Source organism: Corapipo altera, unplaced genomic scaffold (assembly GCF_003945725.1).
Source record: "Corapipo altera isolate COAL_440 unplaced genomic scaffold, ASM394572v1 326, whole genome shotgun sequence".
Classification (NCBI taxonomy): domain Eukaryota; kingdom Metazoa; phylum Chordata; class Aves; order Passeriformes; family Pipridae; genus Corapipo; species Corapipo altera.
Genome location: NW_020884945.1, coordinates 40010 through 168826, shown reverse-complemented (window position 1 = coordinate 168826; position 128817 = coordinate 40010). Strand labels below are relative to the sequence as shown.

The 128817-nt window shown below is 44.0% G+C and overlaps 2 protein-coding genes across 10 annotated transcripts in view; both read left to right on the top strand.

Moving 5' to 3' along the window:
* The first annotated feature begins 9315 nt into the window (after positions 1 to 9315).
* Positions 9316 to 101025, top strand: DCX (doublecortin). Of its 8 annotated transcripts, none has more exons than XM_027662305.1 (7): positions 9316 to 9422; positions 20724 to 21114; positions 31506 to 31846; positions 73852 to 73954; positions 77793 to 77915; positions 86753 to 86847; positions 89128 to 101025. In XM_027662305.1, the coding sequence occupies exons 2-7, from the start codon at positions 20751 to 20753 to the stop codon at positions 89182 to 89184; spliced, it is 1083 nt and encodes a 360-aa protein (XP_027518106.1). In that variant the 5' UTR covers positions 9316 to 9422; positions 20724 to 20750; the 3' UTR covers positions 89185 to 101025. The 8 variants fall into 8 exon arrangements, with proteins under 8 accessions (XP_027518106.1, XP_027518105.1, XP_027518103.1 ...); XM_027662304.1 differs by having other exon boundaries at positions 86753 to 86850; XM_027662302.1 differs by having other exon boundaries at positions 77793 to 77930.
* A 12377-nt stretch (positions 101026 to 113402) lies between these two features.
* The window catches only part of LOC113956154 (calpain-5-like), a 53303-nt gene continuing 37888 nt past the window's right edge, over positions 113403 to 128817 (top strand). The window contains exons 1-3 of one of the 2 annotated variants that reach the window (XM_027662391.1): positions 113403 to 113596; positions 121967 to 122047; positions 122868 to 123038. In XM_027662391.1, the coding sequence (XP_027518192.1) occupies positions 122874 to 123038 (165 nt within the window). In that variant the 5' untranslated portion in view covers positions 113403 to 113596; positions 121967 to 122047; positions 122868 to 122873. Of the gene's footprint in view, positions 113597 to 121966; positions 122048 to 122863; positions 123039 to 128817 lie in introns of both variants that reach the window. The other variant, XM_027662390.1, reaches the window with a different exon arrangement.

The window sequence follows — 128817 nt, the reverse complement described above, 5'->3', positions numbered from 1 at the left end:
TAGGGGGGCTCTGAGGGCCAAGGGGGCTGTTACAGCTATGGGGTCTGTGAGGTCTATGAGGGCTCTAAGGGCTATGAGGGCTCTGGGGGCTGTATCTCTCCTCAAACTTCTTTTTTCAAGGCTGAACAATCCCAGTTCTCTCAAGCCTTTTGTCATACAGCAAGCTTTGCTGCCCTTGGCTCATCTTTGTGGCCCTTCTCTGGACTGTCTCCAGCTTGCCTGTGTCTTTTTTTTTGTAATGGGGACCAGAACTGAATGCAGTATTCCAGGTGGGGCCTGACAAGCACTGAGCAAATTGGGATTTGGTGTGCTCTGGTCCCTTGGTTGTTTGCAAAAGCTGAATTGTTCAGCTGCTGGAGGCTAACAGGAGGCCTGCAGCACCCCAAGGTGCTGTGTTCTCTTGGGGGCTGAATTAGTCTACCTGAAGTCGTGTGGGTGACAGACCCTCTGGAATTCCCCATATCAGTGTTGGATGGTACCCCTGCCACAGCTCTGAGCCTGCAGCCAGTAGGGCATGGGAGTAACCCACTGACAAGTTCTTGTTGCTCAGCACAGAGCAGAAGTTGGCCTGCTGTGTTTCACAGGACCTGGTTTTGCAGCTTAAAACATAGCAGCTCAAGCTTGTGGTTCAAAATCTGCTGGTAGTCAAGATACATGTTCTTTAAAGAATGAAGAGACCTTCTACAAGGTCTTGAATTTGTTTAGTTCCTCAAGTCTGAGCTACCCCTCACTGCTTTAGCAGTATTCATTCCTGCAAAGAGTCCCCCGCCCAACCACTTTCAATTTCTTTCCTATTCCGTGTAACTCCTTCTGTACTCTGTCCATCCATGTCCTTCCCAAACCACTGTCACCACCTCCAGCCCACCTCAGGCTCACATAGAGTTTGTGGGAGCAAAGCCAATTCACTGTGATGTTCATATTTCAGTGAGTGGGTTACATTGGACAGGGCTGCAGCAGAAAAGCAGCAGTGGGCAGCTGTTTCCCATTATTCACATGTAACCTCCACAGCACTGTCAGCAGAATATTAAACAAGGTTTTAGCATCTGCTTTTTTGGTTGGTTGGGTGTCAGCCAACTGCTCCTGAATTCTGAGATTGACTAAGTGTCTGCATATCTCATTAGCAGGGTGAGCTAATCTTTATCACTCACTGCCACAGCAAACCTCAGCAGCTCTCAGGTCCTTTGCAGAACATAATTGTTGTCTACAGGTGTTTGATTCTGGCGACTTCTGTTGCCAAGGCACAGCTTGGGCTTTCCTCTGTTTCATAGGGATTGTAGGACATCTCCTGGCTGTACTAGACTGAAAAAAGCTGGTCACCATTAGGACAAACTGTCCAGCCCACAGCTGGATAAACATGTCATGAGGTGGGTGAGCAATCGGCTCATGGGTTCACCACAGAGGGTGACAGTGACTGGGGTGACATCAGACTGTCACGTGTCACCAGTGGGGTTCCACAGGGCTCCATCTTAGGCCCTGTGCTCTCCAACATCTTCATAAATTTCTTTGGAATGCAGGACTGGAAGGGACACTGAGCAAGCTTACCAATGATACAGAACTGAGAGGAGCTGTTGACTCCCTGGAAGGCAGGGAGGAGGCCCTGCAGAGAGACCTTGATAGATCCGAGGGCTGGGAATCACCAACCATGGGAAGTTCAATGAGGGGAAGTGCCGGATTCTGCCCTTGGGATGGGGCAACCCTAGATGAACAGACAGACTGGGAACGAGAGGCTGGAAAGCAGTGCCAGGAAAGGGACCTGTGGGTCCTGGTCAGTGGCCAGTTGGACAGTCAGCAGTGCCCTGGCAGCCAGGAGGGCCAACCCTGTCCTGGGGGCATCAGGCCCAGCATGGCCGGCCGGGCCAGGGAGGGGATTGTCCCGCTCTGCTCTGCCCTGGGGCGGCCTCACCTCAATGTTGGGGCAGTTTGGGGGGACACAATGGAAGGAAGGTATGAAATTCTTAGAAAGCATCCAAAGGAAGCAATGGAGATGGAGAAGGGCCTTGAGGGGAAGCCATGTCAGGACACTTGAGGGCACTTGGTGTCTTCAGCTGGAGGAGAGGGGAGACATCACTGCAGTTACAACTTCCTTGGGAGGGGCAGAGGAGGGGCAGGCCCTGAGCTCTGCTCTGTGGGGACCAGGGACAGGACCCAGGGAGTGGCCTGGAGTTGTGTCAGAGGAAGTATGGGTTGCATATTAGGAAAAGGTTCTTCCCCCAGGGGGTGGTTGGCACTGACCAGGCTCCCCAGGGCAATGGGCACAACACCAAGGCTGCCAGAGCTCCAGGAGGGTTTGGATGATCCTCTGGGGCACAGGGGGTGACTCTTGGGGGTGGTCCTGTGCAGGGCCAGGAGTTGGACTCGATAATCCTTGTGGGTCCCTTCCAACTCAGCAGATTCTGTGATCCTATGATTCTGTGAAAATGAATGGGCCTTTTCTCTGGTGAAAAAAACCCCAAAACATTTATCTTGCCTCTCTGCTGGGTTTTAAACCACAGTACAGGACTGAGGGCAGTATACTCTTGCTGGCCCAAGGTGACATCTAAGCAGTCATGTTTGTATTCCAGGTGAAACCCCAAAGACATTCTAAGAGGTCACCATTTGTGGTGGGCTGCAGCTTCTTGAGGCTTCCCCACACCAGTCAGTTCATTCTCAGCTCTTTCACCACTGGTGAGCAGAGGCTATTCCAAGAGATCACCCAGTAGTAAGGAAAAGGAAGTGGATAAAAACAGAAGGGCAAGATGCCATCTCACAAGCCCCACAACTAAACTGGCACCTTCTCTCTGCACCTGGTTCTGTGTCCACCCTACAGTGACCGGGGTGAACATACTCCTCACCAGCTGTTAGGAAAGAAAATATCTCTTCTCCATGTCACAGTGAAGGCTCTTACCTGCAGTACATTTATAAATACTTCACCCAGTCTACTTTTAAGTAATGAACTTTTCACTAATTAAGAGGAAATAGCATAGGTGAAGTGTATTTTCTGTGCTGACAGTGACTTTGCCTTTGGCAGGTTCCTCTGATCAGTCTGATTCTGTCCATTGAAGTGGCAGAGCTTAAATTCCACTGGGGACGAGTAAAGTCCAGTCACTGAAGAACAACATCAGAACACTCTGTAGTGTAATCAACTCTGCTAATTTAAATCTAAGTCCTCTGAAGGTAATTTAAATCTCAAAATCTTCCTGAATCAGCTGATCTCCTTTCAAGTAGCAGGAAGATTTGTACCACTACTTTTTCTACACATAAAATGCCTCTTGGCCATTCAGATTTTGAGATATTTCATTTTCAGTGGCTATAATTCCACAAGGTACTGTCATGTTTTGTGAAACGTACAGACACTTTGCAATGCATGACCTGTGATATAGAAGCTGTCTTCCCCCATCAAATATTTCCTGTAGGCAGGAAAACACTTTTAAAAAGAAATGAAGACAATACCAAATTCTTTCCTGCTCATTGTTCCAGAAAAGCACAATCTCAGACCTAATGGTAAGACAAGATCCACAAAAGAAGAGCTCTTTTCAAAGGAATCCCGTGTTAATAGAAGTTGGCACCTCAGTCTCTACATTCACACATTCCTGTATGTGGAAATCAGGACTGTCACCTTTGGACACACATCCTGTTCTTCCTGGTAGTGGGAGATTGAGCTCTTTCACAGATCTACTGACATGTAATGATTCTCTTGGTTGCCCTGCTTGTGACTGTCACAGCACATCAGATTCATTGCCAGCTGAGGTAAGACTTATGAGTCTGACAAGAAATGTTGAAGTGTCTGAGGTACTTTGGATAACTCATCTGAGAAAGAGGGTGAGTTCCTTGCACAGGAAACACGTTAATCTGCTGGAAAGAGCTACAGAAGTGCAGCTGAAGAGAGCACACGTGCAGAAGAATTCCAGTGCCATTCATCCAAGCAAGAGCAGCATTTTAGTTGTCCCTGTCAGATCATGCTCAGGCCTCAATACTTTGAAATACCTCCCGATATTCCGAGTGACCTGAGCACCATGTTCATTTCCTGATGTACTGTGGAAGCTTCCTTGTCTTCTGCTGCAAGTAAACCAGTGTGCCAGAGAGAATGAGGCAGTTAAAATAGTATCCCTGCTGGTAGTGCTTGGCAGTGTGACCAGGAGCCCGTTTAAATACCTTTGTCTGTGCCCAAAGTCAAAGGCTTTAGGTTAGCAATTATATGGTTTACACTGCTCTTGGCTTGCACCCACAATGCCTCAGCAGTGCAGTGGTGCAAGGCCAAGTCAAAGCCCTTTCAGAAGAAAGGGTCGTTTAAAATGATGCCATGACCTTCAACTCACTGGGGTAAAATGTAGATAAAGTGGGATTAAATTTAAGTGGTATGCTGATTATTGCCCCCTAAAGCTAATGATGGAGGAGATGGCTGCCACCTGGTTTGACTGGTACATAAATCTGAACTGAGCTCAGCTCCTGATATGGATTCCAGGCCTGGAGTTAGCTCCATTAGCAAGTAATAGCAATGGTAACAAATTCAGACAACAAATTCACAACTGAGATGCTTATGCCTGGGAACTATAACTGAGAGTTACTAGGTTTTTATGCAGTATAAAAAATACGAGGCCGAAAACCTCTGAGTGTGGGTGAGAGAATGTGACTGTCCCCAAAAGCACCATCAAGCTGGGCTCTTGGTATCAAAGTCTGGTTGATGGTTCATGATCCATTTCCCTGTGAAGGATGAGGGAGGCTGGGGCATAGGTCTGATATGCTAAAAGAGAATAGGTAGTATTGGTGTGTCCATTATTTTAATCTTTTATGTACTTAGCACTGCTGTTTCTCCCAGAGTCGATGGCACACCTCCAATTTTCACTCTGCAGTTTAAATATATTTTTTGTTCTCGCTGTTTTTGGACTCTGTCTTGCTACTAGGCTGGTGCAGACCAACTTGCCTACAAATGTCTTCAACATCCTTCATCTTCCCATGGTGCTTTAAACTGGAAATTCTGGATGCCTTCTAGCTAATCTTGCAGATACCCACTAATAACTTTTTTCCCTAGAAATGGTTGCCAGTACATGGTGGTGTGTTGAGGATGCAGTTCTGAGCACTGTCCTAGATTTCTCTCTGGGCACTTAGTTTTCTGTTACTCAGTTAACTGCTCATGAAACAAGCTTAATTCTTCCTTAAATAAGAATTAATTCTTAGTTTCTTAATTTCTTTTCTCTCCCACCTTTCTGTTTGATGCACTTTTAATATGCACAAGGGTGGCTCACCATGTTTGTTTTGGGGACAGAAGTGACCTTCAACACTCAAAGTATTCACTTGAATACTGTGATTTACACATTTATTACTCCATGGCAATACATACTCCGTGTCATAAAAAAGCTGATGCTTGGCAATGCAAACCATCACAAATGATTGCATTATGTCTCCTGCCTTTAATGACCTTGGCCTGACATACCCAGGTGAGGGATGCAACTGGCAAACTGACATTTCCTTCAGGAAATGCTCTGTCCCTCTTCTGGCTCCTCCCCTCCCTTCATTTGGAAAATATTTGATAATTAAATCACTGCAAAGGCAAATGACCTGTTGTTTTAATTCATTTGATAATTCAGCCTAAGCCCCACATTTCACTTGCATGGAATAAAATTGTCTCTGTTCACAAAAGATCAGCTCCCAACCTACCAGCTCACCCACACAACCCCTTTCCTAATTAGATGGCTGACACCTGCAAAGCACGGCCTTCTTCCCAGCACAGGGAAACAAAAGATGTGTTTCCATTAGAGAGGTCCTGGAGACACTGCTGTTAAGAAGAGAGAGGTATTAATTTCTGTTTTCTTACTCTTTTTTTCCCATCACTCAGCTATGCTTCCTTTTCTTTAGTGGGTTTTTCTGAAGGAACCGAGTGAAGTTTTAATAAATGCCTTTCTGAAGAAGAGCAGAATCCAGGTTTGGCCCGGAGAGCCCAGCCTTTTCCCTGGTTGCTGGAGGAGTTGCTCTGTGAGTGCCAGAAGACACTTTTTCCCACTGCATAGTCCAGTGACTCCAGAGGGATGCAGCAATGGCAGGCAGGGTGCCACTTGAAACAAAACCCATGGACATGCTTTCTCTTGCTGGTGTCTATGGATTAAGGTTGAATGTTTTTTTTCCAATAGAAATATGGTGGTGTAGTGGCTAATGGCTGTTATCTGAGGCAGGTGATACCAAACTGCATTATCCAACCATGAAACCCCAAATCTCTCTGGGATTACAGCAGATAAAAGCAATCATCTCTGTAATTAATATGTTTGATAAGTAATGGGCAACCAGAGATGCAAGTAATGACAGAAGTAGCTGAGGATGACAGTGAGAGAGTGGTGGAGAACAAGAGCCGAACAGGGAATAGGCTGGGACAGCAACTGCTCGTTGCTGCACTCACTGAGTGCAGATTCGCTTCCCTTGCTCTCCCTTCTCTCCATGCTGCACATGTGCTCCTTGCTCTACCTCACCCCTGCTCCCCAGCTCTTCCCCAGCACCAGAGCGATGCTGGCAACGGGCCACATCACACTCCAGATGGCTGGCACTTGCTGCTTCTGCCACAGGCTGAGGCAACGAGCTACTCGTTCCAGACACAAATCCAACGCTATTTACTTCAGGGAATAGTTATACTAGAGTGAATTACTGCCTGCTTCATTTCTGAAGGATGTGTTCACCACTAGTTAAGACATCTTTCTTTAGCATCATCTGAATCTACTCCAGGACTTCCTGACCGAGGCGTGGAGCAGACTGCTTTCTAACAAAGGTGTAGTAACACCTCTCCTCCTTGCGGGTGTTGGTCTGATGGTGACTGTCACTTTAGGACTGCTTACCCTTGTTTCTATTCATCCCATGGCAGTTTTTTTCCAGCTCATGTGCAGAACATGAAGGAACCAAAAGCTCTTTTTGCCAGCCAGTATAATGCAGGCTCTGCCAACATGTGAGGAGCTTGCTGGTGGTTGTTTGGAATGTTTGGTGTCACTTTACTCATGTTGTGTTCTTTGTTTCAGTGCTCTAGGAATGTCATTTCCTTGGACTTAGGGCGTTAGGGCTTGTATGTCACGATTTTGCTCATGGGTCCCATTGTATGCCCTGGGGAGACTTTGCAGCACCAGAGACTTTACTGTAGGGCAGCTGAGCCAATTAATACTTTGCTTCTGCTGTGGTTGAAACCAATATGGGCCAGTCACAGTGAAAATGTTATCTTGGAACCAGTTCTTATTGATAGGAAAGTGAGTGGAAGCATGTGGAAAGGTCAGTGCATGGGGAGAGTGTGTGTGGGGAGAGTCTAGAAAATTGTGTCCCTCCTGGGACATTTATATCCAGCTGGATTGTGGCTAAACTGGAGAGCAGAGTTTAGTTTGGGAGTAGCATGGATAAAACTGTGATGGCTGGTTGCTTCAAATTAACAAGTACAGTTTGGGTTAGAACTCTCTACAATCCTTTGGGGAAGAGAGATGTACAAAGTTGTTTGGGAAACACAAGACAGAGAACAGTTCTTATGCAAAGGAGAGGCTCAGAGAGCCCCTGAAGAAGCATAAGAAGAAGTTGAGTTCTACATCCTCTGTTAAGGAGCAGTAATTTGACGTTATTTTGAGAAGCCAGAAATATGAAAAGCCTGAGAGACTGGGAAAACTACTCTGTGTGTGGCAGCTGCCCATGAGACATCGTGTGTGCTTGTCCTGGGACTTGTCCAGCTCCTATCACTGTAGCAGAAATGCCACAGACATGCCACCATCCATGTCACACAGCTGTGAGCTGGCATCCAACCTGTCACAGCACAGGCTCACTCTGCTCCAACACCCACCTGACCCAACATGACCCCTGCTCTGTAACAAATCCAACGTGTGCGGTGACACATCTGACATCCACGTCCCACTAAATCCTGTAGTGGATTAGAAATATATTTATAGGAGCTGAGATGAATATTAATAAGCAGTTCCTCCCTGAAATCTAAATGTCTCCTAAAATCACCAGCTTTTCAGTCAACATAAATTAACATAGAACTACTGCTAATCTCTGTCCTGGGTGAGGGAGTGGAAAGCAGCCCTCCAGCACATCAACTCAGTGCCTAATTAAAAGCACCAGCTCAATCAGTAGTTCAGTGAATGGGACCTCCTGCCTTCTACCCTACTAATTAGCTGGATGTTGCTGTAATCTCATAGACAGGTCACTCATATCCCCTTTAATGACTCCAAATGGTCACTTGAAGTAGTCCTTCCATATGTGTGTTGCCCTGGTCTGTTAGTACCCTCTGGAGGGATATCATTCAATTTTTCATCCCTTCTCAAGAAAACTCATGTTGGTGAAGCATGTGCCTGGGTTTGAGGTCTGTTTGAGTGCTGAGGAGACTGAGTGGTCTCCTCAGTTTCAGATCCAGATTCTCCCCTTTGTAAATGTAGAAGCACAGGCTCAAGAACAGTCTGGACTTTAATCTGAGCAGGTATTTCTTGTGTGCTCTGTGTAGGCCGGGCTGGTAAGGCACAGCAGACATATTGTGCTGGGCTCTTTCTCTGTACAGAGCTGAACCAATGACAGAAACATGGAGGAAAAAGGTGTGGGTTTTGGCTTGTCTGAATTTGTGCTCTAGCTTCAGTCCTTGGGGTTCTGGTATGTCCCTAGGTACCCTGGTCCTGTGGCTCTGGGCAAGCCTTGCTCCTCCAAAAGAGGGAGTACATCAACTCTGCAAGGACCATCAGACTGGCTCTGTAACAGCCTTCAAAAATCCGGGAAGACTCTGAATGCTTAATGCAATATTGAGAATGTTTTCTGCATGTAAACCCTAATCACGAGTTGTTGGAGGAAGAGGGAAAGATGCCTGAACAGCAGCTCACTGCAATTCACTGCCTGAAGTAGGAGCTCTTCTGGAGCCAGCTGAAAGGAAGCCCTGGGCATGGGGACTTGAGAAAATGGGCTGTGTGCACGGGGGTTTGTGCTGCGCTTTGAACAGCACTGCTCAAAGGAAACCACTTGCATCAACCTTCAGCGAGGGTGTGGAAGTGAGCAGGGAGGCTCTGGCGCTGCTAAGGCACAGCAGTCAGTGACCACGTGCATCTGGTGTGAGCATCCCCCGTGTCAGCACTGAGAAGCGAGTTAGAATTTTATGGAATGAGTTAAAAGCTGCTGAAATGGGTATTTGGGGGAATACCACGAAGGTGTCTCTACTGCAGAGCTGCTGGTTAGAGACTAAAACACCCAGGTGTTCCCTATAGCCTCGGAGCTCCTCCAGAGCTCCTCATTTAATTGCAACGACGCAGAACTCATCGGATCCTCTTGCTGAGGCAGGAAAGCAGATGCCTGGGGCTACCCACGCTGCTGCCCCGCGTGGCTTTGGCAGCCGCGTGGCTCGGACAGTTGCTGGAAACCGAAACGCTTCTGGGGTTGCCATCTGCTGGTACCGCATTTAACTGCTGCCGACCGGGGTAGCAAAGGGAAAACCTACGAAAGGGGATCAAAAGGTAAAGTACCAGATAACCTGTTTTCTTCAAGTGTTTTATAAGACCTTCATCCAGTTGTCTGCAGAGCCTGCATTGAAGGGAAGAAAGCCGTGTTGTTGTTTAGGGAGACTGTTCCTCGTATCTGTTCTAATTTGAAATGGTGTCTTGCTATCACCCAGTGGGCCACATGAATAAAATTATAATTAGCTTTGCAAAGCCTTCAGTTGGTCTGACTTGACTCACATAAGCTGCTAATGTTTCAATGCAATATTGACTAAGCTAAAATTCCATCTCTGGAGCTTGTTTTCCCTGAAATAGTTCAAATGATAAGTTAGTATAGTTCAAGCAAGGGGTGTTCTGTTTCTGATGCTGTGAGGCAAAACTAAGAATATGTCTGTGTTCCTTTCCCCCTTTAGGGATGGTAAAACCCAGTGTACAAACAGAAAGGTGTGTATAGATCTATCTCCATCATTGCTGGGAAGCAGCAGTCCAGGCCCGACTAACCATTCAAAATGATTTGAGAGAAGCTGAGCAGGGGGAGAAAGATAAGATGAAAGGCTCATGTGTTGAGATAAGAACTGGGAGATCACTCAGCAACTACTGTCATGGGCAAACCAGATTTGTCCTGGGGAAATTAATTTATTACCAATCGAATCAGAGTAGAGTAGTGAGAAATAAAAGCAAATAATGAAATACCTTTCCCCCACGCCTCCCTTCTTCTTAGGTTCAGCTTCACTTGTGATTTTCTCCACCTCCTCCCCCTGAATGGTGCAGGGGGATAAAGAATGGGGCCTGTGGTCAGCTCATCACACATTGTCTCTGTTGCTCCTTCCTCTTCCCACTCTTTCCCTGTTCCAGTGTGGGGTCCATCCCATGAGACACAGTCCTCCATGAGCTTCTCTGTACCTCCTTTGGGCACATCCCCCTGCTTTAGTGTGGGATCCTCCACGGGCTGCAGGTGGATCTCTGCTCCTCCATGGACCTCCATGGACTGATGGGTCCCTTCCAGCTCAGGATATTCTATGATTTTATAATGATTCTGATTCCATGATTCTACAGCTCACAGGGTTGGGGGGCAGTGAACATCCTTCAGAGCTTGCACTGACCTTGCACATCACCAGCCCAAAAAGCCAGGATCTTTCCTGACTTCTTGCTGCCATGCCAAGGGGATGAAAGAAGAGGGGACTAATTTCTTTCTTGCCATAGAATTTTCTACACAGATGGACTAACTGTTGTTCCTGCAAGTCCTTCCTGGGGGATGTCATGGCTCACAGCTACAGCAGTGCTGCTTGTACAGCGCGGTGTTTGCTTCTCGTCCCCACTTGTCCTTCCTCCCGTGCCCGGGCACCCGGCAGCGCTGCCGTGAGCAGCTCCGAGCCGCTCAGCTGGGACCGCTGCTCCCAATCCTGCTGCTCGGTGTCACCACGAGGTGGCATCGCTGCCGCCTCGCAGACACCCTCGGCACAGGGAGGTGGCTCCCGGCATCAGCGGGGCAGCACCCGAGCTCACATGGGCACCCGCACGTCTGTGCTGCTTTGCGGGGCACGGGGGAGGAACCCTCCGGGCGCTGAACTCGCACGGCGTTGGTGCCTCGCAAATATTTCCTGCCACATCTGCCAGACTCAGAGGGAACCAACAGCGTGCAGTGATGCCACCGCATCTGTGGGAGTGTGTGTGACGTGATTTACACTGCAGGGAGCGCAACCAAACACCTCTCCGTGTCTCCTCGCTGTGGAAGGGACAAGGAAGGAAGCCTAACATGGGTATCCCACAGTGAAGAGAGGGAAGAGTACCATGAGAAAAGAGAATGAAAAGATCTCTGGTGTGAACCAGCCTGTTGATGACTGGTGTGGGCTAGAAGTGAGACAAGCACTGCCTTTCATAACTCCCTGTCAGGGTAATGTCTACAGCCTTAGCCCACAAACTGGCTATTTGGGCCAGTCAGCAGAGCTGAGGCCGGGATGGCTGCAGGGTGACCACAGTGAAACGAGTCATGACCATGCCCGGGGGGACATGCAGGCTCTTCATGCTGTGTGTGCCTTCAGTTAAACTGGAGAATGGGGTGATTGAGCAGAGTGCTCCCTGTGCTTTCAGGGTTAATAAACATAGGGATCAAACTGAAAATATTTGTTTGGTTGCCTAGACAGTGAAAGTCATCTAATCCAACAAACAGTTTGGATTTCTAATTGGAAACAGAATAAAACTTTAACTTGGAGCAGCAAAGCATTTAATGGGTACAAAGAACAGTATTTGTGGCTGTACTCTGTTCCTGTAGTGGGGCTGCAGTCAGCTGCTCTGCTTTTCTCTGGGAGAAAGTAGTGGCTGTAGCAATTGTATAATAATATACCATTATCCCGTGGTATAAAGGTGGGATGGGGACATTCTGCTGGGACTTCATATACACACAACATTGGGGGCTGAGGTCTGTTGCTGCAGAAAGGCCCTCACCTTTGTAGTTTAGCTGATGCTAATGGAAGAGAGGACTGTGGTTATAGCCCACAGGGCCCTTGGTCAAGTCAGTTTGCCACTTGATATCCTTTCTTCAATCCTAGCCAGGATTGAAACCGATCTCTGGGGGTTTTTTTTGCTACCACAGCATTTCATCAGTGGGTTTTCTGACTTGAGCCACTAGCCCTGTGCATCCCATGCAAGGACTGTCCTCAAATCCTCACAGAAGGGAGAGCAGGTCCCGTTTACACACTACACAGTGAGTGGTTCTAGGGCTTGTTTCTCTGGAGTTTGAAGTCACAGGAAACAGCCACAGTTCCTTGTGGCTTCCAAGCAGCTGCAGTAGCTGCCTTTTGGCTCCAGTTCAGAGGTGACTGATGATAGCTCAGAACTGAGTCTGAAATTGAAACCTGCTTTACCTGGTGCTTGAACATCTGTATCCTTGCTCAATATGAGTGTTTACATAGCTGATGTAGGGTAAACCTTTTGAGAGCTCATGGAATCAGAAATTTAGTTGATTACACCTTCAGACGAGGAGTTTCTCCTTGATCCAAACTTTGAGATACTAGTCCTGATGTTCTGATATGGTTCTCATTCTCCTGTTCAATTATAGTGTGGTTCACAAAGTTTTCCACGGTGGGAATTGCATCTAAAGAGGAAGAAGAGAAAATCTTGAGCAGTGTGTAATACCTTTTTACCTTGGGAAGGTTTTTTAATGAGCAGAACCTGCATAATCTGAGGATAAAATAACATCAGAATTAGTTTCTGATGTCAGCTTCTTGTCCAACAGCCTCTAAACTATGATCGAGTACTCCCCTGCAATGTTAAACAAGGACTTGTTTTCAACAAGTTTTCGTCCCTGCAGATGTTCAAAAGATAAAATGGTAATATTATTTTTCCTAGAAACGTGAGTATCAAAGCACTTATAGTCATTGTCTTCCTGCTGGATGATGCTTCTCTCGAATGAGTCTCTTCAGGGACATTAACGATGCCCCGTGCTTAATTTCTTGATGGTCACATCGAGGAGACAAAGAGGAAAACTGCCTGAAGCCATCTCTCACTTGTCAGCACAACTCTGGTATGCATGGAGGGAGCAAGGGAAGAGCTTCAGAAGTTCAGATCAGAGTTTCAGTACTTGAAATACAGCTATTTAGAAGTCAGAGTGTTTCAATACTGTGTTTCTATAAACTTTGCTTTAAAGATAAAACATATACTCAGAGCTCTTTGTAGGTTCCCAAGAAGTATCTAAGATCCCTGAATACCTCAATAGCTGCTGGGAACAGGGCTTTGCATGTCAGCACATGTTGGGAACGAGTATCCTTCCCATGCTCACCGTGCTCAAGGTGCCTTGTACTAGAAACAAGCAGGGTGTTGCTGGCTGCTGTGTGCAAGACCCAGCTTTACAAAGCCTGGCAGTAATCGTGGGAGAAGTATCAGTTTTGGTTTAGTTTGAGACAGAGGCTGCAGTGTGAGCTCCTTGCTGGAGAAAGGGGACTGAAGGTGTCAGTGCTGACCTTGTACATGACAGTGTTTTATTGTTCTGTCTGATGAGTCTGTGTCTCCCTGGAGTCAGAGACTGCAGCTATGCAGACAAGAGACCCCAGTTCATTGATGTTTAAACAATGGTCTTTCAGTGTGATCCTGATTTGCATGAGACCTTGAGCTGATAAGTTTTTCTTTTAAGGTAGCTAAATTAATTTTTTTCAATGTTTTAAACGCCAAGACAGATGCAAAGCAACGATTATCAATAGTTTATTGTAGGCAGGTGATATGTGTGCCTGAAGAACAATAGCAAAATAGCTAAGGAATATCCACTGCCATGGAAAAATCACCATCTATTAGTGTTCTCTGTGAATTTTTGGGATAAAACAGATTGGAACCATCCTCTGAAAACAGTAAAACACAGGCACAAAAACATTCTTTACCTACTCTCCCCTCTTCTGGAGAGTGCAGAAACCTTTGAGCTGCCTTTCTCTCTCAGCTGTTACTGCTGGGGGAAAGAGGTGAGCAAGCTGAATGACAATTACTCCTACCACGTAGCTGACAGCTCAAAGCTTCTACACAACAGCTGAGCTCAGCCAGAATCCACACTCTAAACACTGATTACTCATCTCCTGCCAAGAGACAGGTTTCCTTAGGGCCTTGCAGCTACCCTGGGAGTTTTCCAGCACCCGTGCTCTGCTGCCAGAAGCCAGATGTGCTGGCATAAACACAGGCTGTGCCGGAGTGTGAGCCTTCTCCAAGGAAGGGGTGTGTGCTCTGATTGAAACAAGACTGCTACTACTACGGGCAGTGTGTTGGGTTGTGTGAATCTCAGAAATATTTGTAATTTCAAAGTTCAAAATGAGTCCAAGATAGGCTGTGTGAACTCCGGGTTGGTGTAATTTGCCCTCCTTTGGCCTCTAGCCTTTGTCTGATTTCGTGCTGAATATCAGAGCTCAAAAGCTCTTATGTCTCCTAAGGCCACCAAAGGCATCTTTTGGCTTCTGTGGGGAATGCCTTCACTATTTGGTAATGAGAAGGTATTTTCCTGTGACACTGATGTGGCTAAACCCACAGCCTCTGCTGGGTTTGGTCTGGGATGACACTCACCAAGTGTACTGAGGGGAAGCCTCTCATGGAAAACAACATCTGAAATGGTTTGTTGTGGTTTCTAAGCTTGTAAGATGAGCTCTTTGGTTATCTTCTACAAATGTTCCCCCAGTGTCACCTGACTCCACTGTCACTGCCTTCGGAGTGACAGAAAGGATCTGTGTTTGAAAGGAAATATCTTGCATTTCCATCTTGAATGTGACATGATCCCCTGTGATGGCTTTGATGGGATTTTCCTTTCTATCACTTAATATTCCATCAGGAAAGTCCTTCAAGCCAATGTTACATTCAGCAGGCATTTTGAGAGAGGCTGGCAATCAGGTATTCAGTTAGAATTACTGTATAAAATGAAATTATCAAGAAGTTAAATTCTTGGTCAGGAATCTCCTAACTACTATGATGCAGCCCATGGACAACCTTAGAAAAAGGAAACAACTGGATTTTTTTGTTGTTCTATTTGTCATGACCTTGGCTAGGACTCACAGTCCATATATCATCCATGACTTGGTCAGCAAAAATGTACTGACAACCTCAATGAGGTTCTGCATGTCCCCAGGGTACAGGCAAGGCAAGTGGCAGCATTGCCATGGCTTTCTGCGAGCTTTGCAAATTGATGTGCCACTGTTCTGCCACCAAAATCTGACTCATGGAACTCACTGGGTCTGGCAGGGTTTACCCAAAATACCATGAGGTGGAGGTGCTTTGTTTTCTGCCATCAGGGACTTTGTTTTCAGCTGGGAAAGATTTATTGATTGTCATGGTTTGCTTGTAGTAGAGAGGAGATGGAGCCAGAAGAGATCTAGAGCAAAAGGTATTTTTCTTTTGAATGACTGTTGTGGGTCTTAATGCTTTCTGCTATCTGGATGTGTTGGGAATATCTTGGGTGAGTTCATTGAGCTGCATTGATTACAGATACTTAGCACAGGAAATGGCCTTTTCCCTTGCAGCTTGCTTCCCCATGATCCCTCAGGGGATGTAAAGGACTCCATCTCCCCAGTTTCAGCAGGAGCTTATCTGAGGTCATCTGCTCAGATTGAGGGCATCTGCCAGGGGTGTGGGGCTGCAGCACAAATGCTCTGACTCAGGGAGGAGTGCCAGGTCTCACCCAGGAGTCACTGGTGCTGTGGGACACAGAGTCCTGCATTGGCAGCTGCTGGAGGTGGCCTTGGAGCCCAGCTTCTCTTCCACCCTCTCCTCCTTCCCCAGACTGAAAACTTTGTCCCTTCTTCTCCCCGGGGTTTCTGGTGATTCAGGCTTTGAAAAGGGTCCAGTCCTCTGAGTTCAAGGTCTGAACAGCCTCTGCAGATGGCTACAAGGCTTGGAGTGGGAAACCTGTGCTCTGTAAGTGTTCCTCCACCCTTCTCTCCCCAGCAGCAGGGCTGACATTGGCTCTCAAGTATTGCTATATAAAAGACTTGCAGATGTGTGTGGTCCCTATAAAAATAAATCTCCAAAGGAAACAAATGTTATGTGGTGAAAGTTTGCCAAGTCCCCGTTGCTTATTAGCTCACAGTATTATGTAGGAGAAACTTAACTCTATAGTCTGATATAGGATAATTCTTCAATGAACTCTCAGCTCTTTTGAAGACTCAGATTTAAAGGCTGTTGCTCTATAGGGTCAAGACTGAGCCACTGGCTTTATGAGCTCTCAGTCATCAGTGCCTTGACACATTTGGCAGAGCCCTGAAACAGTAATTTGTCATTTCAGAGGGTTTCAGTGTGTAGGTTCACATCAAGCAAAGCTTTGAAAGCGGTGATTGGGGATGACAATTTCAAAGCAGTCCAGAAGAACAGAGGTTAAAATAAGAAATGTAGCTAAACATGTGCTTCTAAATAGACTGACTAGAAAATGTTGATCCAAGACTTCCTCCAAAAGCAGTGACCACTTGATTTTTCCATAGTTCTCATCTGTGATACAGCCAGGCCTTGGCTACCTATCACCCTAACTTATATCCTGTTCAGAAAATGTGCTGGGCTATCAGATACAATTTTTTATAGAAGTCAGGAAGCTGCATAGCAAAGTAACTGAGCATTGGCATGGAGTACTTGAGACTGCAACTTCTCATAGTGCTAGAAACTAGACTTTCTAGATGCATGTGAAGAAATTAGCACAAAGCATACCCTTTTTTACCTGTAGTCTGTCCCTTTCCAAAGTGTCACAGTTGCTCAGCAATGTCAACAAACATGTCTTTATACGGATTTGGTTACACAGGCTAAAGTCTAAATGTCAACGTTCTGGAGGAAAGATGATTCACTTGATTTAAAGCTGATTATTTAATCTGAAAGGCTAAATTTATTCTTTCCTTTACAGCTAGATGAAATTATTGATGGGGAGAAGAATTTTCTTTCCAGTTCTCCATCACTCATGCTGCCTAAAATTGTTTAGATTATGGTGTCTCAGAGGGTGAGTCTCTTCTGATGTAAATAGGTTTTGACTAGCATTAACTCCTTAAGGCCAGTGAAGGAGCTCTTGTGCCTGACCAACAGAAATGAAGCCAGGAGCAGGCCCTTGCATTTGTCAAGAAAGAGCTGCTTATTTCTGTGCCAGTGTCTGTAGCATGAGATGATCCTGTTCTCACTTCAAGAGAAGCAAGTGTGGTGTGATTTCAGTGAGAATATGTGAAATCAGTTTGGCTCTGAGGCTCTTCACCTCTGATGATGCTCTGACTGCTGAGATCCCTCTGGTCTTATGGGAGGATTAAAGAAGGACAATTGTACTGAAGGTGATTTGGGCACCATTTAGGAGTAACTCGAGGTTTTGACCAAGAGTATAACCATTCTTTGCTATAAAAACCTTATCCTTCAGCTGGGGACAAATACAAGTTCTCTTGCTAGAGTAATTCTACTTTCAAAAGGAAGTGCCTGTGCTTCAAAAAGCTTCTGAGAATGTCCTGAGCAGTTATGTCCATACAGACATGCTGCATCTCACCAGCAGGTATTGTCTTGGATGTAGAAAGAAGCCAAGAGCCATCTGTTAATGCTGTTTGACACTCATTGCTGTCCTCAGAACTTGTCAAACTTGGGAGATTAATACATTGTGGTACAATTCCACCGGGTTTACATCACCCTGCCAGGTAGTATCCATCACCCTGGGGTAGTATCCAGATCCTTAGGCATCATCTCAAACAGTGTGCTGCTTCTCTGTTGAAGCTCTGTGTGCCACTGAAGACTGAATTTGGTCTGCTTTTCTCTATTTTTCCCGTTGCTGTACTTGGCACATGCATAATGATTCATATCTTCGGCAAATTTTTAAAGCATGGATAAATTTATATTTACAGCAGTATTGTGGTAAAGGAAAGAATTGTTAATCCTGGACAGATAAAGCTCATGGTGATGAATGGCCAGGAATTATCTAATTTGGAATAGAGAAGGCTTGAAGTCCCACATACCTCTTGCAACTGGATCCAGAGACCTACAGAAATATGCCCTGGAGAGCACAGACCCTGTTCTTCCCCCTGTTCTCCTCTGTAGTGAGGGAGCAGCCAAGAGCTTTAGCAGAGGATGCATGGGAGCCTTTGAATAAAAGGGTGGTTTCATGGAATAAGAAACTTTTTCCAAATGTCATGTGTGAAAGCTGCTGGCAGACAAAGACAAGCTCTCAGTGGGTTTGTGTCAGTGTTGCCTGGACTATCATGTACAGGGCAGACAAAGCTGGAATAAATACCAACTTCTTCTGTGTAAATGTGATACTGCTGTGATGTGCCAAAATGACAACATCTGATGTTTTCACTAGAAACAGACACAGCGTTGTTAGGGAAGATTTCCTTCTACAGATGGGAAGATTCCCATTTCCAAATCCTATTCTTTTCTAAAATAAAGGTGGGGCCCAGCACCCATGGGGTTAGGAGCAGGGTTAGTTGTGCTGCTCTTCTAACTGCAGATAGAAATCTCCACCCAGAAAGCAGGTGAAAGATTTTGCTGTCAGAGGAAGAACCCAGCACAATTTTGTAACAGCTGGGCCCTCCTGCAGTGGAAATTGAAAAATAAACTTCTCATAATTTGAGATATGAACCACATTGGATCTGTTTGGTTAAGCTTGTGTCGAATGACTCCATCCTGAATCTCCCGGGAATTTGAATGAACTGGGATTCAGCGCTCTGGCTTTGGCTTGTATCCAATGTTAACAGAGAAAAAGAATTCAGGGGCACCTCATGCAGAACCAGCAAGTGAACCCTCCCTTTCTGCTTGCCAGTGTAAACCAGGAATGCTGTGTAAAACCAGTACAGGAGCAGGACTGTGCCCAGTTCCACCGGTCTATGCTTTTCTTAGTTGCCTTCCAAACGCACTGGAATCTTGTGCCAGCACTGTACCACACTGCAGGACTGTAGCCATGACCCTCCTGTACTGCTGATCCTGTAGTATTGGGGCATCAGTCCCATTATCTTTTCTTTTCTTTTTTTTTTTTTTTTTTGTGAGGCCAGATGCTTTCTTGGTGCAGTTGGATCCAAGGGGAAATTCTCATCTTTCCAAACATCACCCCCAAACTTGCCCCTTTAAACTTTTTATTTACCCATCTGTTAACCTATCCAGAGTTGGAATGAACACACCATTTTACCCTCAAACACAGACTACAGGCAGGCTACTGATGGTGAGAGTAAAAAATCACTGAGGCAAAGTTACCGCGAAGGGATGGAGCAAGGCACTAGGACCTAGGAGGCGTCTCATCCACCCTGGCAGGAATTTCTTGCTTGGAGCTCAGACAACAAAGGCAGAGTGAGCCTGGTTTTCTTTCTCTCAGCATCTCCACCCTGAGCGCTGAAAACCGGTGAGTAGAGCTTTTTTGAGTGACTTGCATGCAGGAAAGTAACAGAAAGGAGGAATCTTTTCTTAGTGCTTTACAGCATCTGCAGTTCATTTTAAAATCAAACCCCCTGCATCCTCTGATTCATTCCCGAAGTTGCTTGGATGTTTCATTGTTCAGTGCATGACACCAGACTGAACCTACCCTAACTGGCATCGTGGGGCAAATGTTCCCAGCTTGGGGTTTCTCTGCAGATGGGCTGTATTGTCATCTGCTTCACTGCAGAGTGGGCACAATGATTTTTTCCTGCACAGGTCGCGTTGACATTGTAAAATACAGGGAAGGAGCTTCGTTCTGGCAAATGTAAGGGGTGGGGAAGAGATAGCAACAGCTTTTCCTAGATTTATACCTGGCTGCCAAGTACTGGTGTAAATTTTCTTTCAGCCCCGTGTTAACATGCAAGCAACATACGTGAGTTGCACGTTCCTGATTGAGCTGAGGGAGTGGAAAGGTCTCTATTGCAGGGTTGGAGGGTTCCTTCTCCTTTTGTGTTGGGGTTTGGTGCGGGAGGAAGGTTGTTCTTGAGCATAAACTAGAGACTGTGCAAAATTCCTTCTTGCTGGGTGTCAGCTCCAGTCTAAGCTTTTCTGTGCTGAGAGCCCCCGTACTCAGAACAATGAAAGGTGAGGAGCCGGGGCGGCGTGTCCCTGGGGCACGGGCACTTCCAGCAATTAAATCACTTAGGGCTGGAAGGGGGAGGTGGAAATAGCCCCTTTATTTTCTCCTTCTCATTAAACGGGAGCAAAAATGCAATTCAGAGGAGAATAAGGCTGAAAAGAGCTTACCGAAGCTGCGTTTCAATGACAGATTTTTCTTTGCAGTCATTTTTTTCTCAGAGATGTAGGCTGGTCCTGGGAATTGATTGATGGGCTAGGAGGGGGCTGCGGATAGGGGGAAGGGTGGGCTGGATCTCATTGCTAACCCTTATTGAACAGGCTGTCACAAAGAAACTGCTTATTCCCCTGTGACCATTCTTTCATAAATGCCAGTTTATTCTAATGTTAAACATTCAAATGCTCTGGGTCCTTCCGTGATTCGACAGACTGAAGGGCTGACTTACTGGGATCTCCTTGTTTTCTGTTGCCAAAGGAAACCTCCCAGGGCTCAGAGGTTTAATTCATTGCCAACTGGTGTTCAGATGAGTTTTTGGGGCAGAGTTGTGATTGCCATGTGTCTCTTTGGCCCCAAGACCCAATTTACCGCACTTTGAAAACTCCCAGGTGCAGGAGCAGACAGCTCTCTAGAAACGTGCTCCCTGCCCCCAGTAGCTGGATCCCTTTCAAAATGAGAGGACCCCTCCTACTCTCAGTCCCCGGAATCGATACAAATCTGGGTCAGGGGAGGGGGCTCTTCCCAAATGCATCTGTCCTGCTCCACACACAGCCTTTGCATTAGTGTCAGTTTTCCCTGAAATCTGTGGCTCTGCTTGGTTTTAACCCCTCTCTTTGCACTCTTTCTCTCCCCATCTCCTTCCTGCCCAGCTTCAGATCTTTAGGGTTCACCAAACTATGGAACTTGATTTTGGACACTTTGACGAAAGAGACAAGGCGTCCAGAAACATGCGAGGCTCACGGATGAACGGGTTGCCCAGCCCCACTCACAGTGCTCACTGTAGCTTCTACAGAACCAGGACCTTACAGGCACTGAGTAACGAGAAAAAAGCCAAGAAGGTGCGTTTCTATCGCAACGGGGACCGCTACTTCAAAGGGATTGTATATGCCGTGTCCTCTGACCGCTTCCGAAGTTTTGATGCCCTCCTGGCCGACCTGACCCGGTCCCTGTCCGACAACATTAATCTGCCTCAGGGAGTCCGTTACATTTACACCATCGATGGCTCGCGGAAGATCGGGAGCATGGACGAGCTGGAGGAAGGTAATTAGCATCGCTGCCTGGTGCAGTGAGGAGGCGGGGTGGGAAGGGGGCTGCACCACTCGGGTCTGCCGATAAGGTCACATTTCCTCGGGCGAGAAGCGGGGATGCTTCTGCCCCGCTGTGCTGAACCTGCCCGCCCGCCTTCCCCTCCCGAGCGGTGCGGGAGAGGGCGGCGGTGACACCCCCGCGGTGTCCCCAGCGCGCTCGCTCGGCTGCGGATGTGCAGCCAGAGGGGTGTGTCTGCTCTCCGCTAGACATGGCTGTGTCCATGGCTCGGGGGCTGTCTGAGGGTGTCCCCACCTCTGCCCGGGCTGGGGGGCCGAGGGGTGGACCCCGACGGGTGCAGGGCGAGGCTGGGAAGGGATGTGGGTTTCCCGCCGGGGTGGATGGGGTTGACTGGAAAAGCAAGGGGTGCTGAGGCGTTCGTGTAGTGGGTGTGCAAATGGGCGTGGGAAGGATTTACTCACGTTGGGTATAGGGGTGTTTTGGGGGGTATTATGCACACAAGGTGTGTGTGCACAACCTACAGGGGTGTGGTCAGGGTTGTGCAGGGACTTGGGTGTGCGTGGAGAGGGGTGTTTGGGGTGCAGGCACTGTGTGGATGATGGATGTGTGGAAGGCGGGGTGTTGGGAGTTTTTAGTGCTTGGAGTGTGTGGAGGGGGGTGTTGGAAGTTCACAGCGCATGTTTAGGAAGGGGAGTTAATGAACAAGGCTTTTGTATGGAGAAGGGTGTTCTGAGCAGGTTGCACTTGGTGAAATTTGGGAGTTTGTCTGTGAAGGTTTGATTGCAGAGGAGGTGCTGGGATTTCTCCAGGGTGTTCATGCACAGGGTGTGCTCTGGGGTTTGTGCTCAGGGAGTGTATAGAGGTGTGTTGGGCTGTGTGTGTGTAAGGTGAGTGCTGGGGAGGTCTTGCAGAGCAATGTGTGTGGAGAGGGCGTTGGGAGCTCATGTGCTGTGTCTGAATATGGTCTGTGCAGGGTCTGTGTGGAAGGGAGGTGCCTTGAGATGTTCAAATGTGTGTGTGTGTGTGAGAGGGTGTATTTGAGGAGTGTTTGTGCAGGGACTGCGTGGTGGATGGTTGCTGTGGTAGGTCTGGGGGGCAGTGTGGGAAGGCATCCCCTGCATGGCAGGTTTGAGTGTGCCCCTGTATGCAGAGGGGGTGTCAGTGTGCCGGTTCCTCTGCGTGTCACTTGGACTGTGGGATGAAGAATAAGTCAAAAATCAAACCTTCTGCTCAGAAGGCGTGACCTGGGGGCAGGGTTGCTCCTGTGGAGCTCAGCTGCCAGCTGTGTCTGTGCCTGGGGTGCTCCCTCTGCAGCAGTGGGTGCTGTCTTTCCCATGGAGTCTCAGGAGGACCCCAGGAATGCAATGGCTTCAAGGCCAATCCTTCTTCCTTGCCCAAAACATGATTGTGGGCAAGCTCTGCTGGCAGCAGAGCCAAAGTGGGGTGCACAGAGGGCACCCACAGCCCCCCTGATTTTCTCTTCCTCAAGCAATTCAGGCATTCCATTCTTTGTTTGGACCTGGAGTATCCTGAGTATTCTTTGCAAGAGGGGAATTGCTCTTCACTATTCCTTGATGTTTTGCTCCAAGCAGATGACCTGGTTGATTTGGTAACTATTGAAAATCCAGAAGGCTTTTGCCTTTAGTAAAAGACAATGGATGTGAGTGTGTGAGGCATGAACTGCAGGGGCAGCCTCAGCAGTGAGTCATTGTGTGACCTTGACTAAAGCATCTCTCCCTAGAATTCCTTGTCTGTCAAGTGGGATACTCATTTCCCCAAAACACTTCGTGGGGGACAAGCACACAGAAGAGATATTGTTTTCCACAGAGGAGTTTTCCTGGGAAGAAATCACTGCCTTTCAGAGTGATGATGTATCCTAGTGGAGTTATTCTCAGCACAGTTACAGCTGCCAAATGGAGGTGTGGCCTCCCTTAATTTTAGAGATTCTGCCATGTTTCATTCTGGTCTCTTAATATGGCCACAGCCTTTCTCTAATGGCAGCTCTCAGCCCTGCCTATCCTCGATTTAATGTAAATCTTCAGATATAACTCCATGAGAAAATGCAGTTCTTTATTCTCTTTTTATACTCTTCCTCTTCTGTCAGTGAAGTTAAAAAACCTTTGTTATACCTGCTTTACACTGGGTTTTGCTGTAGCTAAGAAGGTACCTAGTTAATGAAAATATTTTTTGTTGGTTAAGGTACAGATGGGAGATGCTGGCATTCGGATTCTGGCTTTGTTCTGCCAAAATGGTATCTGGAAACAGCACTGAAAGAGGCATTAAAGCCATATCAGAATTGTCTGTGTTGCTGTGTCCTCAGCAGAGCAACAGCTAGGAAAATATAACATGAGCAGAGCGAAAACAAAGGAACCCAGTGTTTGAAAATGCCAAAGTTGGTCTGTATGCTGTTATTGACAGTTTAACAATAACAATATTCCATATTTCTAGGGATGACCTATGCATCTATTGCAGAAAAGAAATTTACAATATTGTGGTTGTAAAAAACCTGTGGTAAATTCTGCTGTTAGTTTGGGTGTTTGTATAACTGTGTACTAGATATATGCATGGAAAGACAGAACTTGGGAGTTACACTTGGCTGTGACATACAAGAACAGTGCACATGCAGTGTATGTCTGCCATATAAATTAGCTTTCTGCTTGGAGACTATGGGTAACTAAACTAGTTCTAGTTGACTAATTTATTATAGTAATTTCCAATAAACAAGTAGAGCATAGGAAAAATCATCAAAGAGGCTAATCTCAGTGGTTTTACTGCAAAAGCTGGTGAATTACTGATAATATTTCACATCATGTTCTAAGTACTTGATTACTTCTGCATGGTTTAAAAACGTGCTTATATAATGTAATCTGAATATAATCCTGGAGGGTAGAGAATGATATTGCACAGTACCAATATCCTAGAGACAGACATCTCTGGTGAACAAAACCCACATGGTGTGCTGCTAATTAACTGGGGCTTGGCAACATCCCTTTTGTTCTCCAGACCCAGAGCTGGTAATCTTCTTCCCTGGCATTCAGGGTTGTTCTCCTAAGGTTCTGGATGGTTGTTTTACGTCTCAGCTTGTCCAAGATGTAATAAGGGAAGTCTGCTCACATAGTTGCCAGTTGGGATGTGCCTCTTGGTCTTTTCCTGTACTGAACCCTAACGCTGGTTAGGAAGTCCATTTTGGAAGCCCACAGGGCTCTCTCACATAGGTGCTTTTTTGCTGCCTGCTGAGTTCTTCCTCAGCTGTCACAGGCTGCTTTTTCCATGCTGTACTAGTGAGCTGTCTGGTCTCCCAATGACCTTCTCTCAAAATCCACTTGCCTGATCATTTTTTCTCCCTCCTTTCACTCCTAGTGGCCATCTTCCATCATGCCTTAAACCTGACTCCCTGTTTTCAGCATTCAGGTTTAATGTACTTGTAAATAATGCACATGCTGCCATTGATTAGGACTGTATTCCTCCTTAACCTATATGGTGGTTAAGTGCAATACAGCCTCCTGTTACTGCACTGTTACAGCTGATCCTGGTGACAGGTAACCTGCTGACAGCATCTCCCACTTGTGTGCTATCTTGGCTGAGTCAGGACTGGATGTTGGGCCCAAGTGCTGCTGTTCATCATGGCTGGTTTAGGCAGTAAGTGAATCTTTTGGAAAAGAGCACCAGGTGATCTTTATTCCCATTCATATTATAATTGGTTCCAGTGACCAAGGCTTCAGGAGGTATAGGAAGCTGCATTTATTGGTGAGTCACTGTTGTAACAGATCATTCTGTGCCTTGTGCTGTGATAAAACCTGCATATGAAAGATGCTAAAAAAATCATGTGCCATCATTTCCAGCTGTTCTCAAGCTGATTGCAGAGCAGCTCACACTGTCATCCAAGTTTCTGCTAAAATTTAGTTCTTTTGACATCTGCGCAGGGTGGTTTGTTCTTCGGTTCCTTTTGAGCCTCTATGTTCCTGTAGACTCAATGTGATGAGATGGAAATTCTCCCACCACCTCAGCTCTGATTGCTCCTTGTCTTGGAATGAAGGGCTGGGTAAAGGTGGAAGCTGATGTTCTACGGACTTCAGCAGTAAAGATGGCTTAAGAAAAGCTGCTCTTGGCCACATGTTCTAGGCCCCATTGTCCCACAAATGAATTCTTTGTGGGACAATAGATTTTTTTATCCCTCTCCATAATTTTGCTGCTTTCCCATGTGGCCCAATAGCAGCTTCTTGACATAATGAGAGGGACAGTGAGGCACAGCCCGAGAGTGAGAGAAAGGCACAAGTCAGACTCCTGACTGCTGAAGCCACTGCAGCTCCCAGTTAACCTCAGTACTGGTTTGTTTCCCCTGTGAGGAGGGACTGACACTTCCTCAAAAGCCAAATTTCTCACTTGTAAAGCTTGGACATCCATCACCATGTATTTAGAGGCACCGACCGACTGGAGCATCCTACTGTTCAAGGCACTGGTTCAGAGTGTAATGACAGATAACTCCTGCCCAGGGAGGTTCTGATGTGAACATGTGGGGGTGGAAGAAGGTGTTATCACTGGTGAGGAACTGAAATGCAGAAAAACAATTCTATCTGTTTGTCCAAAGCCCATCAATGACACCAAGATAGAAGTCAGAGCTCTAAGCTTCCTTGTTCAAGTGCTTTCATTCCCCTCCTGAGCCTTTTCCAGGGTTTGGTCAGTGGTTTGCAAGTACTTACATCTTATAGGTTTTTTGTTATAAGTGGAATTGTGACCTGCTTTTAGTCAGTGGCTCATTTCCTGTGAATTAAGTGCCCTTTGCTGTGCATGGCCAGGGTCAGAAACACATGTGCAAATAAGCCCATTAAATACAAGTATAGCATGTATTAGACATGGCCAACAAAGGCAGAAATGCAGACATGGATTAAAACCAAAATTTGAGACTCAGCATTTAGTTCAAGCTGTAGTGCTTTTCCCTCCTGAGCTCCTGGGATGCTCAGGCTGGGAAGGGCACAACCCCCCTTGCATTGTGGTCAGAGGGCCCATCCAAAGGTGGATTTATGCCCTGTCCTGTGCTACATGGTTGAAATTTGCTCTTGCTTCAGATAAAGCACTAAAAAAAGCTGAATAGGGTTTTGTTTTACTCAATGTACAAATATTCTTGGGTTGTGTGAGATATTCCAGAAAGTGTTTCCAAGCTTTTTGTATCCTGTCATGCCCTTGGGAATATTTTCCAAAATCTTGTCCAGGAGTATTTAAAGTAATCACAGGAGGGGCTCCACCCTGGAGCTGTGCTGTGTGCTGGGACTGAGGGATTTATAGGAAGTATATTGGAATCTCCACCCAGTGTGTGTGTGTGTTCCAGTTTGCCTGGAAAAGTGAAATTCATGTAGTCCAATACTGAAACCTTGGTAACCTGTGGAATTGTTTTCTGTGGCTGTTGTCCTAATAGCTCAGCTAATAGCATCCTACACAACAAAATTTATCCTTGAAGTTCTGTTTTATTTGCTTGCTCATCCTGGCTGCCACATTAGGACCAACGTGGCCCCAAAATTCTTTACAGGCATCGTGTGCTTTTGAAGGTAATTTCTAATCACACATTTCTTTCAGCTCTTCAACAGAACAAGAGGTGCTTCTCTTCATGGGAGAGATCCCTGTGGAAGAGCCAAAGGAAGGAAGCTCTCCCAGAGTTCATTTTGCCATGGTGGAGCAGGTCTTTTTAATGCATAAAGCAGCAGAAAGTTCATGCATTTGAAACCAAAGGTCCACTTCAACACCATGTGGAATGAACTCTGCAAGGTGTTAAGTCCACTTAATTCCTGTTGCAGTGGTAGTAAATTCCATGAAACATTAAAACTGAGCACAGTAGCAGAATCTCAACTTTGCAACAGCAGAGCTAACAGCCAAAATAATTGACTGCAGCCCAGAGGGACTGGTTTTGGAATAAGTGTTAACAGTTACACTTTCAAAATGGCCTCACTTCAGCTTTCCTGGTTTTTCTCATACGACTTCTGACTGCATTTCATTATCCTTGGAAACTTGCTGGTGTGTGCTGAGGAAGGATAACTTTTTCTGAAAGCACAGCCTGTCATTTCTGGTATTGTCACAAGGAGCTGCTTGTAAGAGGGTTGAAGGATTAGCACTACTCTGGAGCTTAGGGTTTTTCTGAGGAACCTTCTCTAAGGCAAACCTTATCTTTACTGAGATCATCCCTTCTTTAGGAGCTGAATAATCGCCTTGTGCTTCTGTCAGATTGGTAGCACAGGAATGTGTCATGCACTTGTAGCCAGAGTAATTTGGTGTGATACAAGCCATGGCTTCAAATGGCAAATATGATGATCATGACTTAAGGTCAAAGGTCTGCAGTCAGTCCATCTATTGCTAAAGGCAGGACAGGAGTAAATAAATGCCTTGGCTGGTTTGGTGGCATGATAGGAATTGTGACACCTCGGGAACACACTGGCATGATGACAAGTGTGTCATCCTGCAGCATCCTGCAACATCATCCTGCAGGGCTTTGACTCCCCAGTGCAGAAGGGGCATCGTGCACTGACCCGGCCCTGCACTAAACAAATGCTGTCCTTGCTACCATAGCTGGTGTTCAGCAGCAGATTGGATCTTGTCAGGATGATGTTTCCCACCCTCACTGCATGAGTGTGTCTCTTTGGGGCTCCCATTTGGGGTTTTGTTTGGAAGTACTGACGTGGCTGTTCATCACACCTTCTCATGGTTTACAGCTGGATTGCTGCACATGTGCACAGCTGCTTGCTGGCTCAAGACGTGTTCCTTCAAATATTTGTACACAGATTTTTGTGCTTATATATTCTTCTTGGAGTTGTTTCTTTTGCATTTCACAAAATCTCATGTTCACTTCCCATCCTTCTGTTATGCTGTGCACGTCTTCTGCAACCACGCTGTGCCAATCACTTACAAACTCTGACTGGCACAGTGGTACACCTTGACTTCTCATTATAGGCTTAGCACAGACAGATATGGCAGAGAAACCAGGAAACCACTCCTCCCTCTAAGGTAGCAGTATTCCCCATAGGATATCGCTTTTTTTTTTATGATCTCCTGGCCACAGAATGCTTGTTCAAAGCTGGAAAGTTCACAGGTCTTCTGCCCACACTTGCTCAATCCTGCTACTACCACGGTAAGGTTTGGGTAAAACTCCACTGTGGGAAGTGGGACAGCACATGTTCCTGGCTGGCAAATGAATGTGCCTCACTGAGGAACCTGAATGATAATTTTACTACTATTTGAGGGTCATAAACTGAGTTTGGGAAGACATCAGCTGAAGTGATTTTTAAATTAAGTTAAAGCTTCAGGTTACATCTTTGGGTAAGGGAAGAAGGAAAGAAAAGCTGCTCTTCCCTGGAGCTATACAGCCATAACTTCAAAAATGACACTGAGAAGAGCTGCTACTCTGAACTGCTATCCTGAATTATCACTCCAAACAAATTTCTTTCCTGTTTTAGAACCAAATAAAATATTTGCTAGGGTTTGGGCTAAATGAAACAAAGTGAGAAAGGGCAGATTCTATTTTCTGCTTGTGACTGTGAGTACAACTTGAAAGGCCAGTGTGTAGATCTGTACAACTATCTTAGAGCACATCTGAGGGAAAAAAAAGCCTACAAGAGTATTACCTTCATGCCACTGTTGCCTTTGGTGTACACTGGTGTAAATACACAGCTGTGGCGCACAGCAAGGAATTTAAAAGGATTCAGCTGGAAATAAGAGTAATACTACTGTACTAAACAGACCAAGAATCTCTTCCGCTTGCTTTAAAACATGGAACTTATTAATGGAAAATATGCTGCACCACGTCTTGTGTTTGTAGAACACAGTGCAAATATACACTTTCTTTTGTTGTGGCGTCTTCTATCCGAAAGTATTAGACAAATATGGGTGAAAGTCAAGCCTTGCCACACTTCAGTGGCTGGTATTGCTACTTCTGTTTTTCAGGTAGGGAAGCAGAGGTGCAGGTGAGGTCAGGAGCTTCCACAGGGAAGCCTGGGGCAGGGGTGACAGCAGTGTTCAAATCACTTACTCTCAGTGTTGCGTTCAAAGAGAGAAATCCATTTTCTCAAAGGATAATGCACGGTTCTGTTCTGAACACACTTATAAAGGCTCTACCACCCAGGGATTATGAGCTTGGGAGGGCTCAGGTTCTTAGGACAGGGATAATTCCCTGTGAGCATTCCAAACTCCCCCCTCTGCCCTTTACACTCCGCTGTGAAACTGGAGAGAAGCCTTGGCCTGCTCCACACCAGGTGTTACTTGGCTGAAGCAGATGAATAAACCACAGCTTATCACTTATTAATCAGGAAGATCTGAAGTACTCAGTGCTTCTGGAAAATGATATGTCCAGTGGGAATTCTTTATAATGTGTGGTACTCTGTGGAGTATATTTAAGTTTCTATTGAGTCAGATTCACAAAATATGAGGAATTAAGGAGCTTCAGCTATGGGTACTACTACATGGTCAGTTTAATGAGGTTTTTTTCTGACAGCAAATACAAATTTTTACTGTTTGGTCAAGCCAACAGAACCTCCAGGTGGGATTATTGCATTAGTTTGGGTAAACTAGCTGACCAAGTGCCCAACTGACAGTGTTCATCATGAACCTTGTCAGCTCTCTTCTCCCTTCTGTATTTTTATTCCATCTTTAGAAGGGAAAACAGAATATCTGCTTCCTGTTGATAAAAGATTTTGGTCATTTTTATGCAACTGATGGAGAAGAGCTGCAGTTAGAGATGTAAGCACCACAAGTGTGCATTATTTTGTGGCAAACTGGGTACAAAGGGTTAAAATAAGTGAGCATCCTGCATCTTTTCTATGGCTGCTTGTGACATCAAACCCTTAGCAGTAATAGGGGCATAAAGACTACACAGACCATTGTTATAAGCCTGTAAAGTCTTCTGTTTATTGTTTATTGCCTGTTAGTGGTCTCACCATGTGTTCTAGGGAGGGACCTTCTAGGTGCCTCCACCAAAAATGCAGTTTAGTCAGCAGAAGGACGACTGTATGAACACTATAATGTGCCTGGGCTGTGCAGAAACCAATGGACTCTTTGGCAATCCATATTTATACCTCTGCCAATTGGATGTCAAATCCTGCCCTAGAGGTCCTGGAATGGAAAGCCAGACTCAGCTGTCAGGTAGGCTTTTCAAAGATATCCAGGTCCTGGATTTGGCATGGCCAGATAAGGAAATGCAGCCAGTCTGGTTGTGCGAAGAAGGAATTCTTTTTTTTTTTCTTATTCAGTACAGTTAAATTTGTATTTTGATTTCAAATCTATTGTAATACGTGAAAAACTTAATTCTATTAGATCAGCCCGAGAAAACACCAGAAGAAACTCTAAAATCCTACAGGTTATGCCCTCAGTTCCTATTAAAATTTTATCTAATGGCGAGACAAAAGCTTTTTCCTCTAGCATTGACTGACTTTTTTTCAGTGTGTCTTCAAGTGCTCAGCAGCCTGAGTCATTTCAGACTAGACAGCCACATTCCCTTAGGGATACTGGTTTACAGTCTCATTCTAGTAATAACTCTTCTAACATCCATCAGATTTGCAGGCCCAAAAGAAGATCCTACAAATCCTTTAAGGTGCTTTTAAAACCCTAGATAGATAGGATCCTGTAAATTACAGACAAAGCTTGAAACTAATTTTGGGTGGGATAGGGAAGGGCTTTTTGTGAATTACTAACAAGACCATGTAACCCTTCTCTACCATGTCTAAATTTGGATTTAGTATATTTTTGGTTGGTACCAACCATATAAAAGCAAGCAGTGGCATTTGGTGTAGTGCTTAATCTCAGCTGCCATTAGGTCTGTTCTCTAATAAACCACTGATGATTTAGAAAAGCACATTTGTTATGCTTGCTAGATTTATCAATGCTACTTTTAGTAGAGACAATTCAGTACAAGATTTTTGTTATTTTTCAAGCATGATGCAAAGGCACTTTGTGGATGAATGTTGATGTCCTTCTGGCAGAGAATGACACACTGAAGTAGTAGCTAGGTCTGTAAAGACGGAGAGGAAGCTGGCAAAGTTACAGTTTAATGAAGGTGGTCAAATGAATTTGGTGTTTTGGAGCTCTTAGGCAGCTTAGTTGCATCTTCCAGTACCTAACTACCTTTGTAATTCAACCTTTTTTAACCCCTGGTTCATGTGACTGAGTGCTTGTATATATTTGTTCATGCGAGCTAAGGCTGACTAGCCTAGTTTGTGGAAATACTAGTCATATTTTAAATAATCATAAATATAAAATTAAAATAAGGCAAAATGTTTTGATAACAAACTGTCGTGGAAGTGCTGATGAAAACATTTATCAATGCTTTGCCTGATTAATCAGGGAAAGTATATTGTCTGTTTTCCAGCAGCCTTTTTGTAGTAACTGTAGAATTTCACTTCTTTCAAAAGGGGAGAGTTACGTCTGCTCATCTGACAACTTCTTCAAGAAGGTGGAATACACCAAGAACGTCAACCCCAACTGGTCTGTCAACGTGAAGACATCTGCCAACCAGAAAGCACCTCAGTCTCTGGCCAGCAGCAACAGCGCCCAGGCGAAGGAGAACAAAGATTTTGTGCGTCCCAAGCTGGTGACCATCATCCGCAGCGGGGTGAAGCCCCGGAAGGCAGTGCGTGTGCTCTTGAACAAGAAGACTGCCCATTCATTTGAGCAAGTTCTCACTGACATCACCGAAGCTATAAAACTGGAGACAGGAGTGGTCAAAAAGCTGTATACCTTGGATGGGAAACAGGTAAGAGGTTTTACAGATGTTGCGCCTTTTCCTTTCTCTTCCCTTGAGGCTCTGCTGACTCAGAACAATTTTTGAAGCCTAAAATTAAGCCAAGATGATCACTGCCATCTGTTCTCTTAGAAGTATGACTTCTCATGCCAGTGGTTAAGTTACTAAATTTTCCCTGGTATTAATATCAAGCAAAGAATGTAGCCAAAGGTCTGAGTGGAACAGATGCTCGTCCTGCACACCGGCGTGCGGTGCGTGTCTTCTGGACCAGCTAAATAAATAACGTGGCTCACAGCCACCAGCTCATTTGGCTCTGGAGTAACTGCAGGAACTCTCAAACTTTGGCTTCACTCAGTGAAAATGTGTTGCTTGACTTTTCTTGCCCTCTGATGAAGGCTTGCTAAGATCAAGCAATTGCTCCAAGCATGCTGTTCTGGTCAGCTCTGTGGTTATCAGGAAAAGCACGGAATTGTGTTGCATTTTCTTGACTAAATGCATGAAGAGATAACATGCAGAAAGAGTCAGAAGTATTTAGTGGGTCATCATAATGCACTTCATGTCTACATGTTCCTGGAACTGAAGGAAACATCTGTCTCTTGTTAGCAGCTACACAGCAATGAGCGATTTCATATTGCTGTATCTATGAAAACCCTCAAAGGAATGTGGGGTTGATTTTAGAACTGGGAAGAGCTAGATTCTTCAAGGACAATTCTGAGCTTCATTTAACAGTTCTGTCTTCTGTAATTGAGGAATGATCTTATTTTTGTCACTGTTTTCCTTGCTCCAGATTCTGGAGTGAGGCAGCACAGCTCTTGTGTGGGTTTAGACTCTGGCTATTCTAGGGATTGATGCTACTGCTTTAAATTAACTCTTTGCTGTCTCTGGAGAAAATTATTCAAGTACTAGCTCTGTCCAATGAACATTCAGACTTTACATATGAAAATATTCATCCTTCCAGCCCCAAAGACAGGTTCATAAACTGTCCTGCACAGCCCAGGTGTAGTGCCTCAGAGCTGAAAGTAGCATGTCCCTCTACTCTGTCTGATGTTTTGATGTCCCTGCCCATGACAGTGAGCTTGGAACTAGATGATCTTTAAGATCCCTTCCAACCCAATCCATTTTGTGATTCTATGATTCTTGCTTTATCCCAGCCTCTGTATCCTGCATATTAGTTTGTGGCTGGTTCTAGCTTCAGATATACCAAAATCTCACCTGCCTGTCACAGCTTACCTTTCCACTTGTCTTCTCCCAGTGCTTTTCCTTCCTAAGACCTATAGTTTTAACATGAGTAGATGATTCTCCAGCTACACTACCCTTAGATACAGTAGCATGCTGTAAATAAGCTGTGATACAGGGAGTGATGTACTGGAAACCTTGGAAGAGACTGGGGAGTGAGGAAGGAGAGAATCAAATGACCTGTCCCCACTGAGGAAATAATATATGGGCACAGGATCATGCCTGTTGGATAACAGCAGATTTACAAAGGGTTTAATAAACAGATCTGATCTGAGAGCAGCTGCCTGCTCGTCCTGACACAACAAGTACCTTTGCTGTCATAGTTGTGAATGAGGATCTTCATCTGAACCTGTGAATGGCCTCAGTTCTTTGAGAACAACTGGCATTTGGGAGGTGAGATGTTACTTTGGATGGTGTGCAGAAATAGGGATGTCCCATAAGCTTCCATCAAACTGTTCTCTTCTCCCCCTTTCAGTTACAGGAGTAAGTGGTGATTCCCCCTCACCTCTGTCCAGAGAGCCAGACAAGATCAGCCCATAGCCTGACCTGAGCCTGTGGCCTGGTGACCAGCCTGTGTGATGGTGTTAACTCCCAAGTGGGGATCTGGGAGATGCTGCTTGCTTTCAAGTTACAGATTGCCTGGAGTAGTGCTGCTGTGGGTTAGCAGGGGGTTAGTGCTGTAATCTCTTTTGGGAGATACTGCTTTGAACAGGGCTACAGCTGAGCACGGGACACAAAGATCTCTGTAACCTGGCAATTCTTACTGCCAACTGCTCTCCATAGCAGGCACCACACCACACATGACTCTTCTTGAATCAGATACTAAAAGGAAACCTGGTCTTCCTCCTGTCACACTCTGACAGCTGTATGGTGAACGGGGCCTTAATTCAACACTGGTCTGACTGGGGCAACCCGACAACATCAGTTTTTGTTGCAGAAATGTAATTTCAGTAAAGTCTTGATCACAGATATCACATTTAACTTCTTTTGCTGGCTTTATAATTCACCGTTTTATGAAATGTGATATTTCATTGCGTGTTGGAGGCACTACTGGGAGTTTCACTATATGTAAATGTACACCCAGTATTGCAGTTATTGAAAAGAGAGAGATTTTGTGATTTGACAATAAGGGGATGTGTGATATTTGTTTGTAGCAGCAATTAATGTCGAAGCTTCTTGAAGGGCAAACCTCTTTCACCAAGGCTTTATTTTTATTGGAAAGTTTCCTTCAGTGTTTGTTTTTTATTATATCTAAGCTTATTTGGAATTTTCTACCTATGTATATTCTTAGTGTTGAAGTTAGAACCAGAGACTTCTGCTGTGGGTGCAGTGCTTGCTGTTGGGGTTTCCATGACATACTGCTCCATAAAATCTGACCTCTTGACATGACATTAGGGGTTTTTGCATGTCTGATTCTGACATTAGAAAGGGATTACTGAATGCATAATTCTGACAAACAGCATTTTATTTTCAGGAGAAAATATTCATGAAAAACCACAAGCTGCTCGAAGCTGAAATACTGACAAGAATTCTGACAGTCTGTCTCTTTGAGTGTCATCAGAGGCACGTTGCTCCCTCTGTTGTGAAGTGATAGAATTTACAAAAGGAACATACAAAGGAAAATCATCCTTCCTCAGTCCATGAGCTGGAACTTAATGAGGGGAGATGATTATTTTATTTATAGGCATTTCCATGGTGCTCATCAGCAGAGTAATCAAGACGCTTTAGAAGTACAGGCAGTGGTGGCAACGACAGAGTGGTGTGTGAATAATTACATTGCTATGCACTGCAGATCTGCTGCAGTTGGAGTGAGAAAGCAGATAATTGAGGGCTGGATGGGCTGTATTTGAATAAATGCAACGCTCAAAGCAACAGTGAGGTTACGTTATTCCAATGAAATTTTGGTTCTTTTTATGTCTTGGGTTGGCTGTAAAAATACGGCTCTTGAAACTGCTAAATTAGCATCTTGTGTTTAAGTAGTTTATTTAAGTTGGTTTTGCACATATTTCTACTGCCTTGTGCCTGTCTGTACTCAAGATCCTTCCCTTCTTGGAGCATATTATCACCTCTTGATGGACACCCCTGAGCTCAAAAGGATTTTCAAATATTTGACCAAAAATGAGAGGGAATCACAATAGGGATTTATCTTTGGAACTTCCATGGACATGTAGGAAATAGTCAAAGAATTCAGTGCTTTAAAGAAATGCTATAATGGGCCAAATTAGTGGTTGGTTCCATAACTACAACTGCTGTTGTGCTGAGATGGGTGATACATATGATTAAAATACACATATGCAGGATTTAATTTGGTCAGGTCTATGGATCATGCTGGAAAATAGTTGTTTTGGTACATTCTGTCTCCTTTTTTAAACTCTTAGTTATATCCAGTGTCTCAAATGAGTCTGGATTCCTGAGAGCACTGGGTACTTTATAAACACATGGTGACAGTTTCTGCCTGGTGTCGTCAATATTAGAACAACATTTCTAATAAATTAGAAAACAGAATTTGAGACTATGGATGAAGTTGCATTTGGATATTTTGAATGCATTAGTTTGAAGTAGACTTTGCAAAGGTCATATAGATTTACTGTCCTGCTTGTGCCTGAGCTTCTTTCTCACCATGGTGTACAATAAGTTGGTGTTCCCTGGAAAAGAGGAGGCTGTTTGATCACTGACAGCCCAGTGCCCATCTGCTTTATGCACCTTACTTTGCAAGTGGAGTCTGTCTGCATTCATTCCTGCTTTTAAGAAGTGACCCGTAAAAGCTGATGTCTTCTGTACACACTGAACTTCTCTTTTTCTGCACTGTATTTTATTCCAAGATCTATGAGTTGTTCAGCAAGTGTGTGAAGAGATGTAGGGACAAAAATCCCTTTTTTTGGCCATTGGCTGAGTCAGTGGTAGTCTGGAGTGATAGAAATTCATTGGACGTGCTCAGTTGTACTTTGGTATTAAAATTTTTTTTGTGGTATGGAATTCCAGCTTTTTCTCCATCTGATGTATTTCCATTTCTTAATTAACTAAATACCCCATCCTGTGACCCATCAATTAACATCACCAAATAAGCAGAATAAGGAGTTGTTCAGAGCAGGGAGAGCTTGTATTGTTCAGTTCCACTTGAATATAGATATTCTGGTTGACAAGCAGGGAACAGACTGTGTTTTTAGCCATAATAGCATGCAATGATCTCTTCTGGCCTTTGAAATCATCAAGCACAGGGAGAAGTCACACATGCACTATTCATTCGGTGTTACCTGTTCCAGACAGAGTGTTGCTGTTCCATCTGAGTGTTAGCTGTCTCATCAGATGAAATTACATACATTTCCATATGTCAGGGCACGTGTGACTGTTCTCCCCAAAGAATTTCTAGCCTTAATAAAATGGTCCCCTCTAGCAGCCTTTGCTTTGATAAGGATATCAAATGGCAGGTAATGAGTGAAGTTCATTCTCTGTTTGCAAAGCTGATGCCAGTGCCTTGGGGGCCAGCCCACCCCTCCTGGCCAGGGAAGAAGTTGCCATTTCATTTTAGATTTTTTGCATCTTCTGCCTTCTTGAGGAAGGGCAGCAACCACAGAGGGAGAAGTAGGATTAGTAAGCTCACAACAAGTTAAGGGTTGGGACTTTTTTTGATAAAACATCTCCTAAGTACTGTGCTACTAGTAAAAATATTCCTTAGAGGCATCCGTACAAATTACAGTGAAGAAACCAACCAAACTTTGGAACTTCTGCACTGAATTTAAGCTGGTATTTTGAAACAAACTATTAAAAAATTCAAGTCTAGATACCAGCAGTGGACCAAACTCTGTCAAGACAGTGTAGCTGTATTGATTGTATTAATGAAATTGTGTCAATGAGACATAGAACAAGCACAATATAAAAAATACCTCTAACATCTGTAATCTGTAATTGGTGTTCAAGAAGGTGAATACCTCCTTGATGTACCTAAATATCATTTGCATTGCTGAAAGGTCAGAGGGAAACTATTCCTGCTAGAACTCTAGGGATAGTTAACTTACACCCTGAGGCATGAGGTTCAAGGTTACAAAGCAAGCAAATTGGTTTGTGTTATTACACATGTTGAGGGAAAGGGTGTCAGAATTCCTCATCCTTTTAAGACTGGATAGTTGACCTTTGGGATATTGAAAATCTGCATTGGAATAACTTCAGGACAAAGCGGTTTCATGCATGTGTGGAAAGCTGGGATCTAGCCCCAAAGCAAACAGTAGGGAAGAGCAGGAGATGGGTGCAAGTGTGTTTGGTGTCCCACCTTCTGCAAAAGTTTCTGTAGCAGCCAGTGCTAACAGGGGAGCAGAGTCCCACCTTCCCTCCCTGCTGCACAAAGCTGTAACAACAAAATTTTATCTGGTTTGCATCTCCTTCTCAGTCTTTTCCTCTCTTGTTAACTGCTGAGATTTGCCAGGCCTCGCATAAATCTCCCCTTTGGATACCAAGAGGACAGATCTGGATCTCAAGCTCTGGCAGGGGAACGGTGCAGGCAGGATCTTTGCCCACAGTTGCCTCCCCCCCGGCAGATCACTCAGAATGGGGATTAACTCCCAGCTTCACTCCTGCTCAGTGCTGCTTCAGACTGCTCTGACTTGGAGTGTTTGCGTGAGATTACTCCTCCCTAGCAGCCATGTGTCATGCAAGGAGGATTAGTAATAATGTATGGACTGAAGAACTCCTGAACCCAAGTCACTTACAGCGCCAGACAACACAGCCTAGTTCTCTATCTTTAGGGAGCTCTTAGTCTAAGCTGGAAGTTCAGCACTGATTCATGCAGTGACTAGACACTAACACAGACAAAACCAATTAGTCCACAGGTATCCCTCAAGGATTTTAGCATTCGCTAGAATGAATAAGCCGAGCTTCCATGAATGTATGCCTAAGTACTTATGATAAAATATTCAGAAGACTTTCGGAGATTTTATTCAGAAACCTCATGCTTATTAATTTCTGTTTCCTGAGGTCTGTGGGCCACAGAATCTGGGTGAAAAGGGGCCTCTCTGGAGCACTGTGAATCTTAACCCCCGTACTTCTTAAAGCAGAAGCAGGCTGATCTCAGCAGCTAAAGTCTTGATCAAACCTGTTCTCCTGTGAGCATTGAGACTGAGTTGGTTGACATCAGTGTGGTCTCCAACCAGCTCCCCAAGGCATGGAGTGACAGGACAAGGGGCAATGGCTTTAAACTATTAGAGAGTGGGTTTAAATTAGGTATTGGGAAGAAATTCTTTACCATGAGACACTGGCACAAGTTGCCCTGAGAAGCTGTGGCTGCCCTGTCCCTGGAAGTGTTCAAGGCCAGGCTGGATGGGGCTTGGAGAAACCTTGTCTAGCAAAACGTGTCCCTGACCATGGCAGGGGAGTGGAACTAGATAATCTCTAAGATCCCTATCAACACAAACCATTCCATAATTCTATGTGTGGAGCAAGGAGGACAGAAGAGGAGACCATGATCTTGCAGGCTTTGCTGGCTGTTTTGCTTGCTTTGCCTCAGCCTCAGGTTCTGGTTGAGGTATCGTGCTCCTGCCTGTCACCCACAGGGCTTTGGTGCTGTGCATTTGTTGGCATTTTGCTGTTATGCAGATACTGGCTGTGGTGAATCTGTTGTCCTCTGAAGGCAACAGGGCTCCCAGTCCACAGGCAGGCTCCAGAGCTGTGCTGCTGCTCGCTGGAAATGGTTGATTTTCTGGTAACATGAGTGTTGGTAGCAGCCACGTACTGACCAAGCCCCACACAAACACCTGCTACTTGTGTCACAGATGGTAGGCTGTCAAAATTATTGAAAGATGCAGTCAGATCCGACCTGGTGACCTCTAAGTATGTGGCCCTTATTACTGCATCCTGGTGCTATTCACACCCCGAAAGAGACGTATGCTAAAAATTCAGTCCTCACTGGCATCTTTATTTTAGCAGCTCTTTCTGTCATACAGAGTGACATGTTCCCTTTTCACCCTGAATCCCAAGAGAGAAGAGGATTATTCACTGTAGTGCCAGAGGGTTTATCTAGGAATAAATGGGCTGAAAATGAGCAAGGGAAATAAGGCTGAATGTCTGGAGCTGAGGACAGTCCCAAAATCCCTGTAGTTTGGTTTTTTTTTTTTTTTCATTGCTAGTTTGTATCATCTTGAGAAACTAAGTTTCTGTTCCTTTTTTGATGCTCCAGTGGTAGTCCCACCACTGTGAATGGGAGTCCCTCCTGCTCTGAGAGAGACCAGGTTACACTGAAAGGACTGTGAGCAAGTGTCTGTCTCAAGGTGTGGGCTCTTATTTCTTTTGATCACCTAAAATAAACAAATATTTGTATTTTCCCTGTTTGTAATGGGAGAATGTCTTTCTTATTCTGGTGTGTCTGTAAGTCTTAGTCTTAGGCTGTGAGTGGCATCATGTATAGTATGTTTGCTCACCTCTCCCTCCCTGCAGTAGCTCACAGAGTGAGTGAATACCCCCCCTTAATTCACCTTGTGTGAGACACCTCGAGATTCTCATGGTGGTTGGTGCCATATTCCACATCTTGTTGCAAGTTCTGCCTGTTCTTCTCATCTGCCTGAAACCACTTCTTTTTCCTTCTCAGCTCTTACTGGCCTTCAACCAAAAGGCTGTTTCCACTCAGTAGCGGGTAAGTTATGACACAGCTCTAGGAAGAGCCTGCACTAAGTGTAGGTAAAGGCAAACAGCCAGGTAACAGAGTCTGGCAAGAAATGGTGTGAAGAGCTGTCATCCAGCACAACAGTATTTCCTTCTTTCTTGTCCCTGAAACTGCCCGTGGAACTGAACCAGTGATTATCCATTTTTGTATGTGGTATCTGTGTCTTGATGGAGCTTAAATATCAAGGAAAGGAATCCATGTTGCAAAGGGCCCAGACTGAGTGTGAGAGGTTGTCAAAAGCCTTCTCATTTTGTCTTTTAAACGTGATGCTAATGTCAGTCAAAGGTCTCTGTATGGGACAGCAAGGGAAGGAGTGATAGCTCTGCTCATGTGCAGAGGAGAACAGCCTCCATCCACCCTCAGCTCTGCTAAGGATGACAAAATATCCTGGCACAGAACTGTGTGTCTAAAGGAGTTGAGGAGAAAAAAATCTGGATCCAGTTCAACCACATTTTTGGAGCTGGCTAAGGTAGCCCTGCATATGTGGGGAGGTGCAGAGAGAAGCCACAAAAGCTGAGGGCTATTCCAGTGTTCAGGGCTCCTCAGGCTGCGCCAAATCAATTATCATACAGAGCTGGAATTGCAGCCCTGCTCCTGGAGATTTGTTCAGGCTGAATACGGAAAAATTAGCAGGGCTGATAACCAGAGCATTCACTGCTCCAAGCCATCAGACAACACCCTCTCCCCTGTGAACATGCAGCCAGGACTTGCTGAATGTTGGTAGATGTATAGTAGATATATATTAATAGTCTGTACTAACAGACATAGTTCTGGTTCCCTGGTTAAAGCAAGCAATGTGTGTATGAGTACACACATGTACTTCTATCTGTATAAATACATTTAACTAGGTGCTGTAGAACACAGCTCTGCATCTCAACTTGCTGTGTAAGCAATCTAAACTCTCCCTTTAGTTAAAGGATCCCAGGGACTATATTGATCTGACAGAGATATCCTTGAGTCATGTTATTGTTTTTTCTTCCCTCATCCTAATAAACCAGAACAAAAGGCAGTCCTTACTGCTTTTACTACTGCAGTTTTTAACTGCACTTTGAAAATGTTTGCTTACTTTTAAATTATTCTTTGAGATAAAGGCAAACCTCATTGTTATTAACAGTTTAAATGTTATCCACATAATCTAAAATAAATAGTATGTATTAGATCATGGTGCTTTTTTCTCATTTTTTATCTTGAAAAGTACTCCAGATATAGGATTTTTCAGCTAGAGCAGATGTAAGATATATCCTGCCTTTACTAATTCTTTTTTTTTTCCCCCCAAATAGGGGACTTAGTTATGAACAAAATGGACAAAAACCAGACATGGGGAAGATGAGATAATATGCACCATTCATTAGGAGGATTTTTCCAGGGTATTTTGCTTCAGTCAGAACTGGCGTGAGAGGTCAGTCCTGCCAGTCCTCCAGGTCTGAGCTCTGTTATCTGGAGGACAATGAGAACAACGAGCTTTATTGGCACCACAGGAATAATTATGCAGCCAGTGAGCCTGCGGGGCAGCAGGGGAGAGCAGGACTCCAGCTCCTTCCTCCTGCTCCCCTGCCCTCACCATCTGCTCCGTGCTGCTGATCTGGTGCTCGGCCCCCTGCGGTTGCAGGACCCACAGTTCTGGTTCTGCCACTGCCTGGCTGCAGACATCAATCCCTGGCTGTGGCAGAGCAGTTCAAGCCACCACCTGAAACTCCTGGCCATGCTCCCTGTGCTATTGGGAGAACAGCTTATGGCCACGGGTGTTTTATTCAGGTTCTCTGAACAGGAGAGAATAATTGGTTTAGGAAAGCACCTTGTGGTGTGTGCCTGATTCTGTGAAAGAAGTATTTCCTCAAGTCACTGCTGTGCCCCTGCGCTCTTGATGTAATCTCTTGTGCCCTTCCTCACTCACTCATGCCCATAATAGTGCTGAAAGGGGAACAGAGAGGCTGGGAATGGTGACTCATGGAACTGTTCTCCTCTGTATGTCTAGTGGTGAAAACACACCAGGAAACTCAGCCTCTGTACTAGATAAATCAGCTGAGAGAGAAAACTGTGAAAAAACAACGTGGCATAACAGGGTTAGACCATGACAAAAACCCCTTTCACCTTGTTAATCTATTAGTATAGAGTAATAGAAGAAATAAGATCATGTATGGGAGAGAGATAGTGGACTTCATTCGGACTTCAAAAAGTCATAAGGAAAGAAAGACTCCTTCAAGAACCTGTGAACGGACCTGTGGTAGTGGTAAGAAGAGTAAATGTTGCCACAGGTGAGGAACAGGCTTAGAAGAAGAAACCAGGGTAGAAATAACTTTTTATCAGAGTAAAAATTAAGTATCAGGATACTTGACCAAAAATTAAGTATCAAACGGGGTTTATTGTCTTCTTGGGTGATCTGGAGGTAGAAGCACTTGGTGAAGACAATAAAAGAATTATGGTAGTAAAGAAAGTTGGGAGACAAGTGAGAGACTTGCTGAGATGAACAGGCAGTGTAATGGATGATCGTAAATGCAGAGCAGCACACACTGGAAGAAATTATTCTTATACTTATCTTTTAAATTAAAAATAACTGTTCTGCAAAGAAAATTAGTCTTGCTGAGGCAGGCTAGTAAATAATAGCTTAGCACAGAATCAAAACAGCATGCTAAAGCATATGGTATGCATTCAAAATTCACACAGGAAGGAGCAGCTTTTTTAAATATTGCTGTATTCCATTTACCTTTCCAGTTCACCTCTTTGCCTTTTCAGATGTGTCTCAGAATATGGAAGCAAATAGGTATCTTCTCCAGTGACTGTGCTGCACTGCAGCCCTCTGCCATGCTCCAATCTTCTGAAGCTGCTGGAAGGGGTGGGGTAGCTCAGGCAGGTTCTTGGTGATTCTTGTCAGTGTGGTGTAACTGGGACTTTGGTGAAGCACGAAGCAGGTTACAAATGGTCAGAGTATGAGTGCTCTGGAGTGTTGGGTTCTAAATCACCTGGACTCACATGGCTCTCCATAGCTGCCAAGTCTTGGTGTAGTTTTGTGCCTGCAAGCACGAGCCTGGGAGTTCCCTGTGGCTGGGATATGGAGATGACCTGGCACCCAGGCTAACTTCCTCTGGAGGTCCAGGGCATCTAATTATGAAAAGGTGTTGGGAGAAGCTGTAGCTCTGCAGATGGGGAATGCCCTAACTTTCCACAGCCAGGTGACAAATATCTTAGGGATATCTTACCGCAGCCTTTCAGTACTTTAAGGGGACTTAAAAGAAAAATGGGGACAAATTTTTAGCAGGATCTGTTGCAATGGGACAAGGGGTAATGGTTTTAAACTAAAAGAGGGTAGATATAGATTAGATATAAGGAAGAAGTTTTTTACAATGAGGGTGGTCAAATTCTGGCACAGGTTGCCCAGAGAAGCTGTGGCTGCCCCATCCCTGGAAGTGTTCAAGGCCAGGTCAGACAGGGCCTTGGGCAACCTGGGATAGCTGAAGATGTCTCTGCTCATTGCAGGGGTGTTAAACTAAGTGCCCTTTCAAGATCAGCCCAAGTATTCTATGATTCTATGGTGGAACATTAGAAATGGGTTTGTCAAAACTGCAGGGAATGATCCTACTCTTTGCAGCAGGGACACAAAATACAGTGCTTGCAAAAGTTTTGCTCTTGATGTATGCATATTTGTCCATTCTTCAGTCAGGTGTCCTGTGCTGTAGAGCCATTAGCTCAGGATTTGTAACTTCTCTCAAACATTTTTTTCATATGTAACTGTTGCGGTCTTTTTATCTACAAAATGGTATCATTGGAGTGGAGAGAAAAATACACCCCTCACCATTCTTCACATCGCCTGATATTAACAGGAGCCCATAAAATACTTTAATAATGGAAATAAGCAAAAATCCAGCGCAGCCATTTCGACTTTGTCATGAATTTTAAACTTAGCAGATAAGTTATTTAGGGAGAAATGCTAAGGAGAATTTGCAGACAAGCAAAAATCCATTTGAAACCTTAAATGTGAGCAGCCTTCCATCACGGAGCTCAGCTTTAGCCCATCATGAACTAAACTTCCCTTTCTCAAATGTGCAGATATCAGGAACCTTATCAACTGTTGGCAGGCTGCAGGATTACATGTAAATTAAGTGTATCAAAGACTCGAGTCAGATAGCCAACATTAGGAACTAAGAATGTTATTCTTGCCTACTTGAAAGCCCTTCATAATGGATTAGAAACAAGAACTTACATCTCTTAATACCGATGCTGAAAATTTTTAATGCCGAAATTTGAAGTATCTTTTTTCTTCTATTGAATTTTAATATTTTGGGAGTAAATGGTACTGGGGATTTCCTTCATTTTAGACAACCCTAGTCACAGAGGGTTGCAAAATGATGTATACGTTTCACAATCAAAATGAAAGCCATAAGGCTGAATTTTGTATAAGAGACTCGACAGAGTTGTTGGCAAATGTTATTTTTAGCACTGCAGAGCAACAGAGATCTTTACAATCTTGGCATTTCTTGCAGTTTTAAAATGGAGAACAGCTTTTGAAATGTCTGCTTTTCCTTGAATTTTTGTCCATATCATGAGCTTCTTCATAAAGTTTTTGCACTGGTCTTGGCAGCAAGTACTGATTTAGTGCCAAACAGTGCAGAACTGCTCCATTTTACACTGTTTCTGCAAAAGGCTTTTTCTTCCAGAAAAGAGATGCTGTAAGAAATGCCATCTGATCCTGGCATTCATTGTTTGGGTTGTTTCCAGTTGCACGTGTGAAGTGTTCAATGTAGTGTACAATGGACAGTGATAAGGAAAAATGAAGTTGGGTCAAAAGTGCATTGAGCACTAATCTACAGATTGCATAGTATTTAATACCAGTGAAAACCAACTTGTTTTTTTTTTCTAAGCATAGCTCACAAAGACCTTCTTTCTCCCAAAACCAGAAGAAGGTAGTTGCTACAGGAAATATCTTATGTCACAGATGAGAGACAATGTGCTTCACGGATTCAAGAGTGGGTCTCGGGGCTCCTGGCATGAATCCTAGATTCAGCTGCAGTGTTTGACTGAGGGTAAGGCAATTAATTTGGTGTTTTCAGGCAGAGGTGCTGTGACACATTTAAACTCATAGGGAGGCTGAAATGAGTTTGTCAATTTGCCTTTGACGTCCAAGTCGCAAAAGTTTTCACACATCTATGTCTTAAATGTTTTTTTGTAAAACAGAAGAGGACCCAGTTTTAAGACAGCTAAGATCTGGAGGGATTATATGGTTCAGGGATGGTTATCAGGGTTTATCAGCCCTTCCTAGATTCTTCAGGAAGAATGTCTAGTACCAATTCCTAACAGTTTTCTAAGAGCTAGCACTGCTGTACAGTCAGTAATACATGGAGCACAGTTTGAATGGTCATTTAGCTCTCCGTTTTTTCCTTCCCTGCCTGTGTGCATGGGGATTTGCCTGTTTGCTTTGCTTTCCTTGCCATATTGTTTCAATTATCAGACAATTTTTTTTTCACCTCCACTTGACTTACATGTGGGTTTGACTTACAACTGGGACAATATAGTCATTCTGGCAGCTGTATCGGGGGCCACCTTCTGCTGCTTTTTGGACCACCAGCTAAGACTGATGAAGAATACTAAGTCTCAATAGCATCGTAACAGGCTGAATACCTCTTCTTTTCATTGCATCCAGATACAGCTTAGAGAATACCTGGGTTTAGTCCTCCAAGGGTCTGGCTTCTAAAACAAAATAAGCATCCGGGTTCTGCCCCCTCAGCGGGTAAGATCCGTTGAGGGTGATCTCTGGTGCCATATTTAGGCGGGAGACAAAGCAGAGATTGATTTAGTCTCAACCTTCACATGTGCTTCCTTTCCATAAGTCATGCTTTCACTTCTTTTTTGTAGCCTGGCAGCTGCAAGGGCTGGTTGCTTGGTGACGCTCTCAGCAGCACAAAGAGCTCTCAGCTGGGAGGCCAGGGCTGTCCGCCACAAACAGCTGGGATAATTTTATTTGTCTTTCTCTTGTTCCTGTTAATTGCAGGGACCTGAATCAAAGTCAACATAATAGAAAAGGGAACACTAGCAGATACTATTTATGGCTCCTTTAACATCCACCTTTTTCTTCCAGAATCAGGGAAGTGACAGTAAGTGCCTGAAGTGGCCTGTTATTTCAGAAATGCAGGAATAAAATTAAAAGGCATGATTTCCACTGCTGGTTCAAGCAGGCTTTTACCAGGTTCTATATAAAAGCAACATGTGAGACAGGGATTTGGATTTATGAATCATTGTTCCTTAATCCAGTGTGTGACTGCCCGCCTGTTCATTCTTTGTAATAATCCTATGCTGTGCAGGTCACATCTATGAAACAGCTAATAATGACTTCTCCTCTACCTGAAAAGAGTATACTGCTCCTCAAGTATATAATTTCTGGTAATGTGTTAGCTGCTTTTGGGTAATTTGCTTACACAAGGGGCTAGATGGTAACCAAACAAGTAAACCCTAACACTGAATATTTGCAGTTCACTGATGAAATGCACTCTAACACGGATAAACTGATGTATGAATGTTCTAAGGACCTGCTGTTAAAACTCAGGACCAGAAAGTGTTGTTGATTTCTGCATTTTCTTACCTCACCAAAAGCCCTGAAGTACAAAAAAAATAAAACTACCTTTCGAGAATTTGGGCTGCTCTGTTTCTAGGGCCAAAATCAGGGAAGATTGAAGTGGAAATGTACCTGCCTAACAAAGTGCTAAATCTTGCATGCAGAGCTCTGAGGCAATGGAGTAAGTTGGTGTGATCTTCTGATTGTGAGAATGAGGAATCTGAATTTTAGTGCCTCACACTTGTGAGCTGTAGTAGCAGGTGTTGTAGGGGACACTGGGGGGCTTTGGACCTTTTTTTATGTCCATGTGTCTGCACAGGGCTGTATTACATGAACCATTTCAGTGAAGAGACAGGGGTCTGGGTGGCTTTTGTTTGTTAAAAAACACATGCTTGAGCTATAGTCTCTTTTTTTGATCCAAAAACCTTTTGTCACTCCCATAAAGGTACTTATGGCATAGTTTTCATCCCTGAGCTGGTGCTCCCCAGATATTTTTTGAGTGCATGGGTATTTACATAGATTTTGTTGATTCCAAATCTGGCAGTTTTCTTCACTGAATACTTTCCAACATGCTGCCTCAGATGTAAATGTATCGAGACAATAATCGGGGCAATCCTGTAGCTCATGCTTTAAGGTTTAGAGTGATCACTGGAGGGATGAAGAAGGAATTGGCCTTTCCAAGCAGCATCATGCAGAAAGATGTAAGCACATTTGTGAAGGAGGAGCTTCCCTGTCTTCTGAAACATCAGCTATTAGCCCCTCACAGCCTGCGCACACCGACCCATGAACTGATCCTCTGTGTCAAATCCTTATGTAAATGCAACAGCCTAATCCCCTTGCCCTGATAGGAATTTCACACCTTAATCCTCCCAGTGTTCAGGGGCAAAGACGTTCCTACTAGGCAGTTTGACGAGTCCTATTTTGAGAAAAATCACTGGGTGTAAGTTTGTGAAGTAGGAAAAGCGTGGTCTCTGATTTGTAAGGAAGACTGAAGCATGTCACTAGTAAAAGTGAGGGTATTATGTTCCTAAATTGTTAGTGAATTTCAGAGGATTTGCCACACCAAATGAGACCATTAGCCTACCAAGTTCTTCATTTTGCCCCTGGCTGACTCTTTGCTTTAGCTGGAAATGCTCCCTCGGGCAGTACAGTTGGGTCTGTAGGAGTGGGAAGAAAAGGATTCCCTGCTGAGCCCTGCAGCAATCCAGGTTGTGCCTTGCAGCTGGGCACTGCTCACTGAGCCCTGGGCTTCCACTGCTCAAGCTGGAAGACGTGTCCATCAGTGCATGTGGTATCATTCTGAATAAACCTGTAATCTACATTATTATGCAACCTCGAAGAAGTATTAAAAGGCTGAAGTACCCATCACAGGACCTGAGAAATGCCTTGAACTTATCCTTTTCTATATAGATATGTATTAATCTCTCAGCTATGGAGCCTCGTTCAAAGCTCACTGAAGTCTCTAGAACACTTCCACAGGCCACAACCTATGTATCCAAGGCCTTCTATGACAAGGAGGAGACCAACCCAGTTCCTGAATTGTAACCTCTGAAAATAAGGATGCACCAGGGTGTTTCACATCACAGCAGGGAACTAATTGCATTACACACAGAGGCTCCTTTTCTCAGCCTCAGAAGGCTTACATTTGTATCTCTTCTTCTCCTGGTTGTGCAGGTAGTTGTGGGTGCAAATCAGGCACCTGGATGATCTGCTATTGCCTTTTTTTAGACGCCTCTTTATGCCAGCAGAGACAGAGTGGCTCTCAGTCAGCTGCAGATTAAACCACTAACCCAGCACACAATGTGTGCACAGCTTTACAAGCAGCAGTGGTTAGCTGGCCATTTGGAAGAAAACTATCTACATGTGTCCTGTTATTTCCACTGCCAGAGCTTTTCCAAACCAGCCTTTTGTTTTAGTTTATTTCTCCCTGCAGAAGCTTGTTGCTCCATGCCTGCTCTCTTGTTGCAGCTCTAGTCCCTCTTGGCTGCTCTTTGTCTGCCCCGTTGTTACTTGATGCTACAGTTTGGACTTGCTTCTCACCGGTGAACCGATGAGGCTCTTCAACAGTCAGGCCTTTATATCTATTCAATGCAGACTCCATTCTGCTAGTGCAACCCTCGGAGCATTTGCATCCAAAATGCCAGCACACTGAGTCAAATCTGCTGCTACACAAGAGAATCTGCACAAACTAAGCCTTGATTTTACTTTTCTTCCCCAGGCCAGCTGGCTGTGGAAAGTTTTGTTCTTTGTGACTCTAAATACTTGTGTTGTTTTTAATTGAATTTGACTGTAGCTCACTTAAGCGTTTGTGGCTTTTCCTTAGGAATGATATCACCGTCCCATCTAGCTCCTGTGGAGCAGGAATTGGAAAACCTACGTTATGACAAACTATAATTTAAAAGTCAGAAATGTCTGATGTAGCCAGAAATGCAATTTTGGAGGGGAAACTTACCCGGTTATTTAAATGCTTCTGTCATTTAGAATAAACCACTCTGTAACTGCAAAGGTCACAACATCCCCAAGAGCTACTTTTATTTTGTATTGTTTTACTCATCTCTAGCATGGAGGTAGTGACCTGTGTGCATTCAGCCCCTCAGAAAGGCTGTCCCCTCGTACAGATGTCCCTGACCTGGCTTGGTTCAGTTTGTGGCATTAAGGAACCCCTGACAAACCTAGAGGCTGTAGCAATAGTCAAGTCTCTGTAGGGATTACTTGCAAATGCAGTCTTTTCTAATGGTTTTGATAATTGCATGTCATTTTTGCAGCCGGACTAAACAATTCTGATATTTCCTTGTTCTAATGCCCTCTGTCAGCATTTTCTAGTACTAAAGGTGCCTAAGCAGACAGTTATCTCACACTCATCATTTTATATTTTTACCACATACCTAAGCCAAGAATTTGAAACAATTTAACATAAAAATTATGGGGAAGGAAAAAGCATCTCATTGCAGTCCAGGCAGAAATGACAAACCTCAGAGGTTTCTTCCAGCCTCACTGGGTCATGTCTTGAACTGAGCTTCATTTCATGTGTCCAACCTGCCTCATCAGCCAGGATATGAAGGGGGACTAGAGCAGCATTCCCTCTTTCCTGCCTTTCCAGCTCTGATCCCCCACCTGGCACTTCACCAATGGTGCTTTCTGTTGCTCTGTGCTGTCTCAGCACTCTGTACTCGTTCTCCCAGTGTATTGTGCTGATTGCAGAAATGTATGTGGCTGTTGCCTTTTCCCTGTGTCATTGTACCAGATTCTAACTGATACCTGCAAGAGAGAAAATATCCAAGCTTAGGGAGAGGCTAAGCTCTGTGTCACTCTGCAGGTGAAGACCTTGGCCCCAGACTGGGAACAACCCCAGTGCCCCAGTGCAGCAACTACCTCTGTTCACAGGTGTCTTAGTTCAGACACCAACCAGGCTTTGACAAACCCACATATTGAATACTGGAGTCTGCTATAGTCAGGCTAAACCTTCCTACTTTGCCTGTCAAATGGAAAGTCAAACCAGTAGCAAATGCTGATTACTATAAAGGAGATTGCAGGTAGTACCTGACTGAGTGTGGGTGCTGGTGTAGTGGTGTTACCAGCATGGAGCACACTGCAGCAGCTGCTCAGTATTGCCTTGCATTGCTTCTCTGGACAGAAATGTGGAAAATGAACACAATAAACATAAATAGCCTCAAGGTTTTTATTGTTTCTATTAGGGTACATTGCAATAGTAAAAGTAAAGGGGGGTATTGAGCTGGATTCTCAACATATGCCCGCTGGGTTTGCTCTCAGTATAAGGCAGTTAGAGCACTGTCCTCACAGGGGGATCGATGGTGCTGTGTGTGCTGACAGCAGCTCCTAGGGGTGTTGTGCCCCAGGCAGGGGCCATGCCTGTGGGATCACTGGAGCAGCAGATATTCAAATAGCCACTGCTGCACCATTCAGTGGGACCCAGAGCACATCTTGTGCCTGCCAGATGGTGCAGAGCAGGTCCTCACCTTGCCCTCAACATACTCTCATCTGCTTCAGCTGTCTCCTTTCCATGCTGTATTCTCCTGGTCATGGCACATCAGTAATGCTGGTGTCAGGTCACAGGGACTCTGGTGTCATTGGGGCACCATGCCTCAGTATTTGAACTCCTTCCTGAGCAGGCTGACTAGCTCTGCACAGCTAACAGGGCTAGACTTCATGTGAGAGAAAGGAAGCTGCATCCTCAGCTACATCAATTTCCAGTTAAGTGACCTTGCAACAACTGGGCATGATTCTCTGAGTTTTTATTCCCTTTCCTCGTTTCAGCTGGGAGGAGGGTGCTGAACTCTCAGTGGAGAGCTGTAAAAGAATCACTTGTTGGTAGCACCCATGTAATTGATGGCACAGTGGTAGAGGATGCTATTTCTGATAGCACTCAAAACAAACATATTCCCAAAGCACAATGCATGCATGTCTTGAACTTGCAGAAATCCATTAACAGGGCTGGTATGGGAGTTGTCTGGCTGTCACATTTTGGGTTATGTTTGCAAGAAACCTGTTAGAAAAATAGATCCTTCTTGACAATGGAATATCCCCAAAGCAAATTTTGAGATGCTGTAAATGGGAAGGTCTGAGGTGCTGTTTGCAGAGGAAGAACAGATATTAGCCTGAACCCTCTATTAAAAACAGTGCAGATTTATTGACTTACACTGGCTGATAATCTGTTTCTGAAGCTGCTTTTAAAACCAAAGAAATGTAGTTCATATTGCTTTCCCTTGTCCTTCCTAACAGTGTTACCTCTGTCCCTTGCTTAAGTGCTAACAGTTTAAAAATGTATTTGGAAAGGGTGTTCAGAGGATTTTGAACATGATACTGTTAGCAGGAGCATTGTTCTGCCAGTCTCAGAAATTACCCAATTTCCTCTTAGGGCAAATCTGCCATTTTATCCACTTAGGCACCAGATCACTACCTCGTGAAACAACCTTTACTATTTCTTCTTGCTAACTAACACCTAGCATCTGAGGCAGCTCCAGGTAGGAGTTTCAGTATTTGTTCTCTTCATCGCTGCAGAGGTAAAAAAAAATATGCAGAAGAAAAAACCTCTTCTAACTTATCCAACCTGAGCAGCTCAGAATAATTTCTAAGCAGCTACATCCTTGTAGCACACTTCCCTCGGCAGTCAGGCTGCCCGGGTCTGACCCGTGCAGCATCTCCGTGGAGATGGAATCACACATCTCTTCAGCAGCCCGCCAGAGCCAGCAGCAATGATGTAACCGAGCTCCCAGCACATCCTTTGTTTAAGGAATTGTTTCAGCTCGGTGGAAAAGCTGAGCCGCTTGGGCTGTGGCAGACGAGCTGCATTTCACAGGAAAGAAAAGAGCTGCGAGAAATGACTTCTCCTGTCTGCCTTAGAAGGGAAATTTTCCTCGGAGGTGCTTTCCTAATTATCTTGTTTTCATTCCGTTTGTGCCTTTGGCACATGTTGGAGCTGGACTGTGAGCCATCCAAGCATTCCCTCTCCCAGGACACAGCCCCTTTGCTGCATCGGCGGGGGGTAAGACAAACACCTTTTGAGATCCTGCTTTGGCTCGTTCATTTACAGGGCGTTTACAACGATGCACTAAACAGACAGACTGGACCGGTGAGGCAATATCAGGGATCAAATCTCATCAGAAAATCTGTCAGCAGAACTGGACTTTATTAATCCAACCATTTGTCCTTGTGGGTCCCTTCCAACTCAGAATATTCTGTGTGTGTGTGTATGTGTGTGATTCTGTGTCTGTTTATGCTGCAGAAGACAAAAGAGGCTTCAGATTCCAGGTTTCCTCCACTCCTATGGAGATGATTTACAGGCTTTTTCTATACTCACGGGGAAGGATCTGCATCAGGTTGCACTTGGCTTCTCTGCTGTGCAGAGGCCGTTGGCAAGTGCGTGTTGTGGTGGCAAGTGACAGAACCTGGTCAGAGGAGGGTGAGGTAGAAATCCACTTAATGTGCTGAAAGCAAAATAGGAAAATGGTGGACTAGACAGGATGATGGCACTGTATTGAACTTCCAAATGTGCATATGCATGCACCAAAGGCTCCATGTGCCTGCCCCAGAGCTTGCTCTCACCTGCAGCATCAGGCGCTGCAAATTGAGGGCATGGCCCCAGTTCGATTGCAAACTTGACACACTTGTAATCTAGCAAGAGATTTAATCCTGTTAGTGGAGGTACTTGTTTATTGGTGGCCACAGAACCCCTGATTTTCTGTCTTCCCTTGCAGCCTGCACCGACTTTATGTTGGTGTGAATGACTGAACAAAGCCTGGGGCTGCAGGCAATGAGGTCTGAGAAGAGCTGTGGTGGTGTGAGGTCCCCAGAGCTACAGCACATCAGAATTGAAGCAAATACAAGAGCCTTCTGCCTAGCTATGGTAGAATTTCTCTGCAGACAGCCTTGGTCACACAGGCCATTTCCAAGATGCTGCATCAATTCATATTAGTATGGTTGGCTGACAGGTCAGCAACAACAGCTTCCACATGTGGCTATGGAGGGAGACAGGTAGGAAAGGCACATTTTTACACACCCCAGTGGGCAGAGAGGTAAAACATATGTCTGCACAGGTGAATGAAAGGGTGCCTGAGCAATATGCTGCCTCTTTCTTGCAGAAAGAAAGAACATTTTTGAAGGCTTAATGCTCAGATGGTCTAAATCCAGTGTGGGCAGTGCACGTGTGCTAAACTGGAAATGTTCATCTTCTTGTTTAGAGGAAGAGGTGCATCAGTGAGGGCCAAAAGTTCATTTCCTTGCTTATAAGAGGTATCCAGTTTGATTATTATTTCAGCCATACCAAATAGGTCACATGCATTTGCTTGCTACAGCAGATCTCAAGTCTGAAGGGACTTGGGTAAAGTGAGCACTTGCTCTGCCAGGGGTTTGCTGACTGTGGAGTAAGGGCAGTAAGCAGAACCATTTGTTTGACATCTGTGTCTATGGATCTGTGCTGCTCTAAGAATCATCACAGGATGAATTATAACAGAAATACCAGGTCTTGGAAGGTAGAAAAAAGAAATCTGTGGGAGGCAAATATCCAGTGCCTTATTCACCTAGCTTAGTGAATTTGGTCAGATCCTCCTCCCTCTTATTCCAGCATTTATATAAAATTGTTTGACTGAAAATTAAGCTCAGACACAATTTGGCCCTTGAACACCAGTAATACAGTTCAGTTATGAGAGAACCAACATTTTCCACACGGGGAGATGTTATAACAACTCCTCTTGCTTTTTATCCCTCTCTTTCTCCCTAGAATGAGTATGGATATTTCAGTATACAAGTTTACGAGTTACCAGTGCGCAGAGTTTGGATGCCATTTTTTTTTTTTTGGTATCTCTTCAGAAGGAAAAAATACTGTGGGGAATTGTAAGTGATGTACTAAGTTAATGCAAATTAGTCTTGTTTATTTGCCTGATGTAATGGAATAAAAAGAAAGCAGTAGAAAAGGAGCCAAGTCATTTTCTTGTAGTCTGCAGGAGGGAAGTTCAGTGCATCTGGAGGGCAACAGTGTGGAGGCAGAGTGTTTGTAATTGGACTGGCATATGGCAAAAGAAGTGTTATGGAAATCTGCGTCAAAATAAGGGTAGTGTCAAACTGGGCTCCAAATCAGTAATCACAGGAGCCAAATGGATGAATTTAAGTTCAAAGTTTAGATTTGTTATGATTCCTGTGGTTATTCTGGGTTCCTTTTTCAGATGGTCCCAGCAGGCGGCATGAAAGATTAAGAATTTTAACGTAAGGACACTGATAGGGAAAGACACCCTCTCCCGCAGGACTTTGGAGTGGGAAGTCAGGGAATACTGATGAAATGGAGAAGTACTTGTGATCCAGTTCAATAGAGGACACTAAGTTTTCCAGCCCTCAAAAGCTGAGTGATAACTTTCATAAGCAGAAAATAGGATTACTTTGGCCGAATGTACCTTTTAATTTGGGGGAAAAAGAGAACCTTCCAAAACAAGCAATTAGTCAAGCGTAAGATTACTTTAGGCACCTTATGCTTGGTTAAGTTATTCAAGGGTTAATGAGACCAAAATCCAGGGAAATCAAGAGAACAGTGTCCAAGAGATCTTGGTGTTGGATACGGGAGATGTTGCTGCATCCTCAGGAAACACGTTACTAGTGCAGCTCGGGGACGTCACAAATGAACCGTGTTTTATTGTCCTTATTTTATGGATAGAAAATGCTCACACTGGTCCTAAAAGTGGCCAAGAGTCCTTCCCTCGCTGATCTCTCTTTGCTTTACACTCTTAGTCCTCTTGGCTTGTCGAGGTCACCCAGCAGGTAGGACAGCTAAGAGAGGACTTCAGCATTCCCCTTCCTCCTTCCCCAGCTGAGTGATCCTTTCCCACATATTTCTCACTTCCCCCACTAATGTAGCCTCGTTCCCTACAGTACTTGGAAGCTTTATTTCTATTTTTCCTTGTCAATTAAACTAAACTCCCAACTGCATTTCCTTAACTGCTACACTGTGTGCACTCCATACCTGTTCAAAATTGCTCTTCCTGGACAAAGCATGTAGGCAAACTTCATTTATCAAATTAAGGACTTTGGGGAGAGCACAATTAATCTTCACTTATCCCTGGAGAACCTCGAGGTGGAAATGGGTCTGTAGGTGTGAACAGCTGAAATAACTTGATTTTTTTCACAACCCTAAAATGAACAAAGAAATCCTTGTGGGAGAGATGTGTGTGGAGAGTACCAGATGAAAAAAGAGGGCAGCAAAGAGGCTGGTAACCTAAAGCTTGGGGTCATTTCTTGCCCCAGGAGGGGCTGGGTAGGAGAGCCTCTTTATCATTAATCTGTCACAGGGTACAGAAGGATTTGAAAGAGTCAGAGAAGGGAATCAGCTAAAATGGAGTCAATAGTGCTTTGTCAGCATCCTTTGCAAACATTGAAGCTGGCTGTTTATTATAGAAGAGTACTAAGAGATGCTTTTCAGGCTATTTTGCTGATTAGATAAATGGCCTTACCTGTTACTGGGAGCACCTGGAATGCACAGGGAATGTCCTGACCCTCCTGGCCAAGTGTCCTGGCCACTGGAATGGTGGATGTCTGGTTGGTTCTCACTGAGGCACTGCCTGTCACCCGCAGGGGTGGTCGGAGGACACCTCAGCATGGTGTCTTCATCCTTGAGTTGTTGTGATGCACCCCTGGAACCTGGTTTGTGTCAGTCCTCCTTAGTGCTGTGAAGGTTAGAATGAAGCAGGGGATGGTGGGGAACGAGCTGGGTTATGTTACCTTCAGTAAGAGAGTGAAATACTTTAATTTAGCTATATTCAGTCATTTGAGTATCTATAGTTACTGGCCAAACAGCAAACTGGCTGAAGCCCACCCAGACAAGATTCTGGCTGTAGTAGGTCATGGAAGGGATCTCAACCTGTTCTCCATGTGCTTGTCACAGGGAACAGGCTTTGTTCCTTGCTTTCCACACGAGGTTTGGTGGCTGTGCTATGCTGTCCCAGGGGACTTCTGTGGCCATCTGCTTCTGGTGAGCTGGGTCTCAGGACTCTAATCCAGTCCTTTGGAACCTGTGAATTTGATCTTTGTTCTCTGGTGTTCTACCTAGGGAACATCAAGAAAAAAAATAATAAAATGCAAGGCTGTTGCTTGCTAGAACACTTTTTTCCTTTTTTTTTTTTTTTTTTCCTCTCTTCTCTGCTACATTGGGAGTGCAAATCTGGGGTATGGACTTGGATTTTCAAAACTGCAGATAGTTTGAGGCATCAGTTCCTAAGAGGGCTTCTGTTGCCTTGAGTGTTGAGGCACCAGCAAAGATCAGGCAGGTGCCCTGAGGGCTTCCTATATCCAATACCTCAAGGGTAACCTTACATTAAAGGCCCTCAGTTTTGGAAACTGTCTTCCCAGTGGCCCAGTCATGCCTGGATCATATTGAAGAAATGAAAATAGTGCTGTTCACTCTTGTGTTTCCCCGGGCATGGTTGGGTGTCCACAAAGCTGGTAACTTTATAAATGTAATATATACTTTTATACATATATGTATGTATACATGTGCAGTTTTTTAATTAGTTAATGTAAATCTACCCTGCAGTGTGTTGGGAAGAGGATGCATTTTGTACTGCTGGAAATAAATACATGTGAAATTTGAATATTAGATTTCTCTTAGAGAAACAGGTTAAAATTCACGTGATAAATTTGAGTGTAAAAAAATAAATGGAATTTTATTAAAAAGACATAAACCTGCAAGTATATAGTTTTAAATTATTTTGATACACTCAAGGAGGTTTTATTCAATTGCTTTAAATCATAACATGGGTCATTGAAGCCACTGGTGGTTTCTGCTGACAGTGAATTATTTCCTTGCAGTAACTAATTTGACAGTGTAGGGCCTTAAATAACTGCTTTGACATCTTGTCCTTGAAGATCTGATGGTGAAACTCTGCTGTCATTTCCTCTGTGTGGGCTGAGAAACCCAGGGAGACTGAACTAAACTGGAAGCAGTACATAAGAAGAATAGGAGTCTGGAAAGATCATTCCCACCAAGGGACAGGGGGGAATTGCACGAGTCACAAACGTGCACACAGGGCTACTTGCAATCATGGGTTATTAGGCACAATTGTAAAAGAGAAATGCTGGAGGAATTGGTACAAAAAGTGCAATAAAATATGCATCAACATGATGAAATATGTATTGGAACAAATACTAACTGGGAAGAGCATGATTCTCAACTGAGTGGTGGCTTCAGCACTGCTGGATCAGTGGCTGGACTCAATGATCTTAAAGGTCCTTTCCAACTCAAGCCATTCTGTGAGTCTGTCCTGTGAAACAAATCAGGCAGGCTGTGACTTGTGGTTATGGAGAAGCCCAGTGGAGAACTGTGTTTCTTACTGCACAAAATACTCCTTCTCTATGTGGAGATTATGATTTAAAGAGGCATTTAGCACCTTTTGATCTCCCCTTCAAAAGGAGAGCAGGAGGGAGTTGTCGGACAACATGCTGATGAAGCCTCTGAGCTACAGGGATGTTTTGCCTGGAGGTGAAGTATTTCATGAATGTGCTCATGCTAAAGGTCTGTTCTATGACCGTCTCCTATAAAAAGAAGGGAGGAGAGATGAAATATTTTTCTAACTCATTCCCATTTCAACACATTGAGAGAAAGAATGAGGGAAATTCTGAAAGGAGAAGCCCCAAGCTCTGTTCTACCCTGACTTATGTCATCTTCAATTTTACTGAAGACATTAGAGGGCATAATGGAGGCAAGGCACTGCAATTCTGGGAGGGAAATGCAACTCCAGTGCCAAGGTCTCTTTTCACCAACTCCTCAGCATGATGTTAAGGCTTGTAAAAGTCTCCAGCACAGTGGCCATAGTGGTTCAGAAGGCACAGAGCTCTGAATACATCTCCAGCAAACAAGGTCTCTTTAGGAGTGAAACTCTAAGGTTTCTGTGGTTTTGTTTCTTAGTAGCTGTTTATGGTGTTGGCCATAATCCTATTGTAACTATTACTGTTAATCATATTACTATCACATTCCTGCAAAGCACCAGGGAAGGTTTTCCATAACAGATTAATCACTAATGAATTTGTAATCTGGCTTTGATCATTCATTCCTTTTGAATGCTGGTAGGTGGAGTTTACATGCCAAGATTTTCTGAATAATGAAGATACTGCCTCTAAGGACCCTTTGGAATTAATTTTTTCAAATTTGGATCTAATATGTAAGCTGGGTTCCCATAGTTCTCAAGAAGATGGGACTTTGGCAAATTATACAGATATGCAGGTCTCCACGTGCTCCTACTGAAATAAAAAGCAAAATTCTCTCTGCTTTTGGAGAAAGCTGGAGCAGACAGGTGGAAGTAATTTCAATCACAAAAGTAGATAGAGTGTTATCAGAAGAGTTTGAGCAAATGGCTCTTGAAAGGTTCAATCTCTGATCCTTCCACTCCGTGGTTTACTGCACTGAGCCCTATTGCAGTGTCAGCAGCGTTTGACTTCAAATACCCAGCGAATAACTATGGTCAGCTTTGACACAGCAAAGTATAAATCTCGTGTCTGGTGAGGCATAGATGTCAGAATACTGTCTGCACAATAGCCAAAGGCTGTGTAAATTGTAATTAAAAGCATTTAATTTAAGTTAATCTTCATTAGGAACGTAATTATGACCGCACACGAATTGCTTCAATGTAATTGTCACAGTTGTAAATACCTAGTTGTATTAACCAGCTTTTCTTCGGTATAAACTGACTGGGAGATTATCAACTCTTTTAGAGCAAAATGAGGGTGTCTACTGGCATATCTGTAGCACGTGTGTGTGTGTAATTAGACCAAACTCACCACCCTTGTTGCTGCAGGTTCTGCAGAGTGGTACCAGCTCACACATCCCCTGGGGCTCCAAATAAGCCATTGGGCAGAGATGAGAGCATACTGCCCTGGAAGTTCATTAATTTGTTAGAACTTGGTTTTGTCCTCCCCCCTAGAAAACCTTGATTTTCCAAGGGGTGTTTTAGTCTACAGCAGCACTGCCTTCAGCCTTGTCCCTGTCTTGTAGGTATGAGTATATGGGAAAAGTGTACCTTCCACAAAGTTGTCCTTTTCTAACCTGATTATCAGTGAAATTTATATATGGATTTGCTGTCCTGATGCCCACAGGAGAACTGCAGGTGGCAGGAGCCTGGAGCTATATGCCACCAGCCATGTTCCTCTGCTGGAGGCAGTCTGAACTCTGCTGCTGGTCAAGTGGCACCAACCAAGAGATTACTGCAATTCTTTACTTCAGGTCCTTGGTTGCCATGGGGATTTAGGGCAGGATCCAAAGCCTGTTGAAGTCAGTAGGGAATTTCCCCACTGAGCTCTGTGGGATCAGAATCACATCTGCTATAGAGGAGTGGAGAATACAATACATGTTGGATTCTGCTGAGAGCAACCTGACCTGAATCCAAAGTAGTTGAGAGTAGCTACTGCAAGACTTAGAAAAGGAATGATTTAGTCATCTTCTGCTTCAGGAAACAATGCACATAAGAAAACAAATAGCGCTTGGGAGATAAGTAAAATATTCTTATAAGTGGGCATGGATGCTTGAAATGGATGTCCTAACAACATAGTTTAAAAGTAGAAGGATCTTCTAACTCTCTTCTAACTCAATGCTCCTCCCAAATAATTGCACTGTTACTGCTAATTGGCATAAATCTTGTTCACAATATCCATAGCAGAGATTTGCACAGAATCCATTGCTAATCCTATAAACTGGTGAGTTTGATAAAGTGGGTTGCTCTGGGCATTGCTAATTTTATTTTCATGCTTTCACTTGCTATCATTCATTAACCCCCAAATGGTAATCTGGGCTGTGTACACAAACAAGACAGCAATAGTCATCTTATTAGTGGCTATAACCGTGAGTGGGAAATTACAACGGAATGAATATATACACAATTTAAATGGGATGCCTTGTGTGTTGGTATGGTGCTACCTGCAGAAAAAAAAAAGGGCCAGGTTCTCATTAGCACATGACTTGCAAGATTAAATCTAATACAGGGAAATTCTATATTGAATGGTATTTTTTTTCCACATAACTTACAACTGTACCCCAGACACAACAAGATGTGAAACTACTGCTCTTTGTATTTCTTTGTTTTATTCACTTAAGAGTACGTGTGTCACATTGTTTAAATTCTGTACCACATACAGTTACTAGAGCACCTCTCAAGCACTGATTGCACTTCAAGGGCTCAAACCTGCCTGTGTGTCTCCCTGGGTGTTGTACTCACTAGGGCAAGCTCAAAGACTGAATTCTGGCCTTACAGTGGATGAAACATCCCTCATTGGTATTACAGGAGATGGGAAGTACTGAATAAGCACCCCAGGGCCTCTTTAGACATGTCTCTTCAAGGCAGAATTGAAACTGGAGCACAATTGCAAAGCTTGCAGTATCAATGCTTTCTTTTCAATTCAATATAGATGAGCTTGGCACCTTAAAAGGGATTACAAAAACAACAGCTCAGGTCATAAGGTAAGACTTCCCAGATTTCCATTTGCATCCTGAAAAGAAAATATGTTCAGGAAAAGACTGGAAACTTCATCTGCCAACCACTGGCCTAAGTTTTACACCTAGTAGCCAGAACAACATAGAAATGCACTTTTTGTTATGAGTCTGTGTTATTGTGGTATATTTCTTAGTTATTTGACCACTTGGTAGCCCTTAAATAATTGTGTACTGATACGGTCTCGGTTTGCTCCCAGTGAAGGAAGTCTGGGTGCAAAACAGCACCTCACTAAATGAGGAATAACCAGAAGAGTTTGGTTTGCACAGCATTTCCTGGAGAGCTTCCCACTGCTCTCCCAATATTCCGTGTCTCCTGAGCAGCACCATCCTGTGCTCAGCAAGAGCCCCGTCCCAGACACGCTGTGTGTGCCCAAGTTCTGCTTAATAAAAGTGTGATTTAATGCAACAACCAGAGAATAGTGGGTAGATCTATAGAACCAGGTCAGATAACTAGGGAAAAGGGACAGCACAGTTCTCACTAAAACTTTTTACATATAAGTCAGCTTGGATAGGAGAATTTAATACTTACCTTGGTATTACAAAAAAGTGAAAAGGAGTTGAGAGAAAAATATACCATTCATTATCTATGGCTCATTTTCTAGGCAGCCACTTTTCTTCTTTTATCCAAGAAGGCTGCCTGGGAACTGAAACAAGACAATAGTTGTGGATTATGTATTTTCTCCAGGAAAGAAACAAAATATTTAGCCTGGGCTAGAAGGGAAGAACAGTGTCAAGTTTTTAAAATTACTTCAGCATGTTTGAGTTCAAGACAGCAAAGCAAAATGCTTGTAAAATCGCTGTAGTGTGCAAGTATCATGGCTGATTTGATGTTCCAAGAATGGACTGCACCAGCATGCTAATTGACAGGACATGATTTCTAAGCTCTTTTTGAAGGATGCTCGTGTGTTGCCTTATTTGGTTACTGATGTTTTACTGCCTCAGTGCAGAGGGAAAACGAGAAAGAAAAAGGGCAGCTGGTTTAGCACAGTGACATTTTAGTGAACTCTAGCACCACATTCCTGATGGAAATAGATATTACGGGCTGAGCAGTATTTCTTCAGAGACACCAATGAAAATACCGGTTTTGTTACAATTACCTCTCTCCACTTATTCCTGCTAGCCCATGCTTCAGAAATGCCGTGTTCCAGCAGTACTTGAACCTGAGTGGAATTGCAGAGGTTCAATGCTTCTTAAAAAAGCTCAGCCTGTGCTGGATGTTTATGAGAGTGCTGGAGCAAATTGAAAGCACACCACTGTGGGGAGAGAGATTGCCACTGGAGAGGCTGATACTGCTGGATTACCTGTCAGAAATGATCTGAGTCTCAGATGAAAGGGGAAGGCAGCAAAGGGAAGCTATAAAACGTTTGAGGGGGAAAAAACTAAAAATACAAAATTTTAGAAGTGCTGTCAGTATAATCAAGGAGTGAAGTCTGATTGAAGCTTCGTGTAATTATTCTGGCTTCACTAGATTTGCATCAAGAGGCTCGTGTGTCAATATGGATATGGCCCTTTTGTTTACATTTCTTTTTGTAACTGTATGATCAGTCTTTGTGCAATGTCTACACGTGAGTTTGTCTACATATGTCTACATCTGTATGAGCATTTCCACCATGAACAGGTAGCAAACCTTGTTTCTGTCTGGGCATCCACAACAAAATTAAAAAAAACCCTCAAAGCAAACAAAAAAAAAAACCACAACAAGAAGTCAACCAAATAAAACACCTACATTTTTTAATGGTTATTATATTATCAGCTTTTTTGAACCAAACAGGGGTTATTTAACATCCTTTTGTTTTAGCTGTAGTTGCAAAGTTACTGAGCTCCACAGTCACAAAGAGGACTCAGAATGCTTTGACCCAGGGTTATGCACAAGTGAGATTGGAAGTTGACTCAAAATCTGCAAGGAATAAGAAATACTTCTTTTTCTACAGAGGTGAGAATGAGCAGGAAGGGTCAGGGGAGGAAAGAATCTACAATATCTACCCCTGGAAAGGTGAAGACCACTGCAAGGTGCTGCCTGTGCTTATTATTGCCTCACACCACAGTGCCACTGAGAATGAACAGCTCAGCCCAGTTCCTGTCCATGTCCGTGGCAGTAAAGAGAAGCCCTGCATGGGAGATGCCAGACTTGTGTCCTTCACACCAGGAGGAAGGATCCATTTATCATGGAAATGACAGTCAATCTCTAGGGCTGAGGGCTGGGGAAGAGATAGAGAGTAAGGGATAGGTGAAGAGCTGATGAATTCATGCAGGAAGAGAGAAAAGAGGAAAAGATCCAGATGCATTATTTCTGTGGTTCAAATAAGCAAAGCAGTACCCAATTATCCTGGAGACTGCACAAAGGGAATGTCAGTGTGTGCAACCATCTGCAGCAGGCTGATCTGTGAGCTCACACAGTCACCTCTGCACCATTCCGGGAGCGGCATTTGCTGTTTCTTAGAGATTGGGAAAGAAACAGATAGAGCTCTGCTTGTAAGCCTCTGGCCACCTCCTGTTTCTATCATATATCTCCTGGGGCAATCTCACAGCAATTAGTTTCTAATTGCTTCAGTAGTCTACAACTGATTTGATGAGAAATGCCATGCAAATGTAACTGTTCTTGCATGTTTCACAGAAGCAGAAATTAATTGCATCCTAATTTTTAAAACTCGGCTTCTTTGCATTCCCCCTTCTTCCTTCACGTAACATTTTGTATTTCCAAAAGAAAGGTAGAATATTAAAAAGTAATATTTTTTTCCTCTAATCAGGTATTATTCCACCACTGCTCAGCAGCACAGATTCACCCTGATGTGCTCCATGTTCATTGTAATGATGCAATTTGAATGGTTACTCCCCAAACCAGTGTGAACCCTATAATGCCTCTCCCAGGTGCTGTTTAGTTGGGGTAAGAAGGTTTTAACCTCCTGCCATTCAGAATCCCACTAGTAAATCAACTGCATCTTGGGATCACCTCTAAATGAAATTTGCTTGCTACACAGCAGCAAGGAGACGTGATAGGATTATAAAACAGGACAATTTTTCACTGCAGAAATACTTGAACTCACTCTAGACAATTATGCTGCCTGCCATTTTACACATCATCTGTTTTACTATTCCTGCATCAGTTATTCCATTAACATTACTGCATACTAAGCCAGAACCTGTCATTGGTCCTGTAGACATGGAAAGGATGAAACACATTTCAAAAAAAGCTAAAAAAAAGGCGTTTTCACGTGGAAGGCTTTGGGACATCCATTTCACCAGCCTTTCTGCATGTGCTGTACAAAGTATTTTTATCTCCCAGCCTGCTTAACATTTTTAATTTCTACCCTAATGTGGTTTAGCTCAGGACATAATGCTGAATTTGTCATTACTCTGTTCGCTGTCAGCTGAATTGAAAAGACCTGCTAATTAGGAAAAAAAATAGGTTTATTCAAAGATTAACAGAAATTAGGGTGAAAACAAAACTCTTTTGATAGGGAGAGGATATGCATTTGCTGTAAATTCAGGAAATCTCACAAAGCACAAAGAACAGGTTCAGAATTATAATTAAGGAAGAAATTTTAGGTACCTGAAAGAACAGCTTGATGGCAATTGTTACTTTCCTTTAGATTTAATGTAACTTCTGTTACAATTTAATTTTTAAAGGCCACCATTTTTAATTCCCATTAATCTCCAGAATGAACGGTGTAATAAAGATCCTGGCAAACACTGAAATTCAACGAGTCAAAATGCCTCTAGGAGCCTTTACAGAATATTTAAGGAATCGAGCAACAGCACTGATGCTGTGAGTGAGATGAAATGCAAATCCAGTGTTAATTAGATACAGAACCGGTTGCACCTTCTCGTGTAATTCAAGAGTGAGGCTGACTTGGATCCATAGGCTGCGTGTGAGGTTACACTGTCAGAGGATGGGACAGTTTGTCCCTCTCCAGGTTTGAAAATGTGTGTTAGGAAGGATTACTTGGAGGTCGAATACTTTATCCTTGTGTCTTTTTTCCATTAAGGTTGATAGCACGAAGTAAAAATGTCAACTCTTCAACATCTCCTTCAGTGAGGAAGTGTGTAGGATTTTGCAGATGTTGTGCAAACGAGAGGGGCACCTGTACAAAATATGAACTCACTGACACATCCAACGAGTATCTTTAGACATGATGAAAATAGCAGAGATGTTTGAAAGGCTGTGTAGTTGGAGACCTTGACACTGAATAAAACCAGTGCAGGCTGAGATACAAATAAGCATAAGCTGAGTTGTCAGAATAGTCTTGTCTGGTCAGAAAAGGTTTTTCATTACAACAGAGTTAGAGTGCATCTTCCCCAGGAAAAAACCTCTGCTAATGAATTGCCATAGAATCCCAGAAATGTTTGGGTTGGAGGGACCTTAATGCCCATCCAGTTCCATCCCCTGCCATGGGCAGGGACACCTTCCACCAGCCCAGGTTGCTCCAAGCCCTGTCCAACCTGGCCTTGGACACTTCCAGGGATGGGGCAGCCACAGCTTCTCCAGGCAACCTGTGCCAGGACCTCCCCACCCTTAGGACCAGTGGGATTTCCCTCAACCTGCCCTCGTGTGCCCCAGCCCCTCACCTGAAGGATCAGGGTCTGCAGCCCACACCCCAGTGTCTTTCCTGGCCTGGGGAGACCAGGATGGGACAGAGGAGTTTAGTTTAAACACAGTTGCTAATTATCAAATAAGGGAGAGGGAAAGCATTTTTGCTGTTACTTTCTTGGTTTATTGTGTTTTGGCTTTTTGCTTTTTTAATTTTCATTTCCCACTCTTGGAAAGAAGGTTATGTAGGACAAACAAGGCCAGGCCACTGTGGCTTTCAAAGTGAGATTTAAATTTGTTTTGTGACTTAGTCCTAATTAACATGTGCTGTGTACTACAAACACCAAGGAAGACAAGGTTATCCACAATGAAATGTGTCAGTGTGCTGCTGTGCTGGGAGAGACAAAGCCAGTTCAAAACATGCTGCCTTCAAAACCAGTGGTGACGTCTGAGTTGAACTGAAGTGTCCTTAAGCACTCCTGATGCACTAATAATAACAGCAAGTCTGACATGGATTTTTCCCTAGCACTTATTTTGGAAGGATGTTACTGATGTCAGCAGGACATCCAGGACAACCTGGAATAACTACATTTCTTAGAGGGAGGCTGCCTCAGTGAGTAAAACACATCCATGTGTCACAGGGAAACTAAACCTGTTCATATTTGGTGTAATTTCCCCTGTCATTCTGGGTCACTATTGAAGACAGAATTTCCTCTCTTGTGTCTCTTTACACCACGTCACAGAGGCTGTAGGAGCAAATCCTGCTCTTTCATACAACTGTGTAATCTTCATTTTGCCAGAACTTTGTTCTGCTGGAAAGCACCGTGCAGTCATTTTACCCTCTGCTTCCAGGACTAATGCTGGGCAGGAGTAAGGCAGAATAGGTGGGTTGCAAGACAGTGAACTTATCCCTGGAAAATGGAAATGCAGGAGTAACTCAGTTTTGTCCCTGAGTGAGGGTTCATCTTTGGCCACCGCTGTACTCGGCTGAAGTCCATAACTGTATCCAGGTGGGTGAAAGTACAAAGGGATCCTTCTCTGGTAGCTGGCCAGTGTAGTGTCCTCTGAAATACTTGGGCTGAGAATTAAGTTCTTGATGCATTGGACCATGAAATAATTAACTGCAGGAAGTATTTTTATGTAATGCTGGCTGATAAAAGAAGGAGCTGGAGCCAGGAACACTTACAAGATGTTGACAAGGGAAAATCTCTCCCAGGGCACTGTTCTAGCGGGTAAGGAAAGCAGAGATGTTGTCTTAGACTTCCAAGAAGACAATATACATTGAGTGTGGGGATGGGAACAGTCGTCACAGTTTTGTTTCCTCCCTTCCCCACTATCTTTTTCAGCTGAAAGTCAGCAGGCAGAGGAGTGGCTGAGGGGCCACTGGCTCTGACCTACTGATGCACCGGGTAGGTGCCGTGCTGTAGGGTGCAGAGATAAGGTTTCCTTTGGGGGAAGCAGGGACCAGCTGTGAGACAAAGTCAGGATGTGGCTATTGGCCTCCTCCAGCCCCTCAGAGCTCACTTACAAGCATCATGTGCTCGGTGTAACTTTTCAGCCTCCTGTACTTGTTGGCCAGGTAATGGTGATGTTCTTTCTGTGCTCCCTGAAGACAGAGAATGTTACTTGCAGGCACACACCAAACCACTCAGTCCTGGTGCAGTGTGTTGTGTTTATGTTTTAATCAGGGCGTCCTGTCAGTCCTTTGTTGACAGTAGACTCTCACAGAGCTGAACAACAGCCTTTCTCTTTTATGAAGATATGCACAACAGGATCAGCAACAGCTATAGGTCTTAGAAACTTGTTGCTGGAAATCCCATTAACTGGAAATTCCAGCCCATTGACTCTTCAGCCTCACCTTGAGTAGGTTGATAGGCTCCCTGTGTCTTTACTTTCAAGATTCCTGTTTCAAGTAGTGTTGCTTGACCTTGGCCATATAGTAGTCATGCTGCTTCCAAAGTCTCTCATGCTCTTTGCTAGTCCAGAACTACTGTTTCCTCCCAAGAGTGATGAGGAGGGATGATTAGGATTCAGTTAAGTGCTACCTGTTCTGGGGCGATTTATGCCCCCAAACTGCACAGCACATTTATCCTCAGCCTAATACCCTCATGAATGCAAGAGCGAGCCTTTCTTCTGGGTAAAAAGAATCAGCAGCCTGAACATCTCTTTCATACTCCCTCCATATGTATAGGGAATGGGGATAACAAACTAACCTTTCTTCCAGAGGCTAATTGGATTTCACACAGTTTGGAAGCACCACTAATTCATCAGATATGTTAAAATTCAGCTTTAACAGTCCTACTGGGTAGCTTGGCTATTGACCTTCCTCCCTCTTGCTTTTTGTTCTCTTCTGTTTCAAACTCACCCATTTCCAATACTTAAATAAACAGGCACCCTTGTGCTGCTGTCCCTTGAGAGCAGCATTTCTTTGTGCATGAAGCATTACAAGCTGCTGGGAACACACAGACATAAATATTTCTTGTTCCACTTAAATAAGCATCAGAAATGCTTATTCTAGAAATAATGCATGTTGTTCAGGAGCTGGTGTCCCTACTCAGATTGAGTAACATTATAACCAAATAGCCCAAATTGGCATAAAGCACTTATGAACAACGTGCTTTGGTTTTCAGCCTAATTAAGAGGATCTACATTTTTCATCAACAAAAAGGTGTAAAAATACTCTCTTGCATTTAAGAAAACTCTTGATCATCCTGACTTGCTCAGGATTTTCTCTTCTGAAGGTGAAGAAGGAAGAAAAAAATCTCAACAGGAGAGTGGAGGTTGATTGTTTCAATCAAACTGTGTAGGTAGGCTTAAATGTTCTCTAAATGTTCCCTTAAATGTTCAATAGTAGGTTTTAACGTTCTCTGTGAACACAAAAAAAAGTTGAGGTCTCTGAATAATGTTGTGAGGAATGGAAATCTCTCTGCATATTTCTACTGAGAGGTGAGATTATGGGCCCTGAAACCCAAATGGTTTTCCCACCTTTCCCTATGGTTCCCTGCAGACACAGAAGTGAGGGGACAGCACAACCATGGTCTGACCAGGTTTCCACTGGGATGTCTGGTGACCCAGAGGAGCAGAGATGGAAGAGCAGGTGACAGAACACCCTTATTGCTGGGTAGCTCAGAGAAGGGCTCCTCAAAGTGCAGTTGCACATCCCTGTGTGGCACAGGCTGGGCATGCAGGAATGCTCCGGATCCATTCTGGAATGTTGACATCTGCGCTTTTCGTGCTCATCTTCCTATTGCTTATCAACTTTAAGCAGTATTTTTTCGTGAAAGTGGATAAATAATTCTCTTTCTGTGAATGCGAATGTGGAATCTATTGAGTGGGTGTGTGCATACTTTAAAGAAATAATTGAATCCAAACATCTCTTATTTTTAAATCCAGGAAACCAGAATCTAATGTAATGTAAATCAATTCAGTCTCTACTTTGGGCTTGCAGTCTTCAGACTGTTAAAAAGAAAAATGTATTAAGTGCTGTGCATTCCAATATCAACATATTTATTTTCCATCATATCCCCTCAACCCTTCTGTCTTCTGAAATCTTTTTCTTTCCGGATGTGTTGTGAAGAGCTTAGTCCCCATGTTCATTAATTCCCATATTCACTCTGATGTGTGACCTTGCTGAATCTTCCCATGGACAGAATCTTCCCATGTGTGTTTTGTTTCTGTACAGTGCTCTATTGATTGCAAACCATAAAGCACAGTTGCCTTTGTGCTTTAGGATTTTGGCTCCTCAGACCTGAAATAAACATACCACTGCCAATGTGGCTTGGAGTACAGGTGTTGGAGTATAAATAAGTCCATCTGATTTCTGGTTTGAGTTAAAACAGAGTTTAAACAGATTTTAGATACATTCTCAGCTCAGTTAACCCTTGGTATCCATCCAGCTGCTGGCCCGACTTCCTCAACTTCATCTGGTACCTTGTGCTGAGAGAGAAAGGACAGGAGCTGGCATCTAAGATACATTAATTGTCTTTAGCTAACAGATGTGTTCAATTTTAAAGTATTTATCAAAGCAACTTAGAAAAAAAAATAAGAGTATGTCTTAATTCACTCCTGTTCCTACAGGCTTTATATGTGTATGGCATATAAACTGTCTTCTGTGGTCTTTTTCAAAGCTACTTCTGAAGAGAGTTTTTCAGCTGTTATGACCTCTGGAAGCCTACAAGCTGAAGAAGTATGATGATTTAAAGGATGGAAGTGGACATCTGTTTTCTTTGACCATAACCATTACATTTGCAGAAACTTAGGGACTGTAATGCTGTCGGTATCGCTTCCAGTTGTGCTGTCTAAATTCTTAAAGAGGGGAGATATTGCAGAGAGAACAGTTCCCAAAGTCATTAGGACTAAGGGAGAGAGCTAAAAACAGGATATATTTTCTGAACTGATAAAGACATTTGACTGAAAGGTGAAGAAGGCAGTTCTGTTCACCCTCCTGGGGATGCCCTTCTGCAGGTGGTGAAAGGGAACAAAAGGAGCTGGGTAATCCAAATACACATTCAAAGCACAGGAGGTTCTGCACTGGTGGGTGATTTAGACTGAGGCTTAAGTCTTCATGTTTTTTATTTCTAATTATTTTAATCATTTTATTTATTAACAAATTACAGTTTCTAAATAGGACTGCTGCCTCCTGGAGGATGATAGAAACAGCCAGTTACTCAAAGCTGTGCTGGTGTAGATCCTGTGTGTTACTGCTCCTCTTCCAAGTGAACTCAGAATATCACAGATATTTCAGCACGCTGTGAGCTGACATCCAGAGACGTGTGAGGCGAACTCCATTTTGTCAAAATCCTGAAAAATGCTTAGTTCTACAAGTGCTGTATTAAAATGAAGAAGGCGGCTCAGCAGCTCTCACAAGGCTGTACTTTCCTTTCTGCAATTAAAATTGCTGCAGCAGACACTAATGGACTGTCACTGCAGAAATCCCCTCTTGGAAATCTGAGCTATATTGTCCTCTCAGGGAAGGTTTTTCTAATATGAGCAAATAAGGATTTCATTTAACAAGGAAAGAAACCACACTTAATGAAAACCTAAGGAATTGCAAAGAGTTTTCTACTCCCTCAAATCTCTGTTAATCTCTACCAACTTCTATTTATTCTGTGATGTATATTATAAAGTTTAGTAAAAAGATCAAACCTTGACACAAAGAAAAATGTTATCATCAACTCTATTAGAAATAATGACTTAGTAAGAAATAAATTTGTGCCTCATCGACTGGAGTGTGAAGAAATAATTTCCTTCATTGGTATTGCTTAAGCTACAGGAATTGGAGTGCAAACATTTCATGTAGGATGATCCTTTCTAAATCAATATTGTCCTTTGAATCCTGAGTTTCAAATTAAATATTACTCTCCTTTAAACAAAGGCCTGCTTGAAAATCAATGCTATTTATTTTGTCCACTGTAGTGTTATACACAAGTTTATTTTTTGTTATAAATAAAAAAAAACCTGTGGACTTGAAAATGGAAAAAGAAAAAAAATCTTCCTATTTTGCTGATTTCTGGTGTCATTGCTAAGGGTGCATGATAACAGTCACCAGAAAATTCACCATTTTCAGGTAATAGAACTGGTCCTTGCACTAGCTGGCTACTATCAGGTTTTGTCTTGTGCTTTAATAAATTTATAGCTAAAAGTAAAATGCAGCACTTTAAAACAATGATTTTCAGGTCATCATCTGGGGTAAATCTTTTATTGATGTGAACTTTCTTTCAGTGTTTTCATGGTGTTCCAGGTGAATTATTTGATATAATTAGAATAGTAGATTAGAGTAAGCTAAAGCAGAATGTAGACTTTCAAAAAGTCCACACTGCCTGAGGGGGAGACTTGTACTATTTTTATTTATTTATGAATAATAAACAGAAAATATGAGAAAAAAGACTTCTGACGAATGGAGAGAAGACTTATAATGTCATTCAGGAGTCACTTAAAACCTCTACAAAAATTAATGTAGGTAGAGGTTTGGACTTGCTCGTCAAGAACAACCCTTAAATATTCCATACTGTCTAATAAGGTCTCAAACCTGTTATCCCAGCAGAGCAGCCCATGGTCCCAGTTCTTGACTCTATGACCTTCAGGGATGAACTCATCTGGGCCCTTCTCCTGGTGGTTTTTCTTTCCTGTGCATCCCTTAGAGGGTCTGGCTCTGCTGCTGTCAGATCCAGCAGTTAAGTCACATGTTTTCACAAAGAAAGTTTACTCCAGCAACTTCCTGTGGACACCAATCCACGTGGGACGTGTTTCAGGGACATACAGTGATGGTCAAGGATTGGGATTTAATAAACAAAAGGTAAATAGAAAATCCCACACACGTGGTGAACATATGCAACACAGCACGATATGTGCAGTTATTTCTGAATTTTGTGATGTTTTCAACTATTTAAGGAAAGTGGAGTTGGGTTTTGGCTGTCTTTTCTACTATGTTGTGGTGAGTTCTTAGTAGTGGAAGTTACAGCAGGAAAGAAAAGAGGAACAAATAAAGTAAATACAGAAGTTATTGTTTCCTGAGTATTAGGAGGTCAACAAGGAGATTATCTAACTAATTACCAGCCTCCAGTGCTCATCTAACCAGCTGTTGATGACTATAAAACACACCTGCTACCTGAAAGAACAGCAGCAAAATTAATTGCAAGTATCCCTGCTTGATATGCAATCAGTTTTCTGTCCTTGTGCATGTTGGGAGTTTTCCATTATGTTTGGAGCCTTGATCTGAAGGTTTTTGTGATGGCCTGGACTTTCTTTTTGCTTGTGGTGGTTGTGGGGAGGCAAGGACAAAATACACACTTCAGTTTATGACCTGGAGACAAAAAAAAGCAAAGTACCTGTGGGTACTTTCTGATTTCATGTAAAAGGTTGGAAAATTTTTGAATCCTTGTGTTGTGATTCAGCTTTGCACTGTGTTTAACTGAGCAGTGAGTGGTTCCTGGACTGAAGGGTGAGCTTAGGAATCCACGAGTCTTTTCTTTGGGTAACTACAGTGCTTAGCATTCAGATGGGAACTTGTGTATTGAGCCAAACCCAATTATTTGCAAATGAATTAGTGCCACGCATCCTCGGGGGGAGGACTGTGACACCAAGTGCTGGTTTAAAATGTCATCTTTTCTTTGGGAGAATTCTCTATAGATTTATTATTAACCATTTCCAATCTAATTTGAGGCAAACAGAAATAGGAATTCACTGAGGTTAGCAAAGCAAATTCTAACTTTGATAAAAGCCATAGCAGATTTCGGCTTGCTCCATTTTGAAAATCGTGGCGATGTGAAAAGCAAGCTTTTCACTAATATTTGGCATTGTAACCAGTGCTGGCACTCGTAGGCAGTGCTTTAATTATACATTACATTAACCAGTGTGAAATACTGAGCCTTATTAAGATAGCCAAAAGCTTTCTTTATAGTTGATTTATTAGAGCTTGAAATTAACTTTTCACAGTCCAGCTCGAAGAGATCAGTAGATATGGAAATTGAGCTCTGCCTGCAGTAAGTTTCCCCAGTTATCTCCAGTGCTCTCTCCAGTCCCTTGCAGTGCATCCACCCCCTGTAGAGACCCCAGACATGGCAAAACACTGGACATCAGCATCAGCTCTCACCCTCATACCTCCGTTATAAATGTCAGTGCCAATCTTGTGGTCCTTTGAAATGGTTTCCTGAAGAAATGGCACTTAAAAAAAACACCTTAGGCTCTGCCAGGTGTTCAGATGTGTGGCTGGGGGGTTGTACCAGGCTGGCTGATGCTGGAGATGTTCCACTCTGGTGTGTTTGCAGATGAACATTTTTGCTCCTCCTGACATGATACTTGGTCAGTGTATGGCTGGGATGTCAGGATATCGTTAAATATTGCTAAAACAAGTCCATCACCTGTAGAGCAGTAGAGAGAACTGCAGATCTCTGCCAGCTGAATGTGGGGAGTAGCTCCCAGCATGATGGCATCTTGCACTTTTGTCCTGCTGGAATGCTTCCCACAACCTGCCTGCATTTTCAGATTCCTGAACTCCCAGATATCAGTTCTCTGATTAAATCAGTGGATCTGAAGCTCCCACATCTCGTGCTTTGCTTCTATTTGATGTTGTGAGGCAAGCCACAGTCTGGAGCTTCAGGTACTGCAAGATATAATTTCCTTGGATTTAGGATGGCAAAAAAGGAGAGCAAGGCACTCAGAGCCCCTGGCTGGTGTGACTGTGTCTTCTGTTTACCTCGAAGAGTCTTCTACATCCTGCTCCTGTGGTGTCCCCAGAGAGGAGTTGTAGTTTTAGGTGGCTGAAAGCTACTGCCTTTCCTTTTCCCACTGAGCTGTTCAAGGGCAAAGCTCCTACACTTGGAGCTGCTGCAGCCTCCCCTCCCTGGTTCCTTGTGCCTTTCCTGCCCAATAACCACCTTCCCTACACCTCGGCCTTCTGTGGGATGAGCAGCTCTGCAGTGAGGGATGGTGCTTTAGCATCCTATGTCTGGGTGGCCAAAGCAGGGAGAAAATGGCACAACATCTGGAGTAAATCCATGCATTTAAATGGTGGTTGTGTGGGAAAGATGTCTAGTCAAACTTTGGGTCCCTCCATCAATAGCAGAGATAAACCTTTTGACTTTAAAATTTATCATCAGGATTACTTAAGAGGAGTGACATCTGTGCACCTGTGCTGTGCCCAGTAGCTTTTTGCCTTCTTAGTGGTTCTTTGAGTTTTCAGGGTCTGTTGGTACTAAGATACTCGCCAGCATGGGCAGTGGTGTCACAGCCTTGCCTATGGATGTGGCAGGGAGGGAACCTCTGCTTCTTATTTTAGAAGTAGCTGTGTCATTCATTAGGGTGATCAGTGTATTCTTTCTGTCAGCTCCTGAATGGATGGGAAATGCCACTCTCCACAGAATGTGTAAGATAGTTTTTGGAGTTTTTCTCTCTCCTTTTTTTTAATTACACTGTTACACTTGACTTGCCCAGATGGGCACCAGCCTGATGGAGAGTAGGACCAAATCAGCACGGGGTGGGGGGGAAGAGCAGAGAGGCAGCGCCGTTCTGTTTAAATTAAAACTGAGCCACATCAGAATGTTGCCAATTAAAAATAAAATGAATGACTTTGCTCTCTCTGTAGGTGACCTGTCTCCATGATTTCTTTGGGGATGATGATGTGTTTATCGCCTGTGGTCCAGAAAAATTCCGCTATGCACAGGATGACTTTTCTCTGGATGAAAGCGGTAACATCAAACGCACGCTGTGGTTTTATTTCATTTCCATTCAGTTGCTTGTATCAGATAATAATGCTGCATGCTTCTATTCTGATTTTTGAGACCCAGTACATGGAATTTAACATCCTTTTGTGATACTTATCCAGTCAGCAGATATTATAATCAGGCAAATACTGGCTGAGGTAGCCCAAGTCAGAACAAATTAACTCCTGCTCCATTTGACATTTACTACAATTGTATCCTTTCGATTTTCTCCAGTTACAGTCGGAGAGATAAATTTTTCCTGAGAACTAAACCTCCTTATGTAGACAAGTAAATATTAAAAAAATGGGGAAAAGCAACAGTTAAAAAAAAAATAATCACACTTCCACTGCTTTCTTCTGCTGATTCAAAAAGCAGGGCAATAATTCCCTTTTGGAGGGGGACACAACTGTGACAGCACCATTATTTGTCCCTGTTACAAGTGCAAGCAGAGGTCTGTAATAATGTGAGTCTCTATGATCAATTAAGCCATGAAATCATTAATTTCACAAAATATACAGAACTTGCCTGTAGGACTTACCACCCATCCCACCTGGCAACTCTATCCACCAAGAGCACATGCTGCCTGCAGGTGCTAGTGAGTGCAATAAGAGGAAATTAATGTTATTTTGACCATCTAAACTATAAAATGTGCCCTCCAAGTATTTAGGTTCATTTCCCAAAGCTCTAGGTATCCTGTATAAGGAACTCAAGTTCCCTGCTGTCCAATCTGCTACAAACTGGTTTGGTATTGAGGACCAAAGAGAACTTTAGCTGTATGCCAGAAAGTCAAGCAGCCTCTAATCTTCAAGCATTATGTTTTTATGATTCCTTTGCAAGCCTGATTTTATTTAACGCTGGTGCTTCTGACCTATGTACTCCAGATGAACCCATTTTGATGGTCTTGGGTAATTAAGAGAAAATTTTCCAAGGTTCAGCTGAGACTTTGTAGGCAGAGAATAAAGCCTGTGTCAGGCTGGGGAAGCAATCTGTAACCTGAGCTTCATATTTTTTTTAACACTCAGCAGTTGAGTCAGCTCCAGCGGGAGTTCCACACTGTAAAACAGTTTGGATGCAATCCTAGCAGAACAACTTGATGGGAAGCCCAGCTCTCTGCCTACACTCCTGGTTACTACTCACTTTTCCATATTGGATTTCTCTCACATAAATAAGCCAAGCCTGCTGTTGGGAAGGCACCAAGTACCTGCAGCTCCCAGAGGAATTTTGAGGGGAGCAGGGGTGCCCTGCACCTCCCAGGAAGCAGACGAGGAGCTGTTAGCCAGCAGCTTTTTCCCGTTATACATCCATCATCCTTCCTTGTTACGAGTCAGATGCTGCAAGGAACTGCAAATCCTGAGGTTTTGCAGATGACTGTCACTTACTAAAATCTCCTCTGTCATGGGGAACTTTTTCTTGCCTGTTTGGATGACACACACCGGGGTTGCCGGTTATTATGTTCGCTCTGGCAGGACATCAGGAAACAAAATGAGAAATAGCATAAGAGAGGATTATGTCATCTTTTTCCTCTTGACTGCCCACCACAGATTCCACCCTGCTGCTGAGCACCCTCCAGATGACATTGCTCTGTCCGATTTGTACCCACTGGTTTCAAGACCAGCCCATGGAAATGTCACACCCTGGTGATGTTTGGAGGCCTGTTTAGAGCAACTTCAGCACTGTCAGGTCTCCACCTTCAGAGCCTTTTTTCCAGATGTGCAAATGCTCAGTGGTTGCTTTTGGTGTACTGACACTTGCCAAGGGCTGAGCTGGAGGAATTCCTCAGAGTCAGCCTTTTTGTGCTAGAAAATGCAAAGCTGGTTTTCTTTTCAAGGAATTACTCCCCTGGGAAAAAAAATAAATTTGGAAGCTCTCACAAGGACGTAATATGAAGCATTTTTACTTTTTATGTATATTTTTTTAGTGAGTAATTCAGGTGACTGAACACAGCTGCCTGACATCTCTTGAGTCCTCCTTGGTTTCTGGGATACCCATGTGATATAGGATTGACAGATTCGGTGCCTATGGCCAGGCAAGTGAGTTGTGCTCCAAGATCCAAATGTTGCAATGCTTTTTGTCAATATCCAAGAGCCTTGAAAAATAAAACTTCTGCAGTGACTGAAGAGGATATTTCCTCCTGTTTTGTCTCAGCTGGTTAACACAGTGGCTGGTTGTTTCGGATTGTCTCATGAAACACTGTATTCTTTAGGATCAAGGAGGAATAGTCTACCTTCCATGCATCTCCCCATCCCCCAGCATCAGTACTGCTCTTCATGTATAAAAAATTTGGGCTATATTAGTGCTGGACCTCTACAAGCCTTTCTATGACATCATATGTGAGAAGTCAAGTACTTTTGGGAAAAAACCAAAACAACATGCGCACACAAATTTTTCTATCCCCGATTTACAATTTCCAAAACCGTTTATCAGGGGAGAAAATAAACTCATTGTAGGTTTAATTATTGCTGTGCAGTATCCCTGGAGCACAAGGCATCCTCTCCTCATATTCTTGTACTGCATGACCCGAGAGCAAACTCTCTTGCAAACCATCCGGAAGGAGAAGAGACAGACTCGCGAGTGTCTGAGAATGAGGAAAGCCTGGGGAAAAATTTAAGGCAACTACATTTTCATAGATGTACTGATATGTAATTAAATAACACATACATTTAGGTCAGACAGCTTGTTTTCAGTTGACCAGTTATTTATCTGGTGTGTGCTGCCTTAGCTGATTCCCACTGGAGAATCCAGTCAAGAGGGTCCTCAGTGCAGAGCTGAGCTGAACTTTTCTATTAGAAACTGTCTGTATGAGGAACATGTAATTCACATCTGTAAAAAATTCACCTTTTACATCTTGGTGAGGACAAGCTGTTGTAGGAGATGAGGTGAGACCCGTTAGCATTTGACAAAAAGGAAATTCCCTTTTTATTGTCTTCTTCTTAACTGGGTTAAGTTAATAACTTGAGGGGTGGAAAGTTCTTTTTCTGTTAGCTTTCAATGTAAATAAACCCTGCTTTTGAAGACCTGGCATGCCTGAAATCCTGGGACACACAGGGGTTTGTTAGCATTTCAGTTCCTTTCTGCAGGACCCTCTAGATCATGTTTACATTTATCCCTCTTCCTGGCGTATTTATTTTTCAAGAAAACACAGTTGGGGTTCTCATCTGCTCATGTCTTCAAGTGCATAAATCTGCTGGGCTTGTTTATACAAACCTTTCTGAAAGGGATGACTGGCCAGGACAGAGGATGTATTTTGTAGAACCATTTTTTCTTCTTTCCTTTCTGCATCTGAAAAGCTCCAACTTGTTGAGACAGAAGAGGCTGATTCAGGCTGGGTGAGAGTCTCCTGGGGCAGATGTCCAGTCTGCCACTTGGAGACTTTACACCATGCCATGAGCTGTTTCCTGGCTTTCTGCACCTGCATAAATTGCAGTCACCACTCCTCCTACTAAATCTTCATGGAAGGGTTGCAAAAATCAACTGGATTTTTTGGCCTGATTCATCACTCAGTGTTGACTCATTGTGCTCACTAGTCAGTGAGAACCATGGCAAGGGCAAGGGCAGAAAATGTTTGCTAGGACACAGGTATGGAGACAGGCCCTGCTAGACCCAGCCTGGCACCTCTGCTGTCTTAGCACCTCCTCTAGAGGAGCTGAGCCGTCCTCTTTTCCCTCCCCTTGAAAGGTCTCCTTTCAAATGTGCTGATGTCAGCTTTTCCCCTTGCCCTCGATATTTGCCTTTCGGAGACAAAGCACTGAGCTGCCCAGGGGTGTTTCATACCCTCTGTCCATGGGCACAGGGCCATAACCACGGTTGCTGTGTGTTCCCCCAGAGTGCCGGGTGATGAAGGGGAGCCCTGCAGCTGCCACGGGCAGTAAGTCCTCTCCCACCCCTCAGAAGAGCTCGGCGAAGAGCCCAGCGCCCATGCGCCGCAGCAAGTCTCCAGCCGATTCAGGTAACCATCAAGATGGTGAGTGATTGTTTCTTGGTGTCTGAACATCGACTGTGCTCGAGGGAAAGACACATACTGTGTGTGTTTTGCATAGGAAACCCTGGTATTCTTTTGAAAACAAGAAGCTGGTGCTACAGGGGGCACTTAATAAATGTTGGAAAGGAATTCTCTGGTTGGTTAAGTGCAGTTGTGGCTTGAGGTTGTACCACCCACAGTCTCACAGCCCCTTACAATATTTTAGAAGAAGTTTCCACTTCACAGGCAGGAAATCAAGGCCCACAGTGCTCCCAAATGTCCCCTATAGATACAGACTGATTTAGAATAACCTTCTGTGCAAAGCTAGTGGTAATTATTGTACAGGTCAGAAGTGGCTTCTAATAGTTATTAAAAGAAGACCAGTGATCTTGCAACTGGAGAACTGGTGATGGGTTTATTGATGTGATCCTGAGACAGTCACTCACTAATAAAAGAGAAGGAAAAATGGGAATTTGCTGCTGCAGCTTGCACCACTTGAAAAACCTCCCTCCTCCTTCAGTAGCCCCTGGACTGGTGGTGTGGCACACCTGGAGAGCTGCAGAGCCTGGCGATTGAAGGTTGGGTTGCACATTGTAGTAATTATAGTAACTGATAGTTTTTAGAGTCATGGAAAGTTCCTAGAGTCACGATGAATATCTAGTGTGTCATCTGCTTGCCTGTTCTGTTCCAAAAGAGAACCAGACGTGGCCTTTCACTAAAATGGCCAAAGCACAAAAAAAAGGACACCAGGATTCCAGGAGAGCTTCATATCTTGAATTCAAGTGACCCACAGCATTAACACAAGTGATATAATAGAGAAATTACTTTTCCCCCTCATGCTAACACACAACATATTGCATGGGAACACCACACAACAGCTGACCATCAGTAGACACTGGATTATTGGATATAAAATTCTCTTGACAGTAATCAGAAGGATTTTCCCCAGGAAGCAGTTTGATTTTTTAGGGTCTCTTGGTTGGTTCTTTAGCTGCTTAAAAGGACAGTGTGAAATTGGTTGGCACATGCCAAGACACTGTAATTTTAAAAAAAAGGTATTTCTCTGTAAGGGGATTTTACGTTCATAAAGTTTTTCTTCAATATACCAGTGTAGGTTGTTCTTAAACTCAGGCTTGTTATAATCTAAAAAGCTTTTGCAATCCCAAATGCCTGGTAAAGTTGTCTGGGTACATTGAAGGCATGGTGGAAATTATGTTGTTGATTTAAAAAATCCCAAACTAACATTCATTGATCTGGGCATCAGCTCATGCATGAGTTGTGAAACATCATTTAAACCTTCTCCATAAGCATCAGGTACTAATTACCACCAGAACAAGACTTTATTGCATGAGAATATAGTCTAATGTGAAATGGCAACTATTGTGTTCCTGATTTTAACTGATTGAGTGACTTACAGGAACAGAATGGTGACTCATCTGATGAGGTTTAATGAACACAGTCAGCAGAGCTTTTCAGAGGGAGATTAAAATAACCAGGAATGCTGAACAATAGCCAGTTCCTGGAGTTAAGGCCAGTAATGAAGGACAAATCAGGTTTCTTTAATCCATCCAGACAAGGGTCTTTCGTACTTTCCTGTAATTTCAAGACAGGAAGAAATGGCAGCCCGTCCTGTTTAATAAGAATGAAAAAGACTGAACTCCTTCAGCATTGGAAGATGGAAGATTTGTTTACTCAGGACAGAGAGAAAAAAGAATACAGTTTTGTATTCTTGTCTTGAATTTGTAATAATTTAAGTGGATTTACACATCATTTAAGAATCAATGTTTACATTTAGGTGGATTTTGAAGTTATCACATTAAAAAGGCAAGGAATGCTTACTGAAGCCTGATTAATAAAAGATTACCTGACTTTTTTTCCCCCCACAGAATTCTCACCCATTTAATTTGTGAAACTGTTTAAAAACAGTTTTACTTCAAATATATATATTTTTTTTGCTCTGTGTTTGCTCTCCTACCCATTCATACTTTCTATCTTTGCTGTCTTTCACTCTGCTATGGTGATATCAGATATATTGTCATATCAGAACCTTTAGTTTCCTTGGTTTTGTGTTGTTAGTTTCTGTTCTCTGCAGTTCTTCTCTAAGCAGGTTTCTGTACCCTTTTTTCCCACCAAAGTCTCTAAGGCCATTGTGACATATCTGGGCACTGACATAAATGCAGATTCAGAGGTAAATCTCCATGCTGCTTCAGTGAAAGAATTCTGAACCCTCCTCATTACAAACACACTGCAGTTACAGAAAAGGATGTTATTTTCTTCCATTTCTCATCCTAATTATTCCATTCCCCCACTAAAGCATATGGAAAATGGTACATTATTTATAAGCAGCAAAAATGAGAATGCAGTGGAGTTCCATGTGGACAGTGGTTGCATGCATTGCCTACAGAGGCAGCTGAGGCTTAATTCAGGTTTGTATGAACTGTGATAAATTCTTTGGCTGTCTTGTTGCAGCAGTCCTGGCAGCAAACTACGTAAGTGGTCAGGTCCCATTCCAAAATAACACGGATTAATTTAGAGTAACAGAGAACACACAGACAAAATATTTTGTAAAAAAGTGTCAGGACAAGAGGGTGTGGACAGAAGTACAACAGCACAGAGAGTGCCAGAGTTCACTGGCTGAACCGGTCCCTTCTGCCAGAGGGAATTTGCCTCCTGCCTCGATGTGTCATGGCCTCACTGTGAAAAGCTCACTTTCCCCTAGGCAGCCAGAGCTCTTCAGCTCCAAGGATATTCAAAAAGTGAGGCAGCTAATCCACAGGAACTTGTTAAATGCTGTTTTCTTGGGGCGGTACCTTCCCCTTTATTTACCGCACAGTCATTCAAAGGAACGAACGAGTGAGAATTGAATGAATGAATGAAGAACGAAGAAATGTCTTGCTAAAAGCAGATGGCAACAGACCCCAGTCCTTATATTCCCAAGGGGAATCCTTTCTTCCTTCTCTCATTAACCCCCAAATATATATATATATACATATATATATATACCTTTTCTGGTTAGACCCAGCTATTCCTCCAGACTCTGTGTTGATCATTCCATCAGGGGACTGTTTTCACCTCTTGGTTCAGTTCAACTGGAAGGCCCTGGCTGCTTTGCCAGCAGCTCCACTGGGCTTCCAATATATCCTCTACTTTCCAACCTCTTTGGTACTGGAGCTGTGACATAGCCTTTCATCTACATCCTCCACCCATCTCTCACATCATGTTGCTTCCAGCAAAGTGCACTTAGCAAAATACATGAGGATTTTACTTCTCTCCCTTCAACAACGTATCCAAGTGCCTTTCTCTTTCTCCCAAATGTTACCTATGAAAGCTGAACCTAGTTTCTCATATATCAGGTGTGAATTGAGATATGGATGGGATTGGTGTCTCTGTCTGGCCTTAGGTGAGCTTGAGTTGTTGTGTTTCAGTACAAACTGAACATGCAAGAAAGACACAGGCAAACTAGAGAAAACCCAGAAGAAATTTTCTCTAGAAACTGCTTTGGAAGCAAAAGTTGAAGGAAATGGATTAATCCAGGTTAGAGAAAAGGAAAATTGAGAAGGGACAATGTAACACTCTCCAAATTCATTTGAAGTATTGAAAAGAGGATTTTCCTGTGTGCCAGTGAGGGATAGGACAGGACATTGGTTTAATCTTTAATAAGAGATATACAGATCGGATATTAGAAATACTTTTCAATTGTAAGTAACTTAATTACTGCATCAGGTCTCTCAGGGAGCCTGTGAGTCCCTGTCAGCCTTCGTGCAGTTAAAAAATAAGATCTCTGCCAGGGATGGCCCAAATATATTTGATCCCAATTTAGAGCACAAAATTGGAGTTACAAAGCTTCTATGGTATTTCTAGCCTCGATTTTTCTTTCTATAGAGTCAGTTTTGCTAAAAGGCATAGCTTAGAGCAGTGAAATCCATCCCTCTCCTAAGATGACAGAGGAAAACTGTACATAAGGAGGGAAGTCACTGTGCTGCTGCTATGGTCCATGAGATTTAAATGGAATAGAATCAGCATGAGGTTTGGCAAAATTTCTTTAACAGACTGCTCCAATAAGGAGTCAAACCAAGGAAAAGACAGAGCTGAAGCTCTGGGGAGAAATACAGGGGAGAAAATAATGATGTCATTTGCCATTACTTCTTTGTTATAAAAACGTATCTTACAATAACTCACATACCAAACAAGGTATTTGTTTTATAACAAATTTTATATTTCAGTTTTATAACGTGTCATGATAGGAGAGTTAATGATTTTTAAAACCAAACCTTTGCAGGAGAGAGCCACAGGTACCTGAACTGAAATTTGAAAATGTCTTTGCCCAGTTTTGCCTTGATTTGGCTCAAGGAGAATATGGGGCACTGCTGCAAGACCTTAATTTCTCAGTCCTCTAATGGGAAGGTTTGGATAGAGGGACAAAAGCATATTCACAAGGCAGTAGCAATTAGCAAAACAGACACAGAATGTCAGTCTGTCCTGACTGCAGAGCTGGCTCCCCGGGGTCATTATATATGAATGTGTTAAAAAGGCAGCAGATGTCTTTGGGATTGCACATGAGAGACAGCAGCTTGTTCTCTCGCTTGTGCTATGTATGTTCTGCTCACTGACAGTCCACACTGTACATCCAGGGAGAGATCCCCTCACAAAACCTGGTATGAAGAGGATACCAGCACTGCAGAGCTGAGGGGTTGGAAGTTTGGAGGTGCCTGAGCGAGGGATGCCTGTGCAACCTGAATTCTTCCACTCTTGAACAAACAGTACAATGGAGCCTTTATTTTTCCCATGGCTCCTCTGTCCTGGAGTGCAGGAGGGCTCATGCTCACTAAACAAGCTGTTATTTCTACATTTGCTTCAGGCTGTCCTTGTTCTGCTTGTTCCCTCTCTTTAATTTCTTGATGACACTTCAAACCCTGACCTGGGGACAAACCTATCTATGTATTTTGTGATTCTTTCTCTCATTCTTGTGGTGTATGAGCATGTGCTCCTTGAACTAGGAACTCATCTGCTGAATCCTGGGAACCCCAGTCAAGCAAGGAGCATTAACCTTATTTTACAAATTGCTGGAAGTAGATATCTCCATACCTTTTGAGCACTCACTGTGATCCCCGGGCCCTGCTTTTTCCACTTCTGTATGTTGATAGAAAGGGGAGTTCAAAAGATGGACCTCACTAACTTCATTCACAGATCTTGGTGCTCATCATCACTGGAAGTTCAGGTCCAGAGTCCCAGTCATCCAGACAAGCCTGAGCAACACAGAACAATTGCATATGGGAATTTTGGCTAAAAGGGGTCCTACAAGAAGGCTGAAGAGGGACTTTGACAAGACCATGGAGTGATAGGACAAGGAGGAATGGCTTTGATCTGAAGGAGGGTAGTTTTAGATATTAGGAAGAAATTAGGGTGGTGAGGTCCTGGCACAGGTTGCCCAGAGAAGCTGTGGCTACCCCATCCCTGGAAGTGTTCACAGCCGGGTTGGATGGGGCTTGGAGCAACCCTGGATAGTGGAAGGTGTCCCTGCCCATGGCAGGGGGTGGGATGAGATTCTGTGACTCTGTGATCCTAAAACATCTGTGGGAGAAGGAGACAGAGAATTCAGCTTATCTGGATCTTTCATAGCCATCTCAAACATGACATGACTATTCTCCCTCATCCCTCTCATGTGCTGGACAAGCCTGATTTCTCTCAAGTACAAATTGCCTTGTGCACTGGAGGAGATAAGGAGCCTATGAAAACAATGTAGTGCACATGTGCATGCAATTAAAGGATGTGTTATATGCACAAAGGGCCTTTAAGGTAGATTGGGCTTGCAAAGCAAATACAATGACATAAATAAGACATAAGACACAAACAACAACATAGTGGGAAAAAACCCCCAAAGAATTCAAATAAAAACTCGTTATAAAGAATAATTCCCATTAGCTGAGTGTAGGTGAGATCCTGAGCTATCCTAAGTCATCAACAGATTTTAGTGGAGCAGCAGCATTACACACCACCTGGGATCTGCTCTTTGCCTCTTGATATTTTTTTGCATTTCAGTTCAAAAGAAATGCAGGCAAGTTTGCTTATGAACACTGTTCTTCATTACCAGACATAGAGAAAATTAAACTGGGCTTCTTAATTGTTGCTCCTGCTGCAAAATTGTACTGTATTTGTAATGATATCCATCCATCTCATTCTATTTCTGATTTGGATGTCACATCTGTTTTTTTGTTGATGCTCATAAAATATTAATATCCCTGCTGTAGCACTTAAAAGTCTTATTGTATTAGGGAATTTCTATCCTTCTCTGCAGCAATTACATCCATTTGCTGCATGCTGACTGTTTGCTGTTCTTCCAGTCTTCCTCTTTGGGGAAGGGAAATTTTGGTTCTTTGTAGAGTTGTTAGGTGGCATGTTTCATCTTAGGATGATCAGTGACAACTGAAAATAAATAAAGAGGCTTTTTAGGCATCGGAGAAGGATTCTAGCTAATACAGATTATATTAGTAACTATTCTATCCCACGTTTTCTTTAATAGGAAACACAAAGTCACTTGGTGAAATAAAACATAAAAGAGATCCAAGTTCTTTTTTACTGAATTGCCTTCATTATATGGCTTATAGTTAGAGAACTCTACTTTTTTTCCCCAGCAGCCTCGAGGGCAGCTCACTTTGCAGAACTGGAGCACAGTGAAGTGTCACAGCACAGTGCAGGGACTGGCATGTAACAGTCTCTGGGTTTCCATAACTAGTTTTTTCCCCCTACCAATAGAGAATGGTCTGAGTGGAATGGGGAGGTAAAGGCTCACTCTCTTCCCTAATTATCTATAAAGCATTATTTCTACCACCTTTCAAGAAATCAAGAAATTTCCTCAGTGAGGCGCGTTTGCAATGGGAAAAAAAAGCTGTCTGTGATGAATATCCTCCTCTTCCCAACAGAGGAGGGAATGCACAGAGATGAAGACAGAGGACCCACATCACCATAAATCGAGTCTGAGCTGCTCTCCTGTGCTGATAGCTCCTCCTTTGTCCTGAGGCTTACACGTTTCTCTACACTTATTTGAACTCACTTGTATGACCTCTCCATTTGGGTCAGTGATACTACAAACCTGAGCTACCCCCTCCTCTTTCTCACAAGAAGGTAACAGAGAAGAAGAATGAGGCTATCGTAGGCATTAAAGCAAGAGTTGTGCTGGTTTTGCTCTTAAAAGTACGACACCCATATACAATCTTACTATATGATACTTTATACACTTCTTCAGTCCCCTCCAGACACTCAAGTACTTGCTGTACTTGCTTATTTTTAAGTACCCCATTTGCAGATTCAGCTATTACAATTGAAAACATAAAGTGCTGAAATCATCCACCCTCCTCTGTGCTTGCCTTTACAGTTAGAGAAATGATATAGAGAGATACTGGGCACTTTGACAGCAGGACAGCCAGCCTGGAGTATCACGTGCTCGCTTTCTGTGTGAAACATCAACACAATTCAAAATTCCTTCCTTAAGGGCAGGGATTTGTGTATTTATCTGGAGGGCCGGCAACACTACAGCCATTTAAGGAAATGACAATCAAAATATTTGAGGTTTGGTTTTGTGGCTTGTGCTGAATACATAAACATCTGGAGTAGGTTTTGGAAATGCCACTTTCTATAGACTTGACTGGGATATGTAGTTTAACGCTAATAAGGCCTCCAGCTGCATGGATTGCAAAAAACAAAAGGCCAGAAAGGACAATACCCTTGGACACAGCCAGCATGAGTCTGAATTCCCTCGAGTAAGGCTACTTGTGCTGATGGAGCTTTGTGTTTAAACCCCTGGTAACAAGAGAATCTGTATCCCTGGAGCTGATACCTGACCTGTGAATGACCAAATTCACTATGGGTAAGCATGTCCTTAGGAAAAAGGTATTGTGACACCTAGCAATTATCAGAGGCATTAGCTCACGCCAGTGAACATCAGCGGTAGGAAAAAAATTGATTTATCCTTATTCCATTTGGTTTCCCTTCATTTTTTCTGCATAATATGCTATTTACTTTGATTCCTTTTTAATCCAATAAATGCATAACAGCTTGCCCTGCCATAGACCCATGCCCTTCACTTTTGAGTAAAACCCAGGCCTGTGGAAGCCTGGAACAGTCATTCCAAAAGTCATTTGGTTTAAATGAATAACATTTTTTTTTTAAATTGAGAATAACTATGTTTTTTTTTCAAGGCAACATGAACAAACAAATCAACCCAAAAGACCAGATTTTGATCTTTGCAAAGGATTGTTTCTTGATGTAATTCTCCTGTTCCTCCCCTGATAGACCATGTCCACTTCTCTGGTGCAGGCAGCAGAGGAAGAGCAGAGATGTGTCATGTCCACCAAGGCTTCAGAATGGCTCTTTGGTCATTGAATCCCACGCACAGCTACCACACCCAAGGCATTTCAGGCTGCTGTTTGTCCAATTTGTAATCATCTAACATTTCCTGTCTAGGATTCAGGATATCTTCAGCCTCTGGTTTCCACACGCCCTTAAACTGTTTGAGAACACAGACATTGTCTTTCTGTTTTTGTGATGATGTGTATCTTGGATCAATTTGGTGGATGTTTGCTGTGTAAAATACTGCTCCTTCTATTTATTTTCTATTCCACTGTATTTTGCAGTCAATTACCCTGAGTAGCTGAAAGCCTTGAGTTAGGTTAATAGCCATGGTATTTGTTTGGATTTTTTTCTCCTCCCTAACATGAATAAACTATAGTGTTTCTGTGTTAAATGTTTGGAGACCTTCCATCTCCCCAAAGGAGAAAGATCTTCCCCTTGCTTGTCTGATTTCTAGCTTCTGTCTTGTTTTCTGTCAGCAAACGGGACCTCAAGCAGTCAGCTGTCCACACCCAAATCCAAGCAGTCCCCGATCTCCACACCCACCAGCCCAGGGAGCCTCCGTAAGCACAAGGTATTACGTTTCTTATACCTTACTACATCTGTTTCTGCCTTAGTCCACTCAGACTTTTGTGACACTTAAGCCATGGCCATATTCTCTGGAAGCACAACTCCTTGTGTTGAAACAGTGGAGTTTGGCCCTTTACCTGAAAGGGTTGTCACTTCAGACTCTGCAGGATAGTGAGCAACAAATCATTGGCCTGTTTCCTGTACTAGAGTTATTAATGTGTGCTGGAGAGCATCCAGATGGATCAGAGGAGAGAACTTAACCCTGAGCTTGTATCACTATTTGAAAAAGTTATTGATGGATATGGTTTCATATAAATCCTCCTCTCTTGGAAAGCCTCAATTGTTGGCAAATCCAGTCGATTAAACAGCAGAAGCAATGCAAATGTTACTGAAGCTCTAAGACATCGCTTTAATGATGCTCCTCAAGAATTTATTTTTTTTAATTATTTAAGAGCATGCTCTGTTTTACAGGAACCAGATGATTTTTTACAGCTGATGTGGTAACTGTGATCTGGAACAGTAGCTGGTTTTCCTGGTCACAAACAGCATGTCTAACAGGTAGCACAGCATCCTACTAAAGATCTGTAAACCTGTGCTGGCTCATAGATAATTCATGTATTGATTTATTTAAAAGGTACAGCAACTGTCACAGCTTTTTTAGTTCCTGTTGTTCAGTGTCATTCTGTGCTGAGTTCAGACTTTGCATTCCTGGAATAGCCATAGTGCTGCTTCCACCAGCCTTCACTTGATAGGAACTTGGACATAAATGTAGGTGTGAGAGGAGGTCAAGGAGATTTCTCTTTAGTAATCAGAATGCACCTCTCATCCTGAGAGTGATTTTGAAAATATTGACTTGAAATTCTGGAAGTGTAATTTAAAAATTCTGGTAGTGCTGAGGTTTTGCAGTCAGCAGCCACATGGAATCTACTGTAGGCTAAATTGCATGGGCTGGGCTCATTTTGGTTAACAAAGGGGTAGCTGAATTCAAATGAAGTCTGTTTTCCTCAGGACTTCACTCTGATCTCAGCTGCTCAGTCCAGGTCTGAGGAAATAAACCAATTTTACACAAAATGTGTCCAGATTCATTATTAATTTACAACTGAGAACAGAATCTGGCCCATGGTCTGAATTCAACAATTGCTTGTGTATATTCAGCAGGAGTAATGCTGTAAACTGCATCCTCTGCTTCAGCAGCAAGGACCTAAAATGCTTTCCAAACATTATCCCATTTAGAACTGTGGAGATGAGGATTTGCTTCCTGGCAAAGACCAGTAAAACTCACCTTTTTAACGTATTATGTGTGCTTTCAGCTGGCTGGTTTATGACCTTTTCCAATGAAGCCCCGAGAATATTTGTGATAGAGGGTGACTGCTGAGGGCAAAGCCAATCCAGTATGATTTTCTCCACTAAGTTAAGCCAATCAGCAAACTCGAATGCAGCATTTTAGGTTACCAGAATATTCACGCATCATTGTCTTTCTCCCAGGAGCAATTTCCTGCTTATGATGAAATCTCTTCTTTTTTTTCCCCTTAAAGCTCAAATGGTAAATGCTTGAGTACACCACAAATTCCTATTTCACCTCTCCTTACATCAAGATTTCGGTGAATTTCCTTCCTGAGTATTTGGGGTTCATTTCATTGTGCTCACAGTTATTACCTGTGTGTGGGTCAGAGTCCAAACAGGTCCCAGGAGAGTGTTAGCCCTTGAGCTGGTTTGTGTTCCTAACTCTATGCAGAACTTTGAGGAAGCGGAATAAGATGGTTATCCAAGAAAGGGACCCTGGAAAAGCTTTACATTCAGCATCTGATCCAAATAATAACCTTGGGATTGTTTTCTTAACCTTTCTCATTGATCAGAAATTACTTAAAATAAGGAATAAATCATGGAATGTGATTTTCCTAGAGATCTGTCCTGAAAGTAACTTTCAAATTAAGGTAAGGCTCTTTATTTTGGACATAGGTTCAAAGATACCTGTTTAAGGCAAGGTCCTGCTCTTGCATGCATGTGTTAAAATGGACACACTGATCCAGAAACAAAAAAAAAATCAGTTCTCAAACTTATCCCTGAACAGACATCTTTCTTCTGGCACCAAGATGCTCGTTTCACTCTGTGAGTATCATGTCTTGATTTTAGCCTGGTCAGACCAGTCCAGTGCACGAGTGCACGAGTCTTCCACCCTGTCCCTATGAACTGCACAGACCTGGGCCACTCAGCTGCTTCCTTATGCACGGCCAAAGGTGGAAACTCATTGTGAGAGTTAACATTTTCTTCTTTCTCCCTACAGGACTTGTATCTGCCTCTGTCTTTGGATGACTCTGATTCCCTTGGAGATTCCATGTAGAGCGACACGGAGCTAAATGTCCATATTGCAAGCATTGTCTGAGATACAGCAAAGCACTTCTGCCAAAATAAGCAGATAGGTGACTGGTGCTTTCAAATCAAAGGACACACAGTTATATGTCTTTTTTTTTTTTTTCCTGTGATTTATCCTCTGTGCCACAAATCAACACCTGCCAGTCTATAGAGATAGAGGGATACCATTCGTCTAAGTTACAGGGATGCAAAATGGACATTGTGAAAAATTTGGGGCATTTTCGTGCATTTCCCACTTTCTTCTATTATTTCTTCTTCTGCTGCAGCTATGTAATTTTCCTAGTGATAGTAAAGTAGCTCCCCTGGAAGTGTGCAAATGGATCCCTTGCTGACCAGTTTGCAAGCTCAAGTAGAGCAAATGATGTTCTCCACCTGCCCAAACTGCCAGCATTTGCCAGCTCACCTGTTCCTGATTTACAGCCCAAATTTAGCACCTGCATACTAACTAGTATTGGTTTTATTTTTGGAGGGCAGGAAGGGAAATGACTTACTAGTTTGATGCTTAATATGCCAGCAGAAGCTTGGCTGAGATTAGGAATGGTTGTGTAAGATGCTAAGTAAGGTTAGTACAATAATTCAAATTATTCAAATATTGGGATTTTAAAAAAAAACTTAAGCAAAAAAACCATAAATCAGTTCTCTGGAGTGGAACACCTTCCACAAACAACCCAAGGGTACTGCTAGATGGTAAGAAATATTTATACCTCCCCTATGGTATCTCTCTATCTCTGTTTGTAACAGTAATGCCTTGTGAACAGCCAACACTGAAAACACTGTGAGAATTTGTTTTCAGGTTTGACACCCTATAGATCACTTTTTATAGCAAAAAATCAATACACTTTTTATAAAGGAAAACCTTGTATCTGTGTTTTGGGAGTAAGGATTCAAGCTCCTTCTTTTTTATAAAAGCTGGTAATTTTCATTTGTTTAAAAAACACGCTCAGAAAAAAAAAAAGTACAAAAAAACAACCACAACTGCAGAACAATAATAACAGCAACTCAGTTTAGAAATCTTGTCATCACTGCCAAAACAGACACATGTAGGGGAAAACAAAAGGTCAATTCAAAATATCGAATGTTTTGATAGTTTTTGTAATGTTTAAGACTACATATTTGGTTTTTTTACACTTCAGTATTCCTAACTATGGCCAGATTCTCTACTTATATAAAAAATTGAATTTTGTGGTGTTAACCCACCCCCATATTTTAAGAAACTCTTCTATCTGATAAAAACAAACTTGCTGTATTTAGAGAAACCTTTTGCTTTTATTAATCAGTAGTGACTCCTACAGAATGCAAAGTTCATCTCTTCACACAGGGCTGGTGGTTTTTACTACACTGAAGCTTTGTCATAGGCCAGCTGGCATTGCCTCCCTTCCTCATGGAATAAGCTTTGATGGAACTGATTATTACAGAACTTTACCTAAATGAAATCTGTGCAATCAAATATTTCTTTGTTGCTCTATTTGCCTTTCTTTTTTTTTTTCAACATAGACATCTGTTCCTATTGCCTTGCAACCCCTTGTGATTGGAATGAATTATACTGTTGTGATGTTTGATGCTACATGGATGCTGGGTTGTTCCCAAAGCCACTCCACGTTTTGTTTGCTTGCATTGCAGGTATGAAACAATCTGTGCAGGCTGCATCTTTAGAGGTTCATGTGATCTTACATAGAATGCAACTTAAAAAAGAGATTTATCAGAGAGAGGTCAGGACTGGGAATTATCAAGGGGTCAGAGTTATCATGCACCAAATTTGCACCCAGTAGTCTTAGTGCATGGTCATTTACACCCAGAGTTTTGCACCAGAAATCATTTGTTCTTACTAATAACTTCATTTAATTTAATAACTCTCTGACTGCACGACTGCTAAATGATCATTTTACCTATTGTAAATAGAATCCTGGGGTTAGTTCAAAGGCTAAGGGCTCGTGTAGAAGGATGGTAGTGTGGACAAAGCATAGGTGCAGTAGTCAGGACACCTTTCAGCTCTTGGCATTGCTAAATTTAGTGTCTGAATGGGAGCAGGTCTCTTGGTAACCCTGTGCCTCAATCTGTCTGTCTGTCCCTGCAGGGACAGCACTGTTCTACCTCACTGGGGGTTGTGAGGCCAAATGTTGGTTAACATTTGTACAATGCTTTCAGATCCTCTAATAGAAGGTGCTGAAGTATTCTGGGTGCAGATTTGGTTATGGGTGCTAATTTTTGGCTGTTTAATCCTGTGAGTGCTACTGTAGACACTGGCCACGAGCAAACAGGACTTATTAAGCATTAGGATGTCAAAGGCCGTGGTTACACTAACAGTATTATTCATCAGAGCTTTTGTGTTAGGAAAAGCTTTAGGGGGACAGATAATTTGATATGGTTTTACCCTCTCCTCTGTTCTGTTGGTGGAAATCTCAGAGTCCCTCCCTGAGTCTGCCTTTCCAGGGACCCTGATTAGTAGCCATGGATTGGACTCCAGTCAAAGGTGCTGTTCACATACAGTGACACAGACCATTCCTGTCACAGTCAGGGTGAGCATGTCCTGCCACCTTTCCTCAGCTAAACCAAGAGACCAGCCACGAAAAAAAAATCACATCTAGGTCCTCTTGATGTTCAGTACAGGACACTCACTGTAGATCCACCAGGAAACCTAAATCTTTGCTATCCTGAACTGCTTTTAGCAGCCTGAACTGCTGGAGCTGGTGGTGAGGAGTAGGAAGGGAGTCTGAGATGTGCTTTCATCCAGTATCCATGAGTGCAGTTTGTGTAAGATAAAGCAGGATCCTGAGACATGAATGATCCTTTGGATGGATGGATGGTTGTTGAAGCAGCTGTTGAGAAGTGGTTCCTTTCCTTCCTGCCACGAGTAGTGTTTGGTTATTTGAGGATGTTTTTCCTGGTGGAGCATGCTAAGGAATCACTGAGGCCTTCTTCCTGAGCTGCACCTAGTGACACCTCTAAAGCCTGATCCTGCAAGTTCTCCCTTGGGAGTGGAGATTTTTTGGGCACGAGGATCATCCTGTGATGGGGCTGAGCCTAAAAATTCCTTCAGGGAATTAGGGGGACCTTGAAAAGGCCTAAAAGAATAAAAAAATATAATTGTTCAGTGGGAAAAATAGCCATTCAAACCAGCAGAAACCACAAAGAAAACAGGGTATGAAGTCAGACTCCCAAGTTTTAATAAGCAATTTTCTAGGTAGAAATGCCTGGGCAGTAGAAGTCAGTGAGCATTTCAGCTGTAGCATAGAGTTAAGTCTGTATTAATGCCAATATTGCATGAGTTCTTGTACAGAAATGCATGTGGAATGTTACATACATTCAAAACTAGTTATCTTTGGCTTTGTAGGATCCCTAACATAGATTTGAATACAAAGAGAAACAGTGCACAGGCATCAGACCTTAGTTATTTAAATATAAGGACAGTTCAGGAAAGAACTTAAAGATGTGCTGAAATTTTAGCACGTGCTTTACTCCTGTTGATTTTTCATAAGCTTAAGCTTGGGTTTGGTCAGAAAGCTTTCCTGAACTGCAGTGAATTAGTAAGTACTTTCAATATACTATAGCAATTCCAGACCCTGTGAGATTCTGGAGCAGATTATAGTAATTCCACTATATACTCCAGAGTTTACCTTTTGTAATTTTTTCTACTTTTACAAGCACATAAAACTCCACAGGATATGAGGATTTGCCATATTAATTCTACTATAAAAACCCTGTCTAATTTGCCTCATGAGGCTGCCTTTAGTGTTTTCAGAGACTAATTGAATCACTAAAACTATATTGTTTTAAAACAATACGGTATTTAAAAACAAATTGGAGAGACTCTTAAAGTAGTAGGGCTTCATTTCTTTGAAATCTGCCTTTATTCAGTATATTTTAGCAAATTTGCATACACACTAAAGACACCTGTTTCAGATACACAGTCATTAGGAAGGAATTGGAGCAATCCTCCAAGCCTTGACTGATGTGTTCAGAATTCATACATTCAGGTGATGATCTTGACTGTAGAAGATCAGGGCAAGGCAACAAAATCTTCAGCCTTGGGATTTTTATCACTTGTAAAGCATTTATAATCCCGAAGCTTCTGAGTTAAAGCCTCATCTGTTATAAGATTTGGAGCTAGTTCAGTTCCACCAGCTAAACAGTCAGCCAAGACCCTACACCTTGAAGTAATTTTGCAAGAGTTTGGTAATGGGATTTTACCTTGGTTTGCCCTGTGGTGGGAGCTGGAAGTAGCTTTTGCTTACCATTGTCTGTCTTTCCTGTATCTGCACATTATTTACAATCTTCTCAGGAGCTAGAAACACTAATTGTGTTACTTTCATAGGCAATAGAAAAAGAATTCTGCTTAGAAAACAACTTCCACATCTCTTTCATCCTAAGCTAACACACACATATGCATGCAAAAAAATCACACGCTCAGTCCAGCTGCTGTTTTTCCTCTCATTTGCTTGTTCAGTACTTTTGAAGGGAAAAAAAGAGGAGGTAGGACCAAAAATTGTGGCCAACAGCAAAACAATGTTACACCCAGGCATTTCCAACAGGAAATAATGGCATTAAAGTGTTAGTTTCTCCTTATCCATATGGATGCTGATGGCATTTTCTAGGATGCCTTGTCTTTGCTTTTTCACGCCCTTGAGGTCGGCACTGCTCTTCTTGTTGCTTCCCGGAACACCTTGTGGAGGTGCTGTGGAATGCCACGCTGAATCCCTGCACAGACACTGTTCCAGAGTCAGCCATCCCTGGAAGTGGCATCCTCTCTGCAGGGGCACAGTGTGGACTTTACAGTGTGAGCCCTCCCTAGAGCACTGAGAGCCCGTGAGTGATTTTGCCATTGACCTCAGTGGTACCCCACAGCCATGCAAAGGTATCAGAGAGTTCTCTTACTGTAGTAGAGGCAGAATCATTTTTAGAAAGAGGAATGAAATATAGCCAAGTAAATTAGATATAAAATTAGTCTAGAAAGTGTCTCCTCAAGCTAAGACAATCCACAACCAGAGAAAAGCTATATAAAGGTGTGTTTGCCACACACAAGGTGCTGATCACGACCACAACAAAACACCTTTTTTCACGTGGTGACTTAGGCTCCAAGTTATTTTTCTGGTTGCTGATGGAAGCAGGCTGGGACAGTATTTGGGACTGGTGAAGTTCTTTGTAGAAGCAAATGGAGGGCACAAGATGAAGCTCTTTTTCCGTGTATCTAAAGAGTCATGTCAGTCCATGCAACAGGACAAGTGCTTTACACAAGATTCCTAGAAGAGATGCAGCTGAAACACCACCTTGGTGTAACGAGACCAAGAAGGTTAAGAAGTGCCTGCTAACATGCTTTGGGCTTCAGAAGCAGAACTGTTCATGTGCCCAGCAAGGCCTTGGTGACAATGGCCTTGACAAAAGGGGACAGGGCAGACTTTGATTCTTGAGGTATTTAGCCCATCTTGCATTTATTCAACCAGCTCTGGGAAATTGTTGTGTGCAGAATCACAGATTTCTTCTGCCTGATGCCTCTGTCCCACCTGTATGAATCTGAGCAGGCCTCTCCACAGTATCTCAGGAAATGTTAAAGCTGAGTCTAGTGTCTTACAGAGCAACTGCTCCTCACTGTGGAGTGAACTGGGCTGGGTTCTGCTACACTGGTTATTGATTCTGCCATTCAGATATTCTTTACCCTCTTTCTTTCCTCCTGGCTTGAGAGTTGGTGTCTCATTCTGGGTGCCTCCCAGTGAAAGGCTGGGGCCAGTAATGTGTGTGGACCCCTCATTTTGTTTTGTTTCCTTCTGGAACAGATCTCCAGTCATTTGATATTTGTCTGCAGGTCTGGGACCAAGCTGACTAAAAACCATGTTTTAATAGGGAGAGGGGAGGTGCACAGAGAATATAAGTAGGTGGATAGAAAGGCTTTTTCCAGCAATGCCATTGCACAGCTCTCTGATGGAATCCCAGCTGTAGAGCAGGGACTGTGGAGCTTTGGGGTCACAGACCCTATACATCCCTCAGGACACTGTTTAGAGAAGGTTAAAAATACTGACACTTATTTTTGGCCAATAGATGAGCTCCTGAGCAAAGAAAAATCAAACCTAGTGGATTCAGCAGTGGGATTTCAGAGCAACTGGGATGTCAAAGCTGTTAGTCTTTGGCATAACTCTGGACAAATCACTTTTCCTTGTGCCATGGTGTGCCACTGCATGAAGGACTGATTATAACACTGCTATTTGTAAGGTGCTTTGAGATAAGATGATACAAAGAGCTTGCTTTTAATACTTATTCATTACTTAGAGAAGTCTGAGTACCTTATAGAAGCAAACTATGGTCCATTGTCTTTGGAAAACCTCTTGAGGAACTCTGTTTCTCACAAAACTGCTGTAAAAATGCTTCATTATTTTAGTAATGGTGAAAGACAAACACCTCATTTTTAGTTCCCCCCAAAAACCCGTGGATGAGTCAGCAACATCCCTGGCAGCAAGGCCATATCCACATCCAGCAGCCCCTTTCTCTCATCTGGAGTTGCCACCTCTGGCCTGCATACAGACCCTGCTACCCCTCTTTTTATTGCATGTACATGTAAGTCTCTGGAGCAATTCATGTTACTGTTCAAAGTATGGGCTTTGTGCTTGTAAACAGTGAATAAGTCTAATTATTTCAGTAGCTTTCTATCAAGAAAACAGTGGGGCCGTTGTTGAAACCCTTCTAGTTTAGAAAGTATTCATGGCTAGATGGCTACACGGGAGAGAGCTGCCTTTCAGTTGCCTCGCTTAGTGCACTTACTTGAACTCACCTGTTCTGGCTCTTGCTCTTTATCTCAATGAACTGTAACTCAGGACTCTAGAGCCAGTTCAGATTTTCCCTTGGTCAGACAGTTTATCACTCAAACAACTGAAGAAGGAGAATGCTGAAAGGGAATTAACAAATCTTTGCAGTAATTAGTCTGTCAGCTGAAAAAAGGAAGTTGGCATCATTAGGGAAAGATGCTGTGATGGCCATTGTCAGGGGAAACAAAGGGAAAGGGCTTGTTTCTTAGGGGAATGGTGGGGAACATTTGTTAGGAGGTAGTTACTGAGTGATGGAATGAGCTTGAACTGAAAGGAAAATCAAATGGCAGGGAAAGCATGAGATGGAGCACTGGCAAATCAGTGCCCTTGATGTGTGGGAATAATGAAAGAAAAAAGCCAAGAAATTCTAGGGACAAACAAAAGTGGGGGGGGGGGTGGCTGAGGCTGACTGAGGATCTTCGGCTCGGTTTGGACAGAAGGAGCTCCTGGCTACTTGTGGAGAAAGCCCTTGCCCCTGCAGGTACCTAAGCCAGGGTTCAGGCTAATCTGCCACAGCAGTGTGTCCCACTCCCAAAGGCAGAAATAAGGTCACTCTTGGCTGCAGGCAGGAGAACTTGGCTTGAAGTTCTTCCCCTACTCCTGTTTAACTCTCTTGCCAGCACGTGTCATCCCTAAAACGGAGAAGGAAGATCCAGCCCTCTGGTGAACAACAGCACCAACCTGTGGTTTGGTTTTATTTATATTCTTCTGTATCAGATCATTGCATGATCAACATGCCCTGGCTTGGAGAGGTCAGGCCTGGCACACCAGGGAGTTGCAGGATGTGTGCAAGAGAATAATAAGGGCACCTCTGGGTCTCCTGTCCCTTCCCATGGAAATCAACAAACTCTGAGAAAAGTAGTAACCCACTTGCACCAGGGTGAAAAGCCAAAAGCTACTGGAGGAGGTTTTCTTGATTTGCTGTGTGGGCAGAGGGGCTGATGATCATCTTGTCCAGGAAATGACCAGCTGTGTGTGAAAGCTGCAGCAGACAATACAGCAATGGGAAGTCTGTGCTGGACAAGAGGGTCTGTGTTTAACACTGGTTTCCTCATAAGATCTTTTTTTCTATATTTGTTTGAGTTCAGTTAATTTAATCCTAAAACACAAAATAACTGATGTATCTGAACACTTCTTTTTTTTCTGTATGTTCTCAGATTTTTTTTCACTGAAAAAAGAGATGATAAAGATTGCATCTCTTTGTTTCTGTAGATTCTCCAATGCTCACTATAACACAAGTGAAACCCAACACACCTAATTCTCTGCTTCTTTAAGCAGACAGAACCTCCTCTTTAATTAAGGGAGCTGAATCCATTTGGTCCAAGGTTGGTCTCCTTTTCCAGAGGTTGATTACTGTCGATAATTCTTGTGTGATTGATTACTGGAGTGCAGATTGAGTTTCCTGGGTGACAGCTGCAGCCTTTGCAGAGAAAACCTCACTGACCCCAGCTATAAAGTGATCTCTTGTATGAATCTCGAATAGCAAGTTATAGATGGGAGATATTTTGTATAGTATTATACTTAATGATATAGCTGAAAGAGTATGTTACAATATCTTAAAAGTTTTAGAATTGAAAATTAAACAAGGAACCTCAGCAAATCAGGGTCTCCTCCATATTTTCTGGTTCTAAAGAGTGTTGGCTTTATCTCAATCTCACTTCAGTCTACCAATATAAATGCCCTGAGCCCAGCAGGGTTATGGAACTAGAAACAGCATTTCTATTTCTACCAGTATTTTTCTATTTTACTCTAATCCCAGCTAGCACCAAGCAAAATAGAGATTGATGATTGACCTGGTTTTTAGAGAAAAGTATTACCAAATGTGTTGAAATGAAAAGGAAGGTTCAGGTCATTTTAAGTGACTCATTTAAACTCAAGGCTGTTTTTGATTTTTATCCAAGCTGGTTCTTCCATCTCTATTTGCAACAGTTATATATAGGAAATCAAGATAAATTTGAGTCACATTTGAATAGTGGGGTTGTTGCAGAGCACAGCAATTCATCTGGCACATGCAGAATGGAACATGTTGGTGGCACTTGGTCAGGGTGGACCTGAACCAAACCCTGGTTCTGAAACCCCAAGTTCTGGAAAACCCATGCACAGGGTCAAACTTGGGAAATATCTGCAATGGACCAATAGACTCTGAGCTGGGCTCCAGGCCCAGTTCTTGAAACGATGAATTTTACCTTCAGAGAATCCCTGTGGAACATTTAGTGGGGTTTGTTTTTTTTGTTCTTTGGGTTTTGGGGTTATGTTTGGGGAGTCCTTTGTTCTTTTTTAAATTCCAGCATAGCTGCTTTTCTCCATCTGTTTCCAACCATTGCAGAGCAGGGATGGATGGGCTTGTAATTCATTTCCCTTAGCAGGAGGCAGTTGAAATCTAGTGATATTCTGTCTTCCTCTCACACTCACCATACAGTCATTGAGGGGCTGCAGTACACAGATCTTTTTTTCCTTTTTCTCCCCCTCTTTACGACAGAAGAGCTTTTTCCAGATTTAGTGTGATGTCTAATGATGCATCTGCTTAAAAAGAAGAATGTCTAGGAAATAAATTGCACTGCTAACTGGTGTTTATAGATATTGTGAAGCAAGTGTTGAATGTAAGAACAAGAAAGCCTGTGAGTTATAATTACATGCTGAATTCTGACACGTAAAATTGTTGTTAGTTTGCTTCTTATTTAAATGATGGGTGATCTAAGCAGCTTTCCCACTGTGTACAGCTGTGATTATCAGTTAGAAGACACCCAGGGTCTTTTGGAAAGAGGAAACCTGTCTAGCCAAATCTCTTGTATTCTCTGACATGATGACACATTCCCCCCCTGATAGTCTGGATTTTGTGACACTGCCTAGCCTGGAAGCACAGGAAAGGACTATCAGCCTGCTGACTTTGCTGTTCCTAGTCTTTGCCTATTTTCTCAAACACAAATCCTATCCCAAACTAGGGTGAGCAGCTCCCATCACATCAGCCTGAGTTACTCATGCTACTCTTCTCTGAGAAGCAGGAACTGCCTTCGCTCACGGCCCTGCAGCTCTTGGGGCTGCACACCTGCCAACAGGTTGTGTTGAGGGAGGGAGAAATGCAGCTGAACCAGAACCCGATCATAGATTACTGTCTTAGGTCATTCATCGAGTTTGTGTGATTTCATCATTAACAACAAAGCTGCAATATAATATAACTAAGAGGCCCCAGTGTATTTTCTATTGTCGTTCAGTGGGTGGGGGTTGGAGGGGCAGCTGGGTTTAAAGTTTAGCTGGTATACTTTAAACTCTGTGTACATAACCTTGGAGGGCACAGGGGTGGTGAGGATTTGGTTGTTGTTTTGGTTGGGATTGGTAAACTTCAGTATGTTTTTGTTTAAATAATAAGGTATTTAATTAATGACATTGTACAAAGAGCTATTAATTTAAATGGTGTTTTTGTTCTCATAAACCAGATCTACTAACCTTTCTTTTTGGCAAGCCTGCAGCAAAGCTGATCATGTTGACTTTTGTACCTTGGGAGAGTGCGTGGAAGGGGAGGGGAAATGCTTTTCTCTTCAGACAGATAATGTTGCCCATAGTTAACTTTCTGCTTGGATATATACCTTGAATTCCCTTTATGCTGAATTTTTATGTGAAGGTCTCTCAAAGGGACAGAACAAGCAGAGGTTATTCCAAAAGATCTCAACTGTATCATCTTGTAATATATTGCAGCTTTATGCCAATGATTCCTTGCTTACCTGTACACAGTCCATGCATGTTTTGAACTAATTTTGCATTCTCCATTTGTGGTGAGTTATTCAGCATTTTAACCACCTTTTGTGCCATTCAACTTGTACAGAAAACATTTTTATTGACGTTTTAAAGGGAGGGGGAAGAAAATAAAAAGACCCCTTCTGCTCCCTAGTTGTAGGTAGAACTCAGTTACTTAGCAAACAGATGTAGATGAGTGGTTGTAGTGTTAGAAATGTTAGCTTGCTCGTGAACAAGCTCTTGAGAGTAAATGCATGGTCCTGTACCTCTCTTTTCTTAATTAGCTCTTCCTTTCCTCCTGGAGAGATTCTCCCTCTCTCTATTACTCTGTCTTTGTCTCTCTCGTGGTTGTAAAGTACAGATTTGGGCAGAAATAAAACGATACACGACGAGGTTTGAAAAGCAGTTCTCAACAGGTTCTCTCGGGGAACGTATTTCTCACAGCACCTTGCCTTGGCACATTGATTAAACTCTTAACTTTCAAGGTAAAGCAGGAGGAGATCAGCCGTCCGTTGCCTCTGCTTGAACTGGGGAACAAGTTAAACCTTTGGAAGTTTGTGGCTCTGACGAGGTCTGGCTGATCCTTTGCAGCTGAGGCAAGAGGCACGTGGTGCATCGGCCGTGGCCTCCTCACCTGGTTGTGGCTGTGCCTGGGACTCGTCCCACGGCCCCTGATTTGCGGAGTTTGCACAAACACTTTTTGATTTTCCTGGACACGCAGCGCGAGGGGGTGAGGGGTGGAATACAGGGGTTATGTTGTTAGGGGCTCTGTAGACAACTCCTTCTCCACGCTCCCAAGCTCTGAGTCAAGTACACAGGGCTTCTTGTTTATTAGCTGTGGTTCTGTTGGCAACGGAGGACAGAAAACCGTCAAATTCTTGGAAAAGATGGGGTCACTCACAAAGACGTGATTTTGTAAGAAATGGACTTAAAAAAACCCCACAAAGCCCTGCCACAAAACCACCAAGTGTACCTAGATCCACACATCTATTCCCCCATGCCTCTTCTCCCTTAACAGAATTTCCTTTTGTTAGAAGATTTGACTTTCTAGGAAAAAATTCCATTTTTGTGAGGTGTTGTGAACTGTTTTTACTACTTGTAATAACCATCCCAGGTCTGAGTATTCTTGTAATGCAATGCCATGCAGCAGAGAACCTGTCCACTTTATAGCTTTGCTCTCAATATTTGTTACTCATTGTTTTCTCATCTAAATGTACATTTGCAAGATGTGTGTAATGTCATTTTCAAAAAATAAAATTTGGTTTCAATATTTAGGCCGATAAAAACCTTTCTGATGCTTTTCTTTGGCAAGTGTATGTTGACTATGATTTATGAATTATAGCAGTACTTGTTCATTTTGATCCATCAGCGATCCCAAATCAGTCCCACTTGTATAAATGCAGAAAAGAAAGTGACTGCAGAGGAAATTCGATGGCCCTGAATTAATTAAGACCCACATCTGCCTAACTGAAGCAACCCAACCTGTATTAGACCCATCCTTTTGCCCAAAGGGTTGAGCTCCCTGTCGGTCCTACTCTGAGATATAGGGGGCAAGTAGGGGCAGCTCTTTCCCTAAATGAGCACTGCAGTTAAACAGTGTATTCAAAGAAGCAAATCTGGTCCCAGTCTGAACTCTGTCCTGGCATCCAGGGCCTGGGCAAGGCCTGTGCAGTCTCATATGGGCTTTGGGAAGTTTGGTTAGTCTTGAGAGCTGCACTGTGTTTGTCCTGCCTTCCCACACTGGCCTGAAAAAGGTCCCAGTTCTCCTTTCACAGCTACCCTGCCAGAACCACAATGAAGACAAAAGCACCCTCCCCTGAAATCCCTGAAAAATGATAATAAGGCTTAGACCTCCTCATTTAATTATACAGTACAAGCCACTTTGCTGTTTGTTTCTGCTTCACATCTGCAGAATTAGGAGTGAGTGTGGTGAGTCAGCCCTGGCCATCCCTGCTGTAGACTGGGCTGCTGTGAAAGAGCTCGGATCCTTCCCGATGTTTTTTTTCACACTCGGATGGATCCCTTTCTCCTTTTTCCCCTGTGGCCATCACATGTCAGCCCAGAGAGCACTGTCCTCTTTGCTCCCTGGTCCAGAGGAGATGCTGTGCCAACTGGCAAGCAGCATCAGGGCTACCAACACGTCGGCCCACTCGGCCAAGTGCTGGCACCCACTTGAGATGATCACGCCATGCTTGGCCAGACCAGAGCAGCATAGACAGTAGAGTTCTGTTTGCAGTAAAAGACCACACTGAAAAAAATTCCAGTTCCCAGAATAAAACCAGTAGAAAGAAAACAGTCTCAGAACAGCCTTTATCCAAATGTGCATGGACTGAAACTGAAGCAAATGTTATCAGAAAAGCAGAATGAGCGCTTTGGAAAACACTCTGCTTGTGCTTTTATGCACCCCAAGGGCTAACAAAGCAACAGATGTCTTTTCTAGGGGCTATGTGTTAGATGAGGTCAATAAAAAACTTAGGAGGCAGTGCTCCTGCCCGTGCAAAATGTTCTGAAAGTGTCAGATTTAAATCCCTCAGCCTGCTGTGTGCAGCTATTGTAGCAATTCCAGGGACTCCAGAGAGGGTTCAGGGAAAACCTAGATGGTGGTAATGTGGCAACTGCAACCAGCACTGCAAAGCAGTGGAAATGATGCTGCTGTCTTAGCAGGAATCACACCAACACATACGAAATCACTCGATTTGCTGTCATGTCAATGAGAGCAAAAATTCCATTTCCACAGCCCAGCCTTCCTGCTGCCTCAGCCTGGATCTGGACAGAAATGTACTTGCAGTGTCCTGGGATATGTCGTTTCATCAGAGCAGCAAAACAGTGTTTGCTCCCGAAAGCTCCCAGTTCCAGTGTGTCGGCCCTGCATGGTGCCAGTTGCTCGGGCTGAAATGGAAGTTCCGGCCTGGTTGGAAACCCCTTGGCTGGTCCCTTGACCCAAGGGCCATTTCTTGTGCTCACCCATTGCTCACTGTCCAGTGGGGTTCCAGGCAAAGAAAATACGCTTTGTGCCTGTCGGGCTTGTCAGCTGCAAATGATCCAAGTGTTTTGTGGCTGCTGGCTGGAATTGCAGCTCAAAATATGGTAGCCAGACCCACGTGGAACAAGACATTGACTGGGCTCTCTCAGCTTAGCTCCATGAAACACCGAACAGGGTTGTAGCTTCAACTCAAGGTTTACACAATGATGCTTAATCTGGTATTTTCTGTAAATAAAATAACTTTAAAAGTCAACAAATCAGATAATTTACAAGGTTTCTTCTGCAGTCTGAGCTCTGTACCTTGTTCTCCACCTGCTCCCTCACCCCAACCTCTCTCAAACACACCATAACTTCAAAGGTACAGTTCTCCATGCAAGTATCACCTTTACCATAAGGCAGGCCTTGCACACCTGCAAACAGATGTGACTTTCCAGATGTTCACTGGAAAAGATCCATGGTACAGCTACTTGTTTGGGTTTTTTAAAGAATCAAATCAGAAGGGTTTAATTTTACAGCCCACAAAGTGTGTGAGAACAATGACTTGCAATTGTAGGTACTCAGCCCTGTATTTGCAATCTGGTTATTATGAGTTATGCTGACTTGGGCTCTGTATGGTGCATCAAACAACTGGACTCCTTGTGTTAAGTCTTTATAAGATTATCAACTGTTTGTGTGTGAGGGAGCAGGAGTAATGTTTTATGGATTATGACTTCAATTACCATAAACACACCTTTGCCACTGAAAATTACAATCTGCATTCTTCACTCTCAAGTAGGTCTACTGAATTTAAAAGTTCCCATCATTGTTTGACATAAATCAGTTGACCCTGAGATCCCAGAAACATTCCAGTTCCCGACGACTGTGAGTCTGCCACTCCCTGACCCCCATGTATTAAAGGATGCAAAGATTTTGTTTCCATTTATGTTACTTCTCTGGGGTTACCTGGAGGGTAATGAGGCACTGAGTGCCCCAAACTCCACTGATGTATCTGGGAGTGAAGAGCAGGAAAGATCTTGAAAAATATGTTTATCTTTGGATTGTATAAGCAGTGAACAGGAACCAGTGGGACAATAGGAGCCTGCAAAACCTTCAGGGAAGCACATCTTTGTGGAGACACAGTGCTGGCCTGGCAGTGGCATCCCCTCCCTGCTCCTGTCCAAACTCCAATGTTTGGGCCACCAGCTCCAGCTGGGTTTCACTGCAGTGAAGAAACCCCTTCTTCCAAGGACAGACAAGCACCTTCTCTCTCTCCTGCTTCACCTAGGTCAGAGACCACCAGCCAGGTCATTAGTGTGGTGCAAGGTAACAGTAAATGTGAGACCAGGAAAGAATGATAAATAAGACAAATCCACTGCCTCCTTGTGCTGGGAACTCATTTAAGTGCAGGTCTTCCCACAGTTGGTGCACCCAAACAAGTGCTGGATTTGAGTTGCTCCTTCTGGTAACTGTGCTCCTGCCACGATGTGTGCATGTGTCATCTAATTTAAGTGTTCAGTGTGCTTTTAGCACCCATGTACAGGCACAGGGAGTGCCATTGAGCTGGTTAAACCTCTGTTCTGCCAGTCACTGTGAGAGAGTGACAGTCAGGGAGTGACAATCCGGGACAGCAACTGGAGCTGGGGAGAGAAAGGTGATTTCTGAAGGTCCCTGGCAACACATCAGTTCAGTGGCCTAGGCTGCCACTTACCACACTGAGGTTTCACAGCAGCTTTACTGCTTTAACTGGGATGTGGAGCCAACACATAGGAGGGTTTTAGATCACTGGAAATGATGTTCAGCCTTCTGTGTTCAGATCTTGGGCTTCTTGAGCCCAAGGCAACAAATCAGGAGTTTGGCCACTCTCTCAGCTGCTCCCTTTCACTGTCTGCCATTAAACCTTGCGATTTAAAAAGCTTCTCTCAGAGCTTGTCACCACGGCTGGCTGTGTGCTGCTCTCTAGACAACACCCCAGGCAGTGTTTGTCCACCTTCTAAAGCAGAGATATCCAAACGATGCAAGAATTCACAACCATGGGGAGTTTCTCTGGCGAGCTACGAAAACGTGTTAATGGGAGAAACACCCCAGTGGCACCACTTAAATTGTATCAGTGCCTTATCAGTCCCATTAGGCTGAACTGCATCTTTACCTGTCTTAAAAGATTATTCATAAGCTTTTAATATTCTAGGAGATGTAACTAAGAGCCCACTGTCCTGTTTTCGGCTGGGACAGAGTTAATTTTCTTCCTGGTAGCACCAGCTACTGGTGCTGTGGTTTGGATTCAGTATGAGAATAATGTTGATAATACACTAATGTTTTCAGTCATTGCTAAGTAGTATTTTTACTCAGTCTTTTCAGCTTCTCATACGCTGCCAGCACAAGGAGCAGGGAGGGGACACTGGGCAGATGACCCCAAGTGACTGAAGGGATATTCCAGACCATATGGAGTCATGCTTAGCATATAAACTGGGTAAAAGCTGTGCAGGGACTGTGTCTTGGGCACTGGCTGGGTACAATTGCACTTGTTTTGTACACTGTAGTACATTCAGAAAATATTACTATCATAATTATTATCATAATAATTATTTTCTTCCATTTCAGCCCCATTATCTCAATCCATGAGTTTTCTCCCTTTCTCCCTCCTGACTCTCTCCCCATGCCAGTGGGAAGGCAGTGAGTGAGTGGGGCTGAGTTGCCAGCTGGGGTTAAGCCAGGCCACTTGCAAACATCACACAGTGTGACCCAGCACAGGGATCTGAGCTGTGCAGCACAACAGCACCTGCTGGGGTCCTGAAAGCAGCACAGCTCCCTTGCTCACTGATGTGGCCTCTGTGCCTTTGGGACACAGGACAGGAACACTGTGAGACTGCCACAGCTCTTGGAAGCGATCAGTAGAGCAACCATAGAGAGCTTCCTCCTGCAGGTACTGTGATCTGCTCAGGTCTTCAATGGTTGGCAGAACTGGGGAACTCAATTGCTCTTTTAAGGGACAGGAGTGGACCAAGATGCCATCCTCTGACATGTATGGCCCCACTTTTGCTGAAAAATAAGGCAGCAAAGCCAACCTAAGCTTGAGTTAGCACAATGCAGCATCCTGGCTGTAATAACCAGAAAAGTTCCCACTGAAGATGCACACACAGCCAAATCTGCCTGATTTAGCATCAATGACAATTCTTCCTGTACAACCTAGAAAGGTGACCAGCACCTACAGCAGGATGCAGCAATAAACCCTTCCTTTTAAATCAACAGATGACCAGCCTGGCCTCTGGAGAATGATGCATTTGTGCAACCAGGAAAGAAAATCTCAGGATGATGCTGTTCTGTCACAAATTGTCCATGCTTTAATTAAGAAGTCCTCATCAGGGAGGAAGATAACTATGAGATACATGAGGGGCGGAACACAGTTGATCTATAATGAAATCAGCTCTCAAATGAGGTCGCCCACCCATGCACTGCTGTGCACACGCAGTGGGGAGATGAGCCAAGCACAGAGGGATGAGGACAAGCTTTTGTAGGCTGCGAATGAATAGGCTGTGCTTTGGGTGGGGAGGGGACCGGAAAGGGGGGGAGGGAAACGCAGTTACGTGCTGGAGAACTTGAGGACAAGGGCAAATGTGTCCTCCCGTGCCCTTCTCACAGCTCCCCCAAAAGGACAATTTCCTTATCCTAGTGTCTCACGAAAAAGTCCCGCAGAACAGGCTACCAGGCACACACGGGCCAGTGCAGCTTCCCCTCGTGGCTTATCCCACTAAAACAGAAACTAAACCACACCTTTCTGTCCCCTTGACACAGATTTAGATACATAAAACCAAGCCTGCCCTTCATATCCTTAAATCTTTAAATCTAAATGACTCAAAATACTCTGCTGGTGGTCAGAAAAGTAGATCAGCTGTGACATTTTAAATGTCAGCCACCAGCACTAGGAAAAGGGTATTTAGAGCAGTAGAGTACAACTCAGGAGACTTTCAACTCTTGATGCAGCCACAGGTTTCTGTGTCACCTGGGGAGTCACCTCGGGCCACAGACAAAACACAAGTTTTGTCTTTGGGCAAGTGCCCAAAGTGGGCTTAGAATTTCTTTGGATTCCAGGTGCCAGCAGGATGAAGAATCACTACTTCAGACTCCATGTTAAGAGTTTCACCCGGGAAACTGGAACAGCTGCTAAGAGTTACATGTGTGAGAAATCACCAGCACCGTGAGAGCAGGGCTGGGACCTGAAACTGCAAGAAGACAGATCTTCATGAAATGAAAATATGATCAAGTGTCCAAGGTGCAACCTCCTGGGCTCCAAAGCAGACGTGGACTGCAGTGAGCATTGCTAGGGCACATGTCCTAACTGGGAAAACTAAAGCTTGGTGCAGTGGGAAGTGCAGTGCTGCTCCTATGCTTGGGAGAGGCTTGGACAATGTTCCTGCAACAGCAGCATCCCACAGACCATGAATGACAGGGCAAATGTGACCCAAGCCCCGTTCAACTCCTCCTAACATTAAACAAGGCTTTGTTTTCAAGGCTGTGTAAGGGGGGCAGCACTCCTGGAGGCCTTGGCTGCTCAGATGGAGAAGGGAAAACTGTTAAGCCCAAGTGCTTTACTCATGACCCTGAGACAGGAATGGCTTTATCCAAATACCACCGAGAAACAAGAGTGCTACAGGCAATGTTTTAAATATTAATGTTTACACAACACTTGGAATACAAATGGAAATTCAAAGAGAAGGGAACTCCTGTCTCTGTGGGCTCCTTGGGGAGATTTTTTTTTATGTGTGTTTTTCAGCATGATTGACATCTGCCCACACAGCTGGTGTCCCATGTGCCCCAAAAACACCCATCCTGCTGCCACTACACTGGGCCCTTGCTGCCAGAGAAGCAGATAGAAGCTGAGGAACAACTGGCCTCAGCCATGGGAACCCAGGGAAGCAGGATGGGAACCCAGGGAAGCCCATAGGTGGGTGAGGGAGAGGAGCCAGCTCCTTCCTCGACCCCTTCCCCAGCACTGCGCCCTCCTCCCCTCCAAACACTGTGTGAACAACATGCCCAGACCCAGGCTGAGGGAACTCAAGGGCCCCACAGTGGGGCTCCCCCAGCCCCTCACAAGGCAGGTAGTGAGAGTGCCCAAGGAACCCCCATTAGGGAGAGGCAAATTCTCGGGCTCAGTGCCAGAGCCTGGCAGTGCCCCAAGGATGCCGGGTGCTCACCAGCACATGGCCAGCAGGCAGATGGCATCAGGCTGTGCCCAGGGCTTTGCCAGGCCTGTCCGACACCCCTCTTGCCTTGCCTGGCTCTGCCTACCTACCCCAGCCCCACAGTCAATATCCCAGCCCTGCATTGATTCCAGCTCCAGCCCCACAAGCTGGATTTCACTGCCAGCTCTGCTGGTTCAGCTCCAGCTCTGCATCTTCCCAACACCGCTGGGTGAAGCTGTTCCTGGTTCTCACAGCAGGAGCTTGGTTGTGGCTCCAGCTCTATGAGGTTTCAGCTCCAGCCCCACAGTAATTCCAGCTCCAACCCTAAACTCACTATCCAAGCCTCACAGGGGTTTCACTCCCACCCCTACCATCTTTATGTCTCCACCAGCTCTGCTGCCTCAGCTCCAGTTTCCCAGCTTCCTACTGCTTCTGGCTAAAAGCTGCTCCTGGTTCTCACTGCACCCCTGGAGCTGTTGATAAAGCCATGAAACAGTCACTGTCATCACTTGAATATCTCTAGGAGCTGTCACACCCTTCCAAATGGGGTCCCCACCTTGGGGGATAACAGGACCTGACTCCAACACACTCCCCCCTCCCCTCCGGGGTCTCACTTCCCCACTTTCCCACATCATCCCCCCTCCCAGTTGGCATCAGGGGCTGGGAATGGCCACTCAGCCCCTGGCTCCCCATCCCAAAAGCTGCCCTTGGGCTGGTACTGAGCCCCAGGAACAGCCCTGAGATCTCCACTCCCATCTCGTGCTTGGTACCATTGGGTAAGCTGAAACCTCCTCAAGCAGCTCCTGCAGTCCCCAAGCTCTATCCCCTTCCCCACGGGATTTATTTCAGCTCCACCAGGATTTGCATCTGGCTTCAGTTCCAGGGGCTTTACGTTCACTCCTGCCCCACAGTCAGTGCTTCAGCCTCCACCCTACAACCTTTATTTAATAAACATCATATATGAAATAAACAGAATAAAAAATAGAACAAAAATAAGAAAATGCGATAAAAATATATTAATACAACGAAGTGAGAATAACACTAGAATAACATAAGAATAATAGAATAAATAAAGCAACAGTATAAAACAAAAGTAGAATAAAATAAAAATAATAAAACAAACAAACAGCTTTATTGCCTTTTTTAAAATTACTTTAAGCCCCAGTGCCCCCAGGGGCCATATCCTGCCTCGCTTACATTGCCTTGCCTATCCCTCCCTTGCCATGCCTTGCTTTGCCTTCCCTACACTCCCCTTGTTTTGTCTTGCCTGACCCTCCCTTGTCTTGTCTTGTCTTGCCTACCACTCTCTTGCTTTGTCTTTCCTTTCCTACCCTTCCCCTCCTTTGCCTTTCCTTCCCTCCCTTGCCTTTCCTACCTTTCCCTTGCCTTTCCTGCCTTTCCCTTGCCTTTCCTGCCTTTCCCTTGCCTTTCCTGTCTTTCCCTTTCCCTCCCTTTCCTTCCCCTCCCTTGCCTTTCCTTCCCTCCCTTGCCTTTCCTACCTTTCCCTTCCCCTCCCTCCCTTCCTTCCCTTCCCTCCCTTGCCTTTCCCTCCCCTCCCTTGCCTTTCCTCCCCTTCCATTATGACCTTTCCTTCCCTTCCATTACCTTTCCCACCTTTCCCTTCCCCTCCCTGGCCTTTCCCACCCCTGGATCGCTGGGCTGTATCGCCATCTCGCGGCCTCGAAAGCCCAGCCCCGCTTTGGGGGATCACAGACTTCGGGAAATCCCGAGCCTGGGTCCTCGGGCTGCCTCTGCTCCGGAGCCCCTCCCCAGACTCCTCCCCCACCGTGACCAGCCTGCCTGAAAAACAGCTCCGAAAGCCCGCTCCAACCCCTGATGCTCCAGGGAATCTGAGCGGTGGCACTGCTGCCTTGTCTGTCCCTACGACAAATCACTGTTGTCTCTGAGCTGTAGAACTGGGCTTTTTTCTTTTTCTTTTTTTTTTGATTTCTCAAGGTTTAGAAATTTTTATGATTGTGGTTAAGGTGGTTGGGGGATAAATCCTGCCCTGTTACACTTCAGCTGCTCTGGCAGCCACGACCAGGGGTAAAGCACAGCCCCTTCTGTGCCCTATTACAGTCTTTAACTTAGTCTTGTGCTGGCTCACTGCCAGCAGACCATCAGGCTGGGACTGATCCCTTACTCCAAGCCCTCCTGTCATCTATGCTTTGGAAGAAAGTATGAAGGAGCCTATGATCAAAATCCCAAGATGCAAGAGACGAGTGATCCAGGTTCAAAATGCTGTTGTTGAGCAGAATCAGACCTCAGCTGGATACACAACTCTGAAAGTTTCTGGTGAATCTTGGTTAGCTTTCAGATTCTGCCTCTTGGGCTCTTCTCTGTTCAAAACTGCTTAAATTAGAAAGAGTAGAGTAAACATGTATGATTTAAGTAGAATCTCTGCTGGAAACCACCTAATGTTTTATTAATAAATTGCCCCATGAAACTGAGTGAATAATAGATGAATGTAGCTCTGGTGGGACACGAGACCTGGCAGTGGACTGTGTGTACAAGGTGATGGGCAGATTGCAGGCGTCTGTGACAAATAGTCATGAGTGGGACAAAGCCACCTGGACACCTTGCAGTAATGACTCCCTCATAGGCATGGGAACAGCTACTGGAGCAAAGCATCCTGGACCTGACTGAACTGAACCCAAAAAGCCCCTTGATGTGAAGAAAAGCCTGCTATCACATCCTTCTTGTGAAGAGGGTTTCCATAAGAGTAGCCCTCTTGGATCAGGGCTGGGTGGGAAGAGAGGAACAATTCTTGGTTCTAGATGGCTTGGATGCTGCAGGTGCTGAATGAACAAAACGGGGCACTTTGGACCACAGCCTGGACAAATTCTGCTGCTACCACCAGCTTTGGTTGTTGTCCAGGTTTGTAATGGTCTTGCCTGCATCTGCCTTGTTCAGATCTCTGAGATACGGCAGCGCCAGCGGAGCTGAACCAGATGCAAATGGAAAATGTGCCACATTTATCGCTTGTGATGAAGGGTCAGGTTGCTCCCAAAGGAACAGCTTCTTGTCTGATGACTACAGGTCATTTATTCTATTCCCTGTTGCCCAGAGAAGCTGTGGCTGCCCCATCCCTGTAAGTGTCCAAGCCCAGGTTGGATGGGGCTTGGAGCAACCTGGGATAGTGAAAGGTGTCTCTGCCCGTGGCAGGGGGTTGAAGCTAGAGGAGCTTTAAGGTCCCTTCCAACCCAAACCATTCTGGGATTCTGTGCTTCTTGCAGCCACAACTAATGCTGATTCCCACTAGCATCCTTTTTTGGGACACCTCTAAACCTCTTTAATAACTCTTCAGAAGTGCTACCCATTGCCTGGGTAAGCCCTATGTGTGCTGCTGTCAAACCTGGTGACGGCCCCACGGGAAAGCAGAGCCAGAGGGCACTGCCTGAGACAAAGAAGCCCCTCGATCTCTTTGGCAGCCACGTAACAAACTGCTGGGTTGCAGCACAGAGCTGGCTGCTCTCTGCAGCTGTGTGACCCTGCATGGCTGGCACAGGCCGTGTGCTGCAGCCTGGGCTCTGCTCTGGGGTGAGGAGTGGTGCCTGTGGCTGGACTCAAATGCTGTCGGAGTTGCTGCTGGGTGCAGGGTTGTGCATACAGCAAAGTGTCCCATGTATGGAAGGGCATGGATTTATGGAGGTATGGATGGGCTCTGAGCACAAGGTGCTGAACCTACAGATGTGGGGTATACAAGATGTAATGCCTTGTGAAGGAAAAAAGTTCTGCTGTTTATCTGCTCTGTGGTGTGTCTTCACACACAGTGACAGCTCTGGGCTCTGCTCTGCCTGATGAGGGTGTGGGATGAGGGAGGTTTGGAAAGCAGCAACTTCAGAGCAGTGGAGAGTGTGGTGGGGCACTGCTCAGGGGATCTTCACAGGCTGTGCAAGAGAGCAGTGGGGAAACTGGGGACACTTCAGCAAAGTCATGGATGTAAACCACCCTAGAGGAGTGTGTGGTGATGATGATGATGCTCAGGACACCTCCAACAAGGAGGTGCAGGGATCATCCAAGGATTTCAAGGGCAATGTTGTAAGGTTAAACTGCCCATAATAAGTGAGATCTTTTTTCACTGTCTGGGTGAGCATGTCTCTGAGTGCTGGGCCATAGCCCCACTGAAATACAAGCTCTGCAGTCACACCAGAGCTGTCTGGTTGCCACTGGTTACCATCCCTGTGGCTCACCTTGCTGCCTGTCCAAAGGAATTCCTGCTTCTAACAAGACTTCCAGCAAGAGCTCCTCCTCAGCCCAGCAAAATCCATTACAATTCTTGGATTACATCACTTCTATGAAACAGTTCTCATGGTTTTGTTCCACCTTGGATCAAAGCAAAGGCAGATACCGTGAGGACACATTTTATAAGCCGGGAATATTTATTATCAGCTTGCAGACTGGAATTTTTTTGTACTCATGTGGGGTTTTTCATGTTCTTCCCTCATCTGTGCAAATGAATCACAGCATGTGTGTAATATATAGGCGGGCATCAGTTTTTTATTATGATTTAAACTTCAGTCTACTTACTCAATCATGAATTGGAAACACATGGCCTTAGTACGTAGGACCTTTTTACTCATGAGATGTTAAAACTGTAATGGCAGCTTCCAGGGCCTCTCACTCCAAATTTCAATGTGCCTTCAAAAGGAATTGGGGAAAATGAGCAAACAGTCCTGCAGCAAACTTTGCAGTACCAAAATTTATGATACTACTTAATCATCTTCAGGGTACTTTGTGAATGTAACTCATCCCCTGAGATCCAAATTCCTCTAGGCAAATAGGAGGTTTGCTCAATAGCAATGTTTAGGAAAAGGAATGGACCTATTTGGAAACTTATGACTAGTTATGCTAAAATGAAGATTAAATGGAGGAAGCAAATTGGAGAGAATATTTAAAACTACTGGTATAGATGAAATTTTGTAATGCATTTCAAAATGGTTCCTGTTTAAAAATTGGCCTACATTTACTGAAGCATGAATAAAAGCCACATAATGGTAAAATAAGAGTGTTATTGTCCTCAAATGAGAAAAATTTCGAGTCAAATTAATCCAGATGTTTAGGATTTACCCAAAAGGAAATTGAAGCTGAGGAAAGAATGGGGAGAAGTTTGTTTTGCCGAAACCATCTCTTATTGAGAATTTCTTTGTGTCCTACATTTTATTTTGCCACAGCACAGAGAAATGTATTATTTTCTGGGCACGAAGCCACCGCTGGGTTCTGCTGCATCTCCTGCCCCATCCAGCTGCATCCCATGAAAGCTGTGTGAGACTCTTCTGGGTGAGTGTGTCGGGAGGGACAGAGGCAGAGGCACTGACACTGGTGGCTTTACGCAAGTGAGGAACACTCTGCAGCCTAATAAGGAATGTAACTTTTTTTTTCGTGATGCACATTAATCTGTTCTGTTTTCCCTACAGAAAAAAAATCCCCCTCCTGCAGCTCTTGCCAAACAGCCTGGCTTCATCTCCTCCTTTAAAAGTTCATTCACAGTTACAGCCACAGTCACAGCTCACAGGCAGCTTGTCTGTCAGGAGTGCACAGGGCTCTGCCTTTTGGGTCCCTGTGACATCCCTGGAAGGGGCATCCCCACACCACCCCCGCCGGAGACGTGATCGTGGTACAGTCCAGAGAATTCCAGGTTAAGTGTTTGCAGGATCAGTGTTTGCAGGAGCCACTCTGGAGTTTGATGTGCCCCGAGCAAGGTCTGACCTCATCCAGGTGAGTGCCAGGGGCAACCTGAAAACTGCCATTCACCAGATTTGTACCTTTATCACCAGGATGAAAACTCTCTGTGTCATCAGGAACAGGTGTTTCAGCCAGCACAGTGAGAAAATGATTTTGATTACTTTTTGATTTTGTTTTAATATAAATTTCTTTCAGAAAGTCACATCTCAACTCTATACTAACTCTTAGCTTTATTACAGGATTTATTGCCAAGGCATGGGTGCTCTCCTTTCTTCTGGGATAACCAGTTTCACACTAGTCATCTCTACAGGCATCATTAACAGTTATTCCAAATAGAGGGGCCAGACTGATAAAATGTGATTTGATCTCTGCTCTTGTAATTCCATTTGCCATACTGTCTCTGGTCTTCCAAAATACTATCAGTTCTCGCTGTGGAGTCTTTCATTGTGAAATTTCTTGGTTGTTTTGTTTCTAGTGAAGGAGAGATTTTTATACCGTGTCTAAAATAATTGATAAGTGGATATATAAAATAATGGAGTGGTCTGATAAGGAGTTAACCATTAATTTGCAATAAATTTTTTTTAACTGACTTTTATGAAAAAAGACAGAATTCTGAAGAATTCTGAAGAAAGTTGTTTCCTGTGGTTCCAGCACAAAAGCTTGGCTTGAATGAATCAAGTGACAATGCTGTTGACATTTTCTTCAGAGCTTGTTATATATAAGTTGTCTGGATTAATGGTAATTGTAACAATTGGCATCTACTGCACTAAATTCCTTTTTTAAAAAAAATCAAACTAGAATTGCACCTCCCTGAGGTAGTTGAAAAAGTGTCTGATCCCGAGGCTATAGTGGAAGCCACTGAAGGTAGGTTTTTTTTGAAGCGTGCAGTCACCTCTGCACTTTGGAAAACCCCGTCTGCCTTAAAAATGTGTCCTGTAGCCACTTTGTGTCTTCACTAAAGAGAAAATTTGCATCAGTTTAGCTGAAGGATCAAGCTGTGCTGAGGCTGGATCCTGTGCAATACACACAGGATTCTCTCCTCTCACCAGAGAGACAAAGTGTGACATAAAATGAACAGGGGGCAATTGCTGTCCTGAAACAGAAAGGATCACCCTGAGTACTTGCTCTTGAGACCTGTTGGAAAAGGGGCACATCCTCAGGGTGCTGGTGCACAGTTGTTTGGAAAAGCGTTTTAATCTTGCTTGCCAGCTGCAGGTAGATGTGCTGGTGTTGGTCTGTAGTGCCACGTGTTCATCCTGTACCATCACCCCGCTGCTCTTGGGGTCAGAGACCCTCATAGTCCGGATGTGCAGAGGGTTTTGAACTTCTGAATGCTGGCCAAGACCTAGCAAGAGACTTAAACATCTGCACTGGCGACAGAGACAAAACACTGGGGCCTTGAGGATGAGATAGAGTGTAAAAAAATTGTCTCAAGCTACTGCTTAATGTCTAAACTGTGAAATGCATCATAGGCTTATAGCTCGTGGACTTCGGGTGCCCTTAACTTAGTACAGGATCAGCAGAATAGAGCTGGTGGCTGCCAAACAAGTTTGTGCCTCTGGCTGAGCCCCTCGGGGTCTTGGTGCAAGAGACCTTCCAGCAGTTTATTTGTCATGTGTGGACAGGACCAGGAGCCACACAAAACACAGTTGTGAAAACCCAGTTTGTCTGAAGGCAGTGGGGCAGCATGTGCTGTTTTTTTGAGAGCAGAAGCCTCTGTCTGGGAGCACTGGCCGAGCAGTAACTGTGTGTTTGGTGTGGGCAGAGACCTGTGGGGCTCCCCTCTGGGGACCAACGAGGGCAGGGTGCATAGCAGGGGAAGGTGAGCCTGGTCCCTGTGGCATTTAGTTGAATTGAAGGAAAGGAGCCACGGGGTTTTTGTCTCTGTTTGCAATGATCTCTAAGAATCTAATTCTCTAGGAATTTCAGCATTTAGTTGAAGGTTTCACGCAGAAACCAATCAGGTAGAGGAAGAAGCCTGCTCTGCTGCTAACTCCACTCCTTTTTAAGTCTTTGCCTTTGCCCAAGGGGAGAGAGAAAATGTCAAAAAGCTGTTTCACACTGGGATAAACTCTCACAGGAAAGGCTGGGAGGGGAGAGAGGGAGTCAAGCCAGTGTTTACCCTCTCTGAGTGCATTCTGCCAGGACTTTGAGTAGTTTTGACCACTCAGCAGTGTACCACTTAGCAATCACATGCATGTTGATTTTGCTCAGTTCTCAAGCTGTAAAGATCCCACACGCCCCTGACCATCAGCTCTACAAATCTAGGCTGCTTCTGCTCACACCAGATGGAGTTGTTCGCCCTTGGGAATAATCACCTGCAAGGGGAGCTTTTCCCTGCTGCTGTTTGCCCCACCTGTCAGCCCCAGCACCCTCAGCTCCTGCCCCTGAGGGCTGGAACAGCCACACTTCTTGCTGTGGGATGAGGGGCTGCAGCACATGGATAGCCAGCATCTCACACCCCAAAGGGCTGCAGAGCATCAGCCACGACTCCTGTACTCCCATCCTGAGGGGTCAGAAGGAGTTTACATTTTATCTCACCAGGAACTGGTGAGATAGAGAGGCTGGGAGAGAGAACAAACTGTGAAAATCAACGGCAGGTTCCTGGCAGAGCTCTTGCTTCACTCCTGGGCTTAGGGGATGGAAAGCTTGGTTCTGAACCAGCACCCACCCCCTGCACCGTCTTGCATGGGCTTTACAGTGTAATCTGCATTCTGGCTTTCAGCTCAGGTGCTGGAGAAATTCCCTGGGTCCCAGTGAGACCCAAAAGAAAAGCCTGGTTAAGCTCTGTGGCGTTGCAAATAAAGTACTGTAATTAATTTTATTGTAGAAAGCTTTGGTTTACAGCCAGATGATCCTGCCAGGCCTTGATGCCATCTCTGAAAGCAAACAGGTTATGGCCAGTCCTGTTTCTCACTTCCAGTTACTCTCCCCCACATTCCTTCACAGAAGTGATAGGATATGGGCAGATACTCTCAGACAAAAATATGTTTGCCTCTCTCAATTTTAAGTGTAGCAAAACTGCATAGCAGGACAATGTTGGCACCTTCCTGTTTCTATAAAAAGGCAAATGCTTGTGTCTCCTTCCCGTAGGCAATTCTTGAGCTGAGCTAAAAGAGAAATCTTTACGTGCCTACTAAAGTACTAAGTTACAGAGGCCATAACCTAGTCAAATTAACCTTATTTTGTTGAAGAATCAAAAAAACTGAATGAAATAAGGGCTAATGCTGCAGAATCATGGTATCCCCAGAGCACACAATAAAAACTTGGTGTTTTGCCCCATCAGGGATAACACTGCCGTCCAAAAAAACTGGGAAGCCCTCAGACCACAGCCATTAATACTGGACAGGGTGCTATTAAACTATCCTGTGCAGCAAATTTGATCCAAATTGAGTATGTTCTGACTAATGTAATTGCACATACACACGACACGGATTTAACATTGACTTTATACTTTTATATTGGCTCTAACGCAGAGGAAGAGAGGACACTCAGTCCAGCATAAAGCTTCTCAGAGAAGTTAGTGTGTTGTTTAAAGAATTTGAATGAGTAAATTTCTCCAGAAGAGATGCTTCTTCTGCAGGAGTAGCAGTGGAACAGCCAAGATCACGAAACCATAGAGTATGTGAAGTGGAAGCTTTTAAACTGCTTTAAGTTTCCCTGCACTCTTAATACATATTTGCAAAGTCACTGCTTTGTAAGGACCTGTGATCATTCTGCACAGGAAGAGAGGGCAATGACCTTTTCCAGATGGAGCTCTGGAAGTGTCTTTAATTGGCAGTTTTACAGTTTTCTGGTTTTACAGAAAACCAGTTCAGAGTAATTTAAAGCTTTAGGCTGCAGGGCTGCTTTTTGGAGGCACTTACTGACTTGATTACTCTGAAGTAAACTATGTGTTTTGAGGAAGAGATGTTTGGGAAAATATTAAACTATGTTTGCAAACAGTGAAATACTTGAGTCCTTGTTTTGCTCTCATAGTCCAAACAGTGGCTTTGAGGTTTGGGGAGAAGTAAGTTTTGAAGGAGCAAAGTTTAGAGCTGAAAGGTTTTTGTGTCTTGTCAAGATGGGCCCACAACTGCAGGTACAAAAGAGAAACTTGGAAACCAGGTGGTGGTGGTTGTTATTGCTGGTGAGGAGACTGCTTGCATAAAACAAAAGCAAGCTTGGTACCTTCAAATGGGTAATAATCTTAAAACTGGGTTCATGGAATCACAGAATGGTTTGGGTTGGAAGAGATCTTAAAGGTTCTCTAGTTCCAAACCCCTGCCATGGGCAGGGACACCTTCCACTAGCCCAGGTTGCTCCAAGCCCAATCCAACCTGGCCTTCAACATTTCCAGGGATGGGACAGCCACAGCTTCTCCAGGCAACCTGTACCAGGACCTCACCACCCTCACAGCCAAGAATTTCTTCTTAATATCCAATCTAAATCTCCTGTCATTCAACTTAAAACCACTCCTCCTTGTCTCCACTCTCTGCCTGCGTACAAAGTCACTCTTCCTCTTTATTATAAGCTCCTTTTAGGTACTAAAAGATTGCAATAATGTCTCCCCAGCCTCTTCTCTTCTCCTGCCTGAACTGCCCCAGCTCTCCTAGCCTAGGATGCCACCCCAGAGCGTGGCATATGCTCTGTATATCCTTTCTGGCATCCCTGCATTGTCTTCCCAGATGGGGGCTCCTGAACCAGCAGGAATGTGGTCCTGAGGCTGGGGTGTGCCTGAACTTGTGCAGCTTGATTTCAGGATCCACCTCTGGAAAAGCAGTTTTGTGTTCAAAGCTGTGTCCAACTGTGACCTTAAATCCTGGCTGGAAATGCACTTTGTCCTTGTAGCCCTGGTGCTGTGCATGAAAATTCCTTTGAGTTTTGCAGCTGGAACAGAAAAAGTGGGGTGTGTGATAAAATGTTAAGTGTTACAACACACCAAGCCTCCTCCTTGCAGAGGAGTTTCATCTGGCACCGAGGGTTCTCTGCAGCTGCTTGGCAAAGTTCGCCTCCGGGACTGAGAGTGCTGGGTTTGGTTAAGGCAAAACTGGTCCCGCTGTTCCCGAACCCCTCTGGCTGGAATGGGAGTGGGCGGGATGCTTGGCACTCACACAGGCTCGCTGTGGGGGTATGCTCGGCTTAACAGCTGCAATAACTGCCCTCCCTGAGTCTTTACCCTGCCTGTCACTTGGTTACGCAGAGCTAAAAACACGAGCTGAGGGGACATGACTTTTGCTCAGTTTTGTGTGCTTATTGCATGAATCCAGGGGAAGTGAGGGTGTAGTTATCCCTCACACACCTGTCTGGACAGTAAGTCAGTGTTGTTTGTTGTGGATCTTCCATGCAGCAGCTGGGAAAGAGAAAAGCTAAGAAAGGAAAATGGGAGCGTAAAGAAACACTGTTGGATAACTGAAGTAACACTTGAATCTCATCTTAATGCTCTGGTGAGGACCTGCATTTCAAGTGAATGTCTCTTTAATTTATGGCTGCTCTTAAGGCCAGGAGCTGGTATTTGCTGCTGTGTTGAATGTGATTTAGTCGTTCTCTGGCTGTCTCTGATGGGGGAAGCATTTCTGAGTATAAACTGTAAGTAAAAATGAAATTGTTCCATGGTCAGGCTCAGGAGGGGACTCTGCACTGACTCAGCTTCACTCTTCCACTGAAACCCTTTTTCCAATCAAAATAGGAAACTCACTCTGGTGAAACAGAGGGTCAGACAAAGACTTTAAAGCTCAGAGGTTGAAAGCTGAGAGATGTGGGACCTCCTGTACTTCTGCTGATACCACAGGTGCTGTAGGAACCTTGAGGGCAGCTGTGGAGTTGTTCTGCCTGGAGACAAGAAGTCCTGGGGAGCTCAGCTCAGAGGCTGGAAAAGATGAAAAGTAAAACTGTAATTGTATATAGTGAGGGAATAAACAAAAAATGTAAGAATGGCTGACCTGTAGAACTCTTCAGGGTTGTTTTTTTTCCCTCTTCCTCTCTCTTCTGTCCCTCTCCTGGAGTGGTCCCTTTCTCACTGCAGAGCAGTAAAAGTGTCTCTGAGCTGGGGTATGGTATTTTTAGGACTGTGTTTCTTAGCCCTCACTGCACTGTGCTCAGCTCATTCTGTATCACATGGCAGTGCAGGCAGCCCTGGACAGAGTGGCTGCCAAGCCCTGCACAGTGTTTCCTCAGTGCTGTGCATTGGGAGTGCCAGCTGAACCAGGGTAAAGCTGCTGGGTGTGGAGCAGGGGAAGCTGTGCTGCTGTGACTTGGAGGAAGGAGGAGGGAGTGTGGATCTTATTTTGGGAGCTTCAGTGATCAGCTGAGGGTCAAAAACTGGGAACTGCTTAAAAAAAAATAATCTTGGAATGGGAGCCAAGTGTTTGCTGTCTGCCTCAGGCCACGTCCTGGTAGGTGAACACACCAGGATAGGAGGGCTCAGCTGTGGTCCTCCATCCTCAGGGCTCAAACCACCAGGCTGTTGCATAGAAACTGCACTGACACTCTTGACTGTGGACTTTCCAACAATAAAGAGATACTTTTGCTGTGTTTAAAAAAGGCAGTTTTGGGTTTCTACTGGTTTTCCAGACGGTGATGGGACTTCAGTTCAGCTCCAGAGCTCAGTGTCTCCTTGGTGGGAAGCAGCCAGGCTGGGCAGCCCCAGGAGCCTGAGTCCCTGAGACATGCACTCCACTGTGTGCTCTGGATGGCACAGGGAGTGTGGGGAGGGGCAGGTTAAGAGCCAGGCAGGAGAAACCTCCTCCTTGTGGGCTCCCCTTGGTGAGCTGCCCTGTGCAGCCCAGGGTGAGCAGACAGCAGCCTGATTTCACGTGCTGTGCTTTATCACCACGTTCTGTGCAGTGCCAGGACACTGACTGTTGTGTAATGGGGTGTTAATCCTGGAAGGACTCACATTCCAGTCCGGCAGACAGTGAGAGAGAAAGGGCAGGGGAATGAGGTCATTAAAGACCTATCTCAATGAATTAGGCAGTGACAGCTGGAAACCTTGTCACCCAGGGGCTATTTTAAAAACAAATAGGCTCGGTTTAGACTGTTAGTTAGCTTGTGGGGAATTTTTAATAGGCGAGAATGCCAGTTATCATGAAATAATTTCTATCCCACCCAAATTAGTCAAACTATATTTTGTGGACCCTGAGCTATCTCTGTATAATTAACAAGTTGTTCTGCACTTGAAATTGAAAATCAATTTGTGAGGGGAAGCAAGTCTATTTACCTTGTCTTGGGAGGCCACCTGCCAAGTGAGATGCCTTGTGACTTTTTTTTTTTGAGGGACATAAATAAAAAGAAAATAATAGAATCATGGAATGGTCTGGGTTAGAAGGGACCTTAAAGACCATCCACTTTCAATCCCTTCCGTGGGCAAGGACACCTTCCACTGAATGCCCCATCCAACCTGGCCTTCCAGAGACTGGGCAGCCACAGCTCCTTTGAGCAACCTGTGCCAGGACCTCAACACCCTCACAGGGAAGGATTACTTCCTAATATCTCATCTAAACCTGCTATCCTGCAGTTTGAACCCATTCCCCCATGCTCTTGTGAAATAGCCCTTAAGAAAAAGGAATTTGCTAAAAATGCCATAGTATCAGTGTAGTTTTAAGTGTAGTTTTGCTTTATTGAAGCTGGATTACACAGTCACCAAGGGACTTCATGGTCCACTTTTGGAAGGGAGACCCATGGCCTGGCTGAAGGAGTAGGATTTTTTCCACTGATTCCAGCATCATCAAGATTTGACTCAAAGTCATGACAGTCCTGATGTATGCAAAATTTATAGCTGGATTTTTTGCCCTGAGAAAGGACAGAGAATGATCTGGCATTTGAAGGATTTGCCTGCTCAAAATATCAAGAATAAACTGGTTCTTTGTTCTATCACTTTGCTGTGTAAGATTCTGCTGGGAGAAATCTGGCCATGCTTATGCTTATGGGCAGATGGTTGCAAGAATGGCAGAGAGGTAGAAGAGCACTCCTGAATACTCTCCTCATTCCCATTAGTGAAGGTGTTAGAGCAATATTTCTCATCACTGAACTACCATTTGATTTATTGGGACGGGCGAGGGGAGGTGGGAGTTGAGGGTGAGAAAAAGGGAGAAAGAGAGGGTGTTGAACCCATCCATAGGCTACTCAGGCCATGGTATCTTTCACTCAGAAGAACAAAGACCATGATAAATTTGACATTTCCAAGTGTTGCTCGTTACTCTTCTGTATTCCTCCTCTTGTGCTCACACCTGCAAAGCCTTGGTTTAATTTTTCTGCAAATGTGTGGAATCTCATCCTATTCATGCTGCAAATGGCTTAAGGAGCACCAGCTGGACACAGCAAGTGGGCTGCCAGGAGGATGTGGTGTGGTGCTCCAGAGCAGTTGTGCTGGTTAATTCTTATGGTCTGACATAGGACAACTTGCATTTGTCTTTATTGCTGTAGATAACTGAAGGAAGGGGAGATAAATCTCTGACCTGTGTCCAGAAGGAAGAGGAGAGGAACTGACACGGAGGAGCTTCCAGAGTAAGTTCAGATGCTCTCACCACTCCCTTTCTTGAAGGAGAGATAATATCCCTCATGTCTTTCAAGCTTCAAACTATCCTGAATGGTTTCTGTAGTTTATTTCTCAACTGTAAAATGTTTTAAAGCAGTTTATTTGAGCTCTGTGGCTGCAACCATAAACTTGTCAGGTTAGATAATCAGGACTCTGGGAATTAAGTCCTGAGAGGACATTTTTTCATCTTTTTTTAGTGTTGTTGTGCTTTCTAAAGTATTTTAAACTCTCACCAATTATTTGTAACTATTTACTACTTCTGGGAATTCAGTTCCCTGAAATGTAACATAAAGTTCAAAGACAATAGTACAAGCCAAAATATCGTCACTTAAATTGAGATGGAGAACCATAGAAATCTGGTTTGGGTTTTTTTAGGCATAAGAGTTGGAGTAGATCATTAGAGCTTTAGTGGCCAGAAGAAGAATGTAAGACAGAAAGATGGTCCAGCCCTTCACACATGGTGCAGACTGAGAGCCAAGCCCTGCTCTGTTACCTTACAAATCAATCAGACAGAGAAAAATGCTGGGTTTGTGACTGATCTGGACTCTTTCCTGATAAGAATTCTCTTCAGACAAAAATATGACCCTTATATATAGGATCTTTTTGGGTTTTACAATTTTCTAGTCCACTACTTTAACATAATCTAATTTGTAATCTGGGTTGTTTTGTTTTAAATAAATCAGTAATCTCCTTTGAAACAAGTTAATATGTGTTAATGACTGGTATCATCTATGGACCTTAAGGAGCCTTTGTAATTTGTACAAGCCAATATTCATTTTACCTAGACAGGGAGCTATGCCTTCATCAGTGCAACTCTTCAGAGATCAGAAGTACCACGAGCTGAAAGAGCAGTGTATCCAGCAGAGACGGCTCTTCGAAGATCCTGAGTTTCCAGCCTCAGATGGATCCCTTTTCTATCAGTCAGCACCACCAAGGAAAGTTGAATGGAAGCGCCCAAAGGTAACTGATGATTGTTTTTTCACTCCTACTCTCTCCCCCAGTAGAGACACCTCCACCAAGGTGGAGGTGTCTCTACTGGGGGAGAGAGTAGGAGTGAAAAAGAGTCTGAGCAAGTCATTGTTCTGTTGTGGACTTGACACCTTCTTCCTTGGCTGTGTTTCAGTTTGGTTCTGGTGAAACCTCAACGGCAACACCCAGAGGGAGTGGAGAGTTTTCCTCTGTTGATCGATATCATCTCTGGTCTCTGTATGGCTATGCTGAAGTTACTGTGCATTTTGCCTTTGACTCGTGTAAAACCTCAATTACACACCAGGGGTTTTGTATTCCAAATGAACAGCTATTGTCTTGCAAGCAAACAGTAATGCTTGTGTCTATTTGCCACTTTTACTGGCATCTTAACAGGGAAATATCCCCGCTCTTCTGCTTGCTCCACACCAGTGCAGAGGGACAGCAAACTCTGCCTGTTGTGGGGGATGCCATGAAGGGGCTGATCAGAACTGTCCAGAAAGGCCCAGGCTGTGAGCAAAGATTTGTAAATGGCTGATTTTGCAGGCTTTTAAAACCTCATGCAGAGCCGAGGGACTCTCCTTTTTAGAACCAGCCCCAAATCATTTAAATCAAAAGCTGTAACATAAGACACAACCCCCCTGACATTTTCTGTGAGGAAAACCTGCTTGTTTGTGAGGGGGGAAAAAAAATAAGAAAGATTCTCCCCGTTAGTGGGCAATTTTCCTGCCCACTGATATTAGTGTCAAAATACATCCTGCTCTTTTCCTGTGATTTCCCTGGAGTTTCTCTCCCTCTGCCAGGCTGAGGTGGGGCTGGGGGCAGCTGTGTCCTGCCAAGAGGCAGGAGAAGCCTCTTGCCCCCCTGCTATCTCAGCCGGCCCTGGGATGTCCTCAGCCACCTGTCCTGGCTAACCCCTTTCCGAGGCAAACACTGCCTCTGTGTGGTGGTCCTGCTCAGCATGGGGTGAGAATACCCGGGAATGACAGTCACTCTGCTCAACGGATATTTTGTCTGTCTCATTTTTAACTAAACCCCAGGTTTGTCTCTTTTTTTTTTTTTTTTTTTTCACTGACCTTGCAAAAAGTATGAAATCCCAAGGACCTCTTTGTCAGTGTTAAACAAACAGCAGTGATCCTCCAACCAGGGCAGGCATGTGGGGAAAGAGTGGATAAGCTTGCTTCAGAGGTAAACAGTGTTCTTTAGTTACTCATAAAGGAAAATAATAGCCTGATCCTTCAGAATGAGTCTTATCATGTGCTTTCCTGGCTCCCTTGCTTGACCCTGTGTTTTATAAGCCCCCATTTTGCTTTCATCTGCATCTTCTCTTCACGAAAGGGCTGTGATTCCACCCTTATTTTCTGGAAAGACAGAGCTGGTTTGTGTTCGGTAAGACAGCACAGAAAGACACTGTGTGACAGGACTGCTGAACTGCTTCCCAAGAAAACCCTCTTGTGTCCAGGCCACAGAAGGGACACTGCTGTCTTTGATTAACTCACTGGTGTCAAAGATCAGATACATGGCTGAAGGTGGAGAACCTGCCCCGTGTTCCTAGAGACACTGTGTGCCATGGGCTCCATTCTCCATCTTCTCACCAATTTTCCAGTGTTTTCAGGTGTGCTTATCACCATACAAGTGAAAAGTCCAGGAAATAAGATGCTGTGTGTACAGCATGTAGGAATAAACAGAGCAAGTGTCTCCCTGCTTCCCAAACTGGGAAGTGTGGGATGAGCAGGTTGGTGATTTATCCACGGCACTGTGAGGGGGACTGAGGTTTTTGCCAGAGAACGCAGGAGCTCTGACCTCTGCATCTGCACCTTTACTGGAGGCAGCACCAGCTTTTTTTGCTTCTAACTGGTGGAAAATGATACAGTGTCTCAGAAGCTGAAACATCCTCCTATTTACAAGTGCTGATTTGAACCCTGACACCCCCTCTGCCTCTCTACCTGTCTAAGAAGATTCTACCCTCCTTTGGAAGGTAGTGGAGGGTCAGGACATGTCTGCCTGGGCACTTAGTCTGGGTTACCTTTACAGATTTTGCATTAATGTTCCTTATTCCACAGGATTTGTGGTCACAGCCCTCCAGAATATTTAACAGTATCCCGGTCCTCATAAATTTTGTGGAATGAGCATCATGAAAAACTTGGCTGTCAGGTGTAAGAACACCTGGGTTAAACGCCTCTCAGAGATAATGCTCTTCATCATTTAATTCCTCTGCCAGTTCTGTGGCAGTGTTGCTGCAGTCTAACCCTGCTTTTCAGTTTGGCTGTGAACAAGACCAGAGACGTCTGCTTAAGTTTGGGACTTGTGTCAGAGTCCAGGGGTGCTGGCAGGGGAGGGAGGGTCCTGGCACCGCACCAGGGGTGGAGCAGTTGCACGACCATGCACTGAAAGAACAGCTTCGGGGTATGGAGCAGAATGGCAGCTCATCACACCCTGGTATACCTGCCAGGATGGGGCCTGGGGAGAATCCAGAGCTGGAGGAGAGTGGACATTAAAGGGGGATGCCATGAGATGGCATGGCAGAGTGATGTGGACTCAGTACAGTCTAGTGAAATTGCTGCCTTCTGTGTGACAAAGTGTTTAGATTGTAACAGCCCCTCTGTATAGTGACACTTACCTGGCTTGCCAGACCTCTCTCCATACCCCCAGCTCCTTTCAGGAGTGTGGCTCTTGATTTAATAATCCATTTTTCAGATCTGAACATGCTTTTTTAATCCCTTCAGCCACTTCTTTCCAGCCAAAAATATGAGGTGATAGCAATGCTCTTGCTTAATCAAAATAAGGGTCCCTGCCCACCTCTCCTCCTCACCCCTCAAGCTTTGTAGGATCCAATTATTGTTCTTCTTGAAAATATTACTTATTCTGCAAAGGTTGCTGTCATGTGCTGAAATAGCTGAAGTTTTGGCTTGTTCACATTTCTCTGTTGGTGGTTATTGACTCTTGTTCAACTGCAGATGAGCACAAGTTGCAAAGCTCCGTGTGCTGTGACATTTGTGTTTGTACTGGAAACACTGGCGCATGTGGAACATGCCTGTATCTGACAGGTGAGAAAATGCACTTCAAAGAGAGGTGATGAGCCTCTGCTGAGCTTTGAGGGAGCTCACACATCCTTTTATGTTCCTCAAACATTGATGGGAACACAAAGGCGGTTTCAGGTCGCAGGTTGTGTGATCCAGGCACCAGTGTCTTGCAGCTTCCTTGTTCATTGTGCTTCTCTAGGATGTGTTTGTAGGAGAAAAGGGCTGTGAAAGACTTGGCCTTGCACTGAGATGAAATAAATCCTAACGGGCTTCTTTTCCTTATGTGTCTGTCACATCCTAGACCTTAACACCATGGATGTTGTCCTCCACAGGCCAAATAATAACCCTCAGTGGGTATGTTCAGACATGCACTCCATGATTGCTTTGTACAGGGGTACTGGAGGATTTTAGGACTTCCTGGATTACACTGGAGATTGTTTTAACAGGCGCTTTTGTATGCTGTGATTAGCTGTGATTACACAAGTGCAGCAGCAGAGAGGCTGTTTGCCACTGTTACAAATAGTTTTATGTGCCATTAAAAGCACATTTAGCTTGTGATCTTCAGCTACAGCTCAGTATCTATGGAAAAGTTTTAAGTCAGCTGTTTCTTTGCCAAATGTACATGTGTATATATGGTTGCAGGGCACCTTAATTTTTATAGAAGACCTTAAGCCTTGTAGACTCAAAAGTGGTATAAAAGGTCACAGGCAAAGTAGGCTCTGACTTAAGTTTAAACCCTTCACCTTAAAGAAATAGGAAAGGTATTAAGAGCTGAACTCTGGGAAGCAGTCTGCCCTGGAATGTAGTCGGAGAGATTGAAGGGAAGGTTTCTGTACACATTAATCTTGTTTTCCAGCTTAAAATTGTCAAGGCAGAGACCATGTAGTCCAAGTTTGTGATGCAAACTTCTGTTTGTGTGTTGCAAGTAGATGAGAGGGGAACAACAGGTAGATGGGAAACTCTCAGAACAAAATTCTTAAATGATGGCAAAGGATTTTTTTCTTTCCTCACTAATTATGTACATGATGAACTCAGTGCCCTGAACCTCCTACAAATGGAGTCTGGCACTGCTGCATGTTTGAGCTGAGTTGTTCCAGCATCCTTGTTGCTTGATCCTGCTGAGCTGAGCTGCAGCCATCTGTCCCTCTCGTGCAGGTGTCTCTCTGCAGAGGAGGAGTAGCTGCTTGCCAAGGGCTGGCTGCCACAACCCTGCAATGGAAGTAAGGACAGGCTGCTCCTGGGGAGGAAGGCGTTAAATCCACCCCAGCTGCAGGAGCTCGGATGTTGGCACAGCTCAGGTGCATGTGGCAGCACAAAAACATGCTCTTCACACCCGTTGCCTTAGCAACTGCACATTCAGATGGCAGCGTTGGCAGTGGGATCCCGCAGAAGATGATGCAATTGCAATTAAGTCGAATTGTTTTCATGTTGATGGAATTAATTTTGAGCTAGGAAGGAAGGGGAGGGGTGATGGGTGCACATAAGTGATATTACAAGGAGCTGCCACCCGTTTGAGATCCTGGTGTAGGCAAGTCTCCATCATGTTGTGTGTTTCTTTAAGGGTAAAATCAGTGTTGGCACTTGGCTTCTGAACCTTGTTTGGTGTTTTTTTGAGAGACTAAAAGTCTGCCCAAGGGCTTTATTTGTTTAGTGAGAGTAGATCTAGTGGGGTAATCTTCTGTACATCTCAGCTCCCACTGTTCTTGCACCCTGGTGATCCCCAGGCTGGAACTCTAGAGTTTACAATGGCCCTGGGGAATTGGGCTACTGGGAGGAGGTGGCATAAAGTGGAGGGCAAGGTCTTTCAAATCCAGGTCAAAACAAGTCTTGGCCTTACTCTATGGCTGTAATTCTGGATCAGATGGATCAGGAAGCTGCTTTCTTGTTGTCTTATTCAGTGGAATCAGTTGATTTGGACCATTTCTACCAGCAGTTGGAAACATAATGTCATGTTCAAGAGAAGTGATTTGCCACTTGGTTTTGCACTGGAGTGATGAGACAGAGGTGGCCAGCTATGATTTGGCACGTGAGACACATGGGAGTTCATTGAAATTCAAAACATTATAAAGCACTTAGCGGGACCCTGGTGTGTCTTCAGTACAAGTGTCTTTAGACCAGCATTTCCCAGGCTTTTGAAGTCCAGCAGCACTTAACCAAAGGCAAGAACACTTAACCAATCATTGCTTGAAATGGTTCAGATAACTGATTTTATTCACTACCAGTTACAAGGTCCTCAGTTTGCCTCCAGTTGCAATTCAGAACTGATTTTCAAGCCAACTGAGGGCTGATAGCAAGTCTGGACAGTAAAGCCCTTCATTTAAGGAACTTGGGTGATGTGAATGACCAGGTAAGTGTGGGGTGATAAAAGCATAACAGAAAGTGCTGGTTTGGGTTTTTTTCTGCTCCTGGAAACAGCATAAATATAAACCATCTGCCAATATTTTAAAGGGGATATTAAAATCTAAATATAATCTAAATAAAAGTGCTAATAGCTCAAATACATATAGTATGCATTGATCTACAGAGATGAAAAAAGTAACTGGAATCCATTGGAACTGTAGTTCTCATTCTACCAACCAGGAATGTAAGTTCTCATAGAGAAGATCATGATAGATTAAATCTGTCATTATTAGTGCTATCCTAATATGATACTGTAGTAATTTTTAAATTAATAATAATCTTGGCTGCTCCAAGTAATTGATCTTTTTGAGGAGGAAACACATTTTGAAAAAATGGAGGGGGGGAAGGGT

Excerpts from the sequence above, each read along its gene's own strand:
- DCX (XM_027662300.1), top strand. The coding sequence starts at position 20,751 with ATGGAACTTGATTTTGGACACTTTGACGAAAGAGACAAGGCGTCCAGA. Across the intron at positions 31,847-73,851 it reads ATACCTTGGATGGGAAACAG|GTGACCTGTCTCCATGATTT; the intron begins GTAAGAGGTTTT and ends CTCTCTCTGTAG. Across the intron at positions 77,931-86,752 it reads TTCAGGTAACCATCAAGATG|CAAACGGGACCTCAAGCAGT; the intron begins GTGAGTGATTGT and ends GTTTTCTGTCAG.